Here is a 121,276-nt window from a genome sequence, read left to right on the forward strand (position 1 = left end):
GCTACTTGGGAGGCTTAGGCAGGAGAATCGCTTGAACCCAGGAGGCAGAGGTTGCAGTGAGCCAAGATTGTGCCACTGCACTACAGCCTGGGCGACAGAGTGAGACTCAAAACAAAACAAAAACAAAACAAAACAAAACAAACGCACACACACACACAAAACAAAGCACAGTGTCTGGTTCATAACTAGGCATAGGTGTTTTCTTGCTTCTTTTTCATATTATCTGCTTCCTGGATTGTCTGCATAAAACCTCTTTTTCTCAATTATAACAAGTTGTTTTTCATCACTTGACTGCTTGAATATTTTGAATATTTTTTCTTGTTGTTGAGATTTTACTTCAACCCCCAGGAATAATTTGCTAAAATCTCTTTAATATACTCAGATTTTTGTGCTCTATATATTTAAATGGAGAGGAAGAAATGGGAAGAGAACCATAGTGAGTTGAATGGTACCCAAAAAATATATGTCCAGGCCGTCAACCCTGCAACTTGAAAATGTGACCTTATTTGGAAAAGGGTCTTTGCAGATGTTACTAAGCCTAGGATCTCAAGATAAGATCATTCTGAATTGCCTGGGTGGGCCCTAAATCCAATGACAAATGTCTTTATAAGAGATACACAGAGTAGAGACAGTGAGAGAAAAGGAGGGGCCACGTGAAAATGGAGGCAGAGACTGGAGTTATGCTGCCACAAGGCAAGAAATACCTGGAGCCCCCAGAAGCTGTGGAAGAGGCAAGAAAGGATTCCCCCTAGAGTCTTCAAAGGGAGCGCAGTTCTGCCAACACCTTGAGTTTGGACTTTTGGCCTCTAGAACTGTGAGAAAATACATTTCTATTGTTGTAATCCACCAAATTTGTGGTCATTTGTTATGGAAACCACAGGAAACTAACATAGAAACTAACATTTATTGGATCCTAGCACTCTTCTAGGAGCTTCAAACATGTTGTTTCATTTAGCCCTCAGAAGTACTTGGTAAGGCAGTATTAATTAGATGCTCATCTTTAGATGAGAAACTTACCCACCCTCACTAGGTTAATGAGTGGTAGAGCTGAGATTAAAACTAAACTAAATTAGTCTGATCATAAAGTTCATATGAGCTATCTACTGTAATGTGTTACCTGCCAAATAAATTATGTCTCTTTCTTTTTTTTTTTTAGACAGAGTAGTGCTCTGTCACCCAGGCTGGAGTGCAGTGGCACGATCTCAGCTCACTACAACCTCTGCCTCCTGGGTTCAAGCAATTCTGCTGCCTCAGCCTCCCGAGTAGCTGGGATTACAGGTGCGCACCACCACACCTGGCTAATTTTTGTATTTTTAGTAGAGATGGAGTTTCACCATTTTGGCCATGTTGGTCTAAAACTCCCGACCTCAGGTGATCCACCTGCCTCCGCATCCCAAAGTGCTGGGATTACAAGCATGAGCCACCATGCCTGGCCAAATTATGGCTCTTTATAGAGAATGTGACATTGGAAAAAGTCAAGAGATCTTCTTTTATCCATAAAGGTAAAATAATTTCACCATATAAGTGCTCATAAATATTTACTGTCTGCTTGATATGGACAGGAGGGTTTAAGTAGTGTTTAGTCTATTTTCTATTGCTATAACAGAATACCACAGACTGGATAATTTATAAAGAAAGGTTTATTAAGCTCATGGTTCTAGAAGCTGGGAAGTTCAAGAGCATGGTGCTCACATCTTGTGATGGCCTTTCTGTACAACATCACATGGCAGATAGGCAGAAGGGCAAGACAGCACATGTGAGAGAGAGTTCACTTTTATAAAGAAGTCTTACTGTGATAACTAACCTACTTCCATGATAATAGCATTAATCCATTTAGGAAGGTGGAGCCCCCATGACCTAATCGTTTCTTAAAGGCCCCACCTCTTAATAATGTTACAATGGCAATTAGATTTCAAGATGAGTTTTGAAGGGAATATTCAAACCACAGCAAGTAGAAAAAAAATAGCAATATCCCTAACAAATATACCATGGAGTGCTATATTATTGGGTGAAATTCAGCCCCGATATTTTACATAGGTTCTATTCTATTTTCCCTAAGTGTCAGCCAGTCTGAGAAATAAAGGGACAGAGAAAGAAAGAGAGAAATTTTAAAGCTGGGTGTCCAGGGGAGACATCACATGTCAGCAGTTTCCGTGATGCCCCCCCGAGCCATAAAACCAGCAAGTTTTTATTAGTGATTTTCAAAAGGGGAGGGATTGTACGAATAGGGCGTGGGTCACAGAGATCACATACTTCACAAGGTAATAGAATATCACAAGGCAAATGGAGGCAGGGCGAGATCACAGGACCACAGGACTAGGGCGAAATTAAAATTGCTAATGAAGTTTCGGGCATGCATTGTCATTGATAACATCTTATCAGGAGACAGGGTTTGAGAGCAGACAAGCGGTCTGACCAAAATTTATTAGACGGGAATTTCCTCATCCTAATAAGTCTGGGAGCACTGCAGGAGACTGGGGCTTATTTCATCCCTACAGCTGTGACCGTAAAAGATAGCTGCCCCCAAAGTGGCCATTTTAGAGGCCTCCCCTCAGGGACGTATTCTCTTTCTCAGTGATGTTCCTTGCTGAGAAAAAGAATTCAGTGATATTTCTCCCATTTGCTTTTGAAACAAGAGAAATATGGCTCTGTTCCACCCCACTCACCGGCAGTCAGAGTTTAAGGTTATCTCCCTTGTTCCCTGAACATTGCTGTTATCCTGTTCTTTTTTCAGGGTGCCCAGATTTCATACTGTTCAAACGCACATGCTCTACAAACAATTTGTGCAGTTGACACAATCATCACAGGGTCCTGAGGCGACATACATCCTCCTCAGTTTATGAAGATGATGGGATTAAGAGACTAAAGTAAAGACAGGCATAGGAAATCACAAGGGTATTGATTGGGGAAGTGATAAGCGTCCATGAAATCTTCACAATTTATGTTCAGAGACTGCAGTAAAGACAAGCATAAGAAATTATAAAAGTGTTAATTTGGGGAACTAATAAATGTCCATGAAATCTTCACAATTTATGTTCTTCTGCCATGGCTTCAGCCGGTCTCTCCGTTTGGGGTCCCTGACTTCCCGCAACAGTATATTTCAATATTGGTATTTACATTTCTTTTTTCTCTTTATCTTTTCTTGTAGATGACTTTAGTCTTTTGTGTTTTCCTTTAATAATCTATTCAACAAATATCTTTTTAAGTATCTATCATATGCCAGGTATTGTGCTAGACAACAGTGAAAAATGAACAAGATATTATTCCTTTCTTCAAGTTACTCCAAAAGTAAAATTATTTACAGCCTATAGATAGTATAGAATAGGTAATTTGAATACTTTTATCAGTGAGACAAAGTTGCTAAAACTTACATATCTTCTTTTCTTTACTGCCACTCAAAAACTAAAAATTCCCCACCTTTGTGTCAAACATAAATCTCTATAAACTCAATTTTATACAATATGCTTGAGACAAGTTGGCAGTATGACATAAGTACATGTAGTTAATCATGACAACAGTATGGAGAATGGATGAGAGTCAAGACAGTCCCATAGAACTTCTACATCTTTTCACAGTTTAGGATAGCTCAGATTATGGTGTGAATTCTCCACACCTGGAAACAAGAGGCTCTGCAAAGACTATCTAATTAAGCAAGGTGACCAGTGTCAAAAGATGAAACGTCTCTATTACTTAAACCAGTTAAACATCACTAGTATTGAACACTTCTTGTGCATCCTGGAAGATGATTCCCTATTGATCTCTCACATTTATGCATGTCTTCCGAGTAGCTTTTGTTCCAGACTATCTTTTTGAAGGTGTTTGTATAGCAGACAGCTTTGGAAAAATAAGATAATATATCTCTCCGAGAAACACCCAAGAATGATCAATAAATACTAAAAAAAAAAAAAAAAAAAAAAAGATAATATATCTCTCTGCCTTGGAGGACAGATTTTTTTGCTGGCCAGTTGTCTTAGTCTGCTTGTGCTGCTATAACAGAATACCACAAACTGGGTAACTTATAAGGAACAGAAATTTCTCTCAGTTCTAGAGGCTGAAAGTTTATGATCAAGAAAGGCACCAACCTTAGGTGTCTGGTGAGGGTTTCACCTTCCAGAGAGGAAGGATGCAGTGTTTTCACATGACATAACGTGGAAGGGCAAAAGGGACAAGCTCTCTAATCAGACCCTTTTATCAGGGTACCTAATCCCATTCATGAGAGAGGAGCCCTCATGACCTAATCACCTCTTAATGGCCTCACCTCCTAATAATATCACATTGGCAATACCTGAATTTTGTAGGGGACACATTCAAACCATAGCACCAGCAAAATGAAGGCCAAGTTTCTACCAGGGAAAAGGCTAGGCAGTTTTGCTGGGGGCTGTCATACAAAAGATTGAGGATTGTTAAGCTTGGAATATCTCAGGTATTCCTCACGCTGTATGTGCCACATCCACTTGGACTCCCCTCTGTGTTGTCCTAGTGGAAGTTGGAGGAAAGAGGTGCTAACATGAACATGAAATTCAGGCTGCCTGCTGTATCGTATGGAATAAAGTCTTTGTCTGATTCAGCAGTCTCATGCCTTCTGCCAGTGCCCATGAAACTGTGACAGGCAAACTTGTTAGCTTGCAAGTAGGGTAAAATTCAAACCCTTCCCAGCTCTGGACAGTGCACCACTTCAATCCTACCAGCCAGACCTCTCACTTCAGCCACTGCTGCTGCTGCTTGTTTCCTGTAGACCTCAACTAAGTTTGTGCAGAAGTGATTCGATAGTATTCTTGCTTCAACCTGTGAAGTGTTCCTCTAGCTGTCTGCCCTGGGGAACCTCTGGCACCCCTATATAGAACACCCATAGGAACCCACTCAGCATTCTGGCAAGGGAGAGGGAGTTGACCCATGAGGGACAGACACTAATGGATAAATATTTGCTTCCCCTTTTAAACTGAGGTGAAAAATTCTACAATACATTTCAAAAGCCTCCTCAGAAGACACTGCAGCATTGTGTGCCAGTCATCCACAGGAGTGGCTAAACCCTTAATATTTAATACATACTCATCTTGGCTTCTCCTCCTTCCTGTTTTGTATGCCTGCTCCCTGGAATCACATTGTTTAATAAATGTTGCTGGGCTTTGGGGGAACCCAGACAGACACTATCTTATATGTCCTAGCTTTAGCAATTCATATTTTAGTGTAAGTTAACATTCTGAATGCTTGAAGAGTTATTACTGCATCAGTGCCGGATGTACCAAAACTGAATAGTACCAAAAGTCTGGGATGTTGAGTTTTGACAGAATCCCAAAACATCTCAGGTGCTTTAAGAAGAATGTTTAGTCCCTATGTTATAGGAGGTTCTTGTATTGCTATAAAGGAATACCTGAGACTTGGTAATTTATAAAGAAAAGAAGTTTAATTGGTTCACAGTTCTGCAGGCTGTACAAGTGTGGTGCCAGCATCTGCTCAGCTTCTGGGGAGGCCTCAGGGAGCTTTTACTCATGGTGGAAGGCGAAACAGGAGCAGGCATGTCACGTGGCAAAAGCAGGAGCAAGCGAGAGCCAGAGGAAAGATGCTGCACACTTGTAAAGAGCCACATCTCTTGAGAACTCGCTATCACGAGGACAGCACCTAGGGGATGAGGCTAAACCATTCATGAGAAACCCACCCACATGATCCAATCACCTCCCACCAAGCCCCACTTCTAACACTGGGGATTACAATTCCACATGACACTTAGAGGGGACAACATCCAAACTATATCAGTCCCTATTATCAGTCCTATATTAATTTCTTTCATAGGACTTCCTAACCTCATATTGAAAAAGGTCAAATATAAAATCATAACCACAAAATGGCACGAAAGAGGGAAGTGGGCATATCACGTGATCACATTCATTTCTAAAACTGTCTATTCAAGGTTTACAAGAAAAAAGAAATTTTGGAATGCTTGTTGTTAGAGCAATTTTATGATAAAGTGCTCAATTTGTTCAAGGAAAATGTAAACTTTAAGAGAACTTATCCTTCACGTTTAATATTCATGGTAACTACTCATGAGTGAACTACAGTGGAAATGTGGTAGAAAGAACTCATTGGCCAGGGGTCTTGCTACAAGGAACTACCTTGTAAAGTTAACTTTCTTTGACAAGTTCCAGATGTGCTTCATACCAGAAATATTGAAACACAGGAACATAGTATAGATCACAGAGATGTGATTTCTTGCAATATAGAAGATGAGTGTTTAAATAATACTCATCTAAACACAGGATCTAAAAATCGAATATAATTTTGTCTGCTTACAGGATCTAAAAATTGAATATAATTGTGTTTTTAATTTTTATTTTTATTGGTAAGACTGCTATTTATTTGGGGTGATATGCTTATACATCACATGCTAGGAGACACTGTTCATTCTCATTCCTGGGCCTCTGTTTTCCCTTCTCTTTTATTTTTTGGTAGCCACATTCAGCCATTTTCTTAGCTATGTGATGGCTGGAAGAAACAGTGGCTATACATATATATATATATATATATATTTTTTTTTTTTTTTTTTTTTGAGACGGAGTCTCACTCTGTCACCCAGCCTGGAGTGCAACCTCGCCTCTCGGGTTCAAGTGATTCTCAGGCCTCAGCCTCCCCAGTAGCAGGGATTACAGGCTCTCACCACCATACCCAGCTAATTTTTGTATTTTTAGTAAAGACGGGGTTTTGATGTGTTGGCCAGGCTGGTCTCCAACTCCTGACCTGAAGTGATCCACCTGCTCTGGGTTCCCAAAATGCTGAGATTACAGATATCAGCCACCGCACCTGGCCAGCTATATATTCTTAAAACATACAGCTCACGATCTTCAGGGTGCTTAGAAGGCAAGGGATCCTTTTTAGCTCCCTACAGCATATTCTCTGAGATCACTGTTACCCTTTCTGAGAGATGACCACAAGGGGATATTTCTAGGTAGTGAGGATATAACCCTAGTTTTGTAGTACCCAGAGGACCTGCCAGCTTTCTAAAGAGGTGTCATAATTTGGAGCTCTAAATTTTGAGACATTTGTGGTACTCTAGCCTTTTCATGTGGCTAGAGAGAGAATAATGTACTAGAGAACATAAGTATCAACATAGAATTTGAACCATTCAGAAGGACTAGAATCATTGTTATTGAAGGATGTTGAAGAATTTTATTGACTTTACCACAACCCATTCCCAGCTACACAAGTGGCAGCAAGAAAAGACTCTGTGTGTCTTTCCCTTCACTTTAATAGAGGCACTGAGTATTGCTGGCTTCTCCTCCCTCCTCATGTCAAAATTAAATGCCAGTCACTGTCCATCCATGGTCATGCTGTTAACAAAGACTTCAGCAAAGAGACTCCTGCAATATTTCCTCCATCTCCTGCCTTGTGGAGGATCATGGGACAAGTGTATTTTTTCACATAGAAAGATTAAGCTGCTGCTCTCTTGTCAAGAAAAAGAAACTACCATTAGAAAGCACTAGTCACAATTCTGAGCTGTTGTAATTAACAAATACTAAGTAAATATTTGTGTGCTTTGTTTCTCCATATTAAACAACTGATGTATTGTATGGTAAAAATTTCTTCTGCACGCCTTAGTGACATTTGGTTTATTTGTATGTTGACTTCACAATGCAAGCTGCAATTATGACGCTCACAAGTTGGCAAACTTTTCGCATAAAGGGCCAGCTAGTAAATATTTTCGATTTTGTGGGCCACACATCTCTGTGGCAGCTACTCAACTCACCTCTGCCATTGTAGAGTGAAAGCAGCCATAGACAATACCAAACAAATGAGCATGGCTGTGTTCCAATAAAACTTTATTTATGAACACTAGAATTTGATTTTTATATAATTTTCATGTGTCCCAAATATTCTTTTATACATTTTTTTCAATAACTTAAAAGTGTAAAATCCATTCTTAGCTTGCAGTGTGTACAAAAACAGGTGACAGGCTGGATTTGTCCCACAGGGGATTTGGTCTATAGTTCTCAGACCACTGTGATGCTCCAAACTCAAACTTACGAGAGTCAAGTTTATCACTATATTTAAAGCTTCAAAGTTAATTGTGCCTATGCCTCCATTTAAAATTTATTTTAGGGTCAGGCATGGTGGCTCATGCCTGTAATCCCAGCACTTTGGGAGGCCAAGGTGGGCAGATCACCTGAGGTCAGGAGTTTGAGACCAACCTCGCCAACACAATGAAACCCCATCTCTACTAAAAATACAAACTTTGGCCGGGCATGGTGGCACATGCCTGTAGTCCCAGCTACTCAGGAGGCTGAGGCAGGAGAATCACTTGAACCTGGGAGACAGAGGTTGCAGTGACCTGAGACAGCACCACTGCACTCCAGCCTGGGAGACAGAGCGAGACTCCATCTCAAAAATAAAATAAAATAAAATAAATTTATGTTAGTATTTTGGAGAAGGGGCAGTGATGGATAGCCTAACTGGAAAATTCTTCTTTGGGATAAAATTTTATATTTAAAACTTGAAACTAAGCAGATAATTGTTCTAAATCTGAAAAACCACTAGCATTAAACCCCAATTAATATTGCTGTATTAAGTTATATCTTAGTAAATTGTCTTAAATAATGGACAGTCACAACTTTATGTTTTTAAAAAATCAATATTGGCTAATTACAATCTTATTCTGTAATTTTAAAACACATAAGAATATGAAAAGTTTTGTATAGTATTGATACATCGTTTTTAAAATGTGCTCTTAAGCATATTTCTTTTCCAGCAAAAAGGCACCAACACAAAGGGCCTGAACTTGAAATTTCTAGGGATTTTTCAAAATCTTAAATCATCTTCTTTAAAGATAACAAACAATTGGAAGTCAAGCCATTAAGATTTCATCATACTGGATATTTTTCCCATTAATAGCTGAACTGATATAATCAGCACATTTCAGAGTAGTACCAGATGCTAGCAAGTTTCAGTCCCTGGAGACGAAACTTGACATATCACAGTACTTGCTCCTTGACCTCCCAGTCCTAATAGTATTTGACTATATACTGGAGCCCTGGGAATGTACAGAAATCTCAATTTTCATAAGTTTGCATTTAAATTCTTAAAATATGAATTTGGTCCTGTGAGTCTCTCTGAATTTTAGTAATAATAACAGGATTTTTTTCTCCAGAGTGTTTGAAATCTGTATATCTTAGGAGGAAAATATGTGTTATTTGTTTTCTTTGCATGCTGTAATTACCTTTAGGTGCAACATATTTATTTCATACTATAAATACTTTTTCTCCCTTGGTAGATTTGCAGGTTTTTTTTTTACCAAGTTCCCATTCTTCACGTTTTTAGTTTTTGAAATTGGGTTGCAACTAGCCACAGGTACCACCAAAAAAAAAAAAAAGATAAATGAATAGATATAAAACAACACTAGATAGATAAATAATTATTATACTCAACTGTTTGGGTTCCTTTTAAAAAAATTGTCTTTAATCTACTCCTGAGAGATTTGTATCTCTTTAAACTGCTACAGGACAATAGGACAAAAATTAGTATCTTTTTTTCAATAATAGAGCATGAAGTTACCTGTACTTGAAAATTGAATTTCAAATTGAAGTCAGCCTGAGCAAGTTATTTGCTAGCCAAGTTGAAAAAACTTTAAAAAATATATAGTTGAGATCTCCTGGAAAACTGGATATCCACATGCAAACGAATAAAGTTGGGGCCAGGCACAGTGGCTCACACCTGTAATCCCAGGACTTTGGGAGGCCCAGGCGGGCAGATCACCTGAGGTCAGGAATTCGAGACCAGCCTGGCCAAAATGGTGAAACCCGTCCCTACTAAAAGTACAAAAATTAGCCGAGCGTGATGGCAGGCACCTGTAATCCCAGCTACTCAGGAGGCTGAGGCAGGAGAATCACTTGAGCCCGGAAGGCGGAGGTGACAGTGAGCCGAGGTCGTGCCACTGCACTCCAGCCTGGGTGAAAAGAGCGAGACTCCATCTCAAAAAAAAAAAAAAAAAAAAAAGAATGAAGTTGGACCCTTACCTAACACCATCTACAAATATTAACTCAAAATAGATCAAAGATCTAAACAAAGAGCTAAAACCATAAAACTCTTAGAAGAAAACAAAGGGCCAAATTTTCTCAACATTAGATTTGACAATGATTTCTTGAATGTGACACCAAAAGCACAGGCAACAAAAGGAAAAAATAGACAAACTGTACTTTATGAAAATTTAAGCTTTTGGGATTGTTTCCTTTGGGGAGTAAAAACAAAACAAAATCTTTGTGCATCAAAAGACACTATTAATAAAGTAAAAAGTCAACCCACACAATGGGAGAAAATATTGTCAAGTTATACATCTGATAAGGGATTAATACCCTGAATATAAAAGAACTCCTAAAATTCAACAATTAAAAAAATTCAAAAAATTGGAAAAAGCCTTTAATATACTTTTCTCCATAGAAGATATACAAATGGTCACAAACACATGAAAAGATGCTCAACATCAAAAATTACTTGGGAAATGCAAGTCATAACCACAGTGAGATTCCACCTCACATCCATTAGGATGGCCACCATTAAAAAAAAAAAGTGTTGGCAAAAATATGGGGAAATTAGAACTCTGTGCACTGTTGGTAGAAATGTAAAATGGTGCAGCTGCTGTGGAAAACAGTATGGTAGTTCATCAAAAGCTAAAAATAGAATTACCATATGATCTAGCAATTCCACCGCTAGGTACATACTCAAAAGAATCAAAAGGGTCTCCCATGTATACCAATGTTTATAGCAGCATTATTCACAATAGCTAAAACATGGAAGCAACCCAACTGTTCATGACAGATGAATGGATAAGCAAAATGTGATACAGTCATCCCTTGGTATCCATGGGGGATTGGTTACCAGACCCCTCACAGATACCAAAATTCACAGATCCTCAAGTCCCTTATATAAAATGGTGTAGTATTTTCACATAATCTATCCAATCCTCCCATATATTTTAAATCATTCTAGATTACTTATAATACCTAATACAATGTAAATGATATGTAAATAGTTGTTATACTGTATTGTTTAGGGAATTATGGCAAGAAAAAACATCTGTATATGTTCAGTCCAGATGCAAACATCTATAGTTCCCCCTGAATATTTTCAATCTCAGTTGGTTGAACCCACAGATGTGAAATCCACAGATACAGAGGTTGTAGATGCACACGATGCATCTACATACAATGGAATATTATGTAGTCTTAAACAGGAAGGAAATTCTGACATATGCTACAACACAGATGAACCTTGAGGACATTATGCTAAGTGAAATGCGCTTGCCACAAAATGACAAATCTGTATGATTCTGCCAGAGTTACTTAGAGTAGTCAAATTCATAGAAACAGAAAGTAGAATGGTAGTTGCCAGGGTCTGGGGGACTAGGGAATGAAGTTATTGTTCAATGGGTGTAGAGTTTCAGTTTTACCAGGTGAAAAGGGATCTGGAGATGGATGGTGGTGATGGTTGCACAACTACGTAAATGTATTAATACCACTGAACTGTAGTATGCTTAATGATGGTTAAGATGGTAAACTGTATGTTATGTGTATTTTACCACAATAAAAAGGAAAAAATATATAGTTGAGGTCTAATCCAAATGAAGACCTTTGTGTTCAAAGAATCCTAGATTCCAATTTCAGCTCTGCCACTTACTGGCTTGTTGTCATCGGTATTTACTTAATCTTTTTTTTTTTAAGACAGGATTGCTCTGCCTCCCAGGCTGGAGTGCAGCAGCCTGATGATCTCAGCTCACTGTAGCCTCGACCTCTCAGGCTCAGGTGATCCTCCCACCTTCACCTCCCAAGTAGCTGGGACTGGAGGTGTGCACCACCATGCCTGGCTAATTTTTGTATTTTTACTAGAGATGAGGTTTCGCCCTGTTACCCAGGCTGGTCTCAAACTCCTAGGCTCATGCAGTCCACCCACCTCAGCCTCCCAAAAGTGCTGGGATTACAGGAGTGAGCCACTGCGCCTGGCCAGTCTTTTCTAAAGCTAATATTTCTGATCTATAAAATAAGTCCAATAATTAAAGAATTAATAAGATAACACATAAAAAGATCTTACTACAGTGCCCAACTCAGTGCCTATGACAGTGTGCATCAAATGCATCCCCTTCCCTTACATTCATTATGTCAATAATTCAAATATATATCAAATGGGATCAAGAAGGAATTGCGGAGGTTTTCCCTTATAGCACTGCTATTGAACTTTTCTCATTTTTGTTTGGGATGCTTGGATGAGAGAGAAGTCTCCCAGTTTGGTTGCTAGAATTTATGTCCCTCAATGCCAGTACTATGTTCTTTTACCTCATTCAATGTCCATTTACCTCATTAAGTGGCCCAAAGTGTCCATTTCCCTCATTATTCTAATATAGGCCTAAACTTAGATATTATGTACTTACCTCAATTCCAGCTGTACCCTGAGGAAAGGGGTGGAGGGCAGAACAACTTATCCCAATTCCCTCTCAATAATTCACCAGGTTCTTATACAGAAACAGGCCTATTTTAGAGGAGCAGTGGGCCACAGAGAAAGTGCTGTCACCAGCTGGCTAGCTCTTGTTGTGAGCCCATACCTTGTGTGCAGGGAGTATCTATTCTATTTGTTCATACTCTCCCACTGTTGACTCCAAAGAAGAATACTCTGTTTTGGGTGTTTTTCTAAGGAGAGGTGTGTCTAGAGGAAAGTGCTATGTTAGTGACCCTTCTTGAACCATGACTTTGACTGCTACTGACTATCATCTTCAGGAGGAAGCCAAAAAATGGCAGAGTCAAGTCTCAATCCATCATCCAGACATGTAGGATATGCATGGAAGCCCTTCCTATGTTTAGAGCTCAGGCCATCCCTTCCCTAACCCCTCATCCAACAGGGACCCACTGCTCACTAATCCACCTCCTCCAAAAAGCTACATCAGAGAGAAAGGGATGTATTTTCATTGGCTAATTTGTTCCTATGATCCACTTGTTAGAATCACTGACCTGGTTATTATTACTTCAACTGCTTTCTCTTGCAAAGGAGACCACATTTGGTAATGCTACAAACAACATTCTTGTCAATCAGCAATGATGAGATCAGGGTTGCTACTTTTGCTTTCTTGTAAGCCTTGTACTTAATCAAACTAGGTGCTTAGTCTCTTTTTTTCATCTCTTAAGGAGAAATAAACACAGAATAGAAACGTCCTATATGCTGCATAAGGCCTCATGTAGAGGAGACTAAAAAAATTGAAGCTTTTCCAAAAGAGACCATTTCAGGTCATCTATTTTAAGTTCTCTCTCTCTCTTTCTCTCTCTTCTTATATTTGTATAAATTTAAGGGATACAAGTGCAGAGTTGTTACATGGATATATTGCATAGCGGTAAAGTCTGGACTTTTAGTGTATCCAGGACCCATATAATGTACATTGTACCCATTAAGAAATTTGTCAACCATCACACCCCTCTCACCCTCCCATTCTCCTGAATCTCCAATGTCTATCATTCCACACTCTATGTCCATGCGTACAGATTATTTAGCTCCCACTTATAAGTGAGAATATGTCACTCTCCATCTCTAAACATTTATTGAATAGGTCACTCAGCTTATAGCCTCTTCCTCCTATAGTTTATTTCCTACACTAAAGTAATCTCAATAAATTAAGTCTATTTCTCTCTCTCCTATTTAATACCCTTCATTAGTTCTCTATAGCCCTCATTTTGAGAACAGCACACAAGAAACTTCATGATATGTCCGTGTCTACTCTCTAGCTCACCTCCTACCAGTATTTTTCTTGCTGTTTGGGCTAAAGTAATACCAAACAACTTACAGTTCCCTGGAAACATTTGTCTATTTCAATCTTCTTAGAATGCGTAGCAGAGTATCTCTTCCTTACCCTGTTGACCTGGTAAGCTCCTATCAATTTTTCAAAACCCAGCGTGGACTTTCCTTTTCCAGAAAAACTTTCTGACCCAAAGTTAATCACCCCCTCGTAGAGTTGTTGCTCAAGTCAAGTAATTAATAAATGTGTATTGTTTAGAAGAGTGCTTGGCATGTGGTGAGCTCTATGTCACTGTTAGCCATGATGACAATGACGATGATGAGATTCTCTTACACAGTAATTGACATATATGCGGTCAGTGAATATTTTTCCAATGTTGTTGAATTTGTCAAATAAATGAATAACATGGAATAAGTGCTATTCATGTTACTGTGATAAAAGCTGGAGTACAGGTTGCTAGGGAAGCACGCACCCAGGAACTCAACCTATTCAGTTGGTGAGGCTTCCCTGAGAAAGACATGCTCCATGCTGGGTCATAAAAGATAAATATGAAAACTGTCCACTTCAGCCATTAGATATATATCAAGCTACTTAAGAGTGGAGTCCTCTTTTTAGTCATTTGCATATTACAAGTACCTATTGTGTTGCTGGGCACAGCAAGTGTGAGAAGGCATTCATTGAATGAAAAAATAAATTCAAATGTTAGGTGTCTTCCATGAGCTCTCCTAGAAGCTTTAAATATTATTTGGTTTGTGTAACAATCCTGTAGGCAGTTTTTTTCTGTCCTACATTACTAATTGAGAAATCAAACTTTGGTAAATTTGTGGACCTTTGAGTATTTCAAATTTTCTTGCTGTTTCATTGTAGTTTCAGAATTGATTCATACCTTTTAGATTTTTAAATAATTTGCAATTTTGTTTTTGAAATAAAAATTTTCCCCATTAAATTCTAAGTGTTTCGTCCTGGTATACTTTATAATGCCTGGCTAGAATTTCATTTTATAACCTAGGAATTTCTTCATTTACTTGGCATTGCCCTAAGAAATAATTTCTGTTCAGTTTCAAAAGCTGTGTATTTCCTTTACTTTATCTCTTTTTTTTTTTTTTTTTAAGACTAGGTCTTGCTTTGTCACCGAGGCTAGAGTGCAGTGGTGCCATCACAGCTCACTGCAGACTAAACCCCCAAGGCTCAAGCAATCCTCCCACCTCAGCCTCCCAATTAGCTGGGACTACAGGTATGTGCCACCATGCTGAGCTAATCCTTTTTACTTTTATTTTTATTTTTTGGTATTTTTTTGTAGAGACAGTATTTCACCATGTTGCCCAAGCTGGTCTCAAACTCCTGGACTTAAGCTATCTGCCCGCCTCAACCTCCCAAAGTGCTGGGATTACAGGCATGAGCCACCACACCCGGTCTGCTTTATTTCTATCCTAGGTTAATAAATTCCTTAAAGATAGGAGGTTCTAAGACAGTGTGTCAGCTATTTATATATATAATAGTGGAAAGGGGGATAAGACTTCCACTAACTTTTCCTTTGTCATTTCTTTCTTTCCTAGTCATTTTTTTTTTTTTTTTTTTTTTTTTGGTGTGTGTGTGGGGGGGCGGGGTGTGTCCTTTAGTAGGGACATTCATGGAGAGAGAGATGAGCAAAATTATTTGAAAGTTGTTCTGGGAACCTATTCTGAGTTCACCGTACAACTGACCAGAGACTCCCCATTTCTCCCAGAGTGAGAAGTTGCACCCAACTCAAATTTCCACAGGCCTCAAGGTCTCCAGTAGCTGGGCATCTGGTTTTCCCAGACAACTCTTAGAATCACTTGGCTTCTAAATGCAGATTACCTGGTGCCTAAGTAGTTTGAAGTCTACTAATAAGATTGTTCTCATGTGCTCCCTCTAAGACAAGAGGACACTTAGGAGGGCAGGATCCCTTTGCAATAGCACAGATCCACAATCTCACTGGCACAAACAGGTCCATGGCTTTTCTTGCTAACTCTGAGTTAGTAACTTCTTCCAGCCCATAATGGGTCAGCCGTGAGTTAGGGAAGGGACAGATCCTGGGCTAGGCTATCTAAAGAAAACTTCACTGACTTTGGAGGATGCAGAGATAGAAACAAAAGACAAAAAGACACACACACACACACACACACACACACACACACACACACACATGCACATGCAGCACAAACAGACCTGGAGGCAGAATAAACATGTTATGAAGGAAAAATGGTAAAGGCACTGGTCTGACCCTAAAGAAAACTGTGTGTATGTAGTTATCAACATCTCTAAATAATAATTTTTATTAAACAATCTATCTCCACCTCCAATCTGCTTACAGGAGACATAAGTGCAACCAACCATTTGAAACCTAATGTCTAGCTGAGCATGGTGACATACAGCTGTAATCCTTGCTACTTGGGACGCTGTGGCAGGAGAATTGCTTGAGCCTCGGAGCTATAGTGATTCATGATCATGCCACTGCATTTTAGCCTGGGCAACAGAGCGAGACTCTGTCTCTACTAAGTAAATACATAAATGAATGAATAATAAAAATAAATAAATAAAACCTAACTTCTCATTGTACATTAATTCCATAGCCATTTATTAAATCCATACTATGTGAACAGCCATGTGCTAGGTATTAGGGATGGGATCATTGACAAAGGGGGAAAAAGTACCCATTATAAATTAACTAATACAAGCTAACAATGTCCAGGCCTATGGGACCAAGCACTTTACATGTATTATGTCACTTTATCTAATTTAATCCCTATAGCAAAACCAAGCAAGTATTTTATCCATGTTACATTTTTGAAATAGGAGTGTCACAGATATTGAATAACTTGCCCAAGTTACACGGCTAGTATAAAGTTTATAAACAATTTGACACTGTAGCCACTATTCTATTTGTGCGCCCTACCCCCCAATAAAGACAAGAAACCAAACTAAGAAACAAACCAAACCTCAAGAGTTGTCTCCATTTGTAGATCTTTTGTTCGTCAATAAATTCAATATAGTCTTTCTGTCTCACTCCAAAGCTGCTCTTTCTGAAGGCTCTAATGACTATCTCTGATCAATTCTGTATCCTCACTACTTCTGTGAAGCATTTGCTATAGCTGACCACTTTCTTCTAATTGTAAAACTTTCTGCTCTTGACTTCTATGACATCACCTTCTTACCTCACAGACTACTACTTCTCAGTCTCTTGCTGGTTCTTCCTCCTCCTCTGCTCAACTATGAAATGTTGGAAGTTATCATAGCCCAACTCTCCATCTACAATCTTTGCTTAGATAATATCGTATAGTCCAAGACTAGGTTTCATCTATAAATTCATAACTGCCAAGTTTATTTCTTCACCCTGAACTATACCCCAGACCAATATATTCATCTGTTTCTTTGACATCATCACTTGCATATCTTGGACTTGATTATTGTTAACGACCTCCCGATAATGACCACCAGGAACACAACTATAGCTGAGCAACTTGGATGTATTGCTTGTTTCAGTACGTGAGAATGCACACCATGGGGAACCATGGGATGTCTTAGGAAGAGGGTGTTAAAAAGGACTTGTTATAGAATTTGAGTTTGTGTTAGGAGATTTACGGAAGGGTGCAAGAAAGAGGGACTTTGGCCTGGATTGGAAGCTGTAAGGAAGCAAGGATAATTCTATAATTGGGTATTTTAATAAGTATTATGTAGAAGGAAGGAAGACTAGACTGAGGTTAAAACTATAATTGGTAAAGAAGCAGCAGGCACTCATATTAGCTAGGATAAGGAGATATTTGATCATTTTTATGGCTTGGGCAATGTTGATGTTGTGTCTGTGTTCACATATGATTATAGAGTGATCTTACTTTTGTCTTGATCTATCACGGTCACAACTCTGTCTTGTCTGATGTTCTGTGAAATTGTTTATGTTCAACAGAAGAATACCAATGCTTGGCTGTGATTGCCAGGCCAGCTCAAAGCAACAGCAAACCAAGCTGGTAGTACCAGGCCATCTCCTGGATGTCAAGGTCTGCTTTTCTCTTTCTCGGTATCCACACTAGAATCCTTGATTTACTCTCTTCCACCTCACTCAATCAAAAACCATTACCTCACAGACTTCCCTTCTATGTGGCACTACCACCCACACATATGCTAGCCCAAAACCTAAGATTCACTGTTGATGATGCCCTTTTCTTCATTTTCCATAGCCAATCACCAAATCCCATTGTCTTCTTTCTTTTATTTCTTCCGCCATTGTTCTGGTCCAAACTACCATTATGTTTCTCCTAAACATAAAGTGCATCCTATTTCCTCTGCTTCCACACTTGCCCCTCTACAATCCATTCTCTTCATAACAGATAGATCATATTACTCCCTTGCTTTAAAACTTTCAAATAGCTTCCAATTGTACTCAGAACAAACACTAAACTTCTTACCCTGGCTTTCAAGGACCCTGGTCTGGCTTCTGCCTAACTCTCCACCTTCATCTATCTGGGACTATCTTGCGGCTCACTCACTATGCTTCCCCCACACTGGCCTTTCCTGCCCTGCCCCTGCAACATACCAAGTTCCTCTTTCTCTCTGCATTTGCCCTATCCTTTCTTTGCCAGGACAACAGTCTCCCTACCAGCTCTTTCTCATCCAGGTCTCTTTGAGAGGGCTTCCCTGACCATCTAGATGCCACCTTCCTGGTCAGTATTTCCCTCAAGTAGTAATCAATGCCGGAAAGAATACTGTTCATTTATTCATCCGTTATTGTCATCGCTTCATTGGAATTTAGCTTCCTACAGGGATGGTGTTTATCTTGCTCACTATGATTCCAGCCCCTAGAAAAACCCACCTACCTCATAGCCAAGGGCTCAGTAAATAGTATACACTGCCTTCCTGCCACTGTGCTAATTTCTACTAACACAGCCACAAACAATCAGCAATTACATTTTCTGCTTGTTTTTAACGGGGAAGTAGGGCACTCAACGAAAAGGAAATAAAAGCAGAGTCAAGAAAGTGCCTTTTATCCATGGAGTGCCCAATGTGTTGTGCGGCCGGCCACGTATATAGGGATGTGTCAGCACCTGAGATTTTTCCTTCTCTGAGCTAGCTTCTTTCCTGGAAATCATGCTGGGCCCTTAGCCTTATGGTTCACCCTGTTTTTTAAGATCATCCACGGGCTTCATTCCCGTAACCGCTCTTCTAGCTGGCCAAGGCGGCGGGAAGAAACCCCACCCTCTTGCGCAAACGCCCAGTAGCGGAATCCGCGGGGTCGAGGGCTTTAGTGTGCGCATGTGCAACCAGAGCGGCGGCGGGAAGTGTTGCGCAGGCGCATCCGATCGACTCGGTAGGTGGGGATCTCTTGGAGACGGCGACCCAGGCATCTGGGGAGCCACAGAAGTCGTACTCCCTTAAACCGTGAGTTTCCGACGGTTTGTTCCATGGCGCGGGATTGTGAGGGATTAGGAACGAATTCTGGATCGTGACTTCGGTTTTCTCGCCGTGCAGTTCCTTTTCCCGCCCCCCTTCGGATCCCTCCGACCTGCGGCGGGAAAGTCGCGCGCCTGCGCACTAAGCATCTGGTTCGGTCTCTGGCCCGAGGGAAGCCGGTCCTTCCCGGCTGAGCTCGCGGCCAGCGCTGGCCGGCGGATTCCCATTCATTCACCCTTCTCCTCCTCCGCCCAGTACTCGTGGCCAGGGTCGTATCAGTTCTCCGTCAACTTGCTTGGGGCCTTGGACGAGCCTCCTGGCGCTTCCTGTCAGTGGCGAAAAGGTTTTCTCCCTCAGTTCTTTTCCTGACTTCAAACCGCCCCCGGCGCTCGGCCCCTCCCCCACGCGGTCCCGCTGGCTGTGCCGGACTGGCAGCCTCGCCGTTTCCCACTGCGCCTGCTGCTGCGCGGGTGCCCAAGCCGGGAAATTCTCCCTGCAGCCCCCTGCCGGTGTTTCTGATAGGTGAAAATAAAGCACATGGAATTCCTTAGACAAGGCCACAGTATGCCCTACTGTGGAGGTTTGGACACATCGTGCGTTTGAAAATGTTTGCCCCTTTGGGGGGCAGTAGCATGTTTTTAGTGCGTGGTTTAGCGAGTGATCTAAATTTCTCTAGTGTTCTAATTTTCACAGCTGCTTTGCTCCCCCTGTGGATGTAACCCCTTAGCTGGCATTTTGCATCTCAATTGGCTTGTGATGGAGGCGTCTTTGGGGATTCAGATGGATGAGCCAATGGCTTTTTCTCCCCAGCGTGACCGGTTTCAGGCTGAAGGCTCTTTAAAAAAAAACGAGCAGAATTTTAAACTTGCAGGTACGTGTTTAAATCCAAAGATGTACAGTTATAAAGATTTTTCAGGCAACAATTCTGTGTTTTCAATTCCTCTCAAAAAATAAGATTGAATCTTATAAAGTGAATTGTATGTTTCTATAGGACAGTGTTAAAACAGAGCTTCGTATGATCTAAATGTAGGACTGAATTGCGATTTGGAAGACTGTAATACAACCTGTTTTACGGTTGAAGTTGCTATGGTCTCAGTATTGGTAATTAAGAATGCAGAAATTTGATGATGCCCAAATTAAATTTCTCTTTTGTATCTGTGTTCTTATCTCTACTCACCACATTGCCTTAAGCTTAAATGTAGAAATTGACACTGGAGATCATCACTTAAGTATTCAAAAGCAGAACTCACAGACAAAAAAATATGAAATGTTTGTAGCAATAATAAAGCACCATATCTCAGTGTACAGCATGAAATGTTCTTTGACCGTAAACCAGACCTTAGGGTGAATAAGACAGGGTCAAGCAGTGCCTGCTCTTGTACACTCGCATGTGTACCTTCATTTCTGCTCTGGCACAGGACCTGGGACATAGTAGGTATTTGTTAATAATAAATATTTGTTAAATAGAGGAATTCTAGTTGACTGTATTTTTTTTTTTCTGAAAGGGTAGCCAGATCATCTTTCCCATCTTTGTCTTAAGTGAATTCTGTGCTTGTCTAAAAGATACTTATTTTGACCTTTTGTCCATATATTCTTTATAACCCCACCCTAGAAAAATATGACATCACATACTTTCTGCTTTGATGGAAGTCAGTTATCCCACTTACCTAAACTTGAAACTTTAATCTTCAGCTGATGCTTTTTATTTGTTCCCCATATCGTCACCTAGCTTTATTTCTTTTTAGTAAGTATGGCATTGTGTCTTCTTTCCATTCCCATTTCCACCACATTAATTAATTTCCTTACACTTTGTTCCTGATTTACAACAGTTTCTCACCTATGCTGCCTGCTTGCACTTTTCCATTCTTCAGTTCATCTTGTATGTTGGTGCTAGAATAATCTTAAAATGCCACTTTCATCCAGTTTCATGGATACTGTTCCTCTTCCTTTCCATTTTTCCAGCAGTTAGCTGTTTTTTTAGTTCATCTTTCCCTTACTAGTCACTGGACACATAACACAGTAACACAGTCATTGTAGTATTCTTTTTCTATTGCTTAGGACTCTGCATTTTGTCTCCACTGTAAACCCCTTGGCGGCAGTATCTCCTCTGGTTTCTAAAGTATGTTGTGACTTCAGCAGAGTATCTGAATGGATGACTCTGAATTGGTTCTAGCATCATGTTTAGGAGAATGCCACTATTCTAATATTCTGAAAATCTGCTGGGAAGTAATGAATGGGGTGAATTTTATTACGGATTTCAAAAGTTTTGTAGCGTTTATGTAACAGAACATTGGACATTATAATATGATAAATTATAAAACGTGCTAAAACTTTACTCTTATGGTTCTTTTTTAAATATGATCTTAATAACAGCTAAAGTTATATAAACATAACTTCAATAGGGAGCAAAGCTGATGAGGTCCAGGCACATAACAGTCTAGTAATCTAATTGGGAAAGTAAATCAAATTAGATCATGAGACAGGTATATGCCTGCACCTCATCAACTTTACTCCTTATTGAAGTTATATTTTTGATTGGATGTTTTATATATCTTAGCATTCCCAGAGCTTAACAGTGTCCAGCACATAGTAGGTGCTTGAAAATATTTGAATGAATGATTTAATGTAAGGATATAAAGTAAAATACTTAGTGTAATGGATGAATAGCATGTCTCTTTATTTTGAGATATTTGTCAGATTTTTATAACATTTTTCTGATAAACATGATTATTGAAATTTTTGAAGTAAAGAAAGCCAAAATAAAGTCTTTTCCCATTATTGAAATATTGCCACTGTTGACATTTTGTTATATTCCTTTAGCCTTTCTAGGCATACATAGGTACATTTTTTAGAAACTAAATTGGGATCTTGTTTTGTTTTTGTTTTTGAAAAGAGAACCAGAATATGGGATCTTATTTCTGATCTCCATTTTTTTTAATATATATCTTGAATATTGCTCATGTAGTAAATATTCTACAACTGGATTTAAGGTCCATTGCATATTATATTATAATATATTCAATCACCTTTTACTATTGACCCTATAGATTGTTTCTATTTTTTCCTATTAAGAAAAATGCTGTAATGCACAAACTATCTGGCATAATATTGGTCAAATGTTTATTCTTTCACTGTTTTGGCAAGCTTTTTTTTTTTTTTTTGAGACATGGTCTCTCTGTCACACCACTGTCACTGGAGTGCAGTGGTGCAATTACAGCTCACTGCAGCCTTAACTCCTGCACTCAAGCAATCCTACCCCCTCAGCCTCCTGAGTAGCTTGGATTACAGGCATGTGCCGCTACACTCAGCTAATTTTAAATATTTTTTTTAGAAACAGGATCTTGCTATGTTGCCCAGGCTGGTCTCAAACTCCTGGCCTCAAGTGATCCCCTCCTATCTTGGCCTCCCAATGCACTGGGATTACAGGTGTGAGCCACCATGCCTGGCCAGTAAGCTTTTATTTTTTTTTAAGTATCTACTATATGCCAAGTTTTAATAAGTGAGAAAGATCTGTTCAGTGAAAGAATGATGTATAAACTCTATATTGAAAGTCTCCTCCATACTGGTGAACTCTACTGGAAGGAAGGCTTGCTTCATTCTGTTTGCTACAATGACACCCTTAGCCATGCTTCTAAAATGGGCTATGGGTACCATCTTTGTTTGCCTGGGACAGATCTAGCTTACGGCTATTGTCACAATGTAATTATTATTCCTGCTGCCTTTTCACTCAAGAGTGTCCCAGTTTGGGCTTATATTATGTATTATCCCCTAGTTCCAGGAGGTATAAACCAGAGAGTACATGAAGCCCCAGAATAACCATGACTATATGCCTAGAGTGTCAGTTTTAATCCATGACAAGATATTGAAAACGTTTCATTTATGTGATGAATATTTATTGTCTGTTATATACATGTACTTTTTTAGGTGCTAGGGATAAATCAAACCATAAAACAGAAATTAACACTGTGGTAGTTAGACAATAGACAGAGAGTAAACAAAAGAAGTAAATACTGTGCTCAAAAGTGATTAATGTTACTAAGAAAATGTAAAAGGGAAGGGGAGATAGGAAGTATTGGGGAAGGAGATTGTAATTTTAGTGAGTATGGTTGCTCATAGCCTTCTGTAACATTTGAGCTAAGACTTCAAGGTGGTGAAGGAGTGACCTGTGCAGATATTTGGGGAAGAGCATTCCAAACAGAGGAAACGGCAAGTACAAAGACCCTGAAACGGCAAGTACAAAGACCCTGAGATGGGAGTGTGCCTAGCATTCAAGAATAGCAAGGAGGTCATTGTGGCTAGAATGGGGAAGGTAATTGGAATGAAGTCAAAGAGAGATGTAAAGAGGCTTTCTAATGGAGTGAGATGTGAAACCATTAGAGGTTTTGAGCACAATAGTGACAAGGTGACTTAGCTTTATCAGAATACTCTGTTTAAACTCTGTTTGCTATGTTGCAAGCCGACTGGCTACTATGTTACAGATAGACTCCAGGCTGGCAAGGAGTGTAGTTAAGGAGACTATTGGTATATTAAAACCAACTTGGATATATTATGCAGCAGAAAACAAAAGTGACTTAAAATGTCAAAATAGAAGCCTAGACCTTCATGTATAAAATAGAGGCATTTAAATAATTTTTAGCATATTATAGATTTTCGGGATCCTCCTCCAGTCCTCAAAGTCTGTTTCATTTGTCTGTCTTTAGTACTGTTTTCCAGCTTTTGACATGAATGCACTTTTCTGCTTTCTGCTGTCATTTCCCACTTCAGAATTTGAGGATATTGCATTCACTTTGGTTGCCAGGAAGTTTTACTGTTGTTTAAAATTGTTGAAGTTGTTCTGAAGTGACAGGAAACCTTAATAAACATTTTGATTTTTGTAAAGAGGAGTAGATGCATAATAAGTGAGTAGTGGTGTGGAAGTACCCTTAATGTTTCTCCTCCCTTTCACATCTGTTCTCCACTTGTCATTTTTCTGCTTAAAAACTTCCTATAGCTTTCATGTGCATTCTCTCTTGTCTTCCTCAGCCACATTCTATTTCTATTATTGTTATTATTGTTATTATTATTGAGACAGGGTCTCCCTCTTCCATCACCCAGGCTGGAGTACAGTGGCACGATCATAGTTTAGTAACCTCAAACTCCTGGGCTCAAGGTATCCTTCTGCCTCAGTCTCTGTAGCTGAGACTACAGGCCCGTGTTACAAAGCCCAGCTAATTTTTGTTTGTTTGTTTGTTTTTTAGCTTTTTTAAGAGATAGGGTCTCAAACACCTGGCCTCAAGCAGTCTTCTTGCCTTGGTCTCCTAAAGTGCTGGGATTACAGGCCTGAGCCACCGCCCCAGGCCACATTGTATTTCATTGTCTCTCAGCCCTCCCCCTACCCTAATCATCCAAGCCTTTTTTTTTTCTTGTTCCTGTCTTTACAGACGTAGTTAATTTTTCCTAAAATGTTTTCTTCCACTTTCACTACTTGGTGAATGCTTCAGAACAAAACTTAGCTGTCAACTGAAGGCTTCCTATCACCTTCAGAAATCCTCCCCAACCTAGTAGTATATACATTCTTTTATTACAGGTGTCACCTTGTATTAAGAATGATAACATGTTTCCTTTACTAGACCAAGCTCTTAGTGGCTGCATCAAATTTATTGGTTTTTTTTACATACCCATTGCTGAGCATTTTTTAAGACAGCGTTTATTTAAATGAATTAGTTCTAGCCAGGTGCGGCGGCTCACACCTGTAATCCCAGCACTTTGGGAGGCCAAGGTGGGCAGATCACTTGAGGTCAGGAGTTCAAGACCAGCCTGGCCATTGTGGTGAAACCCCGTCTCTACTAAAAACACAAAAATTAGCTGGGCGTGGTGTTGCGTGCCTGTAATTCCAGCTGCCCATGAGGCTGAGGCATGAGAATCTCTTGAACGCAGGAGGCAGAGGTTGCAGTGAGTGGAGATTACATCACTGCACTCCAACCTGGGCAACAGAGTGAGACTCCATCTCAAAAAAGAAAGAAAATTAGAAAATATATATAATCAGCAACACCTCTGTGAAATTGGGCAAATGATTTAACCTCCCTGAATTGAGTTTCCTTATCTGAAAAATCAGGATAATCATTCCTGCTCTGCCAAGTTCACAGTACTGTTAGGAAGACCTCAAAAGATACTGCATGTGCCGGTGCTTTGAAAATGTCTTAAACTTATGCTATATAGGGCTAGTAGAGCCTAGATACTGTAATAAAATCTGAAGACTTATCTAGTTCTCTTCTGTATCCAGTAGTTTACTGGGTTTTGTATTATTGCCTCCCCTTGTTTTAACTATGTACATTTTTATAAAGAACTGATACTTATTTAAAAGTAGCAATTTATCTGCAGTCAAGGATAGAGGATACTACTGGCAATTGGGACAAATTTTTAAAAATACTTTTTTACATGCTTGAGAGCTTTAGTAGGCCTTCTCTCTGAAAATATAGTGTGAATATTTAATACATAAAATTTTACCAAGCCTTTAAGATTTTGTATCTTTACGGGAAATAGTTTTCAAGAACATCGCAATGTGTCCTTGTCATGCCATCTAGTGATCACAGCACAAATTGTTTAGTTATTTTAAAAATTTGGTGCTTTTTCATGTTGTAATCTCTACAGTAACAATGTATCTCTTAGTATATAATTCCAGTATAGTAGAAATTTGGTGTATTTAATTCTGGGACTGTCATTTTTGTCTGTTCAAGAGGTGTGTGTGAGTTATAGCAACTTGATGGGTTTTAATCTTATCACAATGTTATTAAAACTTATGTATAATTAATTACTCATATTTTATAATTTATTTCATTGAGCTTTTTAAATTTTAAGAAACTGTAAAATATACTGTCATTGATTAAAACTCTAAATTTTTGTTTCCTTGAAAGGTGTTAAAAAAGATATTGAGAAGCTTTATGAAGCTGTACCACAGCTTAGTAATGTGTTTAAGATTGAGGACAAAATTGGAGAAGGTAATCTGGGGATATGCTTTTACTATTTTTACGAGGTCTTTTTTCCATTCTATTTTCCTTTTTTAGTCTTGGTTTTCATTACTATTTCTTATTGAAAAATATACCACTTTTTAGACTATTAAGACCATAGTTTTATTACTAATTATGGTAACAGCTTTTCTTTTTCAACCTTAAAGAAAGAATAAATAATAAATATTTACTGTAAAATGAAGTCCTGTTTTAATGTATTATGCCATTGAAACAGTTTTTACAATCTATCTTAGAATTGTTTCATTAACATTTTTAAAAACCAGATATTGAAAAATTTAATAAATTGTTTTACAGGCACTTTCAGCTCTGTTTATTTGGCCACAGCACAGTTACAAGTAGGACCTGAAGAGAAAATTGCTCTAAAACACTTGATTCCAACAAGTCATCCTATAAGAATTGCAGCTGAACTTCAGTGCCTAACAGTGGCTGGGTAGGCAATTTAAACATATTTTAATTGAACTTGTATATAATTTATAAGATTTTAAAGTAGATATTTAGCAGGGATGAGGGGATTATATGTGAATTAAATACATTTTTCAGTCAAGTGTTTGCAATTTGCTAGCACTTTCCTTCTAACCTTGCAATAGTTAGTTAAATTTATAGTAATTCTTTTAGATTGGATTTCCCTTGAGGCTCGACCTGATTTCCTGTCTTTTATCACTGCTTTTTGTAACCTTCCTGCCAAATCATAAACCTTGGCTTTCATGGTTTACATTATTTTGTAAATGTAGGGAACTCACATTTCACATTTCCCCAGCTATTGACGACCTCATCTAATATTTTATTTAGAATAACAGAATCATCTGGTATGGTTTCTCTCTGCTAGGTCATTTCTGTCAACATATGGACATGATTTAGAATCTTACCCTCCTAAACTGCCCTCCTTCTTCCACCTGCTCCATCATTTCTTTGTTCCCCCTTACAGCCAGACTTCTCAAAAATTATCTGCATACATTGTTTTCATTCCACACCTCTCTTTCACTAAATACCTATTGCGGCTGTTCTTCTCTATGCTAAACTGGAAACTATAGAGTCAATCATTACTCTAGGCATCATTTAACACAATTGACGTGAACCCTTGTCTTGACTTCTGTCCTGCCACACCCTCCTTGTTTTCTTCTTCCCTCATTTGGCCTTTCATTTTCAGTGTCTTTGCTAGCTCTTCCACTTCTATCTGACCCCTAAATATTGGAGTTCCTCGTGCTTGCTCTTAGGTTTCTCTGTATTCTTAGTGTCCTCCATTTCCACATGATCTAAAGTAATGATTCCCAAAAGTATATAGTTAATCTCAGACCTTTTATCTTAACTACAGGTTTGTGTATATCCACCTGCCTATTTAACATTTCCACTTGGTGCCTGATAAATATCTCAAACCTAAAAGACAAACCTAAACCTTAACATACCAAAAAAAAAAAAAAAAACACCACAACAAATGTTCTTATCCACCCGTCTCTGCAAATGGCCCATCTACACACTTGTTTGGGCCAGAAACCTAGAAATCATCCTCATTTTCTCTATTTCTCTCCTAAACCACATTAATCACTAAGTCCTAGCCATTTTGGCTCTAAAGTATATCTAGAAGTTCATCCATGTCTTTCTGTCTTCTCTGCCACTACCTCAGATGAAGCCTAGACTACGACTGTAGCCTGCTTCTTCCTTCTCCCCTTAATTCTGTCTTTACACAGCAGCCAGAATGATCTTTAAAATATAAAATATATATGTATATAACTTAAATTGGGTCATTAGTTCCACCACTTAAAATCTTTCAGTGGTTTCCCTATGTACTTTGAAAAAAAAATTCAACCTTCTCATGCCTATCTTCCCACCTCCCTCACTGTGCTCCATTTCTTTAGTTTATCAAATTTGTCTCAAGAGCTTTCTTACCTCAGGGCCACTGCCCAGACTGTTTCCCCATTCAGGAAGACCTCTCCCAGTCATTGCTTGCTGACCCTTCATCTTCTGATCTGAGCAAGAGTGAAACTGGACGCAGTAGTTCATGCTTGTAATCCCAGCACTTTGGGAGGATTGCTTGAGGCCAGGAGTTTGAGACCTGCCTGGGCAACCTAGCAAGAACCCATCTTTACAAAAAACTTAAAAATTATCCAGGCAAGGTGGCACACATCTGTAGTCCCAGCTACTTGGGAGGCTGAGGTAGGAGGATCGCTTGAGCCCAGGAGTTTGAGGCTGTAATGACCTGCGATCACTCCATTGCACTCCATCCAGCCTGGTCAACAAAACAAGACCCTGCCTCTGAGAAAAAAAAAAAAGAGTGACATTGCTTGAAAGATGTCTTCTCTGAATTAAATTAGATTCTCCTATTTTTTTTTATTGTCATAGCATCTTTAGATTTCTTTCAAAGCCCTTATCGTATTCTGTCATTATAAGTTACCTTGTTATTATCTGTATTGTCCACTAGATAGTAAACTCCATGAGGACAGAAATTCTGTAAATTTTATTCACTATTGCATCACTAATGTCTATAATCCCTAACAGCAAATAACAGTGCCAACTAAATACTGAATGAATGAATAAGCCTGTTTGTTTCAGCCTTCTGTGTATTATAGAAGACAAGAAAATGAGATGGCCTCTATAAAGAATGCTTGCATACATTCTTGTACCCTAAATATGATCATTTCTTTTTCTATATTTTTAACTGTCTCCCTCTACCACTTTTTCTTTTTCTGTGCTTAAAAAAGTACATGCTAAAAATGCCTTCATCTGATCTTACAATGCAGTCAGGCAAATTGTCTTCAGGCTCAGCTTCCATTGTGTTATATTTTCCTTCCTTCTGTTTTGTTTCTTCCTTTCCACTTAAATTGCTGTCTTAAAAATTACCAGTTAATTATTCTTTGCCTAACTAAAAGCCTTCCCTCAGTTGTTATTCTCTTTGACTTCCATGCTAATAACTCTTCCTTCAAAATTCCTTTCTTATTTGGCTCTCTAACTTGGCTTCTTCCAAGCTCAGTTTTCTTTTCTCGCTATTAATTTTCATGTCTGTAGGTATCACTTCTCTGCAGGTACTCTCACTGACTTCTCACTTGTCTTCTCACTTAAGGCTTAGTCCCTTGTCTAGATAACTCTATCAAAATGATGAGGTCTGGTTTTAGATGCTTCTTTTACTGGCTTCTCTACTCATTTTTTGGTATCTCTATTGTTTTCTTACTCAGGCTCAAAATCATAGAAATCACCTTTGTCCTATTTTCCTCTTTTATGAAGCAGTGTAACATAGTGATTAAGAACATATATCTGGAGCAAAATGCCTGGGTTCAAATCCTGGCTCATTGATCTATTAGTTTAGTGACCTTGATTTATTTATTACTGTTACCATCTTATCTGCTAAGTCTTATTAATCTTTTCCCTTTTTTCTCATTCTGCTGCTTCCCCAGTCACAACTATAATTACCTCGTTTGAATTATTATAGTAACTTCAAAACTGGTGCCATTTTTGTTTTAAAAGAAAACTTTAACACGAGAACACAAGTCACTTGTGTTTATATTATGTGATGATGATTTAAGTCAGTTTTCTAGCAATATGTATGCATTGCTAAAATTGCGGTTTTTAAAATTAGGCATAAAGTTTCAGTCCCTCTGACCTTTCTTCTAAAAGTTCCTTGTGCATTTTTCCACTAGGGGGCAAGATAATGTCATGGGAGTTAAATACTGCTTTAGGAAGAATGATCATGTAGTTATTGCTATGCCATATCTGGAGCATGAGTCGTTTTTGGTAGGTTTTAATATTTCTTGAATTTTTATTAGCTAAATATTTAATTGCAAACAATATTTGTAACTCATTTCATTTGTAACTTTGTTTTAGGACATTCTGAATTCTCTTTCCTTTCAAGAAGTACGGGAATATATGCTTAATCTGTTCAAAGCTTTGAAACGCATTCATCAGTTTGGTATTGTTCACCGTGATGTTAAGCCCAGCAATTTTTTATATAATAGGCGCCTGAAAAAGTAAGTATGAAGAGTTACTAGAAAATATTTATCCTATTTCTTTTAAAAAACAATTTTATTGTCTATATTTAAGGTATTGAACATGATGTTATATATAGTACAAAAGTTACTATTGTGAAGCAAATATTTATCTCAGTTACCCATCTTATTTTTGTTTTTACGGCAAGAGCAGCTAAAATTTACTCATTTAGTATGAATCTCATATACAGTACAGTTTTATTACCTGTAATCTTCAGAGTGTGCATTAGGTCTAGATTTATTTATCCTACATATCTGCTACTTTGTATCCTCTGACTTATATCTCTTAGATATAATATAACATACTGCAATAGCCATGCACAGATTATTTCTGTTTCAGTTTCTTTGTGATTGGAAAGGGAAATTTGGTGATGAAGAAGATAAAATTGTATTAGTGGAATAATGTACATTATTAGATGTACTATGGTTCAGTGGAAATAGCATGAACTAACAGACTTAGAGTCTAATAATTTTTGACCTTAGACATGTCTCTTATCTCTGGACTTCATTTTTCTTTTCTAGTAAGTGAGGGGATTGGACCACATGATAGCCAATTTCCTGTTTTAACACAAAAGTTTTATTTTTATGTATACTTTTTAATGCTGATTATAATTATAGAGAAATTATAAGCTAAAAATAACATAAATACCTCTATATAATGGATCATATTAAACATAATAATATTATAACTTCTTTTTTGAGCTTTTATATGCCTGACTTTTTAATTTTCTTTAATTGGATCAGATTTTAAAACCATGATTTTAATTTTTTTAAGCTTTCTTAACTAGAAATTATCTGCTATGATGCCATCTCTGCCACCATCAGAGAACAACGGACTGTGTTTATGTTATGTATTCCTCTTCTGCCTTATTAACACAGACCACTGGAAAAAGAAAATTTGATTGTGGGACAACTCTTAATTTTCAATCCTGGTTAGCTGTTAAATTCTTACTTTGTCTGGAAAACTTATTTTTTTTTCTTTTTTCCAGAATGTTATAAATTCCTAATTGATCCCAAAAAGAATTACAGTTTTTATGAGGATGGTTTGAGAGTATTACAATGTTACTAAGCTTTAATTGCTACAGATAAGTAAAAATGCTTAATTTTGTCTCTTAGGTATGCCTTGGTAGACTTTGGTTTGGCCCAAGGAACCCATGATACGAAAATAGAGCTTCTTAAATTTGTCCAGTCTGAAGCTCAGCAGGAAAGGTGTTCACAAAACAAATCCCACATAATCACAGGAAACAAGATTCCACTGAGTGGCCCAGTACCTAAGGAGCTGGATCAGCAGTCCACCACAAAAGCTTCTGTTAAAAGACCCTACACAAATGCACAAATTCAGATTAAACAAGGAAAAGACGGAAAGGTTCTATCTCTTTTATTTCTTAAGTACCGACACTGTTTTAGAAATATACTCCTTCAACCAACAGAGGGAGATAGAATACTAGGATAGTACTTATAATTTAAAAAACTTTTTTTTGCATTTGTTATATGTATTCATTTGATTAAATTTTCACTAAGATTTGTACTGAATCATTTTGGTTACTATTTTAAAACTAAAATTTACTTTGTCAGTTTATAACATCTGTCATTAACTATTATGAAATCATATTTTATGACAAAAATGGAAAATATTAAATTTTCCCTGCATGTTAAAAAGTTCAGATTAATTATCCTTTTTAAAAGAAAGCATTAGTTATAGGGGAGGAATTCTGAAGTGTCTATCTCCATTTTAGCTGCACAGCAAAATGTAACATCCATGCAGGTGGTTTTTGAATTTTTTTTTAGTTATATATATTTGTGGACTATGATAACATTGTATGGGTGTTGAGTTCTGTCTAGACTATTTTCTCCTTTCACAGAAGTGGTTTGGTGCCTGAGAATGACTTGGATGCAGCTGTTTTTGTTTCATCTCACTTAACTCTTTCAAAACTATGGCAGAGTACAGCTGGCAGAAAGTGTTACAGATATAATCCTTATTTTCCTTGTTTTTGTTGGTATTGTAGGAGGGATCTGTAGGCCTTTCTGTCCAGCGCTCTGTTTTTGGAGAAAGAAATTTCAATATACACAGCTCCATTTCACATGAGAGCCCTGCAGTGAAAGTAAGTAATGTAGCTTAATAGCATAATGGTCAGTCAGTCATACACTGAAGAGAATTTAGGTAATAACTAGATTAACATTTATTATCAGAAATTTTTTTAAACTAGAGTTTGGCTTTGGCAGAAGGTATTACTGCTTTAAGCATTTAGTCAAAACTTGTTTTCTCCAGTTTTTTTCTGAACTTTTCTGGTGGAATTTTTTCTCATTTTTGGTTAGCTATTACTGTCTTTCTCTAGAGGAACATTTAGAACATTAAGGGCTTTCTGTCATTGCTAGAGTGTGAGCTCCATACAGTTAGCTAACTATTCTGACACATAGTTGATAGTGTAAAGATGTTTGTAAAGTTAACAAAATCATCATCAATGTAGATGATTTCAGATTGACTTATGATATCTTGTGACAGCTAGACAGCATGAGCAACAAATTAAAACTGTGATTTTAGCCAACGTACTTGTGCAGTTTACAGTTCTGAAATGGAGTTAGACACTAGAACATAACTGTTTTATACTTCTGTAATATATCAGGAAAAGTTCTAATAAAGTATAACTCAAATATTGGCCAAGCTAGGACTAATTAGTAAATTTTAATATAAGGTGACTTTACAGAAAAACCCAAGAAGACCTTAAACATTTTAATAGACAACAGTTTATTTACAGTCCAATAGCCATTCAGCAGTTTTTAAAGTTATGCTTCCGCTATTGCTTTTTGCCATACTAGCATTTTAGGACATCATGTTTAATATCATGAAAATAGAAAAATGAGACTTTTCTTTTACAGCTCATGAAGCAGTCAAAGACTGTGGATGTACTGTCTAGAAAGTTAGCAACAAAAAAGAAGGCTATTTCTACAAAAGTTATGAATAGTGCTGTGATGAGGAAAACTGCCAGTTCTTGCCCAGCTAGCCTGACCTGTGACTGCTATGCAACAGATAAAGTTTGTAGTATTTGCCTTTCAAGGTAATGTGTTTTGATGGTGTTATAAAATCACCAGCATGCTGCCATTAGAAATTGCATTGACTTGGGTGGATAATTTTGTGAGTGCAAGGGATCAGTTCAGATCAGTGAACTGCAATGGGCCTTGATGCAGAGCAGTAGTATGTTGAAGAGCAAATGATAACAGTTTTCATATATTATTTATTTAATATGGATATACTCTGGAAAACACATTTGCTCTTATATGCAAATAAGTGGGACGGGGTGGCTTTTAGAAGCTTAGAATCACACATTTTGATTGCTGATGTAGTCTTTTCTGTTTTCTCTTTTTATTCCCGCTTATGTGGAGTAACCAGAACCAAATAGTAGAGCTCCTCTTTTACTCCCACCTCCAACTCTTTGACTCATAAATTTCTTCCTTTCCTTCAAGGCTTGGCTTTCATAAAGCCTTTCTTGATTAACTCAAATATATAAGTGTATCTGTGATCAATTACTCCAAACAAATGAATTTTTATACCTGTGAATTGCTATTGGGTTCTATTTTTTCTATTATGGCTCTTATTATCCACTACTGCTTTTTATTCTTGGAGGTTATTTTAAACCTTTCTGGAGTAAGTCCGGGGAACTAGTAGAGGGGGTAAAAAACAGAAGAAGAAAAATCTAGGATTTTTATCACACTAGATTATCATTTACTTTATAGTAACACTTATTATATAGGTATCAAGGCAAAATTTACTGTGAACTAAATTGATGAATGTTATTTTTTAGACTTACATAGTTCAACTTTAACATAACTAGAGAAATCTTATTTCATCATAAGGCGTCAGCAGGTTGCCCCTAGGGCAGGTACACCAGGATTCAGAGCACCAGAGGTCTTGACAAAGTGCCCCAATCAAACTACAGGTATGTTGTACTGGAAATACAGAACCTAGTTAAAATGGATTGTTCCAGACGTATTTTATTTTATGATCTTTGTCTATTTATAACTAATATTTGAGTTCTTCTGCTTTTAATTATGTAAGCAGTTCTTGCAGTGTGGCATTCCTATTTTTGAGCTAATGCTATTCTTTATGAAAGTTTTTAATCCTAATGTTGCCTCTCTTTTTTTGTTTAAACAGTTTATTCCATAGATTACATTTTGCGTATTTATTTACAAGATGATCTTACCATCTTGTAAATAAATACGCAAAATGTAATCTGTGGAATTTTGCTGACATCACCTTTGTGGGGGAAAAAATTATGTTTAATAGTTTTTGCCAGCCAAAGACTTAAAGCATTTTATTTGCTTGCTTAATACCTCAAAAGTTTCCTGTGATGTAGATATATTTGTGTTTGATTAAAATTACTTTTGTTATTATATAAACAATATAATAGCAGTTAGAAGGTTTTGAAAAAGAAAAATGTCTTCCGTAATCTAAAAACTTACCATGGAGCTGGAATCCAGGAAACATCTTGAATGAATAGATGAATCCTGCTATTCACTTGGATTATGGGCTTTGAAGAAATGTATTCATTCATTGAATGTCTGTTCTTGCTTGCTAATGATAACAAATAAATAAATGAGACCATCTGTTCACACTCTAGTCAGGACACCATCAAATAATTATAAAATAACCTGTTGAGTATGGTAATAAAACTTATTCAGGGTATTTAAGGAGTATCTAACTATCCTAACCCAAAGAGATTATGAAAGGCAATTCATGAAAGAAATGACCTCTTAGAATGTAAATTGGGCTGAGAAGTTAGCATAGAGGCATGAGCCAAGGAACTCAAGAAACAGCATACAGGAAACTAAAAAAGTTTCATTTTGGCCAGACGCGGTGGCTCATGCCTGTAATCCCAGCACTTTCGGAGGCTGAGATGGGCGGATCACCTGAGATCAGGAGTTTGAAACCAGCCTGACCAACATGGTGAAACCCCATCTCTACTAAAAATACAAAAATCAGCTGGGTGTGGTGGTGCGCACCTGTAATCCCAGCTACTCAGGAGGCTGAGGCAAGAGAATCACTTGAACGCAGGAGGCGGAAGTTGCAGTGAGCCAAGATCGCACCATTGCCCTCCAACCTGGGCGACAGCAAGACTTCATCTCAAAAAAAAAAGTCCAATTTTGCTAGAATATTAAGATGCAAGTTGAGGAATGGTGAGAGATAAACCTGGAATGAGGTAGACAAGGTCAGACCACAGTTGTTACAGTTTGGACTATATACTGTAGATATTGGAAAGTTAAGTGAAAAAAGTGACAATGGTATATCCTAGATGGATCATTCTGGCAGGCGTGCAAACAGATTAGCTTTTGGAGAGTGGTGGCATGAATTTGTCCGGGTGAGAGGATGAAAATGTGAATGAGGGTATTGGTAATAGGAATGAAAAGAAAAGTGAAGGGTTAGAAAGGCAGAGCTTGGTGGATAATTGGATGTAGAATTAGGGTGTGGTATGGTGAGGGAAAAAGGCATTCAGGATGTTTACCAGATTCCTAGCTTGGGAGACTTGGATGTGTACCAGTAACCAAGGTGGAGAGTAAAGGAGAAGTAACTGGTTTATAGGGGAAGGTAAGGTTAGTTTGGGGTATAATTGGTTTGAGGTATTTGTGGGACATCCAAATAGAGATTTCCAGCAGAATCAAAGTTAAGTCTGATGCTCAGCGAAGGAGCTGGGCTAGAAATACAGATGAATGTCATCATTATATAAATGACAGTTGAAGCCATGAAGTGGATGGACCAATCAGGGAGAGTATACAGAGGGAGAAGTTAAAACTCTGAGGAATATCCGTCAGCACTTAAGGCTTGGAGAAAACATTGAAGGAGCAGGCAGAGGTACCAAAGGAGCTAAGAAAGGCAAGTAGGGCCGGGCACAGTGGCTCATGCCTATAATACCAGCACTTTGGGAGGCCAAGGCAGGCAGATCACTAGGTCAGGAGTTCGAGATCAGCCTGGCCAATATGGCGAAATCCCGTCTCTACTAAAAAGTACAAAAAATTAGCAGGGCATGGTGGCACACACCTGTAGTTCCAGCTACTGGGGAGGCTGAGGCAGGAGAATTGAACCCGGGAGGCAGAGGTTACAGTGAGCCAAGATCGCACCATTGCACTCCAGCCTGAGCAACAGAGTGAGACTCAGTCTCAAAAAAAAAAAAAAAAAAAAAAAGGTGATACAGTAGCCCAAGGAACAGAGAGCAGATAACCTGGTGATACTAGGAAGTCAACAATTAAGAGAGATGTCAACTTTAAGAAAAAAAAAAAAGAGCTTTTTAACATCAAGTTGAGCTAGTCGTAATCTTTAACTACCAGAATTCAGAAGATTAAAGTTTCTATAGTGGGAATGTAAATTAGTACAACCACTATGGAAAACAATTTGGACGTTCCTCAAAAAACTAAAAATAGAGCTACTACATGATCCAACAATCCCACTGCTGGGTATATACCCAAAAGAAAGGAAATCAATGTACCGAAGAGGTATCTGCACTCCCATGTTTGTTGAAGCACTATTCATAATAGCCAAAATTTGAAAGCGACCTAAGTGTCCGTCAACAGATGAATGGATAAAGAAAATGTGGTACTTACACACAATGGAAGTACTATTCAGCCACGAAAAAGAAGATCTTGTCATTTGCAACAACATGGATGGAACTGGAGATCATTATGTCAGGTGAAATAAGCCAGGCACCGAAAGACAAGAGTTGCATGTTCTCACTAATTTGTGGGATCTAAAAATTAAAACAATTGAACCCATAGAGAGCAGAAAGATGGTTACCAGAGGCTGAGAAGGGTGGTGGGAGGGTGTGGGGGATGTGGGGACAGCTGATGGGTACAAAAAATAGTTATAAAGAATGAATTATCCAGCACTTTGGGAGGCCAAGGCAGGTGGATTGCTTGAGCTCAGGCACTCGAGACCAGCTTGGGCAACATGGTAGAACCCTATTTCTACCAAAAATACAAAAAAGTAGCTGGATGTGGTAGTGTGCATCTGTGGTCCCAGCTACTCAGGAGGCTGAGGTGGGAGGATCACTTGAGCCTGGGAGGCGGAGGTTGCAGTGAGCCGAGATCACACTACCACACTCTAGCCTGGGTAACAGAGCCAGACCCCATCTCGAAAAAAAAAAAAAAAGAATGAATTAAGACCTAGTATTTGATAGCACAGCAGGGGGATTATAGTCAGTAATTTAATTGTGCAGTTTAAAATAACTAAAAGAGTACTTTGAGGGGCTGAGGCAGGCAGATCACTTGAGCCCAGGAGCTTGAGACCAGCCTGGCCAATGTGGCAAAACCTCGTCTCTACTAAAAATACAAAAAAAAAAAAAAAAAAAAAAAAAAGAGCTGGGCATGGTGACATGCCTGTAATCCCAGCTACTCAAGAGGCTGAAGCATGAGAATTGCTTGAACCTGGGAGGCAGAGATTGCAGTGAGCTGAGACTGTGCCACTGCACTCTAGTCTGGGCCACAGAGGGAGACCTTGTCTCAAAAAGAAAAAAAGAAAAGAATATAATTGGATTGTTCGTAACACAAAGGATAAATGCTTGAGGGAATGGATACCCTGTTTTCCAGGATGTGATTATTACACACTGCATGCCTGTATCAAAACATCTTATATACCCCATCAATATATACACCTACTGTGTACTCAGAAAAATTAAAGTCTTCACAGTCACAAAAAAATAAAAAAGTAATTTTTTAAAAGTTTCTATAGCAGTAGTTGGTGCTAGTGTCAGCTGAAGAAGAGCTTCTAATGTTCATTACTTTTCACTAAAATGAAAGCACTTTGACCAGTATGGTATGTAATTCTCAAGGATCATTCAGATTTTTTCCCACATAGCTATTTTTGGATTCCTTTTGATCCTATAAAATGTGCGTTTACTTAGTGTTTCCTAGTGATTAAATATCCTTTTAAATTTACCAACACGTTGCTCAAGAAAGAAAACATATTTTGCAGTGAGGATTCTCAGTCCTGGTTGTACATTAAAATCACCTGAGGAACTTTTTTAAAACATTGATGCCTGAGCCCTACTTCAGAACTGTTCAATCAAAATCTTTGGGTCTGGGCATCTGAAATTTTTAAGGCTCCCAAGGTGATTCTAATGCATAATAAATGTTGAGGACTATTGATTTAGATGATAAAATTATAGATTTGAAATTTATTTTTAAAATTTGTCTTCTGTTGCAGCAATTGACATGTGGTCTGCAGGTGTCATATTTCTTTCTTTGCTTAGTGGACGATATCCATTTTATAAAGCAAGTGATGATTTAACTGCTTTGGCCCAAATTATGACAATTAGGGGATCCAGAGAAACTATCCAAGCTGCTAAAACTTTTGGTAAGCAGTTTTGTATTATAGAACCAAACAAAATGCCTTTGATTATCTCCTACAAATCACTTAATAAATTATTGTGAAATTTTCTTTACAAATAAACATTCAGTCTTGATAAAGTTCTCTAATATTAAGTAGAAAATTCTTCAGTTGCTTGAAAATAAATTTATCACCTCTCTATACATATAATCATTTAATCTTATTAAGCACAAAGTAATACACTGTTGCAGTATTTAAAGTTTACCTTTATAATTTTATAAGAATAAGGAGTAAAATCTTAACTCCTTTTAGTTATGGTTTGACTTTTATTACATAAATTTACCTTTTATTAAAGGCATGTTTTACTTTGTAATATGTTTTACTTTTTTATTGTCTTTTAAACATCAGATGCACTATGTCTTGGTACTTAGAGTGTCCTTGCCTTAAATGATCTTAGGCTATACTAACAAGTAAACAGTTAATTATTAATACAGTGTAATAAGGACTAGGGAAGAGAATGGAAATGTGTGTTGTCAGGTTGTGTAGGTTTACGGTAGCAGAGAAGCAGAATGCATAGAAGGCCTTAACTGATGGGATATTATTGTAAGCATATATTGGACTTGGATGTCATCTCCTTAGCCACGCAAGTTCTTCAAGACTGGGATGTGCAGTGTACTTCATAGGGCACATAAGAATTATCTCAGCCTTGCTCTGGCCAACAATCTGAACTCAAGTGCCCATTTAATGTTTATTTTCCACGCTCAGTTATAGTTAATACTTTCCAAGGAATAAGTGGGATTGACTCAGCTTACTACCATACAATACAGAACACCTCAGGAGACAAAGTTTCAGCCAGCCTACCTCAAGAGTAGCTGGGCTGTCTTGTGCTCAACCCCAGGATCAGTGGGTCTTAACCAGAGTTGCATGTCAGAATTATCTGAGAATCTTTAAGAAATACATATGCCTGCCCACTCAGCCTATTCTTGGAAAATATGATTCAGAAAAACAAGATACTTAGGAAGGCTCCAGCCTTGTTAGTTTGAAAAAGCAAGTGATTCTGACTAAGAAACTATGGGTGTTTAAGAACCACTGCAAAAATTACTGCCCTTGCTTATGCACTAGTGCTATAGTCTAATCTACAAGAAAAACTTAGTGGTGGTTGTGAAGAAAGCCTCATCTTAATAGAGGCTTGCCAAAATATGTTTCTACAGTAAAGTCAGTCCACGATTTGTAACTATCTTGTACTTATTGTAAGAAAATTTTATTTGAAGATAATAGGATGAAATAATACAAGGGAAAAAAAGTGACCATGAGTGGAAAGCAAGATTGATATCTTAGAAATGGCATTCTTACATAATAATATAACAAGTATGTTTATTCTCAACTGAGAAAACTTTCATCTACTATTGAATAACTTCGTGAGAGGTTTATGAACATGAAGTTTATCAGCCAATACCAACATATTTTATTGAAGAGCTTGAATCTCCCCCATTGTAATCCAAGTTATAATCAGGGCCAACAATGGAAATACAACATCTGACCCAAAAATACTCTAGATCAAGTGCCATGATAGCAAGCAAGAGCTTTTAGAGATTTATCATTGTAATACTTCTCATATTAAAAAAAAAATAGGGCCAGCCGTGGTGACTCACACCTGTAATCCCAGCACTTTGAGAGGCTTAGGTGGGCAGATCATGAGGTCAGGAGACCGAGACCATCCTGGCCAACGTGGTGAAACCCCATCTCTATTAAAAACACAAAAATTAGTTGGGCATGGTAGCATGCACTTGTAGTCCCAGCTACTCGGGAGGCTGAGGCAGGAGAACCAGCTGAACCTGGGAGATGGAGGTTGCAGTGAGCCAAGATTGCACCACTGCACTCCAGCCTGACGACAGAGCAAGACTCTGTCTCAAAAAAACAAATAATAAAAATAATGCCATAGGACTTGTCTCAGTTGTATTAGTATGACATCTGTAGTTATTTTAGTCTTGATCTTACTATAACTTTGGACTGAGTATAAAAGCCTCAAAATTTCAACAAACACAACTGTGTTCCCCTTTGTAACCTAAAGAAATGACTTGGCTGAGATTAGCAGTGAGAGCACCTTTACTTCTCTTATCTGTCCTCAACCCTTAAACCTGGCTCCATTGTGGGTTGTCATTAAGTACTCAGTGAATTGTGTTGAATAAATTAAAAAGAAAAGTCTTGAGCTGAAACAAATTCCTGACACATAGTAGTCTGTAATAAAATATGTTGACTGATAGTGTTACTTGAAGTTATTTTTCCTGAATATTGTAAATGAACCCTCTTTTTGGTCATATAAAAAAAAGCATATTGTATAACTTGGGGACATGCTATAACATATACTATTAGTTATTTTATGACTTCAGAACAAGCTAATAAAGGAATAAAACTATATGAATATTCCCCCCTGGCTATAATTTTCTAGAGAGAATAGGAATGATAGAATCAGTTTAAAAGTAAAAAAGCATTGGCATATTGTACTCTCAAAGAATTTGGTCTTCAGTAATTGTTTGTTTCCTCCCTTTCCCTCCCCCATTTTTTTCCCTGGCTTAGTACACCAGTCCAGTAGTTAGTTCAGAATATGTAAAGGTAACTTTTTATCATCCACAGTCAGATTAATGACTTTGTTGACAATCTACATTCTCAGAAAGGCATCTAAATGTTGTGGTACTTGTTGTTTCGTACATTTAGTATATTTCTGTTTAATAAGGAAATGTAAGGCAAAAATAATACATGATTGCCATTTGTGTGATTAACTTTTTTTTGCACATCTGATAATAAACCCATCAGGAAGTTATTTCAAATACATTTATATTTTTAAAAACAGATCTAGTTTGTTTATTTGTTCATTCAGAAACATTTATTGGGGCTTTATGTGTGCCAAGTACTATTGCGAGTCTCTGCTTTCACAGAGCTTAAATTCTAGTGAGGGAGAGAACATAAATAAATACTATGAGAAATGAGTGGTACTGAGATAAAAGGAAAAGGGGAGGGAAGAGGCTTATTTAGGATAGGTTGGTCAAGAACAGCATCTCTAAGGATGTATGTGTCATTTGAACAGTTGTTGAAAAGAATAATGCCTTTTTGTCTAGTCCAACAGACATTAACTGACTACCTAATCTGTACCAGGCATAGGCTGGGTTTGGGGGGTTCAAAGATAAATAAGACAGTTCCTGCCTTCAAAGAGCTCAGTCTACTAGGTGGGACAGACATATATAGGATAGCAAAAGTAATAGTAGAACTCTCAAGATACAGTAGAAACTGAAATTGATCAGTTCTCTCTGAGGGTGTCAAGCCTCAGAGGTGATTCTTGATCTGAGTGGTGATGTCAGTGAGAGTGTCCTGGGCACACAAGGGGTGCAGGGCATCCTAGGCAAAGACAGGAGTCATGTAGTCAAAGACATAGAAGCATGGAAAGGAAGTAGAGTGGGGGCGTGGGAGCTGCAGCTAGTTAAAGATTATAGAAGGGTAAGATGAAGCTTGAGAAATTGGCAGAGTCAAGTGAGTGCCTGGCATAGCTTAGTAAGTCACTGCTTTGTACTTACTATCTCCCACTTTATCTCCCACTATGCAATTCAAATACAACTTAAATATAGCATGTGGTGCTCTATCTCATACTGTGTGTGTGTGTGTGTGTGTGTGTGTGTGTCCATGTCTATAAAGCATATGTTTGAACTTTCATGTTTCTCATGAGAGAGGCTTCTGATATATTCAAATAATAAAATGTTTTTTTCTGTTTTTGTTTTTTCTTCTTTTGCTTTTAGGGAAATCAATATTATGTAGCAAAGAAGTTCCAGCACAAGACTTGAGAAAACTCTGTGAGAGACTCAGGGGTATGGATTCTAGCACTCCCAAGTTAACAAGTGATATACAAGGGCATGCTTCTCATCAACCAGCTATTTCAGAGAAGACTGACCATAAAGCTTCTTGCCTCGTTCAAACACCTCCAGGACAATACTCAGGGAATTCATTTAAAAAGGGGGATAGTAATAGCTGTGAGCATTGTTTTGATGAGTATAATACCAATTTAGAAGGCTGGAATGAGGTACCTGATGAAGCTTATGACCTGCTTGATAAACTTCTAGATCTAAATCCAGCTTCAAGAATAACAGCAGAAGAAGCTTTGTTGCATCCATTTTTTAAAGATATGAGCTTGTGATAATGGATCTTCATTTAATGTTTACTGTTATGAGGTAGAATAAAAAAGAATACTTTGTAATAGCCACAAGTTCTTGTTTAGAGACCAGAGCAGGATTAATAATTTATTTTAACATTTTAGTGTTTGGTGGCACATTCTAAAATATAGATTAAGAATACTTAAAATGCCTGGGATAGTTCTTGGGACTAACAACATGATCTTCTTTGAGTTAAACCTACCTAAGTAGATTTTAGGTGGGTTCCTATTAGGTCAGATTTTTAGCTTCCCTAATTACCTTTCACTGACATATACAGAAAAAGGAGCAGTTTTAGTTTTAATTAATTAAAATTAACAGATGTGATGAGGATTAAATGAATCAAAAGACTTAATTTGTAGATTCTTTTAGAGTTATGAGCTAGGTATAGTTTGGGGAAACTCAACCTGGTGCTGGTGCTCTTAACAATTTTGTAAATAAAGAAGATAATTTCCTTTTCTAGAGGTACATATTAGGCCTTTTATGAACACTAAAACAATGAGGAAATGTTGGTCATGGGGCAAAGTATCACTTAAAATTGAATTCATCCATTTTTAAAAAACACTTCATGAAAGCATTCTGGTGTGAATTGCCATTTTTTTCTTACTGGCTTCTCAATTTTCTTCCTTCTCTGCCCCTACCTAAAACATTCTCCTCGGAAATTACATGGTGCTGACCACAAAGTTTCTGGATGTTTTATTAAATATTGTACGTGTTTACAGTTGGGAATTTAAAATAATACATACACTGGTTGATAAAGGGAAGCTGCAGGACCAAGGTGAAGATTGATAGTCCAAATGCTTTTCTTTTTTGAGTTGTATATTTTTTCACACCATCTTAGATATAATTAGGTAGCTGCTGAAAGGAAAAGTGAATACAGAATTGACGGTATTATTGGAGATTTTTCCTCTGCGTAGAGCCATCCAGATCTCTGTATCCTGTTTTGACTAAGTCTTAGGTGGGTTGGGAAGACAGATAATGAAGTAGGCAAAGAGAAAAGGACCCAAGATAGAGGTTTATATTCAGAAATGGTATATATCAATGACAGCATATCAAACTTCCTATGGGAAAAAGTCTGGTGGGTGGTCAGCTGACAGATTTCCCATTTAGTAGTCATAGAATACAGAAATAGTTTAGGGACATGTATTCATTTTGTTATTTTGAGCATTGATAGGTCAGTATATCTACCTAATCTGTTTGGTAAGTATAGGATATATAAACCATTACCATTGATCTGTCTTATGCCATAATCTTAAAAAAAATTTGAATGCTCTTGAATTTGTATATTCAATAAAGTTATCCTTTTATATTTTTTATGTCAGACTACTCATTTGAAAAATAGCTTTTTTTTTTAATTGACAACTGGGAATATTTTTCTTTTGAGATGGGTGAATGGTGATATTCTTTCAGCAAATAGTATGTTAATGAAACAGTCATGTTAACATATATTCAGAAATTAAAGAGGAAGAAAAATTTACCCAAAGGGTAGATAAGGAGACATTCTCTAAGAAAGTTTAATATTCAGGGCTGTTGTTTTAACTTTCATTAATGGCAAAGAACTTGGTTGATATTGAGGGGGAAGTAAAAGGGAGCTAGTGTTTTTAAATATACCCAGTGTTACAAATTAGTTCTCGGGGAATTTCAGTCCCACTGAAGAATATTGCCTCAATTTTGGACAAATATTCCCAATGTGCTAAATCAGAATTGGCAGGGAGCTTTTATATGCGTATTCTTTAGATTTTTAAGCCTTCTGAAGACCATTTTAAATAATGGGAAATGTCTCTAAAATATTTGAATTTCTAAGGATAGACTAAGAAGGTAACTAGTTAATGCCATTTCCTCTTAATCAGCTATTTTTCACTGTCAGTTTTTAAAAATTCCTAGTGCTCAGGCTCGATAAAACTGTTAAGGGTATTTTCATTTAAAAAGCCTTAGACATTTAGAACTATTAATATAACAAGCTACAAGTATTGGTTTTTGAAGCAGGCTGAGCTCTCTGGCATTTTTAATGAAACTTCCTTATAAGGAGATGATTATAGTTGTCTTAATGACCTAAATATGTGGCTCAATAATGGTTATTCCAAAGAATTAATCATGGTTTACTTCAAGATAATGAGCAAGTCATCAAGTAAAACGTTAATATCTTACTGTTCCTGGCATCAGCATTTTAGGGACAAAATGGTGTTACAGATGTCAGAATATTGATTGCATAAAATCTTGAAACCCACAAAACTCGTAGGCTTAAGTCTTAGTAATTTCTGTTGTTTATGTAATTTCAGCCCTGCACGTCACTGAAAAGTTATTTATCTTAACAAACTGGCCAAATTTGGCGGGTAATGCTGTCTGCCAGTATCTGCAGATGTATTGTTTCCGCCTACATTTGTGCATGTTGTCTGTGGTCTTTAAAGAACACTAACACCAGATAGAAATGTCAACTCTGTTCAGATTTTTTCCTATGTTCGAAGAACTGATGTTGCTGATTCCTAATTTTGTCAAATTATGTGTCTGAACTGTCTTCCTTTCTTGAAAGGTAGATATTACCAAACGTATACCAGATAAGTAATCAGAAGTAGTTAATATTGTGTCAAGTTACAGCACAGTTTTCAACAAAGTAACCACAAAGGTCAGTGCTAAGGCAAATATTTAGTAAACGATGTTTTAGCTATCTAAAGTAAAAAGGCATGATCTTAGGAAAGTGATTGCAAATTAAAAGAGAGAAAATTAAAAAACTGAAGTTTGGAAAACAAGTAATTGCAACAGTTTCAAGAGTTTAATCTGACCTGATTTTTTCTTCTGTAGAAGACAATGAACTAAAAGGACACAATTGTTCTCGATCTCTGTTTTGAGTGCTTTAAAAAATTAATATATGGAAGAGTTCAAAATGGGCAAAATAAAAACTTATTTGGAGAGCATACGCATAGTTTTTTTATAAAGCAAGAACGATGACCAGAAAACAGATGTAAATGGTTTAGAATTTCTATTTAAGCATAAACCATGTGCAAAATTACTCTTCCGAATTTAACACATCATGTGTTAGCCATTAGCTGATTCCATCTTGGACCCTACTGAAGCAATTCTTTAAGGAAAATAACAGGCTTAGCACTAGAAAACAACATATGAAGGAAAATAGGGAATAAATACTTTATAGATACATCTCTCTAGTTCTAGATTTAGAGAATGCCAGTGTTACTCCAGCAGGCAACCAAGAAGATGGATCAAGGAATGGGCTTCTGACAGACATCCTGAAGAAACTGAACACTGTCAGCTGTGGAGTGAGTAGTACAAATCAGAAAATGAAAGATCCATTGATTTCCTTCTAATCAGAATTTTTGCCTATGTTCTTTATCCACATTCTATTGATGTGTTTTTATACATGTATTCAATTATGTATTTGCCCTTTGTGTAAATTCCTTCCATAACTTCTCTGAAGACTGTAGCACATGATCTAGAAATGACTTTAGCTAGGACAAGACCAAGAAAGTAAATAAGAAACAGATGATCTGTAGCCTCACATTGTTATTTTAGCTCTGTCCTTAAGAAAAAGGAGCAGGGCCAGGGGAACCCAGCCACCTCCAAATCTCTCTAGACACTCATCTTCATGCTTTTCTACCCGGTAGAAATTTATTTCTTCTGGCGTGTTGCCATTGTCTCTATACTCAAAGCTCTGATTTACAAAATCAAAAAACAGTCACACTCTGTATGTGTAAGAGTAATCTTTAGGCAAGTATTAGCAATGTATCTTTAAAATACACTTTTCCCCGCAGTTTGTGAAATGAATGCCTGGTGTTCTGTGAGTGTCCTTTCTGTCATTTTAATTTTTTATTTTGAAACTCCATAGGTAAATGGTCATACCACATGTGTACTCCTCATAAAAAGGAATCTCACTATCACTTTTATCTTTAAAAAAATTAATTTGCTTTCTTGACAAAAGCCAAAACCTCTTTTAACAAGGGTGCTTATTTTCCTAAGTTTAGTACAATTTATTTGATTGAGAGTGACACCAAATGGTAAGAAAAATGAAATGCCTCATTCCTCTTACATAATCTCTTAACAGTAGACCACCCAACTTCCCCATAAAATGTAATTTAAATGAAGCCAAGATTCTAATGCCATGCTTTAGATTCAGAGTGGCCCCAAAGGGGCCTTTGGATTTTGTAGTTGCCATTACCTGGAATGCCTTTCCCTCTAATCTGTATATCCCACTTCCCTCTACAAAGCCTTCATTGATCAGTCCAAATGATCATGTCCTTGATTCCCTATACACAGTTTATAAGCTTCTTGAAAGTAGAGACTGTATTATATATCCCCCCACATTTTCCATTGCTGCATTTAGAAACTCGGGTCCTCAGTCAAAACTTGGGAGTTGACCAGGAATCTGACACCATGGGGTTTTCCAAGCTCCACCAGGATAATCCCATTCTAAGGACAGCTCCTGTCTTCTTAAAACATCTAAAGGATTATACTGTTTTTCCCTTGGTCATCTGTCCTAAGGCTTCTCAGCCCCGCAACCCCCATCCCATCCATCTTGGTTCTAATTTCTCTCCACTCCAAGTTGCTGGTGCTCCATTCCCATCGCTTTGACCTCAGTGAAGACAGAACAGCTGGTGGACATTTAATCTCTAACAACTTTTTACAACCTTGTATAAGAGGTAGGTAAGCAAAAATTTTACAATTCTCTATTATAGTCATGTTTTTAGCTCCTACTGTGTACCAGGCACCATAACAATTTAAAAAATCAATGTTTTAAGGTCTTGTATGTATAAAATACTATGGGAAAGCATAATATACACATTTGATTATGCTTTGCTAATGTGATTCATCTTCATACATGTGGAACCCTATTCATCTGGATTTTTCTGAGACAGCTTCAATTCCAAAAACTCGGTGTTCTGAGAATGCCAATGTTTCTGCATCCAAATTGCATTTTTAAGAATGTCTCTCTCAACTAGAAGTAGTACGAAATTGTTAGAAAGGCATTCCAGTTTTTTAGCTTTCAAAATATGTCCATTCTAATATATGTGGTACCGGAGGCTCTCTGCTTTGGGCACCAGCTGATTTGTATATTATTTAGTGAAATAGAGATTCTTCCCAATGTCTTTTGAGAACAAAATGGGATCTTAAGCACTTTCATTGAGGTCTTAAATGTAAATGTATGGATGTCACAACTGGGCAACATTTTAATGCCTCCTTACCATTTGTTGATTTAGAAATAAATCCTGATGGGAGGCAGCATAACATAAAGGAGACAGCCAAAGCCAGCTTTTCCCTGTATTGTGAGTTGCAGTTTCCTCATCTGGAAATGGGGTTTATGTTGCCTACCTCCTTGATTGGAGGAATGAGAGTATGCTCACTAAGTACAATGCTGACACAAGTACCTAATTGTTAACCTTCCCTCCTTCCTTTCTTTCCCTGGTTTCCTTTCATCTCCCCATACAGGGGAGCATTGTCTGAGAATATTCTTACATATTTCTTCCTTAACCTGTTTTAGTACATAAGGGCTTTTAAACCATTGAGTGGAAAATTGCTGTTATTTGACATACTGTGAGCCTAACATTGTAGTAATGCTAATTTTCTGCAAATTATGATCTCTCTGTCCATTAGATGGCAGGAGTTCCTTTGGCCATGTTCGGTGAGGAAGCTGCCCAAACACGTTTGGACTTGTGTATCAGTAAGGCTACTAAAAGAGAAAACAAGGTATACAAAATAAACTGGCTCTTATATAAGTAAAACAATTTTACCAGACAAAGGGAGAACTAGTAATAACCTATTACCCCCCTCATCTTTTCTAGTCACGAATTTCTTGTATTTTCTATTCCTTCTCTTCTGGGCTTTTGCATTTCCTGTTTCCTCTGCCTGGAGCACTTCTCCACCAAACCCCAGCTTCCTTCACCTAGCTAACTCCTCTTCATCCTTCAGGTCTCAGTTCAGCATCACTGCCATTAGGAAGGCTTATTTTACCTCTCCTTCTGAGTTCAGGATACCATATCCTTCCTCCACCCCATCCTGCTCATTGTATAGTACCCTGCTCATCATATAGTAGTACCCTGCTCAAATGTTGCCTCCTCACACAGGCATCCCAGTTTACTCTTACTTAGTGTCTCTTTTTCTGACATGTAGAATAGTGCTTGGGACAAGTAGACATTCAACCCTATGGTAAAAAACGCCTTTGCTCCCCCAAACTTTGTAGCTTCCAATCATTCCTATTGTGGCACTTATAGCACTACATTATCAGTCCTCTATTCTATAACACCACTAGATTGTGAGTGCCAGGACAACAACAATCAGGTCTATTTCATGCACCATTGCATCTCCAGTGCCTGGCACAGAATCAGGCCTCAATCATTATTTGTTGAAAAATGAGCACACATATAGTATACACATATGCACACAGTATAACTACAGTGAAGCAAAATTTTTTTGTTTGTTTTTTGAGGAGGCCAGTGAAGCAGAAGAGGAGAAATGGTAGCAGTGACCTATAGCAGGCTTCCTTTGCAATGACAGCATCCATATTCAGAATCAACCAGGTGGGCTTTTGATAGCAGTTACACTAAGTAGCTTTTTGTTTTTGTTTTCGTTTCGAGACGAGTCTCACTCTTTCACCCTGGCTGGAGTGCAATGGCGCACCATCTCTGCTCACTGCAACCTCTGCCTCCCAGGTTCAAGCGATTTTCCTGCCTCAACCTCCTAAGTAGCTGGGATTACAGGTGCCCAACACCATGCCCAGCTAATTTTTGTATTTTTAGTAGAGACAGGGTTTCGCCATGTTGGCCAGGCTGGTCTCGAACTTCTGACCTCAGGTGATCCACCTGCCTCGGCCTTCCAAAGTGCTGGGATTACAGGCATGAGCCACTGCATCTGGCCCACTAAGTGGGTTTTATGTTGACCTGAATTTTCAATGAATGAATTTAGAATTAATGTCAAACTTTGTAGGAAGTTGAACATGGCTTGCAGAGCAAGAATTTGGGAGGCCACAGAAGGTTTGAAGAGATAAAATAGATGTTTTTGAGCAGCCACCTGGTGACCAGATATAGTGATATAAAAATATGCAACAGAATAACCTATATGAATTTAGATAGTCAGCTGTAAGAAATGGGCTGAAATATAACAGTTAGAAAAATACTCAGATTTAAACACAAGAATACTTCACAAGATATGCTCTGGGTCTTCTTGTTTGCTTGCTTGTTTGTTTGTTTGTTTGTTTGAGACAGAGTTTCACTCTTATCACCCAGGCTGGAGTGCGATGGCACAATCTTGGCTCACTGCAACCTCCGCCTCCCAGGTTCAAGCGATTCTCCTGCCTCAGCCTCCCAAGTGGCTGAGATTACGGCATGCACCACCACACCCGGCTAATTTTTGCTCTGGGTCTTAGGTAGCAAATGATGTTCATATATGAGGCCTCCTCTGTGAAGGGCCCAGGAAAAAAGTAGAACATGGCTCCAGCCAGAGTCTCTCAGAGTCAAGAAGGGCCTAGGGTCACTTCCATTTTTTGGATCCCAAAATTTTTTTTCTGTTTAAGACTGTAACATGGAAAAAATGTTTGTATGTTAAGCACAAAAGGGACATAAAATTGTATAGACAGTAGAATAACGACTATGTAAACACACCAAAAATCTATGCACAGAAATGTGTAGGGGAACATTTAACACCAAAAGATTAACAGTGGTAGCATTTGGGTGGCAAACTGATTATTTCTAAAATTTCCAAATTTTCCTTAATAAGCAGTAAGTATAATTGCAACTGGAAATAATTTTTTAAGTACCCCTCTGGCTGAGGAGTGCAGTGTCACTATCAAATACACATCAGTGGTTTTGGCCGTGACTCCTAAGAGGATGGCAAATGCCGCTGCCCCACTCCCCAACCACCCCCAAGAGAGCATGAGCACCTCTGGCTCTGCTGAGAGAATCTTTGCAGCCCCAGCCCTCAGAATCTCTTTTCTTATTCTGCCTTATCCCCCTACCACATCATCTCCACTCACTGCCAGCTATATCTTTTCCCTTTCCTTCTTAACTCAGGAGGCAGGTTTGCAACTGCAGGACCCAAAAATAGAGGCCATGAGGTGGCATGTTTTCAAAGAACATGGTGCCTCAGTTTGGGACACACAGGAACTCAAATACAAATCATTTTCCTGCTGCTGGGTAAGTCATGCTTGGTGGCTGCTCTGGTTGCAGATACGTGAAGTTATATAGCCTTTCCTGTTAACCCACGGTTCCAAGCACTCTCTCTTAACAATTATTTCTATCATGAACTTTCTACCCTGAAAAGCCAAGGGTGGGTACTAACAATTAAGATCATTTGGTTTCTAAAAGTCCATCCTCTCTGGGAAAGCAGAGCTATACAGTGGGTGGCATCCTGCAGATTCTAGTCTACATTTGGGAAAGGTGTACACCTCTTGCACTTTCAGTTTAAGGAACAAGTCAAAAAGTAATTGCTTTAAAAAAAACAAGTGCTAGCAAGTCATAACCTTGCTGTGCCTCAGTTTCTGGATCTGCAAGGAGTGTTGCCTGCATAAATATTTGTTTAGGAACTTAGTAAAATGACATACCACTCTCTCTGCTCTAAGAGGGACATCAGCCAGCTACAGCTCATCTCACTCAGCCTGGGCCTGACCAGAGTCCCTTCCTCTTCCAAGAGAAAGCGAGGAAAAGCAGCAAGCAAGCAGACATACCAGGTAAATGGGAGTGATCTATCGTTGGCAACGAGGCCTCAAACAAACTGAAAATGCTCTGGCTCCAGCACCCTATCCCCAAATGCCACAAGCCAGACACAAAAGCCATGCAAGAGTGACTATCACACACACACACACACACAGGCACAGAGTACCACCAAGCAAAAAGGGGGATAATACTGCAGAGAGGACCCCAAAGTGCGGCTTGAGGAACACAGGGAGTCATCCAAGACCCTCACTTAGCTGCCATGGAAACAGCAAGCACTATAAGCTTTGCTTCATTCGGTCTTCCGAAATGAAAACATTAATAGGGAAGACTCACTAACACTTGTGGCAAACACTATTAGCAAGGATGCAGTCTGTCTCCTGGGCTGTGGGACTCCATCTGCTTCAGCTGAACTCTCAGAAACTACAGATGAGAGCAATACATGCATATGCACACACATGTATGCATATCTGTATGCACACAGATGTATTTAAATGAAGGTGCATACACTGTGCTAAAATACAAACAACAGAAATCAAAGATCATATGCAAAAAGGCTAAATATAACATAACACAGGCCTAGAACCAGCTCTTGGTCGGGAGCTGGGGAAAGGGGTGCTATCATCTAAAGACTATGTATACAATTTGTGGTGGGCAGGGAAGGCATCAGTGTAAACAACTCAGACTCACTTCACAACACTAGCCCACAGCAAAGTGTGATGTATCTCATATACAAAAATAGACTCCCACCTTGCTTTTGTACAAACCAAGCTTGGTAGGCATCTAGGAGGACCGTGAGTTTGTCTTGATGACAGGGCACTGCACCAGGCTGCTGCTAAATCTTCCCACCCTAGGAACTCACCTGCTACCCTCCCCCTTCCTTCCCTTTCAGGCCCTTTTCCCACCCAACATTTACAGCCTGAGGCCTGCCTGACCACCTAGCCTCACACAACTAACTGCAGTGACTAACTGCACAGCTTCCTACAAGCAAGGTCCTTCTGTATTTGTCCCTTTCTCTAACCCAAAATATAAGAAAACATTTCTGTAAATGTTTGGCACCTAAGAAACATGACGGTTGTGGATAATGCCACAAGTACACAGGGAGACCCAGTAACAAGACATGCAGGGTGAGGGCAAGGGGCACTGAGCTGCTCCAGCATTTCAAAGCCAGGACTGTGGCTTCCCATACATTTAGGGGGGTAGGAGAAGGGATGTGCGGAACTGAAGACTTCACCGGCTCCTCAGCAGCATGTACATTCAAATTGAAGATGCTTGAGCCCCACTATACCCAAATTAGGAGTCTGGTCACTCCTCTAGCAGAGCTTGGTGCAGTGACAGCTAGAAAAGTTGAGTTCCAATTGAGTCTGTTGCACCAAGAGTCCTTTTGAAGATGCTCAGCAAAGTAATTCTTTTGAGCAGATGTACAGCACATCCATGGGAAGGCCATGTAAAAGGATGTTCTCCAGCACAGTCAAATGATCCAGTCCCACTATTATCTCAGTCCCCTCTGAGTTTCTTCCTGCTGGCGGCCCTCACTGTACAGAAATAGCCAAGTAGCATCAGGGTCAGTCATCAATGGTGGGCAACCAGAAGGCCATGTTGGTACACCCGCTGGCAAAAGTCACAAACTTGGGGTTGAATTGCAAACAGGTAATTGGGCCTGTGTGTTTACCATCCAACCCAGCTACTTTTATACCACTCTCTTCATTCCAGACATGGATCTTGCCATCCTCTGAACCAATCATAACAAACTGAGAGTCTGCAGTAAATGAAGCCTCCAGTGTGACAGCTTCGCTGTTGGCATAACTGCCAAATGTGTGTATCACCACTCCTTTGAATGCACCAATGAGACGAATGAAGCTGACATTGGTGGAAATGAGGATGAGCTTGCCACCGTTGCTGATTTTAAGTGCTGTCCACTCACAAGTTCGATCATACTGCATCTTAAAGGTAGCAAATGGCCCCTTATCAAAAGAACGAAGGTCATAAAGTTTGACCATTTCAGAGTTGACACCAGCAGCAAAAATTCACCCTTCTGGATCAAAAGAACAAACTGGATTCCCCTTTATGTGCATGAGGCCCTGGCAGTTGGGAGACCGGAGATCCCAGAGTCGAATGGTCTTATTCAAGAGACCCAAAAATGAAAGTGTCATCCACAGGTGACATGGACAAGACCACCACCCTTTTGCTATGTCCAGGAAAGTATCTGATGTATTTGTTGTCATGCAAGGACAAGTAACGAATAGTATCGTCTATTTTGTTACAGCTGTAAACAACTGTGTTTGCCGCAGGAGTTTATCTGATGAGGCCACACCGTATTTCTTACTGAACAGGGTTTTGGTTTGCCCTCCTGGCAGTCAGAGAGCACGATGGAGTCGTCGTTGCTGCTCAAGGTGATCACCTCGCTTTTAGGGCTGAAATCGAAGCAGTTAATCTTGTCCCGAGTTTTCGCAGAACACGTTGGCGATACAGAAGCTTCGAAGCAGCATGCGGTGGGTCAGCTTCATGGCTGCGGCTGGGGAAGGCAGCGGCGGCACACGGCCAGGCGGTGGCGAGCGGACAGGCTGCCTAATGGCCAACCTGGGCGAGGCGGGCGCCGCGCCGGCAGCTAGGGGGAAGTCGGCCAACAATTGGGCCACCTCCTCCTCTTCCTCCTGCTTGGACGACGGTCTTCCGCCTGGACTGTGGAGCCTCGCCGACCGTTCGTCCTCACAGCCACCCCATGGGCAACCAGCGCGGTGCAGGCTCATTGTGTCTGCGACAGGCAGAAGCCGAGCGGGTCCCAACGTTTTTTTTAAAAAAGTATTTTTTTTTAGAGACAGGGTCTTGCTATGTTGCCCAGGCTGGACTCAAACTCCTGGGCTCAGGTGATCCCTCTGCCTCAGCCTTCCTAGTACCTGAGATTACAGGTACATGCCACTATGCTCAGCTCTGTTATTTTTTTTTTAAATGACAAAGGAGGTTTTTGAAAATGATAGTTTTTAAATATTTTCATCCCCCTGCCTCAGCCTCCCAAATACCTGGGATTACAGGTACATGCCACCATACCCAGCTCTGTTATTTTTTTTTTTAAATGACAGGCCGGACACGGTGGCTCACGCCTGTAATCCCAGCACTCTGGGAGGCCGAGGGTGGGCAGATCACGAGGTCAGGAGTTCGAGAAAACCTGGCCAATATGGTGAAACCCCATCTATACTAAAAATACAAAAATTAGCCGGGCGTGGTGGCAGGCGCCTGTAATCCCAGCTACTTGGGAAAGTGAGGCAGGAGAATGGCTTGAAATCGGAAGGCAGAGGTTGCAGTGAGCCGAGATGACGCCACTGCATTCCAGCCTGAGTAACATGAGCAAAACTCCGTCTCAAAAAAAAAAAAAAAAAAAAAAAAAAAAGCAGATTTTTGAAAATGATAGTTTTTAAATATTTTCATTTAACAAATTAATACCTTTAACACATACGTAATTTACAATGAATTTAGGTATTAAGTTGAGCCACATGAAACTGTTGATATTTGATCTTTTTTTAACCTAGAAAATCAATAATGTCATGTAGTTCAACCTAATACAACCTCATTTTGAGATAAATGTTAGGAGTCTATATTTGAGGCCCTGCCTTTAGTGACTATGAGGCCCTAGCTAAGTGCACTGCTGCCCATCCCAACTCTGCCAATATTGATTATAGCCTTAAGGCTGAGGGCATCCCATCTGTGTATGCGAATGTTCAACCTCTAAACAAAAGGGGTCTAAGCCCTCTGACCAAACAGTGGAGACTGAATACTGGGCTAAAAGAAAACTAAAATCTAGAATTCTAAATTCTAGGCAAGCCTATAGTATATATTAAGGACAAGCAGATGTCTGATATGTCTTTGTAAGTTTTCCAAGTACAAATGCTGGAGGCTTCTCTGTTCCTGAGTTCTCAAGAAGGAAATGCAGCAGTGCCTGATGCCTAGTGGGCCTACAGAAGTATTAACTAACTGGCTCATTTTCTCCTTCACTCAACTGATTTTGTCCTCACTCTGTAATGCTAAAGATGAGACCGGTTCTGTTTTACTCATTCTCCCCAACTTCAACAGTGAAAACAGTGTTAAACAACTCCAGGGTCTTTCCTTTCCCTTTCGCTCTGCTCTCAAACATACACCATCCTCCCTCCTTAATTTCCTTGCCCACTTGCTTCTCCAGCCTTCCCTTTCTCTACAGCCTTTTTGCCTCTGCCTCCTCCTGTGCCTCTGGTAACCACTGGGTAGTCAATGAAGAAGCCAGTGCATTCCCCTTCCCCTACATCATATCCTGAGCTCATCTTCCCTGACCTTGAGAGGGCATGAGGTGCACCTTGGTGCTCTCAATAAACCAAAGTTGTTTTAATAAGCCCAGTGAGACTAAGATATTTAAATTCTTCTTCTCACTCTCATCACCACAATGTGAGATGGATCCAAATATTTTGCAACAGCATAGCCTTGGGCCAGCAGCTCTTGAGTTATAAAATGTTGCAGCAAACTCTCCTTGCATAGCAATGTTATCACCCAAGAACTCCATCCTTAACCCTATCAGCAAGAATTCTAGAGTACTTTCTCTTTGCCATGCTCACAGATTTTCAGAAGTTTTTACCTGATGGAACCAGCATCTGAAATCTTCATAGAAGCATAGGCAAGACTCCTCTAGCAATTCCTTTTTTCCTTCCCAGATACCATGTTTATGCAATCTATCCAAGCAGGAGCTTAGCAGTGGCACTTGAGTCCACTGAAACTAATGCTTCCCTAATTGCACAATTAAGAGGTGGCAGACATTTGAATTGGCAGCTGGACTGCAGTAGGTGGAAATAAGAACACTGTGTTCCTTTGCATGTGAAGTCATGTATAGTTTTTCCAGCATATGATGAAGTTGCAATAAGAAGGAAAATCTGGACTTTAGCTTTTTGGTTTTCCTCTGGATATAAATTTTAGAGAATCTCTCCATGCTGTAAAACCTTATAGCACTTTGTATCTGTTGTGGAGCATCATTTCCCTTATCCTGCCTCTCAGTGTCATGATTTGTATGCCTGTCTTATCTTTGAGCAGCTGCCAGGTCTTACCGATTTTCTTATCCCTTTACCCACCCAATGTCTAGCGTAAGTCCTTTGAATGCACAGAGTTAGCATTCAGTGACTATTTATTGAAATATTAAAGTTGCTTTGCTTTGGAGCTGTTTTTATCTAACCCTTCCACTGCTCCATTTTATTTAGAAGGACTTAGGATTTAATATATTAGAAAGATGACTGCAAGGGATTCATATTGGCAGGTCTCAATGGTTGCATTTTCTTTGGGAAACTCTTAATACAAAGTAGTGGTCCCCACTGATCACATCAGTGTTCTGAGACCCTACCTTGTCTCCCAAACACATCCTACCATAGCTGATTGATCCAGGGGATATACCTAACAGGATGGGTCCCTCAAATTGTCACTTTCAGATATTTAAAACCTTAAGGGAGTGGGTTTGAGCTGAGTTCTAGTAAAGACTTGGATCCTGAGGGAAGATTCAAAGGCTTATCACTAGGGCTGCCCTTGTTCCCACTTCACCTGAGATCTGGTCTTTCTGCTCCTCCTTAAATCCTTTGAGCTGCCCCAGCATCTTTCTGGAAAATCCCTTTTGTTCTCAAGTTAACTAAGATCCATTTCTGTTGCACACACTCAGTTGACCTAAGCCAATAGAATGATTGGAAGGGGCACAAAGAAAGCCTGCTGGGCTTCGAGCCTGATGCCGCCTTCAACTTGCTGTGTGATATAGTATAAGTCACAAACCAATCTGAACCTCACACTCTCATCTTTAAGTCTATATTGTCACCAGAGATTCAAGACAATGCCAGCAAGAATATATTGAAAGATGGATAGAATTGTAAGATGCAGATGTGGCAGAGAAAGTTTATTCTGGGAACGAGGAAAGGCACAGGAAAAGACATGGGCATAGGAAAGCAGGGACCTGTTTGGGAAGCAGAAGGAACCCCTCTGGAGCATAGGGTTTCTTGTTTTAAAATGTAGTTAATGGTTTTATTATTATTATTTAGGTACAGCAAGGCCAGCAGACTAGATGACTGTTATCAAAAAGATAGTTATACTCACAGATGCCAAGAGAAGCGGACATGCCACACCACAGGGGGCCACTCGGGGAAGCACCAGAGTCTGTCAGGAGGTGGAAGGAAAGGAGAAAACATGAGCAAGAGCCTTTATGGTGGTTTCCATGGGAAAGAATGGGCAAGGCAGATTAAGCAGATTAAGGATTGACTAGTTTGAATAATTTCAGCTAGTTCAGGGGCACAGGGACTACTCTTAGTTGTCTGGTAACTGGCCCTGGAGTGATTAGGGCAGGGGATTATGGTCCTAAGTATGACAGCCCAATAGAGAAGGTATTTGCAGGTGTGGGCTCTGGATTGGGTGGTTTGCCTTTGAAAGGTATGCTCAAGGGCAAGTTGTTTACAGTCTCTAGGAATTGGCTAGCCCTGGAAGGGGCAGCAACTCCGGGGTCTGCAAGGCCCCAGATGTCAAAGCATTAAAATACAAAAAATAAATAACATGGTTAATATATCCCTGTAGGAAAGTAGCAGACTAGAAGGAGGAAATGGAAGCTGAGTCTAGACCATAAGGGACCACAAATGTTAAACTAAGGAGTTTGGTTTTCATTCTGCAAATAATGTTCTGTACACCCTGAAGGATTCTGAGCAGAGGAATAATATAAGAGCTGTATATTAGGAATACTACTTTGGTGTCTTTGGACAGGATGGGGTAGCTTTAAGGACCAGATCAACAGATCCGAGTAAATACTGGATGTGGGGTTGAGGGAAAGATAGGAATAAAAACCAACTTCAATATTTCAAGCCTTTGTAACTGTAGGATAGTGCTGCTATTAATAGATACAGGTGTCTGAGAAGAAGACATCTCTAACAGGAGACTTAAGAGGTAAGTGGGCAGAAATTATGAGCTGTGCTTCAGAGATGTTGATGCGACCATGTCCAACAGTGGTTCTCGTGTAATGTTGCTTGTGTGATTATCTGGCATTGTATGTGTCTCGACTCCCCAGACTGTCAGAAGAACCTCAAAGGACTTTCATCTTATTGTCTTTGTCCCTCCCTCATACCTAGTGCAGTGCCTCATTCCTCTGGTCCTTGCCAAGTTCCTTCACAAGGCTAGCACAGGCTATTTCTCAGGGGCATATCTACCAGAATTTGTCCACATGAGAGAGGAACCACTGTGGGCATTCTGACTGCCAGCCTGGGGTCTAAAGATGTCATAAGCTTACACACTGAGGACATGGATGAGACTTAGCTCTAGTGAGCCATGGTTTCCTCATACTAAATAAAACCCTTTCTGAATGTTCTCTAAGATCTTTTCTAGTGCTAAAATTTGTAAATAATTTCTGAGATTTTGTAATGCTAGAAAGGTACCTAGAGCTACCTAGCAGATCAAGTAAATTGCCTACCCTTGTTTTGTCAATATCAAGTTTAGGCAGGCAACCTCTTTCATCTTGACTCTTACTAAACCTTGTTAACCTAAGAAACAATTAATTCTAAAGGTATTAAAGTTTCTCTATTCTTTCCCCATCCTCTTAACCTTGTTCTTTCCTTATGCCCAACACAAGGAACCCCCACCAAGTTGGCTTATCTATTGGGGTGAGTAGGTTCCAATTTATGCTTCAAACACAACAGGCAGATGTCAATCACTGAACCAATTCAGGACTTCTTTGGAGTATCCTAATTCTACTACAAGAAGTGGATATGAGTGGGCCATAAATGGCAAAGAAAACATGCATGCAAAATGTAAAGTGGTATGATGAAGAAGAAAACAGTCAGGAGAAGGAAGGTGGAAAGGAAGTCACAGTTTTTAAGGGTCTTCCATACATGGCCCTCTACTAGATTTCCTGGGTCCTCTTGTTAACCACTCCCACAGTGCCTTGAACTTCAATTTTAACATCATCAGTGTTGTAAACATATTCAACATCTCTCTTCCTGTTAGAATGTATGCTCCATGGAGACAGAGACTATACAATGTCTGTCTTATTTACATCTCTATTCTGGTTCCTCCCAGAGTTCCAGGCAAATGGTGGCGGCTGGGTAAGTATTACATGAATAATTGAATAAACACATTTAATCCTGACAGTGCTGCAAAGTAACAATATCTCAACTTTACAGAAGTTGAGGCTCAGAGGGATATAGTGACTTGCCTGTGGTCACATGGCTAGAAAGTTGAAAAATCAGAAGACTGAAAGTGGGTACCTGAAGCCAGGCTCCTTCGATTCCCCTGCAAGTCCCTCATGAAAACTCTCCCATGCAGTGTCACAGTCATGTTGTTTGTTCTTTGTAACAGAAATGGGCCACAGCTAACTTAAGCAAAACAGTTTAATGGATGATATCAGGGGTTCACAGAATGGAAGAACAGTTAAGAAACTGGGGCAGAGCTGAGCTGAGATTTCAGGAGCAGGAGTGAGTAAAGGTTGAGTGAGGTCCATGGAATTAGGTCTTCTCCAACAGGTTTTTTTCCATTCTTTCTCACCACTCAGCTCAATTCAGAGAGAGAGAATTTAATTGGCTAAACGAGGGCAGAATGCCTTATTGACAGCCCCACCAAGACTGTATGTAATGGGGAAGAAGAAATTCCCCCCAAATAATCCAAGTGATCTCACCAGAAAAAAGTGGGAGTGTGTGCTAGGTATCCAAAAAAATAGCAGTGTCCACTACAAACTGCTACATGGAGACTTCCAACATCCTGAACCAGAAATGAGTCCCCCTGGCAAGCTGCTGCTCTCCCGGTCCACCCCCAGGAGGTGTTCATGGAGGATGGAGGGATAAATGGGGACCTATCACAGTGCCATCCTTGAATGCCAGCAGGGCTCCTCCTTAGAAGTTTCTAAAGTGTTGAAGAAAGTGAGAACTCACTTGTCTCCCATCCAACACCCACCCGCCCCCCAGCTAACCTGACTAGGCTGTTTTCTTGTTGTTGCTTCTGTTTTTGTTCACACCTTCCTGTGGGATCATTTCAAACCCCTATTTCCTGATGACCCAACATCCTTCTGCAATCAACTAGCAGGGGGTGAAGCCTGCCAAAACCTCAGGTAGCAGCGCTGTTGGGCACCATTTTCAGCAACATCCTGTGTTCACAACTTTCCAGCTCAGCTCCAAATGCCAATTTTGGTTTGTGAAAATTTCCATGGCCCCCTGCTAAGCTACTCTTCTCATATCCCAGTTCACAGGCACAGAGATGTTGATCTCTCACGCTGGGCCCCAGCCACCACCCTGTCCTCTGTGCCATCATTACCTTATACCCAGCATTTTTTATGGTGGTAATAAGCTCTGACTTCGGAAGCACCCCAACAACCCCTTTTGGGAGGGGGACGTATCTAGGAACCCCTAGATATGGAACCCTTTTATAGTCACATGGTGTAATGGTAGCAGAACCAGTACTGGAAACCAAGGCTTTTGGCCACGGTCCCAGCCTTCTTCACTAATAAGGCCGCTTATTCAGTTCAGTGAGAGGCTTATAATTCTGCTATAATATACCCAGAGAACCCACAATTCTTCAGTTACAACAAAGCTCTGAATTTTCTGTAGAAGTAATTGGTTTCAGAATTTTCCCTCACATCCCATACATTACCTTCAATATACATTATTTTTATATTTTTAATTCTTTTTTTTTCTTTTTTTCTTAGAGACAAGGTCTTGCTCTGTCACCCAGGCTGGAGTGCAGTGGCGCAATCATAGTTCACTGCAGCCTCAAACTCCTGTCAACTGATCCTCCCACCTCAGCATCCTAAATAGCTAGAACTATAGATGCCACCATGCCTGGCTAATTTCTTATTTTTTCTAGAGTCAGGGTCTTGCTATGTGGCCCAGGCTGGTCTTCAATTCCTGGCCTCAAGCAATCCTCCTACCTAGGTCTCCCAAAGTGCTGGGATTACAGGCATGAGCCACTGCACCCAGCCAATATATATATCATTTTTAGTGGTACAACTACCTTGAGATTTACCATTAGCCTCATTTCAGAGGGAAAAACTGAGGCTTGAAGAGGGTAAGTAATTTGTCTCAAGTTCATATAGTAAGTAGTAGAACCAAGATTCAAACCTAGCATGCTGGCTCCAGAGCCCCTGTGTTTTTTCATTGCACTTAAATTCATTACTATCTCCCATAGGTGTTTTCTGCCCTCCTATAACCGCACACACACACATACACACAAACACACACACACACCCCACCCTCTCCCCAAGGACCTATCTAGCAGTCTCTCTGTCCTTTAACAGCTTTATTGAAGTATAATTTATATACCATAAAATTTACCTATTATAAGGGTACTGTTTGATTTTAAGTAAATTTATACTCTTGTACAATAATCACAATTATAATAATAATTCAACTTTAGAATACTTCTATATTTTGCCTTTTCTAGAAATTTCACATAAGTGAAATTATACAAAACATTTTTTATCTGACTTTTTCTACTTAGCATGTTTTTGAAATTCATCCATATTGTTGCATGTATCTGTAGTTCATTCCTTTTTATTGCCAAGTAGTAGTCCATTGTATGAATATACCACATTTTGTTTATACACCAGCTAAAGGACATTTGGATTATTTCCAGCTTGGGCTAGTACGTATAACATGGCTATGAACATTTGCATATAAGTCTTTATGTGAATCTGTGTCTTCATTTCTCTTGGGTAGATATTTAGGAGTTTAATTGCTGGGTCATATAGCAAATATATTTAACATTTTGAGAAACTTCCAAACAATTATCTAAATTAGCTGTACCATTCTATGGTTTCAATTTTGCCACATCCTTGCTGACACTTGATATTGTCAGTGGGTATTAATAGTTCATTATAGTTTTAATTTGAATTTCTCTAATGAGTAATGATGTTGAACATCTTTTTATATGCTTATTCACCATTCATATGTCTGCTTTGGTGCAATATATATTCAAATCTTGCTCATTAAAAAAATCAGTTTGTCTTATTGAATTCTTTATATTTCTGAATATAAATACCTTATCAGGTATATGATTTGCAAATATTTTATTCAAGTCTGTGGCTTGCCTTTCCATTTTCTCAATGGTATCTTCTGAAAAACAAAAGTTTTAAATTTTGATAAAGTTGAGTTTATTAATTTTTTTAAGGATCACGTTTTTGGTATCACATCTAAGAAGCCTTTGCCCTAATCCATGTTTCTCCTATGATTTCTTCTAGGAATTTTATAGTTTAACTCTTACATTTAGGCTGTGATTCATTTTTAGTTAATTTTTGCATATGGTTGTTGTGAGGTAAGAATGTAAGTTTTTTTTTTTTTGCACAGGAATATCCATTGCTCCAGCATCATTTATGGATGACTATTGAATTACCTTGACACCCTTGTCAAAAATCAATAGACCATAAATGTAAGAGTTTATTTCTGGAATATACTCTGTTCTATGGATGTATGCCTATCTTTAAGTCAATACCACACTGTTTTGATCACTGTAGCTTTATTTTTTAAATCCTCCAACTTTGTTCTTTTTCAAAGTTGTTTTGATTTCTCTAGATCCTTTGCATTTTCATATAAATTTTAGTATCAGCTTGTCAAGTCCTACAAAAAACAACCTATTTTGATATGGGTTGAGCTGAAACTATAGTTTAATTTGGGGACAATTACTATCTTAACAATATTGAATCTTCCGATCCATGAACATTGTGTGTCTTTCCATTTGTTTAGATCTTTTTAGAATTTTCTCAGCAATGTTTTAAGGTTTTCAGTACATAGGTCTTACATTTGTTTTGTTAAAATTATTCCTAAGTATTTTATTCTTTTTATGCTATTATGAGTGGAATTGTTTTCTTAACTTCATTTTTGGACAGTTTGTTATAGTGTATCCTGCAACCTTACTAAGTTTGCTTATTCGTTCTAGTAGATTTTTGTAGATTTCTTAGGCTTTTCTACATACAAAATCATGCCACCTGTAATAAGGACAGTTTTACTTCTTCCTGCTTCAGTCTGCGTGTCTTTAATGTCTTTTCTTGCCCTTTTGCACTGGCTAGGATCTCCTGTATAAAGCTAAATAGAAGTGGTGAGAGCAAACATTCTTGAATTTTTCTGCGCCGTCCTCTGCTCTGTTTTCAAAGGGAATCCTGATGCCTCTTGCAGAGGAGAAGGTAAAGCTTTTCTGCTTCCTTAGGGGGTCCCTTCAGTATCTCCTCCTGCTTTCTTGCCTAAAAGACTTATGCAACTCATAAGATACCATCTCTCTCTCTCTCTCAGAGGTCCCTCTGGAGCAGCCTCATCCTCAGCACCAGGGTTTTAGTACCTTGGAGGAGTAGCACTTGCTTTTTGCCCCCTTCCATGGGGATTCAGTGAGAAGGAATTAAACATTAACTAAAATGTTTGGAACTCTCATGAAAGATCTTTCCTAAACCCCAAAAGGAGCTGAGAATGAGTCTCAGGAGAAGACCCTGACAGCTGAGACCTTCCTAGGCACTGTGGGATTCTGCAATTAGCCCCCATCTCTACCCTCCAGCTGCCTGTGCTCTCTTCTGTCCCATGCTCTTCAGAGCACCTGCTACACTCCAAACAGGCTAATCCCTCTAAAACCCCATAAACCCACCATGCTCATCCCCCGGGCTTTGGCTATGCTGCCCCTTCCCTCCTGGAACGCCTTCCCACTTTCCTCTGCTTGTCCATATCCTGCCCGTCATTCAGCACCTAACTCCAGTTCTTCCTCTTCCACAAAGCTTTTCCTGATCACTCTGGCCCTCAGAGATATCTCTACAGCTGTACTCTGACTGCCACCCAATTTAGCACCTGATCACAGCGGGTTTGTACCATGTAATTAGTATAGGTTTTCCCTGGCCACTTGGATGTAAGAAACTTCACATTTATTTGTTATACATTATGATCTCTGGTTTGGCGCCAGCCACGAACACAATGAGAGAAATCCAGTATCAGCCACTAACAGGGACGCCCCCTCCTTTCTGAGGTTCCTGTAGTGGCTGTTGGGGCTGGCCTTTCTTTCAGCACACTATTATCACTGCCAGGTTATTCACTGTCTATGCCCCAAAGCCCATTAGGTAGGCAGTGCCGCTATGCTGAGCACAGTGCGACTTCTCAGCAAATCCTTGTTGACAAACTGACATAGGCTGTGCTAAGGTCCCCTCCTACTACCCTCCCAGGACCTGTTCTTTGTACCTCTAGGCACCGCGCAGTTTCCCAGTGCGCCTCGAGTCCTCGCAGGGCCGGGCAGTGGCCACCCCGGATTGGCTAGCCTTGCCCCCTCGTGATCATGGAAGTGGGCGGGGAGCGTGGTGAGCGGATGCTGCTGGAGTGCTTGAACCCCGAGGCCTGGAGCGGCAGTCAGCACCCCCACGCCGAGTCCCTGGCAGTCCCGGCCTTCCGGGGGCGGCCCTGGGGCCTCGGGCAACTGCATCCACGGCCCTGGAGCCCATCATGTCCCATGGTTCACGTTTTTCCGCCTGGAAACTGCATGCCTGTCTTTCTGCTTTGCCAAAGTTTCCTTCGCACGAGGAGGGCCCTGAATTACAGAAGTCGCTTTTCTCCAGTCAGTTCAAGCCAGCCTGGCGCGAGTCCCTCATTCTCCTTTGTCAACGAGGCAAAGACTCAGTTGTTCACCCAACTGTGTCTTGCTGGGGGGCAGCCCTTTCCCTGCCCTTCCCTCTCTCTCAGAAGCCCCAAGTGGGCCTTTCCCCGACCCTACTCTGAGCGCGTGGAAAATCTGCTTCGGGCGCAGATCTCGAGTAGTTGGCCTCCCCTCATTTCCGTCTTTCGCTTCTGCCCGCGTGGGGCCACTTTGGTATAGGTGGGAATTAAGCCGGGGAGGGAGGAGTAGGTCGGAACAGTTTGCAGCTGGCGGCTCGCTGATTGGGTGTTATTTTACAGCTGGGCAGAAATGACCGCGGTAGCACTCCTGGGGAGGCCTCTAAAGCTGCAGACACGATGTGTCGCGGGACCATCCAGTTCTGGCCCCGTGCAGGAGGACAGGACGCCGTCTGGTCGCTGCCCTGGGCGCTCAACATGGGAGCTGCCAGAGGAGAGCGCCCTGTGAGTGCCTGACAAATGGAGGTATTTCTTTCCAGGTTTTACAACCCGATGTATTTTCAGGGAGGACCTTCCTAGGTACCTCCACTTCTCAGTCTCTCAACTCAGCAGCCTCCATCCATTTCCACGAATCCGCTGGACTCGCTCCTGCAAAACACGGTGTGAAATTGACTTCTAACTGGAAGCCTTTCTTTTCCAACCCCATCCACTGCAATTCTTCTGTTTTCAGCACTCTGGTGTTCTGTGTTTTTTGTTGTTGTTGTTTTTGTTTTTGTTTTTTTCATGTGTTTAGCTCGGGCTTTGAAAGAATCTGAAATCTTATCTTTTAATTTCAAATTCCCTAAAGCCACAGAGTGCATCTTTCCCTGTCCCACACAGTGCCTAGTTCAGTTCTTGTCCCACAGTATATTAACCAACTGCCACAAAGCCTCATGTATGCCACACAACTAAACACCAGGACGTCTGAAGGAAAAACTCTAGAAAACTCTAGAGTGGCTCTTTGGAGCAGGAAGAGCTGCTACACTCCCAATGCCCTCTGAGAGCTGCCAGGTCCCATGATGCCTTCTCTTGTGTGTAGACTGAGATGTATTCATTAAGGGTAACACGGTGATTTTTTGTTTGTGCTCCCTTAATTAAAAAAAAAAAAAAGATTTGGTGGGAAAGGCAGATGGAAGTTCTTGAAGGGGGCTACTTCAGAGCAGGTCTTTCTGAGCCCCCTTGAAGCACACCGTGTGTGTGTGTGCGTGTGTGTGTGTGTGTGTGTGTGTGTGTGTGTCTGGGACCCCAGAGTCAATCCAGATGATGCTGATATAGTTACATTTGAGAACCAGTGGTAGGTAGATCTTTGCTACTCTAGTCCTCAGGCAAACAGCATCAGCCTCACCTAGGAGTTTTTAAGAAATGCAGAATCTCAGGACCCAGCCAGACCTACTGCATAGAAGTCTGCATTTTAACAAGATCTCTAGGTGATTGGTGTATACACAAAAGTGTAAGAATCCCTGCTTTAGTAATGACTGCTCTGGGAACAAGCTTAAACTTGGGCAACCTGGACCTATGGTCACCCATCCTATCAGGGAGATAGATGGTAGATGGTGGGCTAGGGACAGGGTGAGAGGAAATCTGAGCAGCCACAGATCTGGGGTCCTCTCCCTCCCAAACTGGCCCCTGATTTAGAAATATGGTCTCAAGAGCCTATCTTTCTGTCCCCAGTTTTCACCGTAGACAACTTTCTAATAATTGAACTGTCTGTCCTGCCTGCTAGTTGCCTTTGTTATTATCGTAATCATTAGTGGTTGCTGGAAGTGGGGCAGGGTGTGTTTAGGTGAGCAGGGGGGAGTGTTAATGAGCCCATGGGTCTGGTGTGAGGGGGAGATCCCTGTACCTATCACAACCCTGTGCCTTTATTGCATGCTCCTTTACACACCCTCCACCCCTTGAAGAGGCTTCCCCTGGCCCCCTGCCCAGTAACTTACTTACTATGAATATTCCGTTGCTACATCCTGTTTCTGCTTTTGACTTTGCATCCTGTTCCAGACCCTTAGCCTGCTCCCTAGCCTCTAATCTGACTCTTCCATTAACTGTCAAACCTTCAACAGATAATTCTTTTAGCATCTGCTGTGCACACCAGTAAGTGCTGAAGATTCAAGGTGAACCCAAGACACAATCCCTGCCTTATGGGGTTTACAGCATTGTGTGGACATCCATCATTCACTCAGTCCTCACTGCACCAGAGACGACACTAAATGCTTCACTTGCATAATCTCACTTTTCTCAGTCATAACTGTCAGGTTGTCCCCACTTCATAGTTGAAGAAGCCATGGCTCAAAGACTTAAATAATTTTCCCAGGGTCATAGCTAATTGGTGGCACAGGCAGGAGGATTTAAGCCTAAGTCTGATTGCCTCAAAAATGTCTTAAACCACTCTGTAAAAGACTGTTCTTCATCACTGTATCTCCAATGCTCAGGACAGTGCCTGGTATGTATCACACAATCAACATTTGTGGAAGGAAGGAAGGATGTTGTTTTGAGCCGTCTCTTGGGCTCCACCCTTCAAATACAGAGCCACCTCAAACCCAGCCCTGAGGTTTCTCAGTACCTCTGGGCACCACATCTTCCTTCCTCACAGATCCCCCAGCCCCCACCCTACATCTGAGGCCCTCCCTAATTTATCCCTGCCTCTTAGGGGCAGCCAGCCAGACCAAGAATCCCTTCTTCATCTTGTCTGAGTATAATACATGTAAAGTTGATCCAAGCTTTCTACCTAGAAAACACACACACACATCCTGAAGCTTTATAATTTACACAGCAGTAATAAAAACGTTGAAGGAATTTAAGTAGATGGATGTGGCACAACCTCAGCTCTCCTGATGTTTTACAGACTGCCACACTATACCAGCTGCCTCCCACAATGGCTGTGAGGTGAGAACCTGAGGTGAGAACACACCCTTCCTTCAAGCTACTTCACACTGCCTCCTCAGCATAAACATAAGATTTTCCCTTTTCTATTCCTCTTAAGAGAAAAAGTATAATATAGGCCAGAGGAAAAGTATAATATAGGCCAGAGAAAAAATATAATATAGGCCACAGAGACTGACTTAAGTTTCTTGTGGCACAGATGAGGATTATACTGTGGCATTTCTCTTTTCTGTGACTGGGTGGGCCACGGTGAAATAAAGTCCTAAAATGTATTAAAACTGTTTAGACCACCTAAATTAGAATCCTTCATTTGTTAGGCCTTTCAGAAACATTTCTCGGGACTGCAAAATATATGGTAGGGATTCATTCCATTTTATAGATCAGCAAACTGAGACAGAAGGTGAGTGAGGGAATTGGAATCATACGAATGGTTATGGCAGGATACAGGGCACAGAGACTTTGGCACACTTTACTTTTTCCACTATACCACATACTGTCTCCTGAATTGAACATTTTCATCTTCTTTATTATAAAATGATTCAAATAAAATATATCTATATGTTTTCTTATTTCACTTTTTTTTTTTGGTCACTCTAGAACTGTAAGCATTGGGGGTACAGGGGAGGGATAGCATTAGGAGATACACCTAATGTTAAATGACGAGTTAATGGGTGCAGCACACCAACATGACACATGTATATATATGTGACAAACCTGCACGTTGTGCACATGTACCCTAAAACTTAAAGTATAATAATAATAAAAAAAGAACTGTAAGCATTTTTCAGACATTCACAATGGGAAATTTGAATGTTAAAGTTGGAGAGACTGCGGTTAATAGCTTGAATTTTAGAGTCAGGAAAACCTGTCTGTACTCAGGCAAGATAATTGATATGGTTTGGATCTGTCCCCACCAAATCTCATGTCGCGATGTAATCCCCAGTGTTGGAAGTGGGGCCTGGTGGGAGGTGATTGGATCATGGGGGTGGTCCTTCATGAATGATTTAGCACAATCTCCTGGTGCTGTTCTCATGATAGTGAGTGAGTTCTCACAAGTTCTGGTTGTTTACAAGCGTACAGCATCTCCCCCCTTCTCTCTCTCTTGCTCCTGCTCCCACCATGTAAGACAGGTCTGCTTCCCCTTTTCCTTCAGCCATGATTGTAAGTTACCTGAGGCCTCCCCAGAAGCCGAGCAGATGCCAGCATCATGCTTCCTGTACAGCCTGCAGAACCATGAGCCAATTAAACATTTTTTCTTTATAAATTACCCAGTCTCAGATATTTCTTTATAGCAATATTAGAATGGACTAATGCAGTAATTAACCTCAGTTTCCTGACAGGTAGATAGAAATTACTAATATGGCCCCCAGCGGCACATGTTCCAAGGAATTAAATGAGATGATATATGATAAGCACTTGGCAGAGTGCCTGGCGCATAGTAAGCACTAAATAAATGTTAGTTGTTGTAATTGTTACTAGAACTATTATGTGAGTCCCTCAGTTTCTCTGAAGAATCCTCCTTGTTTTGTGACCAGCAGTACTTGACCTTTATGGCCAAGATCCAGGCAATTTGTGTCTATTTTTTTCTTGACCTATTTTCTGGCTATAGCTTCTAGTTTCAAGATTGTAACCACATCCGTTTAGTCTTTACACTTATTTCAGACATGATATTTAAACAGATTTTAGTTGATTTTCTGAAGATAACATTAAGTCACAAAACAGACCCCCTACATGCTCTTAAAATCTGATAACTCAGTTCTACAATGCCCATGCCTCAGGGTCCAGAGAAGTTAGATCAGGAAGTGGAGGCACAAGCCCAAGAATTCATATTCCTTTTGAAAAGAGAATTTGCTTACTTTAGCTTCTAAAGCAATAATTGCATCTAGGGCATCAAACGATTGGAGACATATTGCAATAAAGGGGTTTAGTGTATACAAATTCTATTATATCAAAACTGTGTTCATCCCTGGGATTTTGTTGAGTCTAAAAAAGGTATTCTCCAGAAATAGACCTGCTCCCGTGTGACCACTTGAGAAAATTTAATTTAAAAAAGAGTCAAGATATTGATGCCAATTGACATTGGTTTTTCTTTGATGCAGAATGACAAATATGCCATCTTGTAGTTCTCATTTGAGACACATCCCAACTTGGCCATTCAGTATATTTACAAATCTATCTCAAAACAAAACGTTTGCTTTTTTATTCTTTTTTAGCCTCCTGGGATTATTTATTTATTCAATAAACATTTATGGAGCTCCTACTATGTGCTAGCCACTTGGAAACATGCTAGAGAGAGACATGAACAAAGTATTCCTTCCCCTATTCTAGTGAAGGGAGATGGCCAATAATCAAACAAACAAAATTCATAAACAAGAAAAGTATCAGAGAGTGGGAAGCACTACACAGAGAATTAGAATAGGGAGATTCAACAGACAGTAACTGGATGACTTCTTTATATCAAGCTGTCAGAAAGGTTCCCTAAGGAAGCAACATTTAAGCAGAGACATGTTTAACATTTGAGTAGAAGAGGCTTCCTGGAAGAGGAAAAATTCTGGATCCAAGGTTCTAGGACTTGAATAAACATGACATTCTGCCTCTGATCTCCTCAATTCTACCTCATTAAATTGTGAACTTCAGAGGGTCAAGAGCTGGATGATCCATTTTTATGATTAGAAAGTGATTCCTTCAATGAACCTACTACTTCTTCCTACATTCTTGTTAGAACTTTCTCAGCTATGAATCAGACTTTTCCAGGAAACTTCTACAGTCTTTACTTTGGTGACTACAACCACAATACTCAGTTGTTCCCAAGCAGAAAACTGAGGTTCATTCAAGACTTCAGTATTTGATCAAGATATTTTGCTTGGTAAGCTGGCTATTTTTTGATATAGTTTTATTTTCCCCATCTAGCTGGAATAAGATCATCAAAGTTGGTCATCTTACCTGACATAGCCTAGATATTTTCTTCTTCAGTACTAAACTTAGATGTCCCCACCTTTACAGAGTACATATTAGAGTAAGCAAGGCTAGGTTATAGCAAATAAGCCCCATAGTCCTTCTGTGGCTCTCCTCTAAGCAGTGACTTAGAGATCCTTATTGTTTTCATCTTATATTGCTGCCATCTGGATTCAGAGGTTACAACAGAAGGGAAAGAAAGTGGGAACATGGACAGTTGCACAGTGAATTTTATGGCCAGGCCTGAGAGTAGCATACATCATTTCTGCTCTATCCTATTGGATATCCAGTCATGTGGCCCCAACCTAAGGACTCCTAAGGGTGTCTGGGAAGTGTAGTTTCCCATGTGCTTGGGAAGTGATAGATGGCATGAAATTTGGCGACCCCCAAAGCTTTATCTCTGCTATAGGAAGCCACCCTTCTCTGTTATTCTCCTCTTCAGTCTGGGTTAGGTGCCCCTCTTCGACTGTAGCACAGTCTGATATATAATAGGCACTAAATATGTTTGTTGGTTAGATGAAATGAAAGATGGATTAATTGTAACCTAAGATCTTACGTCTATTAAAAGAGTGAACTAGAATTAATCAGTATTGAATTGGTTAATTAACAGAAAATTCTCTATTCATTCAAGGTATGCCTAAGAATTATAGGAAGAAATTGAAACTACACTGTTAAAAAATAGACTAGATTGGGGATCCCTAGGAAATTCCTTTTATTATTTCAACACACAACCTTAGTAGCCAAAGTCACTCCAACTCTCCTCCCCTCTGAGTCACTCTGGCAATCACTCTGTAGTTATTTCAAAGATTGGGAAATTTTCTGAAGGCAACATGGCCTGTCGATGGCATTGACTTTGGCTCCCCTCACCATCACTCTCATTGTTGCCATTAGCCCGTTTTTAAGGCCCTGAAGTTGGCTGCCCTTGAAATAAAGTGGGAAAACCTGCATTTGTGGGCCAGCTTGGTCCCCAGCCCAGTTCCCCAGCCAAAGAAAGTGAACAATCCTGTATTTGTGGCATCCTGAGCCTGCAGTGACCTTCCGGGCCAGCCAGGATGCCAGAGGGAATGCACATTCTCTGAAATGACAGTAGAGGAAGAACCAACCCATTGCCCCGGGACTAATGAATGGGTCCCTCTTTTCCCCCTGGGACAGCCTTAACAGGGCCACATGTAGGGCTTAACTCTTTTGTATCTTGAGCTTTATACATAGAGGCTGATCTGTCTTGTTTCTTAGCTGGAAATTAATTGGGCTGAAAATAGATAATTAGTTTTCAATGTTAACTGCAGTTATTTATTTATTTGAGTGATTATTTGATTAACGTATTTCTTTACCTTAATACTAGAGAGCAAGGACTATGTCTGCTTTGTTTTTCATTTTATTCCCTAGTAGTTAGCATAGTGCATGGCAGAGAGTAAGTTGTAGGGAAATATTTATTTACATGCAGAATGACTGTGGCAAACCTTGTCTCAAAGCTCAAGCTCTTATTTTGTTTTGTTTTAGCATTGTTTCCCCCGAGAGTGATCATTTCTGCTTCTTGTTATAAGTATAAAATACATTATCAAGTGGCTTCTGCTGTGTGTTTTTGACTCAGTGAATCCCAGAACCATCAAGACAGAGGCTGGGGATCAGCCCCTTCACCAGCTTTCAACTTTGGGCTGGTGGTGAAACCTCATTTTCAATTGCTTATGTATACATGTATCCTGAGTGTAATCAACAGGACTGCTCCACAAACCCAGGGGGTAAATACTGTCACATTTAGCTTCTTTACACAAAACAAGTAGCCTAAGTTCCCATGGTTTATCAGACTGTGGGATTAGCAGAAAGTCTAGCCTCTCCGTCTTGGGGCCCTCTGTCTCCCCATAACTTTTCCAAAATCCCAGAGGTTTACATAATTCAAAAAGAAGGGTCAGCCTGACTTTCACACTCCAGGGGGGGAAATGTTGCTGATCATTGCCACATGGCTGTGGAAAGTGCCCACTTGAGCCTTCAGATGATGTTAGTTCAAGGCTTTGCACAGGCTATTCAAGGTCTATCTGAGTCTGTTTGTGCTACAGTAACAAAATGCCTGAGCCTGGGTAGTTTATTATCAACAGAAATTTCTTTCTCACAATTCTGGAGGCTGGGAGTCCAAGATCAAGGCACTGGCAGGTTCAGTGTCTGGTTCCAAGATGGCACCTTCTTGCTTTATTCTCTGAAGGGGAGGAACAGTGTGTTTTCCCATGGGAGAAGAGTGGAAGAGCAACATGGACCGAAACTAGTTCCTCACACTCTTTTACAAGGCACTAATCCATTCATGAGGGCGGAGCTCTCCTGACTTAATCACTTCCCAAAAGGCCCCACCACTCAGTACCATCACATGGAGATTAAGCTTCAACACATGAATTTTGTAGGGAACGCATTCAAACCACAGCAAGGTCTCTTCAGGAAAATGATCAACCTTGTGTTCAGCTTGGCCAAGATGGCCCCTTGCTTAAGTTCCCAGAACTGCAGAAAGTTAGTTCTTAGTACTAACTTTCAGTCCCTTATGTGACCTTTCTGCAAAGATCCAGTCATCCAGAGGGGTGGCATCAGATTGTATCAGGCCGTCCAGCCCTATAGACCCCAAACTTCTGTATACTCTTCATCCCCTGGGACTATTACATTGCAGGTCTGACAACTTTTCCTATTCCATCTTTGAAACATAAAAAGTTCTCATTATTTCTCACTTCCAACAAATAGGGCTACCCACCGACTTCTTCATACTGGTCACCCGGATGGTCTCTAGGGGGCTCTATTGCCGTCAGGAGGAGGGAACTACTTGCAGTGCTTTAGGACAGTCTGTATTCCCAGACTTTCTGACACCTTTTTTAGTAGAGAAGAGAAGCTGGAGGGGGAGATGGAGAAGGAAGAATGAGGAGAACACTATAATAGAAGCTAAATATCGGCAGATCATTCTACTACACAGCTCTTCACACTGACTGTATAGGCAAATTTCCTGTTTATCCTGAGCAGAAGGCAGCCTTCCTTCTCTAAATTGTACCTACTCAAAAATTTAGGCTACAAACTTACAATCAGGAAGAAAACTGAAAGCTCTTCCTGTTGAGTCATCCGGCTTTAAAGTGCTGGATCTTTGCTGGACATTGTAGTAAATTAATTGAAAGTTTTGTGCAAAATATTATTTCAGGGGATGGGGTAGGCTCCTCGGATGAAACAGCAGTGTGTTTGTGAGGTCAAATTTTTGCTTCTTAGAATAAGAGTCACTTTGATTTTGGTGGGGCAGGATCACCCGTGGGAGGATAACTCATCCACACATATCAGACATGAATCCTTCAGTGAGAGATGGGGAGTGGGAGCAGAGTGGTCAGGGTATCCCTGTGAGGCAAGGGAGGGATCCTGACCTCTGGTGCACCTGACCTCTGGGGGACTGGCTCTTGGGTCCAACTCAAGGTTCCTTTTCAGGGCCTGTGGCATGTCCTCCAGGCCATACTGCCATCTTTAAAATACTGCCGGCACCTAGTTGTTACTGTCAGCACCTGGCTGTGGTAGGGGAGGACAGACACCGATGATTCACGAGGCGTGATCCAGAGCATTGTAACCATTAGTAGTAGGTGTGAAGGGAAATCATCAAACCATGTGAAGGTGGGAAAAGTTGTCACAAGTTGCAAATCTATAAGACAAAACTGTAAGACCAATGAAAATATTGAAAAAATTCACTGCACTCTATGAGGCTGCTGTGAGAAGCAAAAGAAGCAAGTGTAAAGCCTTCAGGTGTCACAGAAATAGGCCCCTGATCGTGCCTCAAACCATAAGACGTCAGAGCATGAAACACCAGTGAGGGAGAGTGATTGCGTTTCACAGATAAAGAGCCTATGAGCAAAACCAATCTTCCTTTCCTCTGAAGTGTGCCCCATTGCTGAATCATGCTGATGAGTTATCATGGTTTTCCTCCTGCATGATTTTCTTCTGTAATACTCATTTCAGAAGTTAAAAAAAAAACAACAAAACAAAACACAACAAAAAAACCTGCTACCTGTTTCTCTTTTTAATCCTGCATTTTAACAGACAGGCCAAGAGCAGGAGCAATTAGTCTCCCTGAGGATTTGCAAAGGGGAATTCCAATTGTGAGCGAGCTGTCATCCTTCTCCTTCAGTTGTTTAAATGTGATTCCATCTAATTCAGTTCCAGAGCAGGTGTTGAGCATCTTATGTGTGCAGACACTTACTAGGCACTGCTAGGATAGACTAGGACAGGCAGGATGCTGCCACTGCCCAGGTGGAGCACATCATCAAGCGGGGGCCACAGAGACATAGACAAATAGTTATCTGGAATTACAATGTGGAACAGAGGAGGGAGTGATAGATTTTATCTTAAAGGAGTTAGGGAAGGCTGTAGAGAGGGTGATGTGTGAGCTGGGTCTTCAAGGATGAGTTGGCCTTGTGGGCAAGACAAGAAATATCAAATAAGCTGAGTGGGAGCATAGAGGAAAGGCTAGGGTGCATAGAAGTGCATGGGGTAGAATGAGAGCCAGGATGTGTGTGGCTGGATGGAGGGTGAGGCCGATTTTAGAACAGTGATGTTCTAACAGGCAGGCAGGTTTAGGGTACAAAGGAGCTTGGATCCTTGCTCGGGACTTAGGCTTCAGGCAGAATTTCACTAGTACAGGCCAAAAGCTGGTGGCCCTGGAACGCAATGTGCAAGCAGCTCAGATTTCACAGGAGACTGCTTTAGGATGGAAGGTATTTCCTGGAGACCTTGCCACTGATGCCAGAAATTCCCAGCATTTCACTCACTCCTCAGAGGCCTCTGGAAATGTGCACATGCATGCTTCCTGAAAGGGGTAATACATTCACAAGCTGACCCCACTCTCCACGTGCTGAATGTCACTACCTAAAATCACTCACATTTCTGGAACTCAAAGGCAGGCTCTGGAGCTAGGCTACCTGCGTTCAAAGCCCAGCTCTACCACTTGCAGCCATGGAGCCTGGGGCAACCTACTTAACCTCAGAGGCCAGGTGACAGGGAGGCACCCACAAGTGAGGTGAGGCACACAGAGATGCCAGCAGCAGAGTGCAGAGAACGTGGGTGCAAATACATTCCTTTGCCCTCACACACCTTTTACCCTCACCAAGCCAATTCATAGCAGAATGCTCTAGAACAGTGTTGACCAACAGAAATATCACATAAACCATGGATGTAATTTAACATCTTTCTGGTAACTCAATTACAAAAAAAAAAAAATGGAAAGAAACAGTTGGAATTAACTCTTTTCCCAGAAAACGTTGTAAAGAGTAGCATGAAATTAACTTTAATAATATACGTGTTAACCAAATATATCCAAAATATTGTCATTTTAACGTGTACTTAACATTTTTAAAAATTAGTGAGATATTTTACATCTTCTTTTTGAGTACTAAGTCTCTAAAATCTGGTGTGTATTTTTTTTCTTACTGCATACCTCAATTTGTACTAGCCACATTTTAAGCTGCCATATTGAATAGCACAGCTCTAGTACAATGGCCCAAATGACTGTACTGAAATCATAACAATAGCTAATATTTCTTGACTACCAGCCAAGAGATCTTGGGCAAATTACTAACACTGTGCCTACAGTTTCCTTCTCTACAAAAAAGAAGTAATAATACAACCTAACTTATATTATTGTGAACATTAAACTGAGAGATACAGCTGAAGTCCTGAATAAGATTATTGTTTCTCTTTGCCTTTGCACATGTAATTTCCTCAGCCTGGAATGCCCTATCTTCTCCACCTGCAAATCCTTATTCATTCTTTTTATTTAATTTCAACTTTGCGAAGAACATTTTTATTGAAATATAAATCACATACCATAAAAATCACCCATTAAAGTGTCCAATTCAATGGCTTTGGTATACTCACAGAGTTATACAGTCATCACTATAGTCTAAGTCCAAAACATTTTTGTCACTCTCCATCCCCCTTCCCCCTCCCCAATCCTAGGCATCACGAATCTACTTTTTTTTTTTGCTTTTATTATTATTGATACATAATAGTTGTATGTATTTATGGGGTGCAGTGTGAAATTTAGATACATGTATGCAATGTGTAATGATCGAATCAGGATAATTAGCATATCCATCCATCACCTCAAACATTTATCACTTCTTTGTGTTGAGAACTTTCAAAATCTGCTCTTCTAGCTACTTAAACATATACAATAAATAGTTGTTAATTATACTCACCCTATATTGCTATTAGAACACTAGAACTTATTCCTCCTATCTAGCTGTATTTTTGTATCCATTAACCAATCTTTGGCTGTCTTCCCTCCCATCCTTCCCTTCCCCTTATTCATTCTTTAAGATCTTGTCCAAATGTCGCCTCCTCTGTGAAGCCTACCACCTTCCTTCTTAGGAAGCATCAGGTGTTCCTGGCTCTGGACCAACTCCTAATTTTGTTCAGACCTCTCTAACAGGGCTTCTTACCTTGCTTTGTGATTGTTTCCCTACCTGTCTTCCAGGATGAATCTGGAAGGGATTGCTGTATCTCATTCAAAGATACAGAATTTCCACTTTTTAATGTCTCTGAAATCAGGGTGCATTTATGTTACAATTGGCAGTGTTTTTTTTCTTTTTTTTTTTCATTGCTTGGTGAGACCAAACTAAAAAAGTAATGGCACAATGAGAGCATGTGGCATAGATTGGATGCGTGTTGGTATTTGTCTTTGTGTTCCCAGTCACTGAGCTCAATAAATGTAATAAATGTGTTGAATGTACTGACAACACTAGTAAAAGTTTACTGCAATTACCACACGTGTAAATTATTTGGCTGGCTGCCTCTCCTCTGCTCTGGATGGTAACCTCCCCAAGGGCAGAGACTGGGGGCCCTTTCATAGCAATGGGTTGGGCATCTCGTGAGAAGCCAAAATATAATACATGGTTTTTGAGGAAAATGTGCCCTTGAGTTGCAGGCAATGAAAGAAATCCCACCTTCCTCACTACAGCATGATTAGGCTTTAAAACTTCCTCCACCAAAATATCTGATTACTGCATTAGGAAGCAGAAGAGTCCAGCTAGAGTGCGGGATGAGAAATGTGCGGGCTGAGAAATGTGCGGGCTGAGAAATGTGCGGGCTGAGAAATGTGCGCTTGTGGGACCAGGAGACAGAGAGCATTTGCCCTCAAAGCTGCATGTTTCTTTGGAAACCCCATAGGGCTCCAAACAGATTATCTTTCAAAGAACTCATTACAAAGCAAAAAGGGCTTTTAAATTTCAAGTGTTTTAACAAAATCTTTTTTATCTAGAAGTTCCACTAATTGTGCTGTTTCTCTCCAGTTCATAAAATGATAAGCCAATAAACAGAATCATGCCAAGAAACTCTCTCATCAAGACAACTCCAACTATAAGCTGATACCAATCATTAGAGGGCTAAATATAATAATGCTTAGTCCAAAGAATGGGATGGAGGATGGAAAAATGGAGACCTTCTGGTTAGTGGTGAGCTCCAAGCTAGACCCTATCAGAAAGAAGGTATTTTAAAAGGCCCAAGTATGAAGTGTCTGGAATGTACATAGAGTTCCTATAAGCAAATATTGACTTTTAAATCTTTGAGATTATCTCAAAGCTGTTGTTTGAAGGTGCACCTTGATTTTTCCTTGATGAGTGGATTGGAGTTCCTGCCAAGTAACAAAAGGACTCAGTCTATTTGAGGGCTCTGGCCCAATTCAGACACACACAGACAGCATCCCCCAAACTACCACCATTCCTCCTTAGGGGAAATCATGTCTGCTCTGTCTTTAGTACCACAAACACCTTGATTAAACTAAGGATGTGTGGTTTTACTCCTCCTCACCACCCCTACCCGCCCCCACCCCTCCGCACCCGGCCCCTAGAAAAGAAAACCAATGCAGCTAAAGTAAATTGCTCCATGCCTCACCAAAATGTCAACCTGTCAGGTAGGCTCAGATTATCGTCCCAGGGTTAAGCCTGGCTAGATTTGGGCTGCAGGGGCTCCTGGGAGTACTGGCTAACTAGGCCCCTCTGAGGGCTCCTGCATCCTGTACTTGAAATCAATCACAAACCTTTAACTTCCTGCTTTCCATTCTCTTCCTTCTCTCTTCAAGTTCAGTTTAAATAAAATTACTCTGCTGAGAGATCTTTAAAAAAAAAAAACCAGACAAAAAAAAGCATCAGGCTGGGCACAGTGGCTCATGCCTGTAATCCCAGCACTTTGGGAGGCCAGCGCAGGAGGTTCACTTGATGCCAGGAGTTTGAGACCTGCCTGGACAACATAAGGAGACTCTATCTCTACAAAAAATTTAAAAATTAGCTGGGTGTGGTGGCACATGCCTGTAGTCCCAGCTACATGAGAGTCTGAGGTAGGAGGATCACTTGAGCCTGAGAGGTCAAGGCTTCAGTGAGCCATGATCACAGCTCTGCACTCCAGCCCGGGTGACAGAGCGAGATCTGTTATCAGAAAAAAAAAAAAAAAAAAAAAAAAAGGCCGGGCGTGGTGGCTCACGCCTGTAATCCTAGCACTTTGGGAGGCCGAGGCAGGCGGATCACGAGGTCAGGAGATCGAGACCATCTTGGCTAACACGGTGAAACCCCATCTCTACTAAAAAAATACAAAAAATTAGCCGGGCATAGTGGCGGGCGCCTGTAGTCCCAGCCACTCAGGAGGCTGAGGCAGGAGAATGGCGTGAACCTGGGAGGCGGAGCTTGCAGTGAGCCGAGATCGCGCCACTGCACTCCAGCCTGGGTGACAGAGCGAGACTCCGTCTCAAAAAAAAAAAAAAAAAAACAAAACCAAACCAAAACAAAACAAAACAAAAAAAAAAAAACAAAAAAAAACCCCATCAAGTAGAAACACCCCTCACCAGGTCCTTCTTACAGATACTCCCACCCCTTTCCTTCCATATCAATGTGTGCCCTTACCTAGCTTCTTTCTGGAGAAGATGCTTGCAGTCTGTTTCAAACTCTCCTAATTATGGCTCCTAATGGGTTAGGTAGCTAAGAGCCATATTAATGTGATGTTATTCAGCACATGCCTTGCCATTCCTCTTGCTTGACTCTGATAATCGTTTGCAGCTCCCATTCAGGAGGCATCCACAGTTCCTTGGAGAAGAAAAACACAACAGTTTCAATACGGTAGGTCCTATAGCAGAGGGACGAGCGTATGAGGGGAGAAAGAGGAGCTCTTAACTCTGTCTACTTAGTAGCTACCCATCCAGTGCTTGCTATGGACTCACCCTACTTGGCCTTGGGCAGCCCTCTCTTAACCAGCCCTCTTGACCAATTCCTTTCCCTTTATTTCAGCTGAAACAAAGCTGGGATTTTTTCCCCCTCAAATAATTGTACTGAAATTAAGGAGGAAGCTAAGGAGGAGCAATACAAAAACACAGAAGTAGATGAATTTACAGAGTCACAGATTTCTTATCTGACAGAACTTCCTGGGGATTCAGCTTCCTTCCCCACACTCGCACTCTCCATGAAAAAGACCCCGACCCTTTGTGTACAGTAAGATAAACACATTTCCAAAGGGGATGGGCCCCTCACTTGTGGAGATAGTTCTCTCCCTTTATCCTGGCCCACCCCTTCAGCCAAGGTCCTGAGACTAATTTAAGTAGAACATGATCAACATTAATCCTACACAACTTTAAAAAAAAAAACAAACCAATATGAACCCAAACTGAGGAACATGCAATAAATAACTGATTTGTAATCATCAAACACATAAACATCATGAAAGTAAAGGAAAGAGAGAGCTGTTTCAAAATGACAGAGACTAGAGATGTCTCTGTCAAACAAAAATGCAATGCATGAATCTAAAATGGATACTTTTGCTTTAAAGGACATTATCAGTAAAGGTTGAATGGGGTCCAAAGATTAAAAGGTAGAATTGTACCAACATTAATTTCCTGATTTTGATAGTTGTATTGCAGTTACATGGGCGAATGTCATTGTTTATGGGAATACACACTAACATATCCACTGGTGATGGGACATTTGAGAGCAACTTGCTCTCAAATGGTGTAGAAAAAATATGTTCTTTGTACTATAGTTTAAATTTGAGATTGTTTTAAAACAACAACAAGCTACTCTGAATCCAACAACCTAATTTTCAGGAATCTAATCCAAACATATATTGTTGAAAAAAAGGTAACCGACTAGTATTATTTTTTGCCAGCAAAGGTGAAATAACTCCAATGTTCACCATAAAGGGACTGGTTGAGTCCCATCATATACACACATTAGAAAAGGGAAGAAAAAGTATCTGTATATACCACTATGGAATGATTTTCAAGATATAATAAGCTAAATAAATAAAGTAGAGAAAATTGTCTATATATACGTATATATATATATATCTGAGAAAAGGAAACGTATGTGTGTAGTGCATTTAAAAAAACAAAAAGAAGAATAAATAATAAAATTTTAAAGTCAATGATTACTTTTAACAGACAGGAGGAAATAATGGAGGAGATCTGAATAGAAGCCACACTAAATATGTTTTGGTAGATTTGACTTTGGAACCACGTAAATATTTTTTGTAATTACCAAAAAATTATATTTTAAAAAAGGAATTCCAGAAAATAAAATGAAATAAATTATCCTAAACATGAATATAGTTTGCACAGCCACACAGAGGGGAATTATTCCATGAGACTTAAACCTTCAACTTGACTGCAAGTCCCTATATACAATAGGGACAATAACTACATAAACAAAAACCACTTAAACTCTTTTCAGGAATTATATTGTTGGGGAAAATGTTGGTAGTTTTTCTGAGATGCGCATGTGTGTGTGTTTTATGATAGAACAAATGCATAATTATGTAATAATCTATAATTCCCAGTGTCTTTAAAAATGAAGATTCTCAACTTTGAGAGAAAGGAAATATAGGATTGAAGACATTAAGCAAAATCCCTGCAATTCTGAATTTGAATTGGAAATATCAATATGAACTGATGTTGGATGTTATCTTAAGACATAAACATATTTCCTAGTTCTGTCTACCAAAAAGGCCTAGCACCAATGGCTGCCTAGTTAGCATACAGCACCCCCAGGGCCCAGAGTGAGCTCCAGAAATGCCATTTCTCACTAAAAGGAACAAGGATTCTTTGGATAGATGGTTGGTTACACATTTAGAACAGGAAATGTACAAGATGTGCCTGGAATACCTTGTCATAGTAGATAGCAAGGAAGTTATCAAAAACTACCAGAATTGTATCAAAAGACTAAAGAGCCAACTTAGATTCCCACTGGCCAAAGATGAGGTAATTTGAAAATCAATGACAGTAATTGCAATAGACTAAAATGCATCAAATACGTTTAAATCATGAGTTCATGATGATTCTAAAAGATAATAATTGGCCACCCTTGAAGGTGGCTAGTGAATCCTTTTTTTAAGAATACTGGTAAATAAGAAAAAAAAATTGAGCATTTGTCCTGCCTTTTCTATATGAACAATTGTACTGGGTAACCAAGTAACAGAAAAGGAGAAGTTCCTCTTCTCTTTATGGAAGTATTACAGTTAAAAATGAAAAAGGAATGGTTGAATTAGAATACCACCATTACCATTTTGCAATTTCTAATGAATTAATGGATCTAGAAATTGATCATTAACAGCTGCTAGTATCACAAAAGAGAGAAACCAAATATTACATACTTCCTGATGGAAGAATATGCCACCATCTATGAAGCAATCTTACCAAAAAATTTTTAAAAGACCAAACCTGAAGCATATCAAGCCCAAGATCCAACTACCAATTTACAGAAAGAACAGAGAACAGAGCAACAAGTAAAATGACACCACAGGGTTGCAGTCAGAAAACTCCAGACTGTGAGAAAATCTACATGACCAACAGTCTGGTTTCTTCAAGGGTACTAAAAGAGAGAAAGAGAGTGGGAGAGAGAGTGGAATCTATAGATCAAAAGAAACATAATGAGACACAGCAACCAATCACAACGTGTGGGCCTTATTTGGATCCTGAATCAAATAAGGACACTTTTTAAAAGGAATTATGACATTTATGAGAAATTAATATTTGAACACTGGCTGGATATTTGATGAGATTAAGGATTTGTTGTTATTTTTTAAATGTGATTATGGTATTGTGCCTTTAAAAAAATTAGTTCTCTTTTAGATGTTCATACATAACTGCTTACAGAGAAAATTATATGATGTCTGGAATTTGCTTCCAAATAATGCAAATGAGGTGACAGAAGTGAGTGGGGGTGTGTGTAAAACAATGTTAACCATGAGTTCATAACTGTTGAAGTTGAGTGATAAGCACTGTTTTAGATGTTTGAAATCTTGCGTATTCATCTACCTGTGTACATACTTAGAATTTTCCATAATACACAGTTTAAAAATAATACCAACCCTGTACCAGGAACTAGGCTGGCATTGACACACCTAAGCCATGAATTGGCATCACAGAAAAACACTGTCAGAACTTTTCCTTCATGACTTACACATGTGGGAAGGGAGAGGAACTTGGTGGCAACGCCCTTAACTCTCCTCTGACTTGATGAATATGCAGTTTCCTTTGCCAAATTGGAAATTGAGAGGAGAATGCAGCCCTGTCTAAACTAGCTTCTCTGCAGAGCTTGTTGAAGGCCGGAACCATTACTCAGGGTCCAGCTGCACAGCATTCTCATCCACCCAGCAACACATGCAGAGAGCTGTGAGATCAACATAGGGCCACATGTGGGTTTGAACAAAGAACAGTCAGACAAAAGCCCTACAGACGCTCCTGACCTCTCTCTTGGCCCCTGGGCCTTCCATGGAAATGCGAACTTTCCTTTGACACTCACATGACACCCTTTGGCCCTTAACAACAGTCCTATAGAGAGTGGGCAGTGCCCTTTGGCTGCATCAAGGGCAGGGGGCTCAATGCTCTAAATTGCTGGCATTCACACCACAATCTCCTCTTATTTCTAGGCCCCACCCTATTTATACTTTAGCTTTGTGGCATTTGAGAGTAGAAACATAAATTCAGCTAGACACTCCACTGCCCAGAGGGGTGACCTTTATTGTACATGCCTGGGATGTTTTCCCAGGGAATCCAAGAGAAAATGGCTTCATCAGAGATGTGTGGTACTATAGAAATGCCTAACCAGGGCCTGCGCCTGGGCACAGGTCTCCCTGGCTTGCACGTGACTTGAATTTGGCTTGCAATGAGGGAGTATTTCTGTGGGGGCCCATTCATTCACTCATTTACTCAAGCACATGCTGAGCCTCAACATTAGAAGCTCTGGAAGATACAAAGAAGAAAAAGACAAAGTCTTTGCATGGAAAAGCTCTCAGGTAGGTCGGGGAGAAAGACATATTCACAAATAACTTCAATTTAAGGCAAGGTGTGATCAGACCATGACTGAGGAGTTCAGAAAAGGAGAGAAAATTCCCAACTGCAGTAAAGTTGGAGGAGGTGAAGCAGGAAGCAGATGTTAAAAGCTGAATAAAATTTTAGGCCGGGCTCAGTGGCTCATGCCTGTAATCCCAACACTTCGGGAGTCTGAGGTGGGTGGATCACCTGAGGTCAAGAGTTCCAGACCAGCCTGGCCAATATGCTGAAACCCCATCTTTACCAAAAACACACAAAAACTTAGCCAGGCATGGTGGCGGGTGCCCGTAATCCCAGCTACTCGGAGGCTGAGGTGGGAGAATCACTTGAACTCAGGAGGCAGAGGATGCAGTGAGCTGAGATCACAGCACTGCACTCCAGCCTGGGCGACAGAGTCAGACTCTGTCTCAAAAAAAAAAAAAAAATGTCAATTTCAGTAGTCAAGAGATGGGGTGGGGGTGTGGGGAGTTAGGGTTGGGTGAGGGTGCAAGGAGAACAGAAAATTTCAGGTAGAGAAAATATCTTGGACAAAGTCACGCAAATAGAATTTTATAAAGTTTTCTGCAAGTATGATGAGTAAACCCATCAGTGGTGGAGATGTCCATACATGCAAGGAGCAAAGCTGAACCTTAGGAACTAATATGGTTTATTTTATTTCCTTGTTGCTGTCCATTGGTTTTCCAGAATGCTAGTGATCTCCAAGTTGTCACCTATTGCTTGATAATACATGGAACAAATTAACCAATCCTGAAAGTGGAATTTGAGAATTGGGTCAAAATGATGTGGGGTACAGCCCCACTTATTTATACCAAAGACGCTTTTTACTAACCTCTTGAATCTCTTCCCAGTCTCGTGGTTGGATCAAATATCTCACCAACTTCTTGGTGAACAATGGAAGATCCACATGGTTTGGTTTTTATGAACCTTAGCACTACAGACATTTTAAACCAGGTAATTCCTTTCGATGGGAGGCTGTCCTGTGCATTGAGGATGTTTAGCAACATTTCTGAGCTCTACCCATTAGAAACCAGTAGCACTCACCCCCCAGTTATAACAACCAAATGTGGGGGTGACAGCGGTGTGGGGGGCAAAATTGTCCCCAGTTGAAAACCACTATACTTTAATATATAAAGAAACCAAAAAGATATTAAAAGCTTACATTTATTGGGTGTTTATTACGTATAGGCTCTGTATTAAGTGTTTCCATATATTAACCCTTTTAATCTTCCCACGATCCAATAAAGTATAGGTACAATTATGATTCACATTTGACAGATTAAGAAATTATTTGCATTTACAGAAGGGTTTATCAATGTATCCAGACTCACACTCCTTGTGAGTAGCAGATTCAGGATCTGGCTCAAGCGCTCTGACACAGGCACCCACCCTCCTGGCCACCAAGCTACATCGTACAAGTCCCCAGGCTCCTCAGGCCTTTCTCCTGGAGGGGCCAACCAAATGGTGTGGGCACCAATAACAGAAGCCCCGGCTGGCCAGCAGCCTCAACTGAATTGCTGGAAACCTCACTTAGCAGGCCACAGGGATGGAACACACGTTGCTTGGGATCACTATGGGAGCCTCCTCACTGCCATGTGGTCTTTTGTTTGTTTTGTTTTGGCTGGAATGCACTGGCATGATCTTGGCTCACTGCAACCTCCACCTCTTGGGTTCAAGCAATCCTTGTGCCTCAGCCTCCCAAGCAGCTAGGACTACAGGCATGCACCACCACACCTGGATAATTTTTTATTTTTAGTGGAGACGGGGTTTCTCCATGTTGGCCAGGCTGGTCTCAAACTCCTGACCTCAGGTGATCCACCCACCTCGGCCTCCCAAAGTGCTGGGATTACAGGAGTGAGTCACCACACCTGGCCTGCCAGGTGGTGTTTACTCTCCTCCCTGGCACTCCCTTGAGGACCAAGTGGCTCACCTGTATTCCACATCAATGACATCCTTTCTGGAACAGCTTCGAACCTTTTAATGCCCCATGACCACATCTCCTGGTTATCATGTTGACCTCTTTTCCATGGAGTACTAGTCATCCTTGGCTTCAACATGGAGGTGGGGAAATTCCCCCAGAAGGGATACGATTGTCCTTTAGGCCACAAGACATGAAGTTTGGTCACAAAGTTAACAGTGGCAGTTATGCTTGCCTCTCCAGCATCGGTTCTCCCTTCCCTCAGTGCCTGTACTGATTGTCATTCAGGTATACACACTGCCCCAGGGCAGCCTTGACTTTGGGCAACATGTAGGTGAATATTCTGAAAACATTCACAGACAAATTTGAGTTCAGATCCTGGTTCCACCATGTAGTAAACGTGCCACCTGCACAAATTAATTGCCTGTTTCAGCCTCAGTTTCCTCATCTGTATGAAAGTATAGAGAAAAGGAAACTATCATGTAGAATTATGATATGGATTAGGAATAATATATTCTGTAAAGTGCTTGCTTTCTGGTATTATTATTAACAGTTATTAATCCCTTCGGAGGGGTTTGTATGCCAGGTTGCTTCTTGGCGTTATTTACAGTCAGCTGAGAGCAAATGGAATGTGGAAATGAACATTATGATGGCAGACAAGGCTAGGAAAAAATGCAGAGCAGAGCACAAGTTCTGGACAGCAGTCTGGAGTCTGGTGGTGCCAAAACTTGGCGGGGCACAGTGGCTCATGCCTGGGATTCCAGCACTTTGGGAGGCCGAGGCGGGAGGACTGCTTGAGCCCAGGAGTTTGAGACCAGCCTGGACAACATGACGAAACCTCATCTCTACAAAAAATTTAAAAATATGCCGGCTGTGCTGGTACATGCCTGTGGTCCCAGCTACTCAGAAGGCTGAGGTGAGAGGATTGCTTGAGCCTGGGGAGGTCGAGGCTGCAGTGAGCCATGTTTGTGCCACTGCACTCCAGCCTGGGCAACAGTGCAAGACTCTGTCTCAAAAAAAATTGGAGGCCGAGGCAGGCGGATCATGAGGTCAGGAGTTTGAGACCAGCCTGGCCAACATGGTAAAACCCAGTCTCTACTAAAAATACAAAATTAGCCAGGTGTGGTGGCACACACCTGTAGTCCCAGCTACTTGGGAGGCTGAGGCAGGAGAATCGCTTGTACCTGGGAGGCAGAGGTTGTGGTGAGCCAAGATTGTGCCACTGTACTCCAGCCTGGGTGATGGAGTGAGACTCCATCTCAAAAAAAAAAAAAAAAATAGCAGTACTAAAAATAGGCCTATTTCAATCCTAGTTTATTAATTAACTATAATCAACCTCCCAATAAATGAACCTCAGTGAGTTGGTTTTCAGTGGGTTGTAAGCCAAGACCAGTCCAAAGTGATCTCTGAGCTGGACCTCCCATGGCCTTATGCCAATTTCTGAAATATTGTCTCACTTATTTCCTACCAATATGCATCCATCACAAACTCAGATGATACAACTCATTTCTGGGTGTTTTCTTCTTAAAGCCTACAGGAACAATTATGGACAGTTTCAAATCATACAAATATCTACTATTTAGTGAGCACCTACTATATAGCTTTGAATCCTTATTCTGCTCTTGCAGGCTTCTTATCCCCATTCTACACCCAAGGAAGGAAACAGAAGCTCAGAGAGGTTAAGTGACTTACCCAAGGTCTCCCACCTAGTAAGTGGCTGGGCCAGGATTCAAAGCTAGGACTGTCTGACTTCTTTTTTACTTCGTCTTCTAAAGCTCCAGGCTAGAATGACTGACTTCTTTTTGATGATGCAAAGCTACCTCTTGATCCTATTACCCCATCAATAAGTGGGTGTGTGTGAGAGAGAGAGAGAGAGTGTGTGTGTGTGTGTGTGTGTGTGTGAGTGACAGAGAGAGAGAGAGAGGTGTCCTCTGGGCCTAGAACAGCTGGCAGGATCCTCTTTCACCTTATATACTGCTGGTGGAGCCAGGCAATGATTGAATGTGCAAAGTCACAGAGTAGGAAGCGGAGGTAGGTCACTCACAAAGGAGAGCCACAGGAAGGAAGGAAAGAAGGGAGGGAGAGAGGAAGGTCAAGAGGGAGGGAAGGAAGAGGAACGGAAGAAGGAAGGAAGAGAGAAAAGAAAAAAGGGAAGGCGTGAAAGCAGGAAACTGCTTTCTCCTGTCTTGTTAAGAGTGACTCAGAGGGACATTTCCAGAGGGCTGGCCAGTAAAGAGCAGCCTTTCCCCGTGAGGAGGGTGGAGAGCATGGCTGCTGGCGGAGCTCCATCACTCTCACTCACAAGGCATGTGCCCTCTGAGGAGGGTGTTGACAGCACCATTTTCACCTCAGAGGGAGAGGCGTTTCTGTTCACATGGAAGGGCACATGTGAGGGGTATTTGGTCAGGAATGCATTACAGACTCAAAGAAGAAGCTGGCATGCCCAAGAAGAGTCACTCCAACGTGGAGAAAATGCAACCAAGATGTTGGCTCAGATGCTCACAAGAGGCTGCCAGAGATGGTCTCAGAGTCCCCAGTTCTGAAGCACCCTCCAAGTACTCAAAGATCTGCATCACAAAGGCTGTATTAAGAAAGCACAGAAATTTTACAGTCAGAACATTTCTGTAAACACGTTGGTTTAATCCCAATTTTACAGCTCAGCTACTCTCTGTAACACACAATCCATAAAGCATTTACAATATTGTTCAAAATCTATACACTATTTACATTCCCTGCCCTCCGTGCAGGTACGGTGAATCGAGGAACTTGGCCAGAGTCCTGGAGAAACAGCTAAGACTCAAGAAACCACAAAAACTAGCAACAAGAACCCTGAATAAGACGTGTAAAGAACAGGGAGCCCCAAAGACAAGTCCTCCAAATCAGGAGGATCCGGTCACATGTGGGCAAACTCAGGGAGATAGGAGTCCTTGGTAGCCTCCTCCAAGTGACCAGATGGATGATCAGCCCTACCTCACAGCCCATGGTTTATGCGAATCTGTTTTTCTAATACTCCATCAAAAAGCACCTCCCTTTGGTTACTCAGTGAGGGGCATAAATGTCCATTGTGGGCTGATGCAGTGGCACGCGACTATAATCCCAGCTACTCAGGAGGTTGAGTGGGAGGACTGCTTGAGACTAGGAGTTTGAGTCCAGCCTGGGACACATAGTGAGACTCTGTCTCTGAAAAAAGAAGAAAAAATGTGGATTGCTTCTGGCCATTCAAATTTCTCCAGCAGTAACCTGGGCCCTGGGATATTTTCCCCAGTATGGTCCTTGGTCACTGCCCTGGGCCTGTTGACATGGCAACTACACCCAATACGGCTTTACAGGTCAGCCTCTGCCCACTCAGGGCAGGCTGCCCAAAAGGAGCCCAGGGCTGGCAGGATCTCTTGCCTGGCCCTCAAGTGAGTTCACCCCTCATAAGGGTAGACCCAGGTTCAGCGAGTCCTCAAGCCCATATAATTTCTGCCCTTTTAAAGAAAAGGAACACAAAATTACAAACTGAAAGTGAGGTACAGGGCCTGGGGAGAGGCCGGTACAAGAGAAAGGCCCCAAAGCGTAAGCCTACCTTTGAAATAAACCCACTTCTGCCTTTCCCTAAGCTCTGACCACCCAAGGAGGTCTTCAATGGCTCCTCTCAGGTGGCAGGAAGCCTCTGGGCCTGGCATGGCTGGCAGGATCCATGGCAGTAGGCTTCACCTAATTTCCTTGGCACACAGAGATGCTTAATTGTTGATTTTCAAGCTCAGAGTAGAAAGCAAAAAGATCAGGATGAGAGGTAAAACAAACTCAGCAATACCGAGGACTATTCATAGTTTGAAGAATTGGGTTAATCAATTCAAAAGTAATCATTTTAAAAAATCATTTTAGAAATTGTTATTATACAGAATATTTGCTGTTTTAAATGAACTTACGGGATATTGTTCACCAGCATATAGCATTTTACATTTATCGATTTTTGTTGTTTTTGCTGTTATTCTTCAATCCTGTAAATCCCTGGAGACCCAGCTCAACCACTGCCTTGGGACCCAACACCCTAAAAATGGATCTATTACTCAGCTACACACTGAACTCAGTAAAATGTTCTGCCTTTTGCCTCTACAGCAGCCTGGCTGCCAACGAGGACAAGTCTAAGGCAGGAAGTACATCTCACGTCCTGCTTAGATTTGATCCTTTGGCTGCTCAAGCTGCTGTGATATAATGAATAGAAGAAAGAGACATCTCAGAATCCATAGTGAATTAGACCAGTGAGCCAAGTAGCCATGTCAAGCAGGGACAAACAGCCCCCTGCCTCACAGGGGATGGAACCTATGTCTGCAAAGGTACAGGCAGCGCCTCAGACCGGAGTGGACCTCAAAAACAAGGGCTCCAACCCAGCAGCAAGACCTGGGTCCAAAAGAAAGTGTCCTTTGGATGCCACAGGCTTTGTTATTGGAAACCCCAGGCCAGAGAGGGAACTGAAACTGTTTAATTAGGGACATACCCGCGTGTCAGGAAACCAAGTGTGACCCTGGGAGGGGTAAAGTTCCGGTTGGGAGGAGACTTGGATGGGTAAGAGGAGGGCGGTGGGACAGGCAGACGCACCCAAGGGAAGGAAAGGACCGAGATAGGGCAGCCAGCTGCCCTTGGCTCCGAGTCCTGAGGAGGCAGCATCTCTTCTGTGCACAGACAGTTCTTTAAGGATTGAAGCTGGGCTGCCTCAACCCGCCCAGGAGAGCAAGGGCGACCAGGACCATCCCTCTGACTCCTTTTGACTGGAAGGCAACAAAAGTGTTTTCAGGAGGTTCTCTGCTCATATCAAATCTCCTCACTTTGGAAACTTCTTGCTGGCATTTCCTGGTTGCGTCTGCCTCTTCTCAACAGACTTGAAGGTCTCTGGGAGAACATGCCTTATCTAATTAATAATCGCTTCCTCTTATTGAACTCTTACTGTGTGCTAGGAATTGTCCCAGGTATTTTACCCTAAATTGTCTCACTTACTTCTCCCAATGCAATTTTTTACCTCATGAACTCAATGCTTAGATCCTAATTTATTTGCCTGAGATCTCATGGCTAGTTAGGTAGGTGTAACTAGCATGCGAGCCCAGAATGTCTGACTCCAAAGCCGTTTACTAAAGGTTTGTCAAATTCATTGAACTAGTTCCTACTGGATGTGAAAATAAGCATATAATCAACTCTTTTTAACTTTTATTTTAATTTCATGGGTATATGTGCAGATTTGTAAGTAAACTTGTGTCATGGGGGTTTGTTGTACAGATTATTTCATCACCCAGGTATTAAGCCCAGTACCCATGAGCTGTTTTTCCTGATCCTCTCCCAATAGACCCCAGTGTCTATTCTCCTCTATGTGTTCATGAGTTCTTATCATTTAGCTCCCACTTACAAGTGAGAACATGCAGTATTTGGTTTTCTGTTCCTGCATTAGTTTGCTATGGATAATGGCCTCCAGCTCCATCCATGTTCCTGCAAGGGACATGATCTCATTCTTTTTTACGGCTGCATAGTATTCCAGAATATAATCAGCTCTTGACTTGCAATTATTAAAAATAATTCCAAAGAAATTAATCCAAAATTCATCAATTTTTGACCCTGAAATATGTTTTTGTACATATGTTTAAATATGTGTATGTTTGCTATTCTAGGAATTCGTAACTCTAAACAAGGTAATAAAAATACTCTGTACAGGATCTCAAAATTAGGAGTTTCCTTACTTTGATTTTCCTACTAGAACTACTGCCTACACAGAGCTCAGCCTGGGTCCTGCTTCTCTTCTCCATCTGAATTCTTTCCCCTTTTCTGTGTCTAGCCCTGAGCTCCCTTGAGCCTCCAGACTCACATATTCAACTGCTTATTTAACATCGCCATGTAGATAGTTAACGCCTCGGACGGACGTCATGTACAGCAGAACCCTTTGTCCTATTACCTTCACAACTGTTTTTCTCCCAGGCTTTACCATCTCAGGAAGTCATACCAGCATCCAGTCAACTGCTCAAACCCAAAACCTGGGAGGCATACTGTCTCACGCGTCCGTGTGAAGAGACCCCCAAACAGGCTTTGTGTGAGCAACAAGGCTGTTTATTTCACCTGGGTGCAGGCGGGCTGAGTCCGAAAAGAGAGTCAGCAAAGGGTGGTGGGATTATCATTAGTTCTTATAGGTTTTGGGATAGGCGGTGGAGTTAGGAGCAATGTTTTGGGGGCAGGGGTGGATCTCACAAAGTACATTCTCAAGGGTGGGGAGAATTACAAAGAAACTTCTTAATCGTGGGGGAGATTATAAAGAATCTTCTTAAGGGTGGGGGAGGTTACAAAGTACATTGACCAGTTAGGATGGGGCAGAAACAAATCACAATGGTGGAATGTCATCAGTTAAGGCTATTTTCACTTCTTTGGGTCTTCAGTTGCTTCAGACCATCTGGATGTACACCTGCAGGTCACTGGGGATATGATGGCTTAGCGTGGGCTCAGAGGCCTGACACGTACCTGATTCCTTTTTCTCACCCTTCAAATCCTATCCATTGCCAATTGCTGTTTGTTACTCCTCTAACATACATCCTGGATTTCATCTAAGCTATCATCTCTTTAGTGGGTTCACGGAAGAAGCCTCAGTCCTCCCACCTATAAAATGAGTAACCCAGCTATTTCACTTTCTTGATCTCTAGTTCGGTTATAAAACTGTTCAGAGAAATGCTAATGTTTTTCGGGGACATTCATGCCCAAAAGAGGGGGATAGTTCTTTCTAGGACTATAATTCTGATATAAAATTTAAGACACCGTACATTTTATTACCAAAATATTTCTCGGTCTATCTACCAATTCAGTATGACAAAATCCCCGTCTTGAGAAAATGTCTTCCCATTTCAAGTGCACACTTTTTCTTCTTGTCTTCCTGATGCCAACTGCTTAAGAAAATACTAAAACTTTAGGAAAACAATATAGGTATATTGTGTTTACATAAAAACAAAATTAACAGTTAACTCATTTGACAAGAATTTCTTAGTTTTTTAGATGACAAAGATGGTTTCAGAGTAAACTGGGCAATCACTAACTCCCTTAACAGCATTAAATAAATTCCTCTTCTGTGAAGTATCAGGAACTGTTTATTTCTCCATGCCCTCAAAGGCAATCTGGATTTTCAGTTAGCCATCGCAGAGATGGACTGAAATGGGAGCTGTAGTCACTGGTAGATTAATTATAATTTTTTTCAAATATTTTAAACTCACTTTTCCAGTTATGCAATTGACCTTAAGAAGTAGATCTTAAAATCTGGGAGTCTATAACACTTTGGGTCAGTTTATATAAGCGTGTGTGTGTGTGTGTGTGTGTGTGTGTGTGTGTGTGTGTGTGTGTGTTTAATCTTGCCCAGGATTCCTTAGTGATCTGCTGCTGCTCTGTGTGGACTGACAGGCCCCAAGCTGTACTGCAGAAATACAGATAGCACTGCTCCAAGGCTGTGGTCTTTCATATACATTCCTGGGAAATGTAATCCTTGTGGTTTCCAATCTCATTTCTCTTGGAATACAGATAGGAGCAAATTTAACTTTGAAAAGAACACATGCCCTTTGTTTACATTAAGATTAATTTGAGATGTATAAAGAAAGTAAAGCCACTTGGGATCAATATTTACTAAATCGAAATCTCCATTATACTGCATCAGACTTAATTAGTACTTAAATTCTAATTTAATTGTGACAGGCTTTCTTCTGTTTACATTTCTGAAATTAAACAAACCATCACCTCCTCAGTGGTCCCTCTTGAAGAAGAAACACAGCTGGCTCTAAGTTAGTTTTGAACCCCACCCTCTCTGTCCTTACCTTTTTTTTCTTCTTAGACTTAAAAAAACAAAAAGTTTTGCTCTCAGCTCAACTGTTAGGCAAATATAAATTCTTATTGGCAACTGAATTAAACATATGAATATCTGCAGTTCATTTGATTCAGAATTTGCAGCAGTGGCTGGGGGGCATTTAATTTTACTTGTATTTTTTATATTAATTTCTTTTTTTTTTTTTAGAGACATAGTCTCGCTCTGTCGCCCAGACTGCAGTGCAGTGGCATAAGCATAGCTCATTGCAGCCTCAAACTCCTAGACTCAAGCAATCCTCCTGCTCCAGCCTCCTGAGTAACTAGAACTTTACTGCATTATTAATGGATAATACTTCCTGGTTGCTTTTCTGTCAGTTACACAAGCTACAAATTAATAGTTTAAGCTTGAAAAACAACAGCAGCAATTAACTCATACTCCATGCCTTTCAATTAGACAGCTCCTAGTCTGCCAAGACTACCTACAAAAATACTGTATAAAAAGTAGATCTCTCCCTGGCACAAGGGGACCATCATTTGATATGTTTATGAGATGACATCTTCTTAGATTAGGTGGGCTGCCTTGGGTTAGGGCTGTATTCAACTTTGCTAACTGAGGGGGTAATTCTAACAGAGTCGAGAAGTTCATTTCCTATCTTGCTGTGCTAAGTACGGAGACAATTCCCTAAAAAGAAAGACCAGATTGAAAAAAGGAAAATAAACAGACTTTAGAAGCAACTTTGAGTTGTGGTTAATAGAGCAGGATGCAGCTGTGGTTCGATGGAGCAAAGGAGGAGAAAGAAGGCAGTCTGAAATTGCTGCTAAATTAAACTCCCTATGGTTAGGTGGCTTTTTAGGGCTGTGACTTTGAATTTACATGACTCGCTATTAAGTATACAGAAGAAGGAGTTGCTAAAGCACAAACTGAAAATAATAAAGCTGAAATTTCAAGGTTCTCATGCATGTGTTGGCTTCAACCTTTCCCCCACTGGTCATGAATCTAGACCCCTTTTCTTTGTTAAATCTTCACAATTGTTATGCTTCGTTTTACCCATGCAGGTGCAGCAAAGCTTAGTGGTTCTATCAGGGGAGGCAGTGGGGCACATTGGTTAAAATCAGCAGCCTAAGTTAGAAAACACGCTTCCATCACATTTCAAGTTGTATAATCTCTGTGAGCTTGAATTTCTTCATCAATAAAATAGGGGTGCTAATCCTGTGCCTATCTCATAGAATTAAATGAGATGGTGATTTATTTAAATGCCTGACACATAGAAGAATACCATGAGTGATAGATGTACGAGGGTGACTAGAAGGTACTCTTGTTCCCTTCAATCAGTTCTTCACTTAATAGCCATAGAACTGGCTGGGAACACCTAGAGAGAAGATTTAGATAGAGACAGAAGCAGCAGCTAGAAGAGCCCTTTCAAACCCAGAGGCAGGGTATGTCACTGTCCTGTCCAGACCGCACAGTGGCTTCCCACCATACCCAAAGTAAAAGCAAAGTCCTCAAATCATTTCGTGACCTGCACCCCTCCCCAACCTCTCTGATCACAAGTCCTTCCACCCCTGTCCCCGTCACTCCCCTCTGCCCTAGCTACATTTCTCTCTTCACTGTTCCTCGAACATACCCAGCATCCTTTCTGTCTTGGAGCCTTTACACCTGCTGCTCCCTTTGCCTGGAACACTCCTTCTTCAGTTGTCTGCTGGTTTGCACCCTCACTGCATTCAGGGCTCTGCTCAAATCAAATGCCTTTTCAGAAAGGCCTTCCCCATTGCCTTAGCTAAAAATAACACCTCTACTCTACATCACCTTGCCCTTGTTGTCTTCCCCGATACTACTAGGTGGTATTAAAATAGGCTCATTTATGTATTTATTTGTTTGTCTTCCCCTCTAGAAGGTAAGCTTCCTCTGGCAGTGTCTACTTTATTTCCTGCTGTATTCCCAGAGCTTAGAGCCATGCCTGACATATCATAGGTGCTCAATACATATTCATGAACGGAAGGAGTAAATGCCAGACAAGGTGACTTCTCATTGATCAGCACAAGCTCTGATGTGTATCGGAATCACGTGGGATGCTCATTTCTTGGCCCATTCCCAGAAACTTTGCTTTATTAGGCCAGAGATGGGGTCCAGGATTCTGCATTTTCACAAGCATCTCAGGTGATTCTAAAGCAGTCTTCCTGACTTCCAGACTTCCTGAAACATTACTGAAGACAAAAATTCTATTAACTCATACCAACAAAAAGAGACCATAAGTGTCCAGTATTTTTAATACAGTGGGCAGAACTGGTTAGGCAGAACTTGGCATTTGTTTTATCAAGGGCTGTGTGTTTAAAAGTGGTCAAGCAGTGCTCCAGCTAGGAAGGACAGTAAACTGCCTCGGAATAAATCTGCATTCTGAGGAGACTCATTCGAGTGGTCCTTCTTTGCTCCTTTTTACTTAAGTGTCTTAAAGACCATGGGCACTCATTGTCCAGAGGAGGGAGGTAACAGAAACATTTCAAGGCTTTACAAAGCTGCCCTCCCATACAGGAGTTATGCAGGGCTTTGCGTTACTACAACTCTGAGGGTCGAGAGGGTCCAAATCAAGGTCGGCTTTTGGGAAAGGACACCCTGGGTTCCAAGGGTGAACTCATGGGGAGGAAATGGGGAGTCAGGGGTTGGGTCTTAGACTCCATTCTAGGGCCTAAGCTATTGGAAGAGGGAAAGTAAGCATTGACTATAAAGAGCTAGAACTTTGGGAGCTTGAGCTTTGGGAGTTTGATCCCCTTGGCCAAGTACAGCCCTAGGGAGCGTTGACGCTCTTGAAGAATCATTTTTAATGCTGCACAGGAATCTGTACTAATTCTTGTTTGTTTTCTTTTTGTATGGTGCATTCCAGCAAATAGCTGGTCAGTTTCTTTTTGTGTGGCACATTCCAGCAAATAGTTGGTCAACTTCAAAAGGGTTGGAGAGAGGATCCTGCCTCTCTGGAACTTCCTCCATCCCCTGGGCCTCGGTTAGAGTGGCTTGTATGACACAAAGTAAACATTCCCAGTGGAATTGTCCAGTTCATTTAGTGTAGTAATAAGAAACAGTCTCTCCTTGGTGCTGGCCTTCTCATCTTATGATTACTTTTGTCAGGTGATCTGACTATTGCAGTTTACTCTACTTGTTTGTGCCCTGTAGGGCTTTAAACAAATGACGTAAATTTACGAGATCTAACTACCAAATCATAATGTTGCCATCCTAGAATCATTATGTCTTTGAAGTCAATAGCAGCTGTGTCTGTGTGTTGGTGTGTATTTTCCAAAACAGCCAAGGCCGTTCCCAGGCATCACCACTTTCCTTTGCATCTTAATCTCCTGCCCTGTAAACATCTTGGCTGGGTGTGGCGGGGAGTGTTAGCATGAAGGGAAAGGTGGTAAATTTGATACCAGGGTCCTTCACTCCCTTCTGCCTCCTTTCTCCCCAGACAGCTAGAGTGAACACAAACACCCCACAGACAATGGAGAGCAGTGTTAAAAATGGAGGCCAGATAGAGGGGTTCTTGTGATTGTTCTTATCAAGTCCCATTGCCTTCATTTGGCCAAACAGGAAACTGGAGCTCACAGGACACCTTTGACTAACAGTCAATAACAGTGAAAACCCAGAGAAATGGGATTCACATGCAAAGTGTTCAACCAAGGCTCACTTCCCTGTGGATTTTTAAGAGCTATTATTCATTGAGGACTTGCTGAGTACTGCACTTTGTGTGAAGCACTATGCTTAGTGCTCTTCTTGCATTAATGCGTTAAGCTCCAAAACCCAGTGGTGTACGTGTTATTATTTCTATTTTATAGATGGGAAAACCAAGGCAGGGCCCTGAGGCTTAGCAACTTTCCCCAGTTCACCTGGCTGATAAGTAGCAGAACTGGAATTTGAACCCAGAACTACTGTGCTCTTAACCATCACATAACCCTGCCCTCATGCCACCTTTGTCAGGACAAGATATTATCATGGAAGAAACACTGGACTTGGAGTAAGAAAGCTAGGCTCAAGTGCTAGCTCTGCTTCTGCCTCTGAACTTGGTCAAGTACTTTGAGCCTTTTGATTTCATCTCTGTTTTTCCTGTCTATAAAATCCCATCAGGATTCTTGGGAGGCTGACATGAGATAACATAAGGAAGAGCATTTTGCAAACTGAGGTGTGCCCTGGATTATTATCACTGAAGCCCACTGTCCCATAATAGTATTGCAGCGAGTTACTTTCTTTCTGCTCGAATTGTAACAAGTGCAACAGATAAAGGCCTGTGTTAATAGTTCATGAGCCTTGTGGTTGGATTTCATATCAAAGGAAGGAGTCCCAAAGGCTGTGAATCTGGGTTCAAGCTGTGAGTGTTAAAAAGGTACAGTGTTTGAGTCTGTGCAACATACTATTCAGAGCAATGTCTGCAAGGAACGCACTGCACCTTTCCAAAGAAGAGAAAGTAAAAGACTCTCAGTGCCTCTATAACTTTATAGGGCAGTAATTCTTTCTGAACAGAGGTCACACCACAGTTTACAGTCTTTGAAGAGCATGACGACGTGTGCCAAAATGTCAGTGCAACCAGAGATATTCTTGCCATTATAAGAATGCATGAACATAGAAAGTATAATTGACATTTGATTTATAATTTGTGAATTTTGCTCAGATTCTCACAACCTCTTTTTCATTTTATAATTCTGAGTGAATATAGGAGCAAAGATTAGCATTCTAGCATCCAGCAAAAAACATTTCTAAGCATAAGATCTGAAACTGTAATTCTTATCAGGAAACATAGGGGAAAAGCTTTGTGATCTTGGTCTTGGCAATGAACATGACACCAAAAGCACAGGCAACAAAAATAAACAAGTGGGACTACATCAAACTAAAAATCTTCTGCACAGGAAAGGAAACAATCAACAGAGTGAAAAGACAGCCTACAGAATGGGAGAAAATATGTGTAAGCCATGTATCTGACAAGGGATTAATCTCCAAAATACATAAGGAACTCAAACAACTCAATAGCAAGAAAACTGAGAAGCCAATTTAAAAAGTGGCTACGGACTTGAACAGACATTTCTCCAAAAAAGAAATACTAATGGCTGATAGGAATGTGAAAAAAAGCTTATCATCACTATAATCAGAGAAATGCAAGTCAAAATCACAATGAGAAATCACCTTACACCTATTAGGATGGCTATTATCAAAAAAAAAAAAGACAACAAGTGTTGGTGAGGATGTGAGGAAATTGGAACCCTTATACATGTTTGCAAGAATGCAAAATGATGCAGCTGCTATGGAAAACAGCATGGAAGTTCCTCGAAAATTTAAAAATACAACCACTGTAGGATCCAGCAATACCACTTGTGGGTATATATCCAGAAGAATTGAAATGAGGATCTTTAAGGGATATTATTAGCATTCTTGTGTTCACTGCAGCACTAATCACAATAGCTAGGACAAGGAAACTACTTAAATGTCCATTGACAGGTGACTGGATTTTTTAAAATGTGATGTATTTACACAATGGAATACTATTCAGCCTTTAAAATGAAGGAAATTCTGTACTGTGTGACCATATGGATAGACCTTGAGGAAATTATGCTAAATGTAATAAGCCAGACACAGAAAGATAAATACTGCATGGTTCCTTTTGTATGAAGTATCTAAAATAGTCAAATTCATAAAATCAATGACTAGAATAGTGGTCACCAGGGACTAGTGGAGGAGGGGGAAATGGAGAGCTACTAATCAATAGATATAAAGTTTCACTTAGCAACATGAGTAAGCTCTAATCAACCTACAGTCAACAGTAATGTACACTTAAAATTTGTTAAGAAGATAGATAGCATGTTAAGTGGTCTTAAAAATAATTTTCAGATTCAGTTTTGATTGAGAATTACCCACCATTCCTCCAATCTGTAATCTAAGTGCCAGAGGCCCTCATGGAGTAAAGCCTCCAGCTCTCCTTCTTAGAGCTGGTAGCACATTCAATAACTACCTCCCTCAAGGGATTTGAAGTGTGCTAAATTAGGTCTTCATAGATACAAGAAAGCTGAACATTGAGGCCAAATAAATAAAGATGAAAAATCCAACCCTTTCATTCATCAGATGTAGGCAGAGAATGCTTTAGAATTCTCCTTGACTCTTTTTGCTGCATTGTTCCATTTTGGAATGTGTGTACATAAAAATCTCTGATGAAGGTTATAAAAAGAAAAAAAGACATTCTGAATGCAAAATATAGAATATATCTGTTTTTTATGTCAACTCCCTTGGCTCTTGGTTGAACCGGTAAGATTTGCTGTTTCAGACCCTCTGTTGTCTAACCTGAGTCCCATCAGCTGTCTTGACATTCTCAGCTTTGTCACAAGGGGTATCCATGAGAGAAGGTAGATGGATCCACTCAACCAGTCCTGGAAATGAATGTGTGACTGACCGAATGTTATTTTTACTATAGAAAGGGCCCTTTAGAAAACCACTCTGGTTTGCCTGTCTTGAGAAATGACAATGAAATTAGTTGTAATCAGTTGAGGATCACCATGTAGACATATTGATTAATCTATAGCATTATGTTATGGTATCTGGGGAAATTTTACCCTTTCAGAAGACTTTTGGCAAAACAATGGGTGAGGCAAAGTTTTCAGGACAGCAATGGAAAAGGGGGCTGGCTAGTCTGTGGTATGTGAATTTGAAAGCTATATTAGATCTGTTTGGATGCTGTGGGCAGCAAATACTGGAAATACCAACTCGAACTGATTTAAGCAATAAGGAAGTGTATTGTTTCACATAACGGGAAATCCAAAGGCAGGTGGGCTCCAGATGTGATGTGTCAGGGCTGTGTTCCGTCTCTCACTGATTCTCCTTACCTTGCCCAACCCTGTGTCAGGTTTACCCTCACCTGAAAGCAACATGGCTGCCACTTTGGAGCATCATATCCAAACACGGCAACACCTGTAAGAAGATCTGTCTCTTCCTGTTCCTCTTTCTTAGGAGCAAGAAACTGTTTCCCAAAACCTCCCCACAGTAGACTTCCTACTTTTCATGGGGCAGAATTGGGTCACATGACTGTTCCTAAACCAATCAGGGAACTCCCATGGTTGGCTTAAGCAGAACTTGCCCCTGGAGCTGAGCATGGAGCTTATCCCCTGGACCACACTGGGGAGAGACACAGAATCTGGGGCTATCAGGAAGGAAGGAAGAAGGTGAAGGGATGAATCATGAGTTGGCCACGGGAATCTTGGTCCTTACTGAGTCTGATTACAGCATCACCACATGCTTTATCCTATGAGACAACATTCCTCACAGTTTACTCTGCAGTTTCGATTGGATTTTTATGGGAAGCATCATTTTTCTCTGACCTCGTGCTGCAATTTTGTTTCTTTTTTCCTTAGCAGAGACCACAATGGAAATCCTACTATAGAAACACTTGAGTGCTATCAAAGGATCAGACCATATAAGGTGCTAGAGACCTTTTTATTTTAAATAAGAAACAAAACTATTTATACTTTTACAAGGAGTCTGCCCTATTTTAGTAAATATTTGGCAAAGCTTCTTGATTAAAGAGCAAACTGACCCTTGTTCTGCAGGGTTGTTTTGCCATAACTAAAATCGTTCATTAATTTTCTGAAAATAGAAGCAGCAAGTGTGTGTTCTTTTGCACTGTGACTAAAGTAGTGCTTACTTGTGATTTGTTTTAAGCTATATTTACTTAGGCGTAATTGTTCAGGTGTCTTTTAAACCTCAGCTCTCGTCAGACCCCATTCTGAGTTACAATCACCAAATGGTACACTCGGAAAATAATCTCCCATGGATGGAGCTAAGATGCATTAATCTGGCCCTGGAGACTCTGGCGTGTTTGACAATACATTTCAAACTGGGTCTCAGAGGTCCTGCATTTGGTAACAAGTTACAACTGTTTTGACAAATAGCGATTCCCTAGATTATTAAACAGTGCGTAATCTGAGAGAAGCTTGTTGAGCACCATATGTTTCTGATTCATTGGCAGTTAACTCATTGTGTGACGTTGGGCTTGTGGGAAACACTCCAGACCTGATCACCTTTCTTCTTTAAAAGCATCCTCTTGCCAGCTGAACTGGGTGTGGTGCAGCTGCAAAGAGTGGTGTTAAATTAGTCTCATAAACTTCTGCAGGACAGCCATATTGGGAGTTATCCCACGATGCCACACAGTAGACTGGGTTGTGGCTGGCCGGCAGGCAGGTGCAGGATGTGGTCCCGGGGCTTGTCATCTGTCCCATTCATGTAAAATGTGCCTCTGCCTCCAATCTCCTTCCCCCATCCTCTGGCCTTGGCTGACAGTTTCTGATCCTAAATCAAAGATGCTCAGAAGAAAAGCCATCAGTAGATATCAAGCAAAGGATTTAGAAATATTTAGAATGCTAAAATGTCAGTGCTGGAAATTGCCTTAAAGATCATCCAGTTCAACCTCATTTCTTGGATAAGTAACGTGGGGTGATGTGGCATGCCCAGTGTCACACAGCTAGGTTCCGGTTTATTCCCTTGTTTCCTTACTGCTTCCCAGTCACTACTGGGAAATTCAAAATTCAACTTTCAGTGTGGGCAACTTAAATGGAGTCTGGAATACACTAGTTGATTCTGGTGCTCCACCACTTACCTAATAGAAAAATGAGAAAAATAAAGGCCCCCACCTCATAGAGCCAGTGATATTAAATAACTTAATCCGAACAATGTGTGGCGTGTGGTGAGAGCTCAGTGAAAGCCTCCATGGCCACTGTCATTCTCTCCTGACTGTTGGCAGGAGGCAAAGTGGTTCAGTGGAAAGAGCGCCAAATAAGTAGGAGTTAAGAAATGTCTGGCGCCAGCCATGTGACCTGAAAGAATCACTCACCTTCTCAAATCCTCAGTTTCCTCTGCCTTCCTCAGAGGAGGATTTTATGTATGTAAAAGTGTTTTGTTGCCGTACAACTCTATAGCAGTGCTCTTCAAACAGTAATGTGCACACAGATCACCTGGTGATCTTGTCAACGTGCAGATTCTGTTTCTGCAGGTCAAGTGTGAGCCCAAGATTCAGCATTTCTAACAAGCTCCCAGGAGATGCAGGTGATGCAGTCCAATGACTTCCCTCTGATGTGCTATATGACATAAGGGCAGCATTCTGATCACCAGGCAGACGGCAACCTCCAAACCCCTCAGATTGTCTTCTTGACTCCAGATGCAGCATTTGTAAAGCAGCGTGGGTAAATGACATGCTGCTCCTAAGGATTCTGCAAAAAGGGGACCTGAAAGTGGATCTATCTGGTACCTAGTGTCAAGGTCTCATGTATTAAGTTTAGCATTTGGTCTCCTAACAATCTCACACTTTGCTGAATACCATTTTGCAGATCTGGTGACTATCATGTCAGCATTCTAAAGCTCCTCCCCTAAGAGTTAGTTCTGGCTTATTGGCTGTTAACTCTTTCAGGCTACAGTTGAGCCAGGTACCAGAGGTTGGCAGGACAAGTGTGATGCCAGGGAAAGAGTGGATGATAAATTCGGCTCTAGGCTGGAAGCCAAATTATGTTTAAAACTGTTTCTGGCCCTCTTACAAGCGTTGGTGTGGCTGGGGCATGAGTGAAAATAGAGGCAACAGCACAATCTACCATAGCAGCCAGGAACACTGTGAACAACAGGAAAGAGATTTGAAAGTCTGTTCGTGTTCTAAGAGAATTGCAGAAATGTTAAGTGGCCACCGTAGCTGAGAGGACTTGCCAGCTCTAATTAGAAGTGGGCAGGTGATTGGGTGTTTGAAATTTTACTTTGGGTACTTCTGGAGAGTCAGGAAGTTAGGAGGGTTTGCATTCGAGAGTGATTTCTTTACCCAGGAGATGAGGCCAGAGATGGCCATAAGAAGATGTCAGAGTTTACTGCTGGCTGCCAGGTTCTTTCTCCAGTGAGAGCCTAGTGGATGGCAAAGGGTATGAAAGGAGGGAGTTGGGGCAGATAAATGACAACCGAAGCACGGAGGAGACCACTGGCAATTCTTACCTTTGCTTCAAGACTCGGCTCAACTGACATCTGCCCTCTCTTTTGCCTTCACCACCCCATGTTCCCCCATGCTGACCAGTCGGTCCCCTGAAGGCAGGCACGGTGCCTTCCATTCTCCTGTCCCCTACCTACATCACGGGCATGATCCCAGTAAATGTTTGGTTATGTGTTTCTGGAGTGAGAACAAAGGGCAGAGAAAAAGAGGAAGGGGAAGAAGGAAAAGGAAACCACAGAAGAAAGAAAAAGAAGAGAGGGGTTGAGAGACTCTTTGGGAAGCCAGCCTTTCAAGGTTCCAAGAATGTTTTCCAAAATCCTTCAAACCCAGGTCCTAGTAAATGGTTTGGCTTCATCACACATGCGCAGGAAAACTAAATGAGGGTCTGAGTCTGATTGACACTAGCCCTCTCCACAGCATCAGATGTGGCTGTGTGAGCTTAAACACAGGGAGGAGGGCCTGCCGTCTAGCTTCTAGCTTGGTGTTGATTCCCTGTGTGTTTAAAGCCAGGTGAGAGATGAAGCAGGCAGGGCACATGCCACAGCAGATGTTGTTCCCCCTTCCTGGGAGCCAAGGAGGCCTGACTCCTCAGCTGGTCACCTCTCCAGGAGAGGACGGAAGCCACAGGGCCCCAGGGTCTAGCTGATGCTGCATTCCCAAAACCTCCAACGAGGAGACTGTGTTATTTCAGCCATGCTTCGTTGGACGGCAAATATTTGAGCTGCTTTATGAGGATCTGGGACATTGCAGAGTCTTCAAATTCACAGCAAGCTGCCCCCACGTGAGAGTTAATTACTCATACCAGGCCCTGTTTGCAGCGCTGGCTGTGGAAATGGTTCCCAATCCTCAGTCACGTCTAAGCTGTGAGGGTGTGCTAAGACAAGGAAAAGCTCAGTTAAGGCTACATTTCCAAAAACTCTGGGGGCTATTTTGCCCCAAACTTCTTGCTGTGGTGACAGTTATGAAACAGTGGCATGGGGAGTTTCCTCCCTAAGCACACCACCAACAGAGAGAGGGCGTCTCTGTTCTCGTTTATAGGACCAGAAAACTAGTTTTAAATGCCATCATTCCAACAGGAATACAAGATGTGACTTTGGGCCCAAACTGGAACCTTTGAGCTGACATTTCTCCTCTTATAAAACTCAACCATTGCTTGCAGCCTACTGCATGTGCTGGATTCTTGCATGAGTCTGTAGAGTGCTTCGAAGCACTTATTGTATTTATTTATTTTCTTTTTTGAGACAGAGTTTCGCTCTTGTTGCCCAGGCTGGAGTGCAATGGTGCGATCTTGGCTCACTGCAACTTCCGCCTCCCGGGTTCAAGCGATTCTCCTGCCTCAGCCTCCTGAGTAGCTGGGATTACAGGCATGCGCCACCATGCCAGGCTAATTTTATATTTTTAGTAGAGACGGGGTTTCTCCATGTTGGTCAGGCTGGTCTCGAACTCCCGACCTCAGGTGATCCGCCCACCTTGGCCTCCCAAAGTGCTGTGATTACAGGCATGAGCCACCGCGTCTGGCCACTTCAAAGCACTTTTGAAAATAGACACTGTTTTCCAACAGTCAAATAGAGTCTTCAAATACAGACTGTTTTCAAACAGTGTGGTGGCTTTGTAAGGTGTCAACTGGACCACAATGAAGCCAAGTCTCAGAATTCCCTTTCCTCTACAGTTCTGCAAGTGAAATTTGGAAGGCAAAGTTGAGGCAGCAGCCATTTTTGTGTTCGGAAGGTGGGTATAGGTACCAGGTACCGTGGCAGCTCATGTATGTTGTTAAGTATCTCCTAGCCTACCTTGTTAGCGTGGGACTCCAGCTCCTGCCAGTTCCCTCCTTCAGCCCCTCCGAGTCCTGGGCCGGGTATGTGTGCACCTGTGACAAAAGGTACCAGCTGTTTCTGCAAGTCACCCACATCCTCAAGGCTGGAGATGGTGAAACAAATGGGAGTACCAGTTGTTCTTAATTGCTCACCCTCATTGCACATTCAGTTCTCCTTTCCCTCTGGCCTACAACAACTTCAGTCCCAACACCAGATGCAGAGACAACAGTCTGGCATTGACGTCTCCATCAGCACCCACAATTGCTTAAGGCCTAATCCACATTTTAAAAAAATTCTCTTACCCTGTTTCATGCATGATGATTCCACTTTTCTGATTGAGCCCTGCCTCATACAATGTATAGAGCCAGGCCACCATGATAGACTTGGAAGGATAATGTGAGTAAGTGACAACTAATCATGTCCAACCCCAATTTTAGTCATTAGATTGTTGCCCATTTCTCAATGGAGGCTTTCTGGAAGAGTGCTGCTGACCAGTTGATAAATTGACTACTTTTAGTAAACTATCCTTTTACTTCCTCTTCTCCCCTTCTCCACTGTAGGTATTCCACATAATTTCCACTGCCCTGAGATCAAGGCCAACCCATGCAAACTCCTATACCTCATAACGTCCTTGCGTTTTCACCCATATTCTTTCCTTCACACATCTAAGCAGAAATGATTTTCCCTTTCCCATGCTCACCCCTCTCCCTGGGACATTGGCCCAACTCCTCTCCCTCATTCCTGTTTTCTTCATTTTTCTTTCTCTTACTTTATTCTCTTGCTTTCCAAAGAATCTTTCCCTCTGCCTTCAAACATATTGAGGTCACGTATTTTATTTTATTTATTTATTTATTTTTGAGACAGAGTTTTGCTCTTGTTGCCCGGGCTGGAGTGCAGTGGCACGATCTTGGCTCACTGCAACCTCCACCTGCCAGGTTCAAGCGATTCTCCTGCCTCAGCCTCCTGGGTAGCTGGGATTACAGGTGCCCACCACCAAGCCTGACTAATATTTTGTATTTTCAGCAGAGATGGGGTTTCGCCATGTTGGGCAGGCTGGTCTCGAACTCCTGACCTCAGGTGATCCGCCCGCCTTGGCCTCCCAAAGTGCTGGGATTACAGGTGTGAGCCACCGCACCTAGCCCATGTATTTTATTTTTAAGAGTACCTTTCTTTGACCGTTACTCCTTCAAACTTCCATCATATCTCTGCCTTCCATCAAACTTCCTTAAAGGGAAACTGTTGCCTTCATCTTCCCACTGCCTAAATCCCTACCTTCTATGCCAGAGGTTCTCAGGCTTGGCTGCACATGGGAATTCCCTGGAGCCAGGACCCACCTCCAGATATTTTGATGGAGTTGCCGGAGAGTGTGTCCTAGGCCAGGGGGATCCTGCCCTCCTACATACTTGCAAATCCAATGTTCTTGGTAGGAGAAGGGACAACTTAATAAGTCTCAAGCAAGTTAAGAAAGCTCAGAGGAAAAGGTGGACGTATTTGCCTACTTAAAAATTTTAAAGCTTCCAGGTAAATAGATTATTTTCCTGTTAAATTAATGAACACATTTTACATATTAATACCCAATGCTGGTGAGAACAAGCTTCTCATTCATTGCTAACGACTGAGTAACTAGGTATATAATTCCTTGGAAAAACAATTTAGCAAACTATCCAGGGGCATAAAAATGTACATACTATTTAATTCATTATTTCTACGTCTGGAAATCTATCCTAAGGAAGTAATTCAAATGCTGAAATATAACTAAAGTACTCAAAATGCTGATTGCAGTATTATTTACAATAGTGAAAAATTGGAAGCAACCTAAAAAAACAAAAGGGGAATGATAAATGTATTTATGGTGCATTTAGTGGTTTGAATATTAAGGTACAAATGAAAAGATAATTATGAAGACTATAACATGAAAAAATGCTTATAAGTGGGAAAAAAAGCAGTACATGTAATTATTGATATAATGTAGGAGGAAAGTTGGTAAAGACAAATCAAGCCTGGCTTAAACTAATTATGTGGCTTTTTAAATGTCACAATTTCACATTTTAATAAATACTAAATATTAACTTGGGAATTTGGGCAAATAGGCTTAGACCTTTTTTTAAAAAAACTCTTCCAGCCGGAGATTTTTAGTTTTAACTTTAGTTGACTTTTCCAAATACATTTGAAAACAAGATTAGCAAGCTAGTTTTGTCCTGATAGCACTGTGCTCCCCTAAGCTTGAATCTTGTAAACATGTCTCAGGATGATAACACAATTATCTTGAATCTTATCCCTTTTTAGGGAAGCTGCTCTCATTTTTCCCAGCTGGAAGATTTGTGGAAGACATTTGACTTTATGCTCTTGTTTCAGTTTCATCAGTAACACAATTTCTCCAGTGGATTGTTTTTTCCTTGTGGCAAAAGGAAGAAATTCAGGCTCACAGTTAAATGCTAATTCTAGAAAGCAACCCTGAGGGACATTATTCTCAGCATTTCCTGAATTCCTTGGTATAATAATGGATGGTCATTATGTTTTGGGGTCCCCATTTGGACTTGGGGGTAGAGGACAAAAATTAAATGAAGCTCTGAAATTATCCTTGAATGATAGAAATGCATCACACAGTGTAACAGAACACACAAGTGACTGGGAATACAAAGAAGGCCGGTGAATTTTTTTTTTTTTTCGGAGTCTCGCTCTGTCACCAGGCTGGAGTGCAGTGACACGAACTTGGCTCACTGCAACCTCTGCTTCCCAGGTTCAAGGGATTCTCCTGCCTCAGCCTCCCGAGTAGCTGGATTACAGGCACAGGCGACCACGCCAAGCTAATTTTTGTATTTCTGGTAGAGATGGAGTTTCACCATGTTGGCCAGGATGGTCTCCATCTCCTGATCTTGTGATCCACCCGCCTCAGCCTCCCAGAGTGCTGAGATTACAGCCGTGAACCACCGCGCCCACCCAAGATTTTTTAAAAATCAAGAAATGTGGAGGAGAGGCTTGTAGCACAATATAGACTGGACACCTCAGACTTCTGAAAGGCACACACGGAGGTCTTTCTCCCGTGTGGATTTTTGCCAGCCATGGTCACTATTTGCCATCCCTTTCCACGGAGGACTGAGCTGAATACAAGTCCTCTTATAAGCACAAGCTTGTTCTGAGTTAGTGCTTCATTGAGAGAAAACGAGGATGTAGAGCTTCGAGAATAGGGGCCAGATGGTGTCACAGTGAAATACAGCACAGGCTCCACTCAGGGCTTTGTTCAGAGCAAGGTGAATGTTGTATCCTGTTGGGACAACACTTTATTCTCTGAGGGACAATAAAGTGGCTACCCCCTGCTTTTACATGCATGCTTACACCTGTTTGCAGAGACAGGTTTGTAAGGCATCCTTGCTAGAAAATGCACGCTTTTACTCTCTGGCTGAAAATATCTTACAAGTAGATGCTTAAAAAGCACAAGATTTATATTTTCTATTTTATTTGTAAAAGTCCTAACTTGTCTGCAGGCTTGATTCCCTTGAAGCCTGCCGTACTTTTCTTTGGAAACCTACATTTGTGGACAAAGGCATTGTTCATTCCCCAGAGCCCAAAGTCCAATTGAGTCCAACAATATGGAATTTTAAAAGCTCAAATTTTGTTTTCTTGAGTGATCTAGGGTTTTTCACCTGCTGTTGGTTTTTCCTTAGAAGACTCACGGGTAAGTGTGTCAGACATGGACCAGAATCAAAGTACTATGCAGTATTTTGAAAAGAGCAAAACTGTGTGGAAACATACCTGTTTGTCACAGCACCATTTGGAAGTCATTTGTACAAATGACAGCAATGCATTTATGTTGCATTTGGGAACAGCATAGATAGAATTTGAAATAAATTGCAGTGATATATAGTGCACCACTTTCGACTTCAAATAGCAGAAGAACTTACATGAAATTCATAGTGTAGTATAAATGCAGCCTCATGAACATCTGAACATCCTTTCTGCACACAGTCCCTTCCTGCCAGGTGTGCTCTAGAGACATAGTACAGTGGGATGGACTGCGGAGCAGCCGCCACAACTCCAGCCGATTAGAAGAAACTGCTGACTCATGCAAAAGTCTGAGGCAAGTTTCTGCAGTAAAGGAAGAGGCGCACTGGAGATATTAGAAGGCAGGCAACATTGACTTCTCTATCCAGTGCTGACGCCCCCTTCACATTTCCCGAGGTGAGGTTCTTTTGGGTCTGGTAGCCCCGCTGGCCTAGAGGTCAACATTGACACTGTTTACACTCGGAATACAGCGAAGGGACTGGCAGGAAAACCACTGAGAAACATTAATGATGCAAGGCTGGTATTGCAGAAGAAAACTAAGGCTGTGATCTGCAAAAATCTAACATGGAACTCGATCTCAGCCAGGTTTCGAAAACCTGGGTATTCTCTTTTTCGAAGTTGAAAGCAACTTTTTAGGAGGTAAGTGCAAACCTGGTTGTGTGGGTGGATTGCAGCAGGATCTAATTTGAGCACAGTTCTGAGAATCCAGACTCTGTGAAGTCCTTTCTGGCTGTGCTAACCCACTGCAGGAGTTTGGGAAAGTTGCCTGATTTCTCTGTGCCCTACTTTACATGGTGGGGAAAGGACAAACTAGGGCATCATCAAAGGCTTAAGATAATAAAAATTTTCCTTGACCTTTTAAAGAGATTGCATCAATAAAAAATACGTAACTAGAGGAAAGTGATATCAGTGATGTAGGCTTCACTTGGAAAATATAGTACATTAAAAAAAATTAGACAGTGTTTCCTTTATCTTCTCAAGATGCTTATCTTCCACACAGCGGAGAACAAAGTTTCTTTTTTTTTGAGAGGGAGTCTCGCTCTGTCACCCAGGTTGGAGTGCAGTGGTTCAGTCTTGGCTCACTGCAAGCTCCGCCTCCCGGGTTCACGCCATTCTCCTGGCTCAGTCTCCTGCGTAGCTGGGACCACAGGCGCCCGCCTCCATGCCGGGCTAATTTTTTGTATTTTTAGTAGAGACGGGGTTTCACCGTGTCAGGCAGGATGGTCTCGATCTCCTGACCTTGTGATCCACCTGCCTCGGCCTCCCAAAGTGCTGGGATTACAGGCATGAGCCACCAGGCCCGCCCAGCAGAGAACAAAGTTTCTAAAACACCCATCAAATCATTCTGCTTCCCTGATTAAAGTCCCTCACTGGCTGCCAGTTGCTTACACAATGCGATTCGGATTCCTTGGCTCCGCAGCCAAAGCCCTCTGTGATTCGGTGCTGCCCACCTCTCTAGTGTCAACCCTCGCCCACCTTCCATGCACCTCCTCCCCAGGAGCTCCCGAAGGCTGTACTCAAAGGGATGGGAGGTGCCCCACTGCCATGGTCACAGTGAAGATGCATCAGAAGACGGAGGTGATAAAGAGCCTCCTGAGACCATCCACCCAAGGCCACCTTCGAAGAAACTCAGAAGACCGTGTCCTTGGCCACCCTGTACAGGAGTTCTACTAAGAGTCAGGCTTTCTCCACTGATCTTCTGTGGATGTTTGCTCTTCATCTCTCCTCCCCCTCCCTGTTCTTGACCCAAGGTTCGCTGGAAGTACTCTGATGTTGCACATTATCTGTCAGCAAGGTTTACTGAGAACTCCAGTCCCAGCAACACCAAATGGCACAGACTCATCTGTACAGAGCCTGAAATACCTAGAAACAGGTAGTGAGCTATGAAATGAGACAGAGACCCAGGCTGCAGGCAGATTGCCGAGGGCAGAAATACACAGAGGTTCTGGGAAACCATGGCTTGGAGGTGGCTCCAGTTCTGGGTCCCTGTCCTCGGCCCCTGCAGCCACCACATTTTCTAGTGTTTGCTTCCTGAACTAGGGGCCATTTTGCTGTCTTACCTCAGGGCACCTACTGAATTCATCTGTCAGGTTCTGGCTTTTTAAGTGTTAGGTTCACCATGAACACAACTCAGCTGTCCTGTTGCCTTTGACCTCCAATTGCCCATGACTTCCACTTACCCTAGATAGGGGTGAAGGCACCTTATCAGGTCAACCAAAGAGCAGCCATGTCTGCCTTCCCCTCAGATCAGGTGGACAAGTGAATCAAGAAACCATATGATTACAGCAGTCTTATTCCGAGCAGGCACCAGGCCAGCCTTTTACTTTTGTTACTGCCTTTTTTGGGGAGTGGAGTTGTGGGGGTGAGATGGGGGACAGAGTCTTCCTCTGTCTCCCAGGCTGGAGTGCAGTGGTGCGACCTCGGCTCACTACAACCTCTGCCTCACGATTCAAGCAATTCTCCTGCCTCAGCCTCCTGAGTAGCTGGGACTACAGGCATCCATTACCATGCCTAGCTAATATATTTTGTATTTTTAGTAGAAACGGGTTTTACCATGTTGGCCAGGCTGGTCTCAAACTCCTGGCTTCAAGTGATCTGCCTGCCTCGGCATTCTAAAGTGCTGGGATTATAGGTGTGAGTCACCGCACCTGGTCTTGTTACTGCTTCTCCTCCTCTCCCTCATCCTCCGATGAAGGTGTTATCATCCCCATTTTTCAGATGTGGAAGCTGACACTTAGAGAGGCTCAGTAACTTGCCCAAGGTCATAGCTAGAAGGGGATGGGACTGGGATTCCAACCCAGTCCAATCCAGGTCTGATTCCAAAAACTGCTCTCTTCTAGTATGCTAATCATTACATTGTGCTTAATATGGGTTAGATACTCTTCTAAGCACTTTACAGGCTGGGACCTACAATGGGGTGTTCCAATAAACCTGTAGTAAGTCAAAAATGCATGTACATCTAACCTACTGACATCACAGCTTAGCCTAGCCTACCTTAAACATGCTCAGAACACTTACATTAGCCTACAATTGGGCATAATTATGGAATACAAAGCATCTTTTATAATCATTAAAATAAAAATTTTATAATCATTAAAAATCAAAAATTCAGAATTTAAAGTTCAGTTTCTACTGAATGAGTGTCACTTTTGCACCATTATAGAGCCAAAAAATTTTAAGTCGGGACCACCAGTATTTATAACTCACTTAAACCTCGCAACATCTGTAGGAAAGAGGAACAATTATCTCCGTCTTCCAGGGGAACATCTAAGGCCCAGAGAGTTTCAGCAACTTGCTTAATGTCGCACAGCTGTTAAGGGGCCGGGACAGGATCAGTCTGGCAGCCTAGATCCAGAGGCTGTGCTCCTCACTCCTGTGAGGCACAAACTCCCCATGCTTCAGCCTCCTGAGGTGTTGGCACAACCAACACTTCTGGAGCGCCTCCCTTGGGTAGGCACAGTGCGAAGGCACTGCAAGAAGAATGTAAAGTGCATACATGTCCTTGAACTCAAGGAGCATACTAAGTCCAACTGACATGTCGGGAGCAGGGGTGGCAGTTGTTGCGGGGGCAAGAGGCCTTTACAAAGGCATGCTGAGGGGCATGTCTACCCTGCATCTCCAGGTTTACTTCTAAAAACCATAACAGAGTTCCTTTTCGGAAATCTTTACAATGTACAGACCTCTATGCTGTCAGGGGCTGCTGAGAAATAGCAAAACCCTGTCTTTGGCTTTATCTCCTTAGATAGAGGAGAAATCCACAGTTATGTGAGATCGAAGGAGAGCCAAGCTTTGACACTGTCCAGCTCTGCTTGCAGAGAAAGGCAGTGGCCGGAGCAAAGGCTGACCATGGAAGCTTGACCGAAGGCTGCTCAGCAGCAAACAAGACAGCCAGGTGCCCCCGGCAATTCCTGACCTCCCCCAAGCAGCTTGAAGGCTTTGCCTAGGCATCTGTCATTCTCTTCAGTCACTCTGGGCAAAGGGGCAGAGGCAAGGTCTGGGAGCTCCTTGGGCCATGGACACTGGTTTCTGCATCTGTTCTTCCTGGGGTTCTCTCGGACACCCCCTGGCTCACAGTGCAAGCTCAGTTAAGAATGCAAACATTGGTGCCAGACAGACTGAGTGGGAATCTAGCTAAGAGGCCTGGGGCGTGCCCATGGTTACCTTGTCTATAAAATGGGGCTAACAACAGTTCCTATCTCAGAAGGCCATTGTGAGGAATAAACATAGTAATGTGTAATCTAAAATACAGGTCTGGCACATAGCTCCATGATGGTGCTCCATCAATGTTAGCTATTATTAAATTCTAAAACCCAAGTCAACTGTTAACTTTTTTCTGAATCCCTCTGCCCCTTCTCTAAGTTCTGGGCTTGTACAGTATTTTAGAGAAAGAGAGGGAGAGATCTCTGCTATGACACTGATCCTATTGAATTGTAATTACGTCTCTCTGTCTCTTCCACTAGATCATGACTTTCATCTGAGGGCTGGACCTTACTAATGTGTATCCAGCACGGTGTCAGAGGCACTGCCAGTATTGGCTAAAGTAATTGATTAAACGGAATCCTATCCTTGTGCTGCCTTAGGGACCCCACAAGCCTCCCCACGCTACCATCCCTCAGGTTGTAACTAGAGGCCTGGACAGATGTGTCTGCTGTTCTAGGTAATGGGATTTCCTCTGAAGACCCTCTTTGTTACCACATGGGCCTTTATCCAGCAGCAGGACACAAGTAAGGGAACATATAGGGACTCAAACCCTGAGCCAAGTTTCCAGACTGGGCCAGTAGATGTGTGGATTCTTACTTCCTTTGCCTAACTGTTCGGCCTTCCTAAGTTCTCCATATGGCAATAGCTTCCTAAATTTGTCCCTTACATTTTTCCCCTCTCCTCTAATTTCTTCTGAACACCAGTGCTTCTCAAAGTTTAACATGCACACAAATCACCTGGGGATCTTGTTCAAATGCAGAGTCTGATTGGGCTGGACTGGGATGAGGCCAAAGTGCTGCATTTTTACCAAGCCCCTGGGAGATGCAGATGCTGTCAGTCCTCATTCGATAGCTTGAGTAGAAAGGCAGGGCACCACTGCCAGGATAATCTCCTAACACGGAACTGTGATCATGTCACTTTAGTGGATTTGAACAGACCCTTCACCAAAAGAGATATAAAGATGGCAAATAAACACATGAAAAGATGCTCGATATCATTAGCCATTAAGGAAATGCAAGTTAAGGCCACAGTGACATTCCACCACACACAGAATACCTAAAATTAAAAATTACAATACAGGCACACCTCAGAGATATGCAGGGTTCAGTTGCCACCAGGACAAAGCGAATATCACAAAAAAAAAACAAGTCACGTGAATTTTTTTGGTTTCGCAGAGCATATAGAAGTTATGTTTACTCTATATTGTAGTCTACTAAGTGTACGAGAGCATTATGTCTTAAAAAATGTATGTATCTTAATTTTAAAATACTTTATTGCTGAAAAATGCTAACAATTACCCAAGCCTTCAGCAAGTTATCATCTTTTTGCTGGTGGAGTGTCTTGCCTCAGTGTTGATGGCTGCTGACTCATCAGGGGAGTGGTTGCTGAAAGTTGGAGTGGCTGTGGCAATTTCTTAAAGATAAAAATGAAGTTTCCCACATCTATTGACTCTTCCTTTCATGAACATCTTCCCTGCAGCATTAGATGCTGTTTGATAGCATTTTACTCACAGTAGAACTTCTTTCAAAATTGGGGTCAATCCTCTCAAACCCTGCCACTGTTTTATCAACTAAGTTGATAGAATATTCTAAATTTTTTGTTGTCATTTTAACAATGTTCATGGCGTCTTCAACAGAATATGTTCTATCTCAAGAAACCACTTTTTTACTCATCCCTAAGAAGCAACTTCTCATCTGTTCAACTTTGATCATGAGATTGCAGGAATTCAGTCACACCTTTAGGCTCCACTTCTAACTCTAGTTCTTTTGCTATTTCTACCACATCTGCAGTGACTTCCTCCACTGACTTCTTGAACCCCTCAAAGTCATCCATCAGGATTAGAATCAACTTCTTTCAGACTCTTATTGATGCTAATATTTTGACCTCTTCTGATGAATCACAAATGTTCTTAATGTCATCTAGAATGGTGAATCCTTTCCAGAAGATTTTCCATGTACTTCCAGATCCCTCAGAGGAGTCACTATGTGTGGCAACTATAGCCTTATGAAATGTATTTCTTAAATAATAAGAAATAAGCTCCTGATTCATGGGCTGCAGAATGGATGTTGTGTTGGCAGGCATGAAAACAACATTAGCCTCCTTGTACATCTCCACTCAGAGCTCTTGGGTGACAGGTTCATTGTCAAAGAGCAGTCATATTTTAAAAGGAATCTTCTTTTCTGAGCAGTAGCTTTCAATAATGGGCTTAGAACATTCAATAAACCATGCTGGAAATAGACGTGTTGTCATCCAGGCTTTGTTATTCCACTTACAGAGCACACGTTAGCAAGATTCTAAGGGCCCTAGGATTTCTGGAATGGTAAATGAGCATTGGCTTCACCTTAAAGTCATCAACTGCATTAACCCTTATCAAGAGAGTCAGCCTATCCTTTGAAGCTTTGAAGCCAGGCATTGACTTCACCTCTCTAGCTATGAAAGCCATAGATGGCATCTTCTTCCAATATAAGCCTGTTTCATCTCCATTAAAAATCTGTTGTGTAGTGTAGCCACCTTCATCTATGATCTTTGCTAGATCTTCTGGATAACTTGCTGCAGCTTCTACATCAGCACTTGCTGCTTCGCCTTGCACTTTTATGTGATGGAGATGGCTTCTTTCCTTAAACCTTGTGAACCAACCTCTACTAACCTCAAACTTTTCTTCTGCAGCCTTCACAGAATTGAAGAGAGTTAGGAGCTTGTTTTGGATTAGGCTTTGGCTTAAGGGAATGTGGTGGCTGGTTTGATCTTTTATCCAGACCACTTAAATTTCTCCATATCAGTAATAAGGCTGCTTTGCTTTCTTATCATTTGTGTGTTCACTGGAGTAGCATTTTTAATTTCCTTCAAAAACCTTTTCTTTGCAATCACAACTTGGTTAATTGGTTAATTGGTGCAAGAGGCCTAGCTTTCAGCCTATTTCAGCTTTCAACATGTCTTATTCACTAAGCTTAATCATTTCTAGCTTTTAATTTAAAGTGAGAGATGTGTGACCCTTCCTTTCACTTGAACACTTAGAAGCCATTGTACGGTTATTAATTGGCCTAATGTAAAAATTGTGTCTCAGGGAATAGGAAGGCTCGAGGAGAGGGAGAGAGAGGGAGGAACAGCGAGTCAATAGAGCAGTCGGACACACATGACATTTATTGATCAAGTTCACCATCTTATAGATGGGTGGTTTGCAGTGTATCAAAACAATTATGATAGTAACATCAAAGATCACTGATCACAGACTAACATAGCATATATAATAATAATGAAAACATTTGAAATATTGTGAGAATTACCAAACTGTGACACAGAGACCCAAAGTGAACACTTGCTGTTGGAAAAATGGCACCAATAGACTTGCTCAATGCGGGATTGCCACAGACCTTCAATTAGTAAAAAGCACAGTATTTGTGAAGCACAATAAAGCAATGCACAATAAAACCAGGTGTGTCTGTGCTAAGTGCTGGTGAGGATGTGGATAATTAGAACTTGCAAATCCTACATCTACTTTGGAAAATAGTTTGGCGGGTTTCTTTTATTTTTTTATTTTTTTAGATGGAATCTTGCTCTGTCTCCAGGCTGGAATGCAGTGGCGCAATCCTGGCTCACTGCAACCTCCGCCTCCCGGGTTCAAGCGATTCCCCTGCCTCAGCCTCCCCAGTAGCTGGGACTACAACGCATGCCACCATGTCTGGCTAATTGTTTTTTGTATTTCAGTTGAGACAGGGTTTCTCCATGTTGGCCAGGCTGGTTTCGAACTCCTGACCTCAGGTGATCCGCCCGCCTTGGCCTCCCAAAGTGCTGGGATTACAGGTGTGAGCCACGGCCGGTAGGTTTCTTTTTAAAATGAAGTTGAGCATACATTTATAAACACTTATTCAACTCAACAATCTTACTCTTATTTATCTGGGAATTTACCCAAGTGAATTGAAAACTTATGTTCACACAAAAACCTGTACATGAATGTTGATGGTAGGTTTATTTATAATCGTCCCAATCCGGAAATAGCCCAAATGCCCTTCAAATGGTGAGTGGATAAACAATGGGTATATCCACACAATAGAATACTACTTAACAAGGAAAGTGACAGACTCTTGACACACACAAAAACATAGATGAATCTCAAATGTGTTATTTTAAGTGAAAGAAACCACATTTAAGAAGCTGCTTCCTATATGATTCCATGTATAGGACATTCTGTAAAAGGGAAGACTATAGAGATGGACAACAGATCGGTGTTTTGTTGTTGTTGTTGTTGTCGTTTTGAGATGGAGTTTCGCTCTGTTGCCCAGGCTGGAATGCAAATGGCACGATCTCAGCTCACTGCAACCTCCGCCTCCCAGGTTCAAGGATTCTCCTGCCTCAGCCTCCTGAATAGCTGGGATTATAGGCGCCTGCCACCACGCCCGGCTAATTTTTTGTATTTGTAGTAGAAACAGGGTTTCACCATATTGGTCAGGCTGGTCTTGAACTCCTGACCTCAGGTGATCCATCCGCCTCAGCCTCCCAAAGTGTTGGGATTACAGGCATGAGCCACCACACCTGGCCACATCGGTGGTTTTGAGGGGCTAGTGTGGGGGGAAAGGTTGACTACAGGGGCATAAACAAACGTCGTGACATGTTGGAAACATTCTATAGCTTGACTGTGGTGGTGTTTATATGAATACATACATTGGCCAAAGCTCATAGAATGCTAAAAAGGATGAATTTTACTGCATGCAAATTATACCTCAAAAACAATAATGAGGGCTGGGTCCAGTGGCTCTTGCCTGAATCCCAGTGCTTTGGGAGGCTGAGGTAGGAGTATCACTGAGGCCAGAAGTTTGACACCAGCGCCCTCTCTTCCTTTCTCCGCCATCGTGGTGTGTGCTTGACTCCGCTTCTCGCCATGTCTTTTCACAAGACTTTCAGAATTAAGTAGTTCCTGGCCAAGAAACAAAAGCAAAATCGTCCTGTTCCCCAGTGGATTCAGATGAAAACTGGTAATAAAATCAGGTACAACTCCAAAAGGAGACATTGGAGAAGAACTAAGCTGGGTCTATAAGGAATTGCACATGAGATGGCACACGTATTTATGCTGTCTGAACGTCACAATCATGTTACCATATCAAGCTGAAAATGTCACCACTATCTGGAGAGTTCAACATGTTTTCCTCTCTGAATCTGTTATAAACATGTTGGTTGGGCTGGGTTCAGTAATAAATACGTGAGGCCTTTCATTTAAAAAAAAAAAAAAGAAGAAGAAGAAGTTTGACACCAGCCTGGAAACATAGACTCTGTCTTTACAAAAAAAATGCGTGCACGAGACTGAGAGAGAGAGAGAGAGACCAATGACAACAAAACGACTAGCAAAAAAACTTTAATGGTTCCCATTTGCCAAAGGAATTAAAGTCCAAACTCTTAGGCAGACCTTCTTTCTGACCATTTCTGCTATTCATTTTCTCTCCACACCAGCTAAACGTTGCTGTCACGCAAACATGCCCTGGGTTTTCTACTCAGTCTGTACTATCTCATCTCCTGGAATACTCTCCTCTCTAGCTCTGCCAGTCAAAATACTCCATCAGCAGAGGCCCAGAATCTCCTGGAATACTCTCCTCTCTAGCTCTGCCAGTCAAAATACTCCATCAGCAGAGGCCCAGAGCAATCGCCACCTCTTTCCTCACACCCTCCCTGGACCCCACAATCTAGAAGGGCTGATCACTCCAGAGCTTTCAGCTTCCTCACCGTTCCCAAATCCCCTGGTATCTGCCCTTATTTGCTCATCTATACTTTCATACCTTTACATTCCCTTTTCCCCCTTCTAGGATAAACTAGGCTACACACCAACTTCTGCCTCTTTGCCTCCTGCACACACACACTTTAACCTCCGGGAAAACTCCTACACATTCCTCAGGTCCAGCTGGTATGTCACTTCACACGACAACTTCCCTGAATCTGTTCAGAGTTAGGCACTTTCTCCTTTAGGTACCCTCAGCTCTTTGTTGATGGCGGGATTACAGCCCAGCCAGTGGTGCTATATGTATTTGATAATTCTGTTATTACTCTGCTGTCCTCCCTATTAAGGTGTCTGCTTTTAAGGACATTAAGTGTGTCTTATTCATCTTTGAATCCCAGGACTTCTTTTATAAAATAGGTAGATAATAAAAACAATGCATGAGTGGATGAATTTTCCCAGCAATATTCCTTGGCTCCCCCATTGACCAAAAATGGTACCATGAAAGACAAACCTGTAACCCTGCCCCTGTCTCAGTCATTTGTGTCATTGTAAGGGTTTTGTTTTGCTCTGTTTGGAACAATTCTTTGGACACAGACAATTCAACTCGAGCAAACTGTACTCAAGAGGTGGCAGTGAGCGGTCACTGCAGCCTTGGAAAGGCCCTGCCTGGCACACATCGCACTCACTTAGGATGCCTCCACATCCCCAGTCCCAGAAGAGGTGAGGAGAGAAGGCAGCTGCTGACAGGAGGAACTGGGACGGTGTCACCGCTGGTGGTGATTGATGCCCCTGTCCTCGCTTGCTCATTCCCTGCCGTTGCTGCTTCCTCAGCAGGGGAGGTGCCCTTCCTAGCAGGTCCACCCTCCCAGCACGGCCTCTCCCAGGGCCTCTCACCAGTTCATCAGCCCTCACCACTCTCCCTCCAAACCCTGGAGTGCTGACAGGTGCCCAGGAGAGAAAGGCATGGGGACGGATTCTGGGAGCTGACTCTCATGGTTGTTTACACTGAGATGAGAGTGCGGGGGTCCCAACCAAGCTGTGAACAAGCCCCTGCTAGGAAGATAAGCCCTGAGGGAGATACATACACACACACACAGATACACACACACACACACACAGATACACACACACACAGATACACACACACGCAGATACACACACACATACACACACACACACACACATGCCTACAGGGAGTCTTCCTGGATGGAGCTTTGGCCACAAGCTCTCCCTAGTTGTCTCCCGGTGAGATAGAAGGAGCCAAGTATTTTTACAGGCAATAGGCAGGCCTGAAGCCTTAGTGAAAATCTGGCTGAGGGTGGCCAGCACCTTCATCTGAGCACTCTAGACTTTGCCATTCTCTAGAAAAAGAAAGATAAATCCAAGAAAAAAAGGAGGAGGCTGTTTGCCCAGTGAGGCTCTCTCTGACAACACAGCCCTACTCAACTTTGCTCCGTGGTGGTCCAGATGGCCCAGGTGGCGGGGAAGCTCCCCTGGGGCCCAACGAGGGTGACATGGAAAAATTTTAAAACTCTGCAACACATATATCAACTGGCTGCCAGGACTGACTACATAATTCGTTGGGCCCAGTGCAAAATGACAACATAGAGTTTCTTACTAAAAAAGCAGGAAAAAAGGCCTTTAAAAATATTGAAATATGAAACATTTTTCTTTCATGTACTTTTTCATGGTCTATATTCACCATATGTTTTTTATTTGCTATTTAATGTTGTTCTAAGTAAAGAAAAATTGATGTTTTCAATTATTAGCATGAATTTTACCATTCAGCTCTATATTGCACAAAACCTGTTTTACATGCAAATATAAGGGCATATAATTTCTATGTAGAGTCACTGAAATTGCATAGTTTGCATTTCATGGTGTGCATATGCCTATGCATTTTTTTTTCCCCCTGAGACAGAGTCTTGCTCTGTCACCCAGGCTGGAATGCAGTGGTGCAATCTCAGCTCACTGCAACGTCCGCCTCCCAGGTTCAAGCAATTCTCCTGCCTCAGCCTCCCGAGTAGCTGCGATTACAGGCTCATGCCACCATGCCTGGCTAATTTTTGTATTTTT

At 41.0% G+C, this 121,276-nt stretch overlaps 1 protein-coding gene, 2 long non-coding RNA genes and 2 pseudogenes across 21 annotated transcripts, besides 4 other annotated features; 2 read left to right on the forward strand and 3 right to left on the reverse strand.

The window, feature by feature from the left end:
- Positions 1-7,222: 7,222 nt before the first annotated feature.
- On the reverse strand, positions 7,223-19,050 carry LOC105378856 (uncharacterized). 2 transcript variants are annotated; one of them, XR_947599.4, is made up of 3 exons: positions 16,717-19,050; positions 9,206-9,326; positions 7,223-7,437 (listed from the first exon to the last, which is right to left on the reverse strand). It is a non-coding gene; the product is annotated as an uncharacterized LOC105378856 (long non-coding RNA). The 2 variants fall into 2 exon arrangements; XR_007066221.1 differs by lacking the exon at positions 9,206-9,326.
- A 2-nt stretch (positions 19,051-19,052) lies between these two features.
- Positions 19,053-43,966, forward strand: CDC7 (cell division cycle 7). 17 transcript variants are annotated; one of them, NM_003503.4, is made up of 12 exons: positions 19,053-19,150; positions 19,856-20,033; positions 26,056-26,139; positions 26,464-26,599; positions 29,799-29,892; positions 29,983-30,125; positions 31,260-31,509; positions 32,150-32,245; positions 33,021-33,199; positions 33,996-34,078; positions 38,332-38,481; positions 42,243-43,966. In NM_003503.4, the coding sequence occupies exons 2-12, from the start codon at positions 19,919-19,921 to the stop codon at positions 42,635-42,637; spliced, it is 1,725 nt and encodes a 574-aa protein (NP_003494.1). In that variant the 5' UTR covers positions 19,053-19,150; positions 19,856-19,918; the 3' UTR covers positions 42,638-43,966. The 17 variants fall into 17 exon arrangements, with proteins under 17 accessions (NP_003494.1, NP_001127891.1, XP_005271298.1 ...); NM_001134419.2 differs by having other exon boundaries at positions 19,890-20,033; XM_005271241.3 differs by having other exon boundaries at positions 19,053-19,079.
- Positions 19,695-19,894: an enhancer, noted in NCBI's record as "active region_1303". NCBI's record gives its function as "activates an Ori minimal core promoter by ATAC-STARR-seq in GM12878 lymphoblastoid cells {active_cell/tissue: GM12878}" and the evidence as "EXISTENCE:reporter gene assay evidence [ECO:0000049][PMID:35858748]".
- LOC102723436 (uncharacterized) lies at positions 36,735-87,715 on the reverse strand. Of its 2 annotated transcripts, XR_007066219.1 has the most exons (5): positions 87,615-87,715; positions 85,935-86,370; positions 79,593-79,772; positions 57,389-57,448; positions 36,735-36,877 (listed from the first exon to the last, which is right to left on the reverse strand). It is a non-coding gene; the product is annotated as an uncharacterized LOC102723436 (long non-coding RNA). The 2 variants fall into 2 exon arrangements; XR_007066220.1 differs by lacking the exons at positions 36,735-36,877; positions 57,389-57,448 and adding an exon at positions 62,836-65,478 and having other exon boundaries at positions 85,935-86,099.
- Positions 41,862-41,931: an enhancer, noted in NCBI's record as "active region_1304". NCBI's record gives its function as "activates an Ori minimal core promoter by ATAC-STARR-seq in GM12878 lymphoblastoid cells {active_cell/tissue: GM12878}" and the evidence as "EXISTENCE:reporter gene assay evidence [ECO:0000049][PMID:35858748]".
- Positions 50,156-54,077, reverse strand: WDR82P2 (WD repeat domain 82 pseudogene 2; annotated as a pseudogene).
- Positions 74,178-74,337: an enhancer, noted in NCBI's record as "active region_1305". NCBI's record gives its function as "activates an Ori minimal core promoter by ATAC-STARR-seq in GM12878 lymphoblastoid cells {active_cell/tissue: GM12878}" and the evidence as "EXISTENCE:reporter gene assay evidence [ECO:0000049][PMID:35858748]".
- Positions 100,397-101,596: an enhancer, noted in NCBI's record as "P300/CBP strongly-dependent group 1 enhancer chr1:92047752-92048951 (GRCh37/hg19 assembly coordinates)". NCBI's record gives its function as "activates an origin of replication core promoter dependent on BRD2, BRD4, P300/CBP, MED14 and CDK7 cofactors, with strong dependence on P300/CBP, by STARR-seq in HCT116 cells {active_cell/tissue: HCT116}" and the evidence as "EXISTENCE:reporter gene assay evidence [ECO:0000049][PMID:35650434]".
- On the forward strand, positions 118,320-118,709 carry RPL39P13 (ribosomal protein L39 pseudogene 13; annotated as a pseudogene).

This window comes from Homo sapiens, chromosome 1 (genome assembly GCF_000001405.40).
Source record: "Homo sapiens chromosome 1, GRCh38.p14 Primary Assembly".
In the NCBI taxonomy this organism is placed as follows: Eukaryota; Metazoa; Chordata; class Mammalia; order Primates; family Hominidae; genus Homo; species Homo sapiens.

What these genes read in the sequence shown, in the direction of transcription:
- CDC7 (NM_003503.4), top strand. Translation starts at nt 19,919, where the DNA reads ATGGAGGCGTCTTTGGGGATTCAGATGGATGAGCCAATGGCTTTTTCT. An exon ending in TGAGGACAAAATTGGAGAAG is followed by an intron (nt 26,140 to 26,463) that starts GTAATCTGGGGA and finishes ATTGTTTTACAG; the next exon opens with GCACTTTCAGCTCTGTTTAT. An exon ending in TATAATAGGCGCCTGAAAAA is followed by an intron (nt 30,126 to 31,259) that starts GTAAGTATGAAG and finishes TTTGTCTCTTAG; the next exon opens with GTATGCCTTGGTAGACTTTG.